A 144,179-nucleotide genomic window follows, 5' to 3' on the forward strand; every position below is an offset into this window, starting at 1 on the left:
CGCTTGCCGAGCGAAATATCACGCGAGTGCTTGATGACGTCAGGGTGCTTGCCCAACGTCATCTCGCGAGATTTTACACCGGTTCGAGTTGGGGTGCGCACCCGCTCGCAGAACATAAAATTCTGCCCAATATCTCAGTCAATAACAATGAAAAGCAAGACAGGGACACATTCATGCAACATGGTTTTACTGCACGTCCATAAACGTACATGTAGTAATATCAAAGGAGGAGGATTATCAGCAACGTTTTAAAGGTTTTGACTGGAAGTTGCGTTTCGAATGATGCTTTCGCACCAGTACAATTTTAAAATTTTAAAACAATGAAACAAGCCATTTAATTAACATCAACTCATTCCTGAAAAAAAACACTCCTACTTTAATATGGTTTCTGCTGTTGCATTCCTTTGGAGAGTCATTCGATGTCTGGACAGTGCACTGTTGTTTTCATTTTTAAACAGCACTCTTTCACCGTTCATAGAAGCAAAATACTGCAGAAGCTGGAAACCTGAAATGAAAGAAGTGCTGGAAAACCTCAGCAGGCCTGGCAGCATCTGCGGAGAGAGAAAAACAGTGTTAACTTTTCAAGGCCAAGAAGACTCTCCGTCGGAACTGAAGAGAGGCCGAAAAGTGTTGGGTTTTATGAGCAAGGGGGGGAGGGTCAGGTGGTCCAATTGGCTTCTCAATTTGCTTTTTATGAAATTTATACTTGAAACCATTTTCTCATACTGGAGCTGAATTTATACCCTCATCCTGCTGGCTGCTGATGCCCGTGGCCATTTTCACTGTTTTGTCCCTCATGGTCTTCGCAGATGTCATTAGCTTTTGGATAATTTCATTTCTGCTTTTAAAAATCACTGCACAGCTGCCCCAAGGCTTCGAGAAAGCACTCCTTTAAAGCTATGGGTCAGCTTTCGTCGTTTCACCGTCTCCTACGCTTCCACAAAGCAGCAGCTCTACCTGATGATCTCACCCGCTTAGCGAACGTGTTCCTAGATTTAACAAAAACAAAAATACTGCAGATACCGGAAATCCGAAATAAAACCAGAACGTGCTGGCAATACTCAGCAGGTCTGGCGGGTGTCTGGACAGGGATGCTGCACCGTTCCCTTTCAGGCTTCTCCACCTGAGTAAGCTCTGGCTAAAGTACTGGTTTTTTTTTTAGTGAAATATCTGTCAAGATTTGATTGCTTGTTGTTGGTAAATTTGTCATCACAAATGAGACACACTGGAGGGTGGCGGCCAAACTTATGAATCTGCCCGTTCATCTCGAAATTCTTGATTTTTCTCTTCTTTGCAGCCATTTCCAAAAGTAGCCCGGAAAACAAAGGACCAGAGTGTGTTTGGCCCTGCAATGATTTGCCTGCCTGCCTGCCTGCCGCATGTTCTCACCAACACAGCCTCAACACCAGGCCAGGGCGACTGCGCGCTTTTATTGATTAATCTGCCTGCCTGTGTGCTCGCCAGGTCAGCATCAAGGGCACTTCAGTTACAACTGACCAATCAGCACCCTACTCGTTGTCCATCCACCCAATCGCGGAGCGCCAACTCATTAATGCCGATCAATCGGGTTCCGAAGACGGCGTCCAATCAGAATGTGCCGTTTTGGGTAAGCTTTGTGAACAGACCAACCAGGGCCAGGGCCAGGGCCAGAGTGAGTGTGAAGTTTTCTTGAAGAATGTGCCTGCCTGCATGCAATCCATGTGATTTGATGGCGGGTGATAGTGCAAGAAGCCATTTTTCCTAGGCCAGGATTTTTTTCCCTCGTCGGGTGGGCAGGGTGGGGGGCAGGCGGGAGCCAATTAAGGCCCCCCCAGCATGAAGCGCGTCCTTCCGCACTCAGTGCTGCCTGTGCGGGGTGGGGGAAGGAGGAGAGCGAGCGCAAACTTAGCGCATGCACGCGGGTGCGCGCTGGAAAAGCTCCCCTGCGGCACAGAGCTGCCTCAGGGAGATGAATAGTTTTGAAAATAAAAAATAATAAAGCATTTTGAAATGTTAACAAACATGCCCCCCTCGCCTGACTCTAGAAATTAGAATGAAATTAAAACATTTTTTTTTTAACGATGGATCGAAACCTCATCCCGCCCATAGAGGAAGTTTCACAAAAAATGCAAAGGCCGCCTGGCCTTTTCGCCTGCCCGCCGACCATAAGGTTGGACGGGCAGGGAAAAATTTAAATCAATTACACTGTTGATGGCCTCAATAGGCCTTTTAATTGTCGGCGGGCGCACTGCTGAATCCCGCGGCACGCCCGCCAACTGAAATATCGTGTGCGATGACATTGGGACGCTCGCCCGACTTCATCGTGCGTCATTTTATGCTCTAGTGGGTCGGGTGCGTGCCTGCCCGCTCAGCGAAAAACCCTGCCCCTGAGCTTTTAGAAATTAAGGCTCCTTCAAAAGCACCTTCCAAACCTGTGACCACTACCACCTGGAAGGGCAAGGGCAGCGGGTGCATGGGCTGGGGATTCCCAGTGCCGGTGTGGTGTGTACCACTGTGGCAGATGTGGTAGGCCAGCCAAAACTCCGTTGACCTTGGTAGGGCTGGAAAATCCCACCCATGGGAACACCACCACCTGCAACTTCCTCTCCAAGACGCACACCATCCTGATTTGGAAATATGTCGCCGTCCCTTCACTGTCACTGGGTTAAAATCCTGGAGATCCCTTTCTAACTGCACTATGGGTTTATCTACACCACGGGGACTGCAACAGTTCAAGAAGGCAGCTCACCACTACCTTCTCAAGGGCAATTGGGATGGACAATAAATGCTGGCCTTGTAAGTGACACCCACATCTGGTGAAATAATACATTTTTAAATAGTGTGTTTTCATGTCACTGCATCAGGAGCATATTGGGGTAGTAATTCCCTATAAACTCATTCATGTTTGAAAGTGCATTAAGTCAGGAGCTGTTCAGGAGCCACACATCAGACCCCACGGGGCCACATGTGGCTCTGCAACCATAGGTTGATGATCCTTGATCTAACCCTATTAGCATATCCTTCTGAAGAAGCTCTGAAGAAGTCATATGGAGCTCAAATGCTACCTCTGTTATCTCTCTACAGATGCTGCCAGATCTGCTGAGTTATTCTAGCATTTTCTGTTTTTATTTCAGCATACCCTTCTATTCCTTTCTCTTTGGTGTACTTATCTACCTTCTTTACCTTCCCTTTAAATGTATGTATGTAATTCACTCACTGCGATATCGAGTTCCACATTTTGACCACTGTCTGGGAAAAGAGGTTTCTCCTGAATTCTCTAGGTGGCTTTAATAGTGACCATCTTATACTTATGGGAAAAGCTGGAAATCCGAAATAAAAGCAGAAAATTCTGGAAAAACTCAGCAGGTCTGGCAGCACCTGTGGAAAGAGAAACAGAGTTCGTGGCTTATTGATCCTGTTTCTCTCTCCACAGACACTGAAAGACCTGCAGAGATTTCCCAGAATTTTCTGCTTTAATTTTACATTTATGGTCCCTGGCTTTTAGGCTCCCCCCATTCGCAGAAACATCCTTACTACGTCTGAGTGCCCAGCTTTCTGGTTTGCACTGCTGATACCTAGGGCGGGAGGGAGAATCTTCTCAGTCTCTTCTGGACAGTAATCTGGTGGATCAGATTGCCTGTCCAATACAGAGCCTGCACCATGTTCCTCCTATTGATTTCAAATGGATGAAAATCAGACAAGTTCAGTAATGGCCCAATGCTCTGGTTACTCCCGCAGGCAATGCAGGTGAACCTTTACCCACCTGTGACGTGTCCCACGCTTGATGCTTCACAGTTCAATATTCACCTAATGTGATCTCACTGAAGTGTACGAAATTCATACAGGGCTCGACAGGATAGAAGGAGGAAGGATGTTTTAGACCCCCCACCCACCCCCCACCCCCCACCCAACTAAGGGACACAGTCTCAGAATAAGAGGCAGACCATTTAGGACTGAGATGAGGAAGAATTTCTTCATTCAGAGGGTGGTGAATCTTTGGAATTCTCTACCCCACAGGGCTGTGGAGACTCAGTCATTGAGTATGTTCAAAGCAGAGGTCGATCGATTTCTAGATACCAATGACATCAAGAGATATGGGGATAATAGGGGAAGATAGCATTGCGGTAGAAGATCAGCCATGATCTACTTAAATGGCAGAAAAGCTTGAGGGGCCAAATGGCCTCCTCCTGCACCCATGTTCCTATGTCCTCTGTTCCTAATGACTCAGGGGATAAGTGTGCCCTTTCTTGAGACTTGAATGACAAGTTAAGCTTGCACCGCATGTTTATTGTTTAATATGTTCTCTGGTTGGTGCAGTTAGAACTCTTTATTTCAACAGATAAACAAGAACAGCAGGGAAAGGGTTAATATGAAGTCGATTCTGGAAAGACTGTACCATTCCATGAGTAACAAGGTTGGGTTCTGGATAAAAGGTCCTGAGTTTAGACATGTAGAATAATGTTCCATTTCATTGTACTGAGAAAATATTCAGTTCCCAGAGGCAGTGAAGAGAGAAAAGTAAAGGAGGCTTGTACATCAGGCCCATCCCCTTTTATACAGATCCAGGAATTTCTTGGCATCTCCAATGTATCACTCTGCCAAAAGACCCAGAGGCCTGGTGCAAATACGATGCCTCTTACTGAAACATATTTGTACTTCTGATGGGGCGACTGTGAGAGGATCATGGACGAACCCCCAATGATCTTGTTGCCCAGGACCCCAAGAATAATTAATCTGGCTCAAACCAGAGCAGTGACTGGAGGACAATGCGGGTCCAGCAGAAGTTTGGAATTGAGTGAGGAGATGGGGTGCTTTTTTTCATTCATTCGTGGAAGGTGAATGTTGGTGGCGAGGCCAGCACATATTCATCATTGCTAAATGCCCTTGAGAAAGCGATGACAAGCGACTTTCTTGAATTCCAACGAGTGGCTTGCAGGGTGACTTCAGAGGGTGATTAAGAGTCACCTACCTTGCTGTGGTTCTGGAGTCACATGTAGGCCAGAGCAGGTAAAGTTGGCAGATTTCCTTCCCTGAAGGACATTAGTGAACCAGGTGTGTTTCTATGACAATTCAGTAGCTTTGTGGTCACCATTACTGATATTAGCTTTTTTTTTTATATTCCAGATTTATTTAAGTCACTGAATTTATATTTCTCAGCTGTCGTGGCAGGAGTTGAACTTGTGTCCTTGGATCATTAGTCCAGGCCTCTGGATTCCACCTGGGATCTCAGGGGATGTCTAAGATCAATACAGCTCCATTTGATCCACTAGTTTGAACTCACCAAGGAGTTGTCTTGAGGGTGATATCCATGAATAGGTTATTTCAGAGGAGTGGCGTAGGGCCAAAATAGACCAGACCAGGTAAAAGACAAAGAAAAGAATTAACTTACGTTTATATAGCACCTTTCATGACTGTAGGATGCCCCGGAGTGCTTTACAGCCAATTAAATTCTTTGGAAATACAGTCACTGGTGTACTGGAGGAAACTTGGCAGTCAGTTTGCACACAGCAAGTTCCCACAAGTGGCAATGAGATAATTACCAGAGAATCAGTATATCATTGATGTCAGTTTTTTCAAATTATTTTAAGCTGGCAAGGCCAGCAATTGTTACCCATCCCTAATTGCCCTTGAGCTGACTGACTTGCTGGGCTACTTTAGAGGGGAGTTAAGAATCAGCCACACTGTTGTGGGTCTGGAGTCACATGTAGGCTAGACCAGGTAAGAATGGCAGATTTCCCTTCTTAAAGAGCATTAGTGAACCAGATGGTTTTTTTTTTATGACAATTGATTATACCTGAGACCACTTTTATATTCTGAATCTTAGTAACAGAATTTAAATTGTACCAGCTGCCATGGTCGGATTTGAACCCAAATCCCCAGGACATTAGTCTAGGTCATTGGATTTACTAATTGAGTGACATTACCGCTACACCACCATCTCCCCTGAGGGCTAAGTATTGGCCAGGGCACCAGGGGGACTTCCCTGCTCTACTGGAACAGTCCCATATGATATTTTATACCCAACTGAGAGGATAGATGGGGCCTCTGTTTAAAGTCTCACTTAAAAGCTGACATCTCACAAGGTGCTGCACCAGAATGACCAGGAAGAGTGGCAAGTCCACTTCCATGAAAAGCATTACAATACAGTTTCTATGAAAATCCAATTCCTTATTTAGTTCGGTGCCACCACGTAAAATTACCATACTTGTTGAATTCAGTTTCACAACCTGCCATGATGGAACCTGAATCCCTTCCCCTGGGGCTATTAGTCCAGCACCACTGCACTGCCATATTACCAGCTGCTAAGTCTCCTTTCAAAGGCTGTGTACTTGCTGATGGCCCATGCTCAGCCCAAATTTAAGTGGATAAATGGATGGGTTTTGAATGAGGTAATATCTCACCTCCTGTCTATAAATGGTATACATGATAATACCAATGGTGTACCGATATAGTCAGCCTCTGAAAGAGAAAGACAAAATGACTTTTCAGATGGGATTCTTCATTCACGACCTATATTAGTGACTTGGATGAAGGGACAGAGTGTACTGTAGCCAAATTTGCTGATGATAACAGAGACTGGTAGGAAAGCAAGTTGTGAGGAGGATACAAAAAGGGATAGAGATATATTGCGTAGGCAAAAAATTTGGCAGATGGAGTACAGTGTGGAACAATCTGAGATTCTCCACGTGGGCACAAAGAATGAAAAAGCAGAATATTATCTAAATGCAGAGAGACTGCAGAACACTGAAGTACAGAGGGATCTTTGTGCATGAATCACAAAATGTTAGCATGCAGGTACAGCAAGTAATTAGGAAGACAAATGGAATGTTGGCCTTTTTTGCAAAGTGGATGGAGTATAAAAGTAGGGAAGCCTTGCTACAAGTGTACAGGGCACTGGTGAGACTGCACCTGGAGTGCTGTGTACAGTTTCGGTTTCCTTACTTATAAAGGGATATCCTTCCATTGGAATCAGTTCAGAGAAGGTTCATTCGGCTGATTCTTGGAATGAAGAGGTTGTCTTATGAGGGACATTTGAGCAGGTTAGGCCTATACTCATCGGAGTTTAGAAGAATCAGAGGGGATCTTATTGGGACATATAAGATTCTGAGGAGACTTGACAGGGCTGATGCTGAGAGGATGTTTCCCCTTATGGGTGAATCTTAAACTAGATGGCACGGTTTAAAATTAAGCAGTCTCCCCTTTTAGATGGAGGTGAGGAAGAATTCCTTCTCTCAGAGGGTCACTAGTCTTTAGAATTCTCTTCCCCAGAGATAAGTAGAGGCTAGTTCATTGTATTATGAATGCGAAGTTGCTTAAGATTTTTTTTACCTATTCATTCACGGGATGTGGGCTTTGCTGGCTGGGCCAGCATTTATTGCCCATCTCTAGTTGCCCTTGAGAAGGTGGTAGTGAGCTGCCTTCTTGAACCGCTGCAGTCCATGTGGTGTAGGTACACCCACAGTGCTGTTAGGAAGAGAGTTCCAGGGTTTCGACTCAGCGACAGTGAAGAACGGTGATATATTTCCAAGTCATGATGGTGAGTGTCTTGGAGGGGAACTTCCAGGTGGTAGTGTTCCCACCTATCTGCTGCCCTTGTCCTTCTAGATGGTCATGGATTTGGAAGCTGCTGTCGAAGGAGCCTTGGTGAATTCCGGCAGTGCATTTTGTAGATGGTACACACTGCTGCTACTGTGAGTTGGTGGTGGAGGGAGTGAACAATCGTGGATGTGGTGCCAATCAAGGGTGCTGCTTTGCCCTGGATGGTGTCAAGCTTCTTGAGTGTTGTGGGAGCTGCACTTATCCAGGCAAGTGAAGAGTATTCCATCACATTCCTGACTTGTGCCATGTAGATGGTGGACAGTCTTTGGGGAGTCAGGAGTAGAGTTACTCGTCGCAGGATTCCCAACTTCTGACCTGCTCTTGTAGCCAGAGTATTTATATGGCTAGTCCAGTTCAGTTTCTGGTCAATGGTAACCCCCAGGATGTTGATAGTGGGGGATTCAGTGATGGTAATGCCATCGAACATCAAGGGGCGATGGTTGGATTCTCTTGTGATGGAGATGGCCATTGCCTGACACTTGTGTGGCACGAATGTTACTTGTTACTTGTCACTTCTCAGCCCAATCCTGGATATTGTTCAAGTCTTGCTGTATTTAGACATGGACTGCTTCAGTAACTGAGGAGTTGTGAATGGTGCTGAACATTGTGCACTCATCAGCAAACATCCCCACTTCTGACTTTATGATGGAAGGAAGGTCATTGATGAGGCAGCTGAAGATGGTTGGGCCTAGGACACTACCCTGAGGAACTCCTGCAGTGATGTCCTGGAGCTGAAATGACTGACTTTCAACAACCACAACCATCTTCCTTTGTGTTAGGTATGACTCCAGCCAGTGGAGAGTTTCCCCCCTGATTTCCATTGATTCCAGTTTTGCTAGGGCTCCTTAATGCCACACTCTGTCAAATGTGGCCTTGATGATGTCAAGGGCAGTCACTCTCACCTCACCTCGAGAGTTCAGCTCTTTTGCCCATGTTTGAACCAAGGCTGTAATGAGGTCAGGAGCTGAGTGGTCCTGGGTGTCAGTGAGGAGGTCATTGCTAAGCAAGTGCTGCTTGATAGCACTGTTGATGATCCCTTCCATCACTTTACTGATGATTGAGAGTAGACTGATGGGGCACCAATTGGTCAGGTTGGATTTATCCTGCTTTTTGTGTACAGGGCCTACCTGGGCAATTTTCCACATTGCTGGGTAGATTATGTTTTGCATCTGTCTCTTTAATTCAAGGTAAAATGAAGGAATGAAGAGGGTCATGTGATCTGCTTTGAATCTGCCCGACAGCAAGCCTGAATGGTGTGGTTACCTTGAGGATGGGGTGGGGTGGGGGAAGTGCCAGGTTGACACTTACTGGGAGAAAGGTGCAAAATGTTCACACTGAAAGCAGAGGCAGAAACAGATAGCCCGTCTGTGGACAGGCTTTCGGTCTCAGAGTTTTTGGATAGAAAGAAAGAGAGAGGTCTCACAGAGACAAAGGTTGCAGCTGGTGTGGTCAGCAGAGAGGAGAAGGCAGCGAGTCTTCTGTGAGCTACCAGGAGGAATAGGAGGGGGGCCTCTGGGTGAAGATATGCATCCTGTGGTGCTCTAAATACTCTGGAGGATTTGCCCTGACGAGGCCAGGAGGAGAGATTGCCAGAGTGGGTGCTGGTGCTGAGAATCTGTTTGGAAATTCTCCAAAAACTGAGGGAAACACCTTTCAACAACCTTGGTGAAATGGGGAAACATGAACTCATTGGAAACTGGTAGTGACTGTGGAGTGTTTCCTTTAAAGACTGCAATTCTGTGGATAGCTTCCTATAACGCAAATATTTGCTACTTGGTGTTATAGATTGCATTAAGACATTAAGAAGAGTTATCTTTTCTGTAATTTAGAGTATTAGTTGCCTGTGAGGTAATGTTTAGATGATATTGTTTTTAGTTGACTTGTTACAGTACAAGTCTTAAAACCTGAAATCTTGTTGTGCAATTCCTTTAGGTTAATCACTGGGAATTCAAATCTCTTGTTTAAAGTTATTGGTCTCTCCAGGGATGTAACAATTGAATATACTCAAGGTTGAGTTAGACACATTTTTGATGGACAGGGGAGTCAAGGTTTATGCAGGGGTGTGAGGGGATTAGGCAGGAAAATAGAGTTAAGGTCACAATCAGATCAACCATGAACTCATTGAATGGTAAAGCAGACTCGAGGGACCAAATGGCCTACTCCTGCTCCAATTTTTTATGATCGTAAGATCTTATGGTTGGATCTTTCTCTTCTCGATGCTGACTGAGCCGCTGCACATTTCCAGCGGGTTATTCAGTGTTTAAAGTTTTTCCTCTACTATGAGGAAATAATTGTTGCAGCTTGACAGCAATAACAAAGCAAATAAAATATTGAACATCACATTGCTGAAATAGTAAAATATATAAATTGCAAGAAGTCACAATCACATTGTTATTCAGCTAGCTGACCACTGCATGCACTCTCCATAAATTTGAGGTCAGCTAAAACATTTCTGCCCATGTCTTAACTCGCACCTTGTCCTGATCACCCAACACCCCCGCCCTTACTGACCTACATTGGCTCCCAGTCAAGCAATGTTATGATTTTAAAATATTCATCCTTGTTTTCAAATTCCTCACACCTCCCTATCTCTGTAATCTTCTCCATCCCTACAACCTTCTGAGATATCTGCACTCTTCTAATTCTGGCTTCTTGTGCCTCCCTGATTTTTATCTCGCACCAGTAGTGGCCATGCCTCTAGCTGCTTAGGCCCTAAGTTCTGGAATTCCTTCCCTATTTCTCTCTGCCTTTCCAACTCTCTCTTGTCCTTTCAGGTGCTCCTTAAAACCTACGTCTTTGACCAAGCTTTGGCCACCTGTCCTATTGTCTCCTTATATGGCTTGAAGTCAGATTTTCTTTGATAACACTCCTGCGAAGTACCTTGGGACATTTTACTATGCTATGGGCACTATATAAATGCACATTGTCAATGCAGAGGTGCATTACTCAAACGACAACTTGAGTATAGCTTCCAACTCTGGTTAACAAGGCATAAAGGTCTCCTTTTAAAGTTTTGGAAAAATCCAGAGTGATGCTTGAGGCTGATCCCTAGACAAATTGGATAAAGTTAGGCTTTGAAATGAAGCTTCAAAGGTGTGATTTTCAGTGGCAGATAAACTAGTAACTGGTATAGAAAAGGTAAATCCCAAAAATTTTTAACTAAATTGTGTGAGAAGGGAAATGATTCGAACTAGTACAACGCAATTATTGCCTCTTTGTCCTTTTGTCTGTGACATCTTTTGGTTATCTCCACCTATCACTGGTCCTCTATCCAGCTCTACTTGTCCCACCACTCCCCCCACCTCCCCCTTAAACCAGCTTATATTTCACCTCTCTTCTATTTTTACTTAGTTCTGTTGAAGGGTCATTCGGACTCGAAACGTTAACTGTGTTCCTCTCCACAGATGCTGCCAGACTTGCTGAGTTTTTCCAGGTATTTTTGTTTTTGTTTTGGATTTCCAGCATCCGCAGTTTTTTGCTTTTATATTATATTGATATAGGTAAGTTCTTCTACACGCACAGTGATCAATACATGGAATAAATTTTCAGACATACTAAGTTATGTTTCTTTAAATGATACTAATTGGATGCTGCAATGTGGACATGTCTGGATGGATCATGAAAGCCTTTCTCATCCGTGATTATCTAGTCTTTCTGTGCACATGTACCAACTTCCCCAAAGACTCTTAACTTTCTGCTCCTTCGACAGCATTTTCAAAAGCCATGACCTCTTCCCCTGAGGAGGACAAGGGCAGCTGACACACGGGAACACCACAACCTGCAAGTTCCTCTCCAAGTCAATAATCCTGCTGATTTTTCTTTTTCTTTCATGAGATGTGGGCAGCACCTGTGCAGCCAGCATTTGTTGCATATTCCTAATCACCGTCGAACTGAGTGGCTTGTATTGTAAGGTGTTGGGCATAGTTCAATGGGTCTTATTAAAATGTGTAGTCCTGGGTAGTTCAACAGTAAGTACTTATTAACTCTAGAAACTATATACATAGGTACAGTAAAGGTCCAAGGTAGGAGCTGTCTCCATGGTTGCTTCTCACACATGGCTCTGTCCAACACTACACTGACCCCAAAGTGCGGGTCCTGTGTTCTCTTACGTCACTGTGTGAATGGTACTGTACTCAATCCTACATTAACCCTTTAGGTGCCAGACTCTTGCTTGGCCATTTCAGAGGGCAGTTAAGAGTAAACCACAGTGCTGTGGGTTTTGGAGTGACATGTCAGCCAGATCAGGTAAGGACAGCAGATTTCCTTAAGTTTTTATAACAATCGGTGATAGTTTCATGGTCACCAATGATGACACCAACTTTCAACTCCAGATCTTTACTTGTTGAATTTAAATGCCACCAGCTGCCATGCTGGGATTTGAACCCATGTCTGCAGAGCATTCTTCTGGACTTCTGGATCACCAGTCCAGTGACGGTGTCATTATGCCACCATCTCCCCACATGGACCTATGTCGCAGTTCCTTCACTGTCACTGGGTCAAAAACTTGGAACTCTCCTCCTAACAGCACAGTGAGTGTATCTACAATTACATGGGCCGCAGTGGTTCAACTCTTTCGAGTTATCAACAGTCACAGATTGCAACTTTTTCGAGTACAATCACAGTTCTTGGTTTCCAGGAGTGGGACATGAACCTACAACCCTCTGATTCAAAGGCGAGGGTGCTATGAACTGAGCCACAGCTGACACCCAAGAAGGCAGCTCACCACCACCTTCTCAATTAGGGATGGGTAACAAATGCCAGCCTTGCCAGCCACACCCACATCCAATAAAGATACGTATTTAAAAAAAAAATAGCTTGACTAGTATACCAGTCTTAAGCGCGAGAGTGTACACAAAACACATCATCTCCAAAGCAAGACCCACACTCCCAAAATTACTCACTTTTAACTCCAAATCACTCAGGTGTCAAGAGTTAACACCAGCAGACATGTATCCCCACGGGCAGAAAAAAAATGCAAAAATAAGCCTTCAGCCTAATAGTTAAATCCGTTTTAATTGCTCTAAGCTTTAGATATATATATATATAAAAAAATCAGATTTTCTGCCCTCTCCACCCAGCATTTTTTTTTTCGGCACTGATTAGATAACTCTACTAGGGTGCGGTCTGGCTGCGGATTGAGTCTCTCTTTGACAGCAATAACATTGAACCAGGCATGTTTCCTGTTTCCCCCCCAAGCTGTCAATTTCTGACTGGGCGCCGCCTCTCCGAATGTTAAAGGGAAGCAGCGATTGGTGAAGCAGGGATTTCTCATTGGAGGAGGGAGCTGTCCGTCAGGTTGATTGACAGGGGTCTGGTGAGTCATGGGGTGGGTACATGTACTTGCAGGAATTAACCACACTGCTTCGCTAGGCTCGCGAAAAAAAAAGTAGTGAATAGAATCAAGCATTTATTTTGGCAGAAGCATTTCTTCATCTCTCGCGGGAAAAGGTGCACTTTTGAGTTGAACCATTTTTTTGGGGGGCAAAATGTTGCTCTTGCAAAGTTTCCTCTTTGTCTGTCTGACCTCTGTTTTGGTCAGAACGAACGGTAAGGCCTTTTAATTTCCTCCTCTCACTGTCATGTATGTACATGTGTTGCTTTTTAAAGTTGTTTACAAGTCTTTTCTAGCTGATTCAATGCCAGGGAAAAGTTTAATTCTGTTTATTGACTTCCTCAAAAGTTTTTAAAGGTGAGGGGGGGTGTGTTAAAAAAAAAGTCTGTCAATCTGCCAAGTTTAAGATAGAAAGAGAGAGGATTCTGGAATCGGGCAGTCGTCAAAAACACGTTTATGTTTCGCTGCTGCAGCTTTGGACAGATATCTCTCCTCATTGGCTTGCCTGTCAGAACCGTCGCGACGGGCCGAATGGCCTCCGCTTCTGCGTCGGTCCGCGTCTGCATGACCCCTTCTTCAGAGCTTTGTTTCAGATTTCCAGCATCCACAAGTGTTTTGCTTTTACCTTGGCCTCCCTTTTCCTGCCGTAAGGAGCACCTGAGAGGGTTACCTGTCCGGTGCTTCCGGGTAAAAGAGTTGCTGCTCAAGGGGGAAGCGAGGAAAACTGGGTCTGTTGAACAAGGGGGGGCCACTGATACAGAAAAGTGCCGGAAATACTCAGCAGGTCAGGCAGCATCTGTGGGGAGAGAGAGCAAGGGAGTGTTAAAGTTTCAGGTCCATTACCTTCCTTCAAAACTGGCCAAAGTTAAAGGGGCCACTGGTTTTAAGTGGACTGGGGAAACTCTTTCGAGTTATCAACAGTCACAGATTGCAACTCTTTCGAGTACAATCACAGTTCTTGGTTTTCCAGGAGTGGGACATGAACCCACAACCCTCTGATTCAAAGGCGAGGGTGCTATGAACTGAGCCACAGCTGACAGGGAGGGGAGCAACGAAGAAAGGGAAGATCTGTGATAGGGTGGAAGATAGTGGAGGATACATGACAACAGAGGTGGTGGTAATAAAAACAGAAAGTGCTAGAAAAACTCAGAGAGAGAAAGAGTTAATGTTTTAAGTCCAATATAACTTCTTCAGAACTGGGTTGAAAACAAGAGTGCTAGAAAAACTCTTAACTGTCAGAGTTCCGAAGGAGAGTCACATTGAGCTCGAAACATGATCTTTTTTATTTCTCTCTCTCTCTCTCTCTCCTCCGACGCTGCTGGACCTGCTGAGTTTTCCCAGCGCTCTGTTTTTATTTCGACTCTCCAGCATCTGCAGTACTTTGCTCTTATGAAAGGGACGGTGGTGCAAAAGGGAAAGGAGAAGCTAAAGGTGGGTCGAGAGGAAGGTGAGAATGGGAACAGCAGAATCGCCCACTGCCTGGGGGAGTGGGAGCAGTGGTTAGGATGTGAAATTTTTGAAGGCGATGCTTTGTCTGGTAGGGTTGTAACGCGGTCACCGCTGTTGGAAGGAAGTGAATGGTTGAGGGTTGAAGGATGTGCGTATAGGGGAGATCACTTAACGTATGGCAAGGCCTCTGGTGGATTTATGAGAAGTGCGGGAAAGGAACCTGCTGAACCAAAAGGAGTCAGTGGACCTCGAGAGGGTGGTAGTGAGGACAAGGTTGCCAACCCTCCCAGAATTGGCCATGAGTCTCCAAGGATTGCTGATCAATCTCCAGGACACTGCTTTGTGCAAGCGAGGAGGAAAATCGTAGGGACATTAAAAAGGATCCTTTTTTTTGTCAGTTTCTTTGAACATTCCTATATACCGGATATAAAAAAATATTGTAAAAAAAAACAAAATACTGCAGATGCTGGAAAGCTGAAACCAAAACAAAAAATGCTGGAAAAAAACTCGGCAGGTCTGACAGCATCTGTGGAGAGAGAAACAGAGTTAATGTTTCGAGTCCGTGTGACCCTTCTCACCACAAAGACCTGAGTTTTTCCAACATTTTCCGTTATTGTTAAAAAATATTGCAAATGGGCTTGGGATGGGGTGTGAGGGAGGGACGGCTGTTTGGCTGACCTTCGAGCATAATCCAATTATTTTTATATTCTTTCATGGGATGTGAGACGTTGCTGGCAAGACCAGCATTTGTTGCCCATCCTTAATTGTCCTTGAACTGAGTGGTTTGCTCAGCCATTTCGGAGGGCGCTTGAGAGTAAACCACATTGCTGTGGGTCTGGAGTTACGTGTAGGACAGACCAGCTAAGGATGACAGATTTCCTTCCCTAAAGGGCTTTAGTGAAGCCGATGGGTTTTTTGAGACAATCGATGATAGTTTCATGGTCACTATTACTGAGCGAATCTTTCAATTCCAGATTTTATCAATTGAATTTAAATTCCACCAGCTGCCATGATGGGATATGGACCCATGTCCCAAGAGCATTATGAAATCCAGTGACATTAGCACTACACCACCATCTCCCCAATGAGACAGCTTTGGGTAATTGGTGTAGGAAGACAGTACATCACAAGGATGGATGTGTTGGCTGACTAATGTCTGGAGCATGGGGGCAAGTCATGTGATGAAACCTCCAGGAATACATTTAATCACAGTTGGCAATCCTAAGTGAGAGTGAGGACACAGACTTGAATTGTTTTGGATAAGTTGAAGCTTGTGGAGAGTTGTCGGCAGGGAGAGTGAAGTCAAGCTTTGAAATAGTAAAAGTATGGACGAGGGAATGGGTGGCAGGAGGGAGAGGCAAGGAAAGAATTGTGCCTTTAACTATTTCAGAAGATCCTAAAGGGTTTAATGGTCAATGGAAGTGCTTATGAAGTGTAGTAGTTGTTGGAATATGGGCAAGCAAGCTCCAACCAAAACACTCACACACTTTTCCAGAGCTGCTTTATCCAATTCAGGGAGTCAGAGCCTATTCTGACAGGCAATGGGCACTAGGCAGGGTACACCCAGGACAGGACGCCAGTCCATCACAGAGTGCACTCACACAGACACACACACACTGGGAGGGGGTGGGAGGCAATTTACCATAGCCAATCCACCTAACCAGCACGTCTTTGGATGGTGGGAGGAAACTGGAGCACCCGGTGGAAACCTCACACGGACAGACAGCCGAGGTCAGAATCGAACCTGGGTCCCTGGAGCTGTGAGGCAGCATCACTGACTATTGCACTGCCATGCCCCTTCTCTGACCAAAACAATAAGGTAACAAATAGTTAGTCTTTATGGTCGTGTTGGTTGAGAAATAGCTGTTGTCCAAACACTGAAAATACCTTTGTTGTTCTCCGAATAGTATCACAGGATCCACCTGAAAAATGCAGACGATGCCTTGGGTTGTAGTCTTATCCAAAACGACAGCACCTCTGACAATGCAGCACTCCCATCAGCTCTATACTAAAGTATCAAGTCCAGAGTGGGGCTTGAATCCACTGCCTTTTTTATTTGGGAAGTAGAGCATTACCATTAAGTCAAGCTGCCTGCAAAAGCTTATCCAATCCCTTCAGATGGTATTGACAAATGGTCATGTTTTTGATGTTGAAGCACAGGGACCAAGCGTTGACATCTGGGCAATACTGGATGTGACTACGAAAGGAGGAATAGAAACCATTGCGGGCAGCTTTCTGGCAGGCAGAGAGTGATGGACTACAGAGGAACCTATCGCTTCAATGTTAACGTCTTTCTCAGCTTTGGTGAAGGGTACGAATCTGTAAAGGTGAACTGACTGCTCCACAGTTGCTGATGAACCTTCTATGGGTTTTCATATTTCCAGCACTTGTAGTATTTTATCCCATTTCTCTTCTATTGGAGATACTGGAAAGTCTGCTCTGTATGTCTGACATTCTTTATATTTTTAATGCTTTCCCTGTGCTCTGTGTTTTTTTCTAATTCTGTAATTTATACTTGTTCCAGTGCTGGTGATAACTAATTGGACAGCTCTTTCAAAGGGCACGTATGGGCCGAATGGCCTCTGTTAATGCTCCATGATGCTATTTGCTGAGAAATGCAACTATATTTGAACAGAAATTACTACTCTTTTTATTTTGGTTGGATGTTCTTTCTCTCGTTTCGGGCACATTGCTTTTTGTAATATTTATTAACCATGTGCATAATATCTACTTCTTGAGGCTTGTTTCATTTTTTTAGAACATACTTGGGGCAGGATTTTGGTGCCGACATAGAGGTGGACAGGCAAGGAATTTCCCCACGCTGACCGTTGTACCATTTCCCTGCCACAGTCCCGTCTCCCGACCATTTTCCTGGAGGTAGGAGCATCCCAGAGGGCTAGAATTTTCCATTCAACCTGTGGTCACCCTCTTCCAACCCTGCCTCTCTCCCCTCCCCGTGGCATCAGGAGCACAGCAGAGGCTTGGAAACTGCCCCCTGGCAGAAAAGTGGGAAGAGGACCAGCACTCCAGGATCACCTTGAGGACCACCCTCCACAATGTCCCCCCCCCCCCCCCCCCCAACCCAAAAACCCTTGTAGCCATGACTCCTACATGGCCATAGCTGCAGCTTTAGAGCACCCTCTCCCTCTGTAATAAGTGGCCCCGCAGTTGTGGCTATTTCTTTCTTTTTGCCAGAAAGTTCTGAGAGAGTGCCTGAAGATGGAGGCACCGCCCATTTTCTCCCCCCTCTGCTGGAGGGCATCCTGTTGGCCCTTCAACTTCGAAAGCCTGCTTGCCATCCTTGCGTGAGTACACCCCCTGTCCAGTAAATTGCCTGTGAAAATTATGTCTGCTGACCCATTGCCGACAAGGCACAGGGTTGGGACCTGGACTTGATTCCAATGTCCGGGTTCCGATCCAAATGCAAAGTCCTGCCCTTGGTTTCAGTTGGTATTTTGTATGATGTTGTGAGTAATAACATGGCACCAATGTCTTTTCATTTGAACTTTGCCCTCAAATACTTTTCATGTATCTGCGTGTCAGAAAGTATACAATTTTTTTTATTAAACTTTTTTTTAAGATAAAATATTACCTTTTTTAATCAGTTTTGGTTTAGTTGTCTCTCACTGTTGGAAGTATAGAAATGTTCTGTCGATACTTGAAATCACAAAAGAAACGCAAGCAAACTTTGAGCTGGAGTCAATTCTTTTTTATTCATCTTTCTATCTATGACTCACCTTGATAGTTCCCCACCTATCTTGCTTTCAACTTTGACCTCCATATTTGTGCAGTTTAGGGTGTGCTACGTGGTTTAGTGCTTAAATTGAGGTACTTTTTTTCTTTGCATTGCTGCAGTACTGTCCTGTGTCACCCCAACTGCACTGGGAAATGTAGACTTACCAGGGAGCTTGAGTGGCTCAGTTGGTGGCTCTGAGCCGGAAGGTCCCAATTTCAATTACCCTTCCAGGCTTTGTTGGCCATTGACAACCTGCTTTGAACTACACTTATTCAATCAGCCTTCAAAATCCTTCCAACACTCCACACCATTTTTCCAGGGAGATATGAAGGAATATGGCTGAAGCCATGGGAAATTGCAAATGGAACGTAATTGCAGTCTCAGCCAGTTATTTGGTGAGCCCACACCTGGAATACTGTGTGCAGTTTTGGCCTCCATGTTTAAGGAATCATATACTTGCATTGGAGGCAGTACAGCGAAGGTTGACTAGATTGGTCGCTGGGGTGAGAAGGATGTCCTGTAATGAGAGTAAACCGGTTCCATATTCCCTGGAGTTTAGAAGAATGACAGTGAACTAATTGAAACATACAAGAACCTGAAGGGGTTTTTACATTAGAGACACGGAGTGGTTGTTTCCCCTGCCTGGGGAATCTAAAACATGGCACAATCCAAAAATAAAAGGCCGATCATTTAGGACTAAGATGAGGAGGAAATTCTTCACTAAAAGCGCTGTGAATATTTGGATTATTTACCCCAGAGGGTTGCAGATGCTCCATCATTGAACATATTTAACGTTCAGAAAGATGGATTTTTGGTCTCCCAAAGAATCAAGGGATATGGGGAGTGAGCGGGAAAATGGCGTTGAATCCGGAGATCAGTTATGGTCATATTGAATGGCGGAGCAGGATCACCAGGCTCAATGGTCCACTCCTGCTCCTACTTACGTTCTTGCATTCCTATGGATTCTGCCACCGGACCTATCATTTTAAATTACCAACATATTTTAAAGTGCTGATGTTCCATGTCTCAGTCAGTCTACAGGTGAAGGTGTACCAAAACAGCCGGCCATATGTTCAGCAAGTGCACTGTTCACTAATATAGCACCTATGAACAAAATGGAGCTGAACACTTGCCTGCAATGAAAGCTGCTTCTACAGTAACCAGCAAGAGGCTCCCTTCACTCTAAAAGGAAGAACTTATATTTGCATAACGCCTTTCACAACTTCAAGATATCCCAAAGCGCTACACAGCCCAGAAAATACTCTGGAAGTGTGGTCATTGTTGTAATGTTGGCAAAACGGGATGTCACTTTGCGCACAGCAAGCTCCCACAAATAACAATGTGATAATGACCAGATAATCTGTTTTCTTTTTTTAGTGATGTTGGTTGAGGGATGAATATTGACCAGGAGATGGGGGATAACTCACCTGCTCTTCTTCAGAATAGTTTTTTTTTAAAATTCATTTATGGCATGTGGGTGTCGCTGGCTAGGCTAGCATTTATTGCCCATCCCTAATTGCCCTTGAGAATGTGGTGGTGAGCTGCCTTGAATCACTGCAGTTCATGTGGTGTAGGTGCACCCACAGTGCTGTTAGGGAGGGAGTTCCAGGATTTTGACCCAGCGACAGTGAAAGAACGGTAATGTGTTTCCAGGTCAGGATGGTGAGTGGCTTGGAGGGGAAATTCCAGGTGGCGGTGTTCCCATGTGTCTGCTGCCCTTGTCTTTCTAGATGGGAGTAGTCATGGGTTTGGAAGGTGCTGCCTTATGTTATAACGCAGCAGATGATGTGTGCCAGGCAGATCGAATCCACAAGGGAAACTTGATCTTGCGATCAAAACAGTTTTGCAATTTGTATTTATTTTGAGATGCGTGCCCTGAATTCACAAGTAATAAGTCTACAAAGACTTTAATTTAAAAAAAACTAAATCAAGCATTTATTAACAAAAGAAAAGATTTCAAGCACATACATCGGTCTACAAATTACTACTATAACTCCTAAGACCCTAATTAATATGACTTCCAGTTGCATCCCTGTTAAGGCAACAGTAAAAAAAGATTTTAAACAGATCCAGCAAGTTAAACATAATACCCTGGACAGTGGAATTCAAAGTGGCTTTTCCCAGCTTCGGTTTCTGTAAACAGCGGCCTTAATGCACAAATATTGGAGGATTCTCACACTTCAGTTAGATCTTACAATGCCTTCCTCCTGACATTCTGCTTTTATATATGTTTCTCCCTATAATGTGTAAATCCCATTGTCAGTATGTCTTTGGAACTTTATCTTTCTCATAATATGAATATTTTCATGTTGCCACGAAATTGTCAATAACCCTTGAGAAAAATAAACACCTTCCTCAGCTTGCTTGTCTGGCTATTTGTAAACAGACTGAGGTCCCTTTGAAAATCAGATCCCTCTTTCATCTCTCAACAAATGCAAATTCCCTTTGCACGTTGCATGCTAAGTCCCCAACCATGTTTACTCATTAACATATTAAAGACACTTCTACACCTTACCTCTTTTGATAACTTCAACCTGCAGCCTGCTTGGCTACAAGATGTAATTAAATCACACAACCAGACACACAGCACAACCTCCCCATAAACCTACTTTGCACTAAACCTGAAAAATATTATGAAAATTATTATACTTTCGTGACACTTGGGAGACTTGGTATTTTATGCCCAGCTGAGAGAACAGACGATGCCTCAGTTTCACATCTCATTCTAAAGATGGCACTTCAGAAAGTGCACCACTGAAGTCTATGTTTTGTGCTGAAGCCTCTGGAGTAAGACTTAAACCCACAGCCTCCTGATCCAGAGGCTCAGAACATAACCACTAAGTCCCGGTTGCCATCACCTTGGATGTTTGTAACCGTTAGCTATGTGGCTGTAATTAAGTTTAAGCAGGCCTGTCCCTTTAAGGCTGCTGTCAAGGTACTACCTGAGGGTTCGTGATCTAAACAGAGACATGGTGAGTTTAAGTATTGCACTATTTGCTCATTGCAGCTTCTGTAGATTAGCAGATGAATGGAAATCTCTAGCTCGTGCCCTTAGGGATAAGGTTATCAAGGTCAGAAAAAAGACAGTAGGAATCTATTTTAAGTGTTTTTGATGTGACATCTGAAGCATATAGCGTGATTATCACGAGCTATGGAAATCATTTTAAAATTGTAGTTTCATTATTTCCAGCTACACAAATATAAATATTTATGAAATTATGAGATCTAATGCTTCAAACCTGCAACCAAATGTTTTTCATTTGCAATGTATTCTACAGTATTAAGAAAAGAGCTTGGAACATGACCATACATCAGCATACCTAGAAAGAAAGTGCATTTGAACTGTTATTGCCCGCGCACAGAATCGTTACAGTGCAGACGGAGGCCATTCAGCCCATCGTGTCAGCACCAGCTCTGTAAATGAGCATTTTCACCGATGCCATTCTTCTGCCTTCTCTCCATAATCCTGAAGATTGTTTCTTTACAAATAATCAGCTAATTTCCTCTTGAATGTCTCAATTGAACCTGCCTCCACCACACTCCCAGGCAGTGCATTCTAGACCCTAACCACTCGCTGTGCGAAAAAGTTACTTTCTCATATCGCCTTTGCTTCTTTTTCCAATGTCACCTCCTGTTCCTTTGCCAATTACCTTAATTCTGTTTTTTCTGGTCACCAGCCTTTTTTGTTGTTGGAGACAGTTTCTCTTTATTTGGAAACGGTTTCTACTTTGTTAGCACAGTATTTACATAAATACTGTGACACATGAGCAGGTCAGAGACTGGGAGTTCCGTGACGAGTGACTCACCTCCTGACTCCCCATAGCCTGTCCACCGCCTACAAAGCACAAGTCAGGATGTAATACTCTCTATTTGCCTGGAGAAATGAAGCTCCAAAAACACTCACGAAGCTTGACACCATGTAGAACCAAGCGATCTGCTTGATTGGCACCCCATCCATCACCTTAAACATTCGCTCCCTCGACCATCAGTGCACAGGCTGCAGTGTGTGCCATCTACAAGATGCACTTCAACAACTCACCAAGGCATCGTAGTCAGCACCTTCCAAACTTGCATCCTTTACCACCTAGAAGGACAAAGGCAGCGAGCGAATGGGAACAGCACCAGCTCCTTGTGTTCCTCCAAGTCTCCCACCATTCTGACTTGAACAAGTATCTCCGTTTCTTCATTGTCAATGGGCCAAATTCATGGAACTCCCTAAGAGTACTATGGGCGTAACTACACCACACAGATTGCAGTGGTTCAAGAAGGTGGTTCACCACCACCCTCTCAAAGATAACTAGAGATGGGCAATAAGTGCTTGGTCCAGACCTTCCATTCTCTGGTGGGCCGTATGGCAGAGGTACCCAGGAGATGCGCTGGGGGACCCCCTCTGAAGTCTCCACGCAAAGAGTGACCGGGAAGTTTCAACTTGCGTTGGGCAATTCCCCTGCATTTGGAACCTTCCGAAACTCCAATCCAAAGTCAGAGACTTTGGATGCTTCCAACTTACTGACCAGAATAGTTATCCAGGAAAAGTTAGAAGGATTAAAACCACTTCTAACTCCTGAGTAGCTATTGTACTGGACAGCCCCCTGACTACCATCCCCCACCCCACCCCGCTATGTGACTACTCCCCAACCCACTTTAACTCCTCACCCACTTATCTGCCATCCTACCCCCTCACCCACTTATACACTTGCCTTCTCTCCTAGTTTCTCAAAGTGGTTGGGACATTTAAACGTACCAGAGTATGGCAGCTAGCCCTGTTAAAAAGGGGGCATGGCTTTGTCTCCCCTGACGATCTTGCGCTGGACAGAAGGACCCCAGGAACAGCTATGCTGCACATTTCTCAGCGGGCCCGGGTTGGGAATCCAGGTGAGAAATGCTCAGCTCCAGCCTAAGGTGGGAAAACAAGTGTAAAGTGGCAGTCTGACGGTGATTGCCACTCCACAGAGGATTCAACCCTTTGTCTTGTCAGCAATGCCCCAATCCCATGAGTTGCTAAATAAAATAAACTATTACAACCCTTCATGATTGTGAATGCTAACAAATCTGCCTTCAATGTTTTCTCATGTACAGAGAGTGGGCCCAGTTTCTCTAATCTCTCCACAGAACTGAAGCCTTTCATCCCTGGTACCATTCCAATAAACCACCTCCCCCGCACACTCTCCTTGACACCCGTCTTAAAGTGTGGGGCCCAAAAATAACCCGGATTTGGGAATAGGGAGGAAGGTATCCAAGTTTGCAAACAAGGAACTAATTGTATGAATTGTGGAGGCCAAAACAATTTGCAAAAGCCTTTGGTTGTGGGAGTGTTTGAAACGGCGATTGATGCAGTGTAATGTAACAAAAAAATATGAAACTGAGCAAGAGTTATTAAATGAGCTGTTTAAATTAAAGAGGTAAGTTGGGAGATTAAGTAGGGAGTATGTCCATGGTAAGGGAATCTTAAAATTCAATCTAAAGTGGTTAAAAGCAAAGGTTTGTCAGAATATGGAATCCATTGGCCTGTAATCCTGTAAGTGCTGAACAAATTTAAGTGTTTAAAAAGGAGGTGGGGAATGAGGATATAAGGGGCTATGGCGAAAGTATAATAAATCTGATCCAACAAGGTGGAGTTTCCAAGGTGGGCAGAATGGGCTGAACTGCCTACACCCGATATTGCATGACAACGGTGTTCTGTTGTGGTGAACGCTACAAATATAGCCTCTCTGTAGGTGAGTGTTGGTTTGTGAAAGAACGGTCTGCAAAAATAAAAGGAAGTGAAATGGGAAGCGAGATGCTTGCATTCACTCTGCCAGGGTCACGCATTCTGCTTACTGTCACACAGAGACAAGTGATTAACAATATCACAGGCAACGCTACACTTGCGCCAAGGGTTGTGAACAGTCACCAAACATACCCAGGCTGGTTCACTCGATTCATGGTTTCTTAATGGTTTCTATGCACATTATTCAGGAATTGAATCACATTGTTTTTTGTGCCATTCAGTGATGTGCATTCAGCAAGTGCATATGTCGAGCTTGATACTGAGCTGTTGGTGGCATGATTAAGGTGTTTGCAGATGATGCCAAAACGGTCGTGTTGCTGATAGTGAGGAAGAAAGCTGTAGACTGCAAAAAGGTATCGATAGGCACAGGTGGTAAATTGAATTCAATCCGGAGAAGTGTGGGGTAATGCATTTAGGGATCGTGAACAAGGCAAGGGAAGTCACACTGAATGGTAGGATAATGAGAAGTGTAGAGGAACAGAGGGACCCAAGTGCATGTATTAGCTGAGGTATGGAATATAAGAACAGGGAGTTTATGCTCGAATGTATAAAACACTAATTAAACCATACATAAGGTACTGCTTGCAGTTCTGATCATCATATTACAGGAAGAATGTGATTGCACTAGAGAGGGTACAGAGGAGATTAACATGGATGCTGCCAGGACTGGAGAGCTTTAACTGTGAGGAAAGGTTAGATAGGTTGTTTTCTTTGAGAGTGGGTGCAAAGAGAACTCTGAGGCCGTAACCACCCCCTAGAAAAGCGAGTCCAAAGAGAACCCAGAAGCATTAACCACCTCTAGAGGAATGTGTGAAAAGAGAACCCAGAGGCAGTCAGCGGTACCAAGGAGAGCTACCCAATTCAGTCCAGCCTGTGGCTAAAGAGCGAAGCAACTGCGTTTTGAGAGATGTCAGGAAGATATAATAATTCTCATAATGTTATTGAAATTTATATTAAAATAGTGGTATCTGTGTGTGAGAGAGAGAGACCTAATTGGATTAAAGGCAGCTGGTCTGAAGGCTTTGATGTAAACATGGGGAAGTTTAAAATGTAAGGTGTAAAAGGACATTTGCATTTTTAAATGAACCAGGCTAGATTATTTTCAAAGGAGGGGTGAAATGTGTCACTAGCCATGTATAATTTAGAAACGGTGTGTTTATTTTTCCCAAAGATTACTGGTAAAACTTAGTGCTATGAGAGTTTTATTATCAGGAAGGTAAAGTCCAAAGGCATAGCGAAACAATGGAAATTTGCATTCAAAGGGGAAAATTATGTATAAAAGAGAGAAGGCTGTGTGCAAGAGTAGGCAGTCTAAGATTCAACAAGTGTAAAACACCTTCAGCCTGTATGTACCAAACGGCTGCCGCCAGGGACTGAAGTTAAGCGAACTCACTGTGAATTTGACTGTTCAGTGTATTGTTTACTTTGCCTGGGCCTTTTAAAATGTGTGTGTATTATTGTTGCCTTCACAAAAGTAAAACTGGGAGTTAATTAGGGGTTTAGAAGTTATTATAGTAGTAATTTGTAGACGTATATGCTTATAACCTTTTTATTAATAAATGTTTAATTTAGTTTATTAAGAACCTTTTAAGAATCAGTGGTCTTATTATTACTGAATTCAAAGCCCGCATCTCGAAACATACAAATTGAAAATTAGTTGTGACAGTTGTTTTCAAGTTTCCCTCCGGGATTTGAACAGCTCAGCATTTACCATCTGCTGTGTCATAACAGAGGAATTAAAATATAATATCACAGGAAACCAGATAATTAATTGATTGGTGAATATTTTGCTTGTTTATCTTCAAAATTCATGTATTAGTAGCTTTAAGGTTTCATTCGTTGTAGTAAGGTGTACAAGCAGTAGTAAATGTTGGGAGTAACAGTTTATTCATCATAAATTTCCTCTTCTATCCTAACTGGTTGTCCTGGCGGAGACTAGCTAACTTGACAGAGAAACCGGGATTAAATCCTGTGGTCTTTTTGGTATATATGCACCGGTATCTGTCCTAGCTAAGGCGTTTGCTGGAGCTGCAAAGAGATACACTGATAGAAGCTTACAGCAGAGAAGGAGGCCATTCAGCCTGTTGTCCTCATGCTGTCACTTTAAAAGAGCAGCTGTGCTTAGTTCCATACCCTTAATTCCCCCTTCCGCCTTTTTTATCTGTAACCCTGAAGTTTTTCATCCCCATGCACCAGTTTAACTCTCTCTTTTAAAATTATTTATAGAATCAGCTTTCACCACCTTTTAAGGTAGAATGATCCAAATCTTGATAACTGAGTGAAAATGTTTCTTCTCATCTCCCCTCTAGATCCCTTGCCTATGATTTTAAATCTGTGACTCCAGTTATTGACCCACTTGGTATTTATTCTACCAAAACCCTACCCCAACCTTGAAAACCTCCTAATAGGTCACATTGGTGACCTTCCCTGTTTCAGGAGGACCATTGTAACTTCTCCAACCTCTCCTTATAGCTGGAGTCCCACATCCCTGAAAACATCCTGGCAAGCCTTCTCCGAAAATAGAGCCATAGAGACACAGGAGACCATTTGTCCCATCGAGATCTCTGTAGAGCAGTCCAATTAGTCCCGTTCCCCTGCTCAATCCCCATAATCCTGCAAATTTATTTCCCTCAAATGCCCATCCAATTCCATCACTCTCATAGACAAGTTCCAGATCATTACCGCTTGCTGTGTTTGGGGGGAAAAAAAAGTTTGTCCTCACATCTTCCCCTGTGATGTCTTTCCCAAAACCTTTATTCTGTGTCCCCCTGATATCATTCACTAATGGGAACAGCTTGCTTTGTCTAAATCTTAAAAGTCATGTACGCCTCTAACAAGTCTCCTCTCAATGTCCTTTGCTCCAAGGAGAACAACCCCAGCTTCTCCAACCTAATTTTGTAGCTAAAATTGCCCACCCCTGGAACCATTCTGGTAAATCCCCTCGGCATCCTCTCAAGTGTGGTGACCAATACTGGATGCCGTACTCTTGTTGTGGCTCCCATAGGGATTGTTGGCTGGCCGGCTGGCTCAGTGCCTCTGCTGATGGCGTGGGTTATGTTGACAACTTGGCATGTAAAATTGGGATTCCAATATTCCACAGCCAATGTTTCAATAAAGACGGGCTTAATGGGCTCAAAGCAAACATGCTTCAGCCCCAATCCCATTGTCCATCCGAGCCTACTAAGAAGGACTAAGGATGAAATTTGTGAAGTGTGGCCCCTGAGCTGAAGTGAGGCCCTGAAAACAGGGATGTTCTTCCAGGTCGGAGGCAAACCAATTCAATGCATGCATTCCAAAAGGGGATTGAATGTATCCTTCACACCTAGTGCGAGAACTCCTCTCCCATCACTTCTAGAACTTGGGTGGAAGCCATTGCGTGACGCGGCCTCATCGACACTGGCTTTGAATTGTGAAGATGTGCATTGGGACTGTAAATGCTGACTCTGCTTTAAATGTGCCTAGTTGGCATATATACATCCACTGGGAAGTTGCTGCAGTTTTTAACAAAAAACCTGAAAACTTGAGTAAATTGAAATTTAAAAGGTTAAAAAAAAAAGGACTTACATGTAGACAACACTTTTCACGACCACTGGACGCCTTGAAGTGTTTTACAGACAATGAAGAATTCTTTGGAAGTGTAGTGATCTTGGAATCAAAGGTTGGAAGGAGAAACAGTAGCTGAACAATGGGCTACCTTCAAAGAAGAGAGAGTTCAGGCACAGTCAAGGTATATTCCCTCAAAAGGGAAATGTAGGGCAAACAAATCTAGAGCTCCCTGGATGACAAAGGAGATAGAAATTCAAGATAAAGAAGAAAAACTGTGCTTATGACAGGTGTCAGGTAGAAAATTCATTTGAAAACCAAGCTGAATACAGGAGGTTCAGAGGGGAGGTGAAGAAACAAATAAAAGAAGCATATGAGACTGGCAGCCAACATAAAAGGGAATGCCAAAGTCGTCTATCGGCACATAAATAATAAAAAGGTGGTAAAAGGAGTAGAGCCGATTTGGGGCCAAAAAAGGGATTTACACATGGAGGCTGAGGTATTAAATTATACTTTTGCATTTGTTTTTACCAAGGAAGAAGATGCTAACCAGGCCTTCATGGTAACATGGTAAAAGAGGAGGTACTTGAGACGCTAGAAGGCTTTAAAATTGAAAAGGACGTAGTATTGGATAGGTTATCTGCACTTAAAGTTGATAAAGCGCTGGGATTAGGTGAGATGTATCCAAGGATTTGTGGGAATGAGAGTGGAAATTGCAGAGGCACTGGCCGTAATTTTTCAGTCTTCCTTAGACTCGGGTGGTTCCGGACGATTGGAGAATTGCAGACATTATACAAAAAAGGGGATAAAGATAAGCTGAACAACTACTGGCCAGTTAGTTTAACTTGGTTAGTGGGGAAACTTCTAGAAACAATAATTCCAGACAAAATTAATAGTTGCATTGGGGGAGATGATGGTGTAGTTTAATATCACTGGACTAGTAACCCAGAGGCCCAGACTAATGTTCTGGGGACATGGGTTCAAATCCCACCATGGCAGATGGTGGAATATAAACTCAGTTAATAAATCTGGAATTGAAAGCTAGTCTCCGTGACCATGAAACTATCATCAATTGTTGTAAAAACCCATCTGGTTCATTACTGTCCTTACCCAGCCTGGCCTACATGTGACTCCAGACCCAGCGGCTGACTCTTCATTGCCCTCTGAAATGGCCTAGCAGGCCACTTAGTTCAAGGGCGATTAGGGATGGGCAACAAATGCTGGCCTTGCCAGCGATGCCCACATCCCATGAAATGCAGGTTAATTAAGGAAAGCTGGTGTTGATTTCTTAAGAGAAAATCATGTTTAATTAACTTGCTGGAGTTTTTTGATGAGGTAACAGAGAGGGTTAATGAGGGTAATGCTGTGGATGTGGTGTACATGGACTTCCAAAAGGCATTTGTTACAGTGCCACCCTTGGGAACAAACTTATAGCTTTGGAGTAAAAGTGACAGCAACAAGGATATGGAATTGGTTTAGTGACAAGAAACAAAGTGTAGTGGTTAATGGATGTTTTTTGGACTGGAAGAAAGTTTGTAGCGGAGTTCCCCAGGGGTCAGTGTTGGGACTCTTGCTTTTCCTGATACATATTAATAACCTAGACCTTGGTGTACAGGGAACAATTTCAAAATTTGTGAATGGTACAAAACTTGGAAGCAATGTGAACTGTGAGGAAGATAGTGTGGAACTTTAAAAGGACATAGACAAGTTGGTGGAATGGGTGGGCAGGTAGCAAATGAAGTTCAATGTGGAGAAACGTGAAGTGATTCATTTTGGTAGGAAGAACATGGAGAGGCAGTGTAAAAGAAAGGGTACAATTCTGAAGAAAGTACAGGAGCAGAGGGACCTGGGTGTATATGTACATAAGTCATCAAAGGTGGCAGGACAGGCTGAGAGTGCAGTTAATAAAGCCTACAGTATCCTGAGCTTTATTAATAGGGGCATAGAATACAAGAGCAAGAAGGTTATGTTGAACACAAAAAACTACTGCGGATGCTGGAAATCCAAAACAAAAACAGAATTACCTGGAAAAACTCAGCAGGTCTGGCAGCATCGGCGGAGAAGAAAAGAGTTGACGTTTCGAGTCCTCATGACCCTTCAGCAGAACAGGGTTCTGCTGAAGGGTCATGAGGACTCGAAATGTCAATCCTTTTCTTCTCCGCCGATGCCTCCAGACCTGCTGAGTTTTTCCAGGTAATTCTGTTTTTGTTAAGGTTATGTTGAACTTGTATAAGACCCAAGTTCGGCCTTAGCTAGAGTATTGCGTCCAGTTCTGGGTGTCGCACTTTATGAAGGATGCGAAGGCATTAGAGAGGGTTCAGAAAAGATTCACAAGAATGGTTTCAGGTAAACTTCAGTTACAAAGATAGATTGGAGAAGTTATGACTCTTTTCCTCGAAGAAAGAAGGCTGAGTGGAGATTTGATAGAGATGTTCAAAATCATGAGGGGTCTGGACAGGAGATAGGGAGAAGCTGTGAAAGGATCAAGAACGAGAGGGCACAGATTTAAAATATTAGTAAAAGAAGCAGAAGTGACTCGACTGGAGTGGAATGCTCTGCCTGGGAATGTGGTGGAGACTGGGTTCAATTGAAGCAGACAAGAGGGAATTACACTGGTAACTGAAAAGGAAGAATGTACAGGGTTACGGGGAAAAGGCAGGGAAATGGGACTAGGTGAGTTGCTCAGTCAGAGAGCTGGTGCAGATAGGATGGGCCAAATGACCTCTTCCTTCGCCATAACAACTGTGTGATCCTGCAATGTAGGAAATACGGCACTCAATTTGCGCTCAGCAAACTCCCACAAACAATGTGATAATGACCAGATAAACTGTTTTTTCTGATGTTGCTTGAGCGTTGCATATCTCCAAGTTGTAACTTAAAGTTTAAGTAAGTTTTATTTTTTCTGATTACAATCCTGTGAATCTCCTGGGGATGTTTTACTACATTAAAGGCGCTTTATTAAAGCATATTATTGCTGTTGTTGTAGTAAATCAAAGTGATTGTACGTTTTACCTTTCAGAGAATGATGACGGGTTCGATCTGAGTGACGCTTTGCAAGATGATCCCACTGAACCCTGGGGTACGTAATGATGGGCTGTGATTTAGTGAGGGTTTGATTGGAACTTACTAGTTCCACCAATATTTGACCAACATAGACAAGATTCAGGGTGGCTTCAGGGTGATGAAGGAAGCCACGCAGGGTATCAACAGAGCACATGTAGAGTGAAGTGAATGCCACTACTGAACCCATTTTTCCCTATTGATACTTTTAGCCACCCTAAGCCTTGCCTTTGTTGGTTAAATATTAGTAGAAGCATGCGGACGTTAAATTGAAGGCATTCTGACAGCTGCTTGGAAAGTGAACATTTGACCTGCATAATCCAGGCCTGAGGGGTCACAGAATCACAGTGCAGAAGAGGCCCTTCGGCCCATCGAGTCTGCACCAACAAGTGAGAAACACCTGACCTACCAACCTAATCCCATTTACCAGCACTTGGCCCATAGCCTTGAAGGGTCGCTTAGCTCAGTTGGCTGCATGGCTATTGTATGGTTCAGAATAACGGCAACGGCATGGGTTTGATTCCCGTTTCAGCTGTGGTAGACTTAGGACCTGCCTCCTTGCCCTGCTCCTGAGTGTGGAACGTAGTAGCAAATGACCACCAAGGGAATTAGGGAGGGTGGGGAAACAACCAGCCAAGGAAATGGCTCAGGATGAAGCATGGACTAGGACTCCCAAGTCCCTTTGCACTCCAGATTTCTGAATTCTCTCCCCATTTAGAAAATAGTCTATGCCTCTATTCTTCCTACCAAACTGCATGACCTCACACTTGCCCACGTTGTATTCCATCTGCCACTTCATTGCCCATTCTCCTAACCTGTCCAAATCCTTCTGCAGCCTCCCTGCCTCCTCAATACTACCTGTCCCTCCACCTATCTTTGTATCATCTGCAAACTTAGCCAGAATGCCCTCAGTTCCTTCATCTAGATCATTAATGTATAAAGTGAAAAGTTGTGGTCCCAACACTGACCCCTGCGGAACTCCACTAGTCACCGGCTGCCATCCTGAGCAAAGAAGTGGCAGATGGAATACAATGTGGGGAAGTGTGAGGTCATGCACTTTGGTAGGAAGAATAGAGGCATAGACTATTTTCTAAATGGGGAGAGAATTCAGAAATCTGGAGTGCAAAGGAACTTGGGAGTCCCAGTCCAGGATTCTCTTAAGGTTAACTTGTAGGTTGAGTCGGTAGTTAGGAAGGCAAATGCAATGTTGGCATTTATTTCTAGAGGACTAGAATATAAAAGCAGGGATGTGCTGCTGAGGCTTTATAAGGCTCTGGTCAGACCACATTTAGAATATTGTGAGCAATTTTGGGCCCCGTATCTCAGGAAGGATGTGCTGGCCCTGGAGAGGGTCCAGAGGAGGTTCACGAGAATGATCCCAGGAATGAAAGGCTTAACATATGAGGAACGTTTGAGGACTCTGGGTCTATACTCGATGGAGTTTAGAAGGATGAGGGGGGATCTGATTGAAACTTACAGAATACTGAAAGGCCTGGATCGAGTGGACGTGGGGAAGATGTTTCCATTAGTAGGAGAGACTAGGACCCGAGGGCACAGCCTCAGAGTAAAGGGAAGACCTTTTAGAACAGAGATGCGGAGAAACTTCTTTAGCCAGAGAGTGGTGAATCTATGGAATTCATTGCCACAGAAGGCTGTGGAGGCCAGGTCATTGAGTATATTTAAGACTGTGATAGATAGGTTCTTGATTGGTAAGGGGATCAAAGGTTACAGGGAGAAGGCAGGAGAATGGGGTTGAGAAACTTATCAGCCATGATTGAATGGTGGAGCAGACTCGATGGGCCAAATGGCCTAATTTCTGCTCCTATGTCTTATGGTCTTATGAGTAGACAATGAGCCAAGGACCTGTCTTTGGGCAGAACACTCACAAATGAACAAATCCCGTGCTGATGGTCGCAAGTGGAGAGACTGATAGATGGTGACATTGGAAAAGGAAAGTGGTGTATCACAGAGCAATTCACGACTCCTGAGGCCTTTGGAAATCCTGCCATTCAGTAAAATTGAAACTATTATCATGTTGCTGTCAGTTATCGGGTAAAGCACTGCTCCTTACTTTAGATGTCCAAACCTTACAAATTGGCTAATATCACCTGTGGCAGTTTGTAATTAGTCATGTCAACACCATGTCGGCCAGTTGTGAGCAGCCGCTGGTAGTTTTGTGTTTATGAGTAAGTTTGGTTGCGGGCCATTTTACAGCTAGCGGCACAGTTATTTCACAGTCTCCCTGAGGTATCATGCCCCATGCGAGTCTTGCATCTCTTAACACAAAAGTTTATATATCTCTCTTTGTAAATGTGGCTACATGGTTCTCAGCAGGTGGGTGGAGAGCGCCTCTTGTGCCCAACCTGCTTTCCCACCTGTCCATTTGGTTTTCTCCCTCCTTCTCCTAAAAACGCCCACTGATCAGATTGTCACAGGAAACAAATTATGGCATTATCGTAACTACTGGTTTGGTTGGGTGGGGGGGAAGGCAGTAAGGAAAGGAGAAGTGGGGGAAGGAGGAGGAGTGGTGGAGGAGGGGAAAATGGTGATGGGGGTGGGGAGAAAATAACTGTGTGGCACCTGCCACTAAAATTCAGAGTGGCAGCAGCAACATATTAATCAATAAAAGTTGTTGAAAAACGCGTCAGATATTTTGCAAAGAATCTTCTTAAAGGACACCAAATAAATTTCATGTAATCCTCAGCAACCCTGGAAGACGATTGTATGTGGCTGGGTAGATGGATCAAGATTAAAAATAATAAACATAGGGAAATTGTGTTGATGTCAAAATAACGACATTAGGACAGTATAAACATATTGAACTGAAACTCTCAACTTCCTGCACCCATTCATATTCAAGAATTGGGAATGTGTATCATATTCTAAAGAGGGAAGGGTAGCTAGTGATTGCTATTGGTACTGTTGTTTGGCTAATTGTTGTGGATGGATGAGGCTGGCTGATGGTGGTAACTATTTTTTTATTTTTTCACTGGATGTGGCTATAGGCCAGCATTTATGCCCATCCCCTAACTGACCTTGGGAAGGTGGTGGTGAGCGGCCTTCTTGAACTGCTGCAGTCCCTGTGGTGTAGGTACACCCACAGTGCTGTTAGGAAGGGAGTTCCAGGATTTTGACCCAGTGACAGTGAAGGAACGGCGATATATTTCCAAGTCAGGATGGTGAGTGGCTTGGAGGGGAACTTGCAGACGGTGGTGTTCCCATGCGTCTGCTGCCCTTGTCCTTCTAGATGGTAGTAGTCGTGGGTTTGGAAGGTGCTGTCTAAGGAGACTTGGTGAATTGCTGCAATGCATCTTGTGGATGGTACACACTGCTGCTACTATGCGTCGGTGGTGAAGGTCATCAAGGAGAAGCTCAACACTGTCCAGGGAAATGACATCATCTTGGGGATGTCCAAGTCCTGGTGTAGGGAGTGCCTACGGATCTCCGTCGTGAAACCATCAATCAGCTGTAACATCATCCAGTTGGAGTATTCATTGCGGTATTTGACATAATTGATTAATGTTTTGCTGCTGCCACTCTGAATTTTTGTGACGATTGACACATGGACATTTTCTCCCTGTCGCACCCACCCCATCCCCACCCAATAGATATGATAGTGGTGGATGGGGTGCCAGTCAATTGCTGACTGGCTTATGGTTTGGCCATTAGGCTCTTGTGGATGAATACATGAAGCTGAGAGCAAGCCTGCCTCACACGTCAGGGCACCTTATCTAAAATTACCACTGTACTACTGGGTAAAACTGAAAGTGTAAATCAGTAAGTTGAAATAACTGTAACCATTTATTTTCCAGATGACAATGATGAGTTTGATCTCAATGATGCTCTCGAAGATCATTCTACTAAAGCCCCCCGTATGTATTGATGAGGAATGTTTTTAGAGAAAGATTTGGTTGTTTATAGATGAACACTAGTACTCGGATTCTTTGAAATGGTTTTTATGTTTAAACATATCTAAGATGTTTTGCACAATAAGTTAATTTTGAAGTTCTGTTACATGGGCAAGTATTTTCTAAGTTGATGAGAAGACAACTTAAGTCTTTGATAGAGATTTTATTTGGAAGTTTTCATGCTTGCTGACCCTGTTGTTGATGTTTTACTTCGAGGTTAAGCCAAGAAGGGAAGCTCTTTTAGGAATGCCTGCACATACGAACGCACGAATTAGGGGCAGGAGTAGGCCAATTGGCCCCTCGAACCTGCACCACCATTCAATAGGATCATGGCTGATCTGATTGTGGCCTGAACTCCACTTTCCCACTTACACTCGGTAACCTTTGACTCCCTTGTTAGTCAAGAATTTATTGCCCTAAAAATATTCATTTGACCCTGCCTCCACGACTGTGTGGGGAAGACAGTCCCAAAGACTCAGGACCCTCTGAGAGAAAAAAATTCTTCTCATATCCGTCGTAAATGGGAGCCCCTTATTTTTAAACTGTATCCGTTAGTTCTAGTCTGTCCCACAAGGGGAACCATCCTCTCAGTATCCACTCTTATCAACTCCCTTCAGAACCTTATATGTTTCAATAAGTTCACCTCTCATTCTCCTAAACTCCAATGGATACAGGTCCAGCTTGATAACCACAACATCCACCCACCCCCACCTCCCCCACCTCATCCCATGTTTGGATAAGGCTGTATTGAGGTCAGGAGCTAAGTGGCCCTGGCAGAACACAAACTGAGCATCGGTGAGCAGATTATTGCCAAGCAAGTGCTGCTTGATGGCTCCTTCCATTACTTTACTGATGTTCGAGAGTAGACTGATGGGGTGGTAATTGGCTGGGTGGGATTTCTCCTGCTTTTTGTGTACAGGGCATACCTGGTCAATTTTCCACATTGCTGGGTAGATGCCAGTGTTGTAGCTGTACTGGAACTGTTTAGCTAGAGGCATGACAAGTTCTGGAGCACAAGTCTTCAGTAATATTGCCAGAATGTTGTCAGGGCCCATCGCCTTTGCAGCATCCAGTGCTTCAGCCATTTCTTGATATCATGTGGATTGAATTGAATTGGCTGAAGACTGGCATCTGTGATGCTGAGGACCTCTGGAAGAGGCCCAGATGGATCATCCACTCAGCACTTCTGGCTGAAGGTGGCTGCAAATGCTTCAGCCTTATCTTTTGCACTGATCTGCTGGGCTTCCCCATCTTTGAGGATGGGGATATTTGTGGAGTCTCCTACTCCTGTTAGTAGTTTAATTGTCCACCGCCATTCACGACTGGTTGTGGGATCGCTTAGCTCTATCACTCGCAGTGGGCACAGAAAATTCTGCCCTGTGGCTTTATTACCAGATTGTTTACGGGTGATGGCAGCGTAGTGGTCATGTCATAGTGGTAATCCTGAGACCGTGACTAATGTTCCAGACACAAGAGTTGAAATCCTATCATGGCAGCTGGGGGAATTTAAATTCAATTAATTAATAAACCTGGAGTAAAATGCTAGTCTTGTTAAAAATGATTGTTGTTTTTTTTTATATAAGAAAATATCTGGTTCAATAGTGTCCTTCAGGGAAGGAAATCTGCCATCCTTACCTGGTCTGGACTACATGGGCTCCAAACTCTCAGCAATGAGGATGTCTCTTAACTGCCTTCTGAAATGGCCCACCAAGCCATTTGGTTGTATTAAGTCCCTGCGGAAAGTTTGGCTTACCGCTGCTTTCTCCAGGGCAATTGGGGATAGGCAATAAGTGCTGGCTTTGCTGGCAATACATACACACACACACACACACACACACACACACACAGAGACACAGACACAAGAACGAATAAAAATTTGGAAATAACGATGCTTACCATTTCCTTTGGACACTCTGAATCGTATTCTCGGTCGATCTGAACTCTGATTCTGATCTCAGGTATCTTTTATGATTGGCAGCCATTTAGTTGGAATCAATCAGATCCAAGAATAACAGTCCCCAACAACTGGGCAGATGTTAAATTTCTACATCAAAGATTGACGATCTAAGTAACCCTCTTAATTTTTAAATGATGTAATGGCAAGTTTTCAGGAGCAAATTGAATTAACTATTAACATTTACTTTCCAGGTAATGATGATGGGTTTGATCTTAGCGACGTTTTCAAAGATGATCCCATTAAACCAGCAGGTGTGTATTGATGAACCATAAAGCCTTCTAGCGTCTCAAGTACCTCCTCTTTTACGATGGCTTGGTTAGCATCTTTTTCCTTGGTAAAGACAAATGCAAAAGTATAATTTAATACCTCAGCCATGTCCTGCCTCCATGTTTAAATCCCCTTTTTGGCCCCTAATCGGCTCTACTCCTTTTACCACCTTTTCATTATTTATATGCCGATAGGCAACTTTGGCATTCCCTTTTATGTTAGCTGCCAGTCTCATATGCTTCTTTTATTTGTTTCTTCACCTCCCCTCTGAACCTCCTGTATTCAGCTTGGTTTTCAAATGTATTTTCTACCTGACACCTGTCATAAGCACACTTTTTCTTCTTTATCTTGAATTTCGATCTCCTTTGTCATCCAGGGAGCTCTAGATTTGACTGATTACAATCCTGTGAATCTCCTGGGGATGTTTTACTACATTAAAGACAATTTTTTAAAAGCACGTTGTTGCTTTTGTTTTAAATTTAAAGTGATTGTACGTTTTAACTTTCAGAGAATGATGACAGGTTCGATCTGAGTGACGCTTTGAAAGATGAACCCTGGGGTACATAATGATGGGCTGTGATTAAGTGAGGGTTTGATTGGAACTTACTAGTTCCACTAATATTTGACCAACGTAGACAAGATTCAGGGTGGCTTCAGGGTGATGAAGGAAGCCACGCAGGGTATCAGCAGAGCACATGTAGAGTGAAGTGAATGCCACTACTGAACTCATTTTTCCCTATTGATACTTTTAGCCACCCTAAGTCTTGCCTTTGTTGGTTAAATGTTAGTAGAAGCATGTGGACGTTAAATTGAAGGCATCCTGACAGCTGCTCAATAGATATGATAGTGGTGGATGGGGTGCCAGTCAATTGCTGACTGGCTTATGGTTTGGCCATCAGGCTCTTGTGGATGAATACATGAAACTGAGGGCAAGCCTGCCTCACACGTCAGGGCACCTTATCTAAAATTACCACTGTACTACTGGGTAAAACTGAAAGTGTAAATCAGTAAGTTGAAATAACTGTAACCATTTATTTTCCAGATGACAATGATGGGTTTGATCTCAATGATGCTCTCGAAGATCATTCTACTAAAGCCCCCCGTATGTATTGATGAGGAATGTTTTTAGAGAAAGACTTGGTTGTTTATAGATGAACACTAGTACTCGGATTCTTTGAAATGGATTTTATGTTTAAACATATCTAAGATGTTTTGCACAATAAGTTAATTTTGAAGTTCTGTCACATGGGCAAGCATTTTCTAAGTTGATGAGAAGACAACTTAAGTGTTTGATAGAGATTTTATTTGGAAGCTTTCATGCTTGCTGACCCTGTTGTTGATGTTTTACTTCGAGGTTAAGCCAAGAAGGGAAGCTCTTTTAGGAACGCCTGCACATACGAAGGCACGAATTAGGGGCAGGAGTAGGCCAATTGGCCCCTCGAACCTGCACCACCATTCAGTAAGATCATGGCTGATTTGATTATGGCCTGAACTCCACTTTCCCACTTACACTCGGTAACCTTTGACTCCCTTGTTAGTCAATAATTTTTTGCCCTAAAAATATTCATTTGACCCTGCCTCCACAACTGTGTGGGGAAGACAGTCCCAAAGACTCAGGACTCTCTGAGAGAAAAAAATTCTTCTCATCTCCGTCTTAAATGGGAGCCCCTTATTTTTAAACTGTATCCGTTAGTTCTAGTCTGTCCCACGAGGGGAAACATCCTCTCAGTATCCACTCTTATCAACTCTCTTCAGAACCTTATATGTTTCAATAAGTTCACCTCTCATTCTCCTAAACTCCAATGGATACAGGTCCAGCTCGATCAATCTTTCTGTATAAGATAACCACAACACCCACCCACTCCCCTCTCCCCCACCTCATCCCAGGTATTAGTCGAGTTAACCTTCTCTGAACTGCTAATCCAATTTATTCTTTCTTAAATAAGGAGACCAAACGGGTACACAATGCTCCAGGTGTGGTCTCATCATTGCCTTGTACAATTGTAGCAAAACATCCCTACTCTTACTGCAACAGTCCATTTGCCTTCCAAATCGCTTGCTGTAACTGCATACTAACTTTTTGTGATTCACATACCAGAACACCCAGATCCCTCTTGAAAGGGACTTCAAGCATCCTCCGATCCCGCAGCGACCACATGAGACTCGAGCTTCTTTCACCGATTTTATTCAAGCATGCAGGGGAGACTGTATCCATACAAGATGGGTACAAGCTCCCCGAATGATTACATTTCCTTGGAGTTATACATATGAGGAGAGGTTGAATCAGTTAGGATTATACTTGCTGGAGTTCAGAAGAATGAGGGGGGATCTCATAGAAACCTATAAAATTCTAACAGGACTAGACAGGGTAGATGCCGGAAGGATGTTCCTGATGGTGGGGGAGCCCAGAACCAGGGGTCACAGTCTGAGGATATGGGGTAGACCATTTAGGACTGAGATGAGGAGAAATTTCTTCACCCAGAGTGTGGTAAGCCCATGGAATTCGCTACCACAGAAAGTAGTTGAGGCCAAAACATTGTATGTTTTCAAGAAGGAGTTAGATATAGCTCTTGGGGCAAAAGGGATCAAAGATTATGTGGAGAAAGCGAGAGCAGGCAATTGAGTTGGATGATCAGCCATGAGCATAATGAATGGCGGAGCAGGCTCGAAGGGCCGAATGGCCTACTCCTGCTCCTATTTTCTATGTTTCCCTTATCCTATTTGCATGCACCAATGATCAATGTCTACACCTCATTTATCCACACAATTAGTTTCGTCTATCCTATTCATTCACACACGTAACCAGTTTTGTCTATCCTTTTATCTTTGATGTGTATGTGTTTTAACCTCGTTACAGGACCCAAGCGTTTTCACACATGCTTAGTTTGGTCTATCCTATTATCTTCGAAACATTCGTACGTGATCACATTATCTACTCCTATTCAATGTATACACACAGTCCTTGATTCTTATCTGGTCCAGACTATGACTTGTGGTTTATCAAAAGCCACCTCTTTGTTTATTGTATTTGGTTTTTAACTCTTTCACCTTCCTCTTCACTCTGTACCACCAAGTTCTGCAATATCTCTTTATTTAAATCATATGCTCTGTTTCATTCTTCCTGCTGAAGCGGACAAGTTCACATTTTCCCATATTAAATGCCATCTGCCAATGTTTTGCCCACTCATTTAAACTATCTATATCCCTTTTCAGGTTCCTTATGTCCTCTTCACAACTTCCTTTCCTACCTGTCTTTGTGTCATCAGGAAATTTAGCCAACATTCATTTGGTTCCTTCATCCAAGTCATTGATATAAATTGTAAATAGTTGAGGCCTAGTACTGATCCCTGCGGCGCTCCACTCGTCATACCTTGTCAACCCAAAAATTAACCATTTATGCCTGCTCTCACTTTCCTGTTAGCTAACCTAATCCTTTCCTATGCTAATATGTAACCCCCTATGCCATGAGCTCTTATTTTGCATAGTAACCTTTGATGTGTCACTTTCGCAAATGCCTTCTGGAAAGTTAAGTACAGCACACCCACAGGTTTCCCTTTATCCTCGTTGCTTGTTACTTTCTTGAAGAACACCAATAAATCAGTCAAACCTGATTTCCCTTTCACAAAATCATGTTGACTGCTTGATTGCATTGAGATTTCCCAATTTCCCCAAAGCCTCCTTAATACTAGATTCCAATATTTCCCCTATGACAGATGTTAAGCTAAATGGCATGCAGTTTCCTGCCTTCTGTCTCCTTCCTTTCTTGACTAGAGGATTCACATTTGCTATTTTCCAATCTGATGTGACCTTTCCAGAATCTAGAGAATTTTGCAAAAGTAAAACCAATGCATCTACTTTCTCAGTGGCCACTTCTTTTAAAACTCGAGGATGAAGTCCATCTGGACCTGGGGACTTGTCAGCTTTTAGTTCTAATAGTTTACTGAGTAACTTTTCCCTGGTGATTGTAATTGTTTTAAGTTCCTCCCCCCCCCCTTTCACCTCCTGATTCACACTTATTTCTAGGATGTTATTTGTACCCTCTACAGTGAAGGCAGACAGCTGTGTGTAAGCTTTAGCCTAGAAGTGAAAGGTGAGAGAATGAAAATTAAAACAGGCCGTGCACTGACATTCAGAAAACCATTAATAACCTTACCAGGTCAGGAAAGATAAGAAGGTCCATCTGCTCCTGCTAAGATTTTGCTGTATGAACAATTTTGACTGTTAAAATGAGCTAGAATCTTATTGTACAGAAGGAGGTCATTCAGCCTATACTGCTTGTGCCAGCTCTGTGAAAGTACTGTTTAATTAGTCATCTCCTTCCTTGTGGATCTGTAAATATTTCCTTTTTGAGCAAATGCCCAATTTTCCTTTGATGGTCACTACTCTCACCGTGTTGCAGCTGCTTATTCTAAGCCCCCCTATGTTGGCGTGATGTCCTTTGTGGTCTGGGTTTTCGTTTTATATTAGTTCCTTGGATGTCGGTGTCACTAGCTAGTCCAGCATTTATTGCCCATCTCTAATTGCTCTTGAGAATGTAGTGGTGAGCTGCCTTCTGGAAGCGTTGCAGTCCATGTGGTGTAGGAACACCCACAGCGTTGATAATGGGGGATTCAGCGATGGTAATGCCATTCAGCGTCAAGGGGAAATGGATAGATCCTCTCTTGTTGGAGATGGTCATTGCCTGGCACTTGTATGGCATGAATGTTACTTGCCGGTTGTCAGCCCAAGGCTGAATGTTGCAAAGGTCTTGCTGCACATGGACACGGACTGCTTCAGTATCTGAGGAGTCATAAATGGTACTGAACATTGTGCAATAATCAGCGAACATCCCCGCCTCTGACCTTATGATGGAGGGAAGGTCACTGATGAAGCAGCTGAAGGTGTTTGGGCCTAGACACTCCCCTGAGAAACTCCTGCAATGATGTAATGGAAGTGAGATGATTGACCTCCAACAACCACAACCATCTTCCTTTTTGCTAGGTATGACTCCAACCAGCGGAAAGTTTTCCCCCTGATTCCCATTCATTCCAGTTTTGCTAGGGCTCCTTGATGCCACACTCAGTCAAATGCTGACTTTATGTTAAGGGCAGTCATTCTCACCTCATCTCTTGATTTCAGCTCTTTTGTCCATTTTTGGATAAGGCTGTATTGAGGTCAGGAGCTAAGTGGCCCTGGCAGAATACAAACTGAGCATCGGTGAGCACATTATTGCCAAGCAAGTGCTGCTTGATGGCTCCTTCCATTGCTTTACTGATGATCGAGAGTAGACTGATGGGGCGGTAATTGGCTGGGTGGGATTTCTCCTGCTTTTTGTGTACAGGGCATACCTGGTCAATTTTCCACATTGCTGGGTAGATGCCAGTGTTGTAGCTATACTGGAACAGCTTAGCTAGAGGCACGGCAAGTTCTGGAGCACAAGTCTTCAGTACTATTGCCAGAATGTTGTCAGGGCCCATCGCCTTTGCAGCATCCAGTGCTTCAGCCATTTCTTGATATCATGTGGATTGAATTGAATTGGTGGAAGACTAGCATCTGTGATGCTGAGGACCTCTGGAAGAGGCCAAGATGGATCATCCACTCAGCACTTCTGGCTGAAGGTGGCTGCAAATGCTTCAGCCTTATCTTTTGCACTGATCTGCTGGGCTTCCCCATCTTTGAGGATGGGGATATTTGTGGAGTCTCCTACTCCTGTTAGTAGTTTAATTGTCCACCGCCATTCACGACTGGTTGTGGGATCGCTTAACTCTATCACTCGCTGCCTCTGCTGTTTGGCACACAAGTAGTCCTGTGTTATAACTTCACCAGGTTGACACCTCATTTTCAGGTATGCCTAGTGCTGCTCCTATACCATCCTGATCTCTTCATTGAACGAAGGTTGATCCCCTGGCTTGATGATAATAGTAAGAGTGGGGAATGTGCCAGGCCATGAGGCTACCAATTGTGGTTGTACATAATTCTGCTGCTGCTGATGGCCCACAGTGCCTCATAGATGCCCAGTTTTGAGTTGCTAGATCTGTTTGATTTAGCACAGTGCTAGTGCCACACAACATGAAGGGGATTCTCAATTTGAAGATGGGGCTTTGTCTCCACAATGACTGTGCGGTGGTAACCCCTACCAATACTGTCACAGATAGATAGATCAGCAACAGATAGATTGGTGAGGACGAGGTCAAGTAGGTTTTGCCCTCTTTTTGGTTCCCTCACAACCTGCTGAAAACCCAGTCTAGTGGCTATATCCTTTAGGACTTGGCCAGCTCGGTCTGCAATGGTGCTACCAAGCCTCTCTTGGTGATGGACATTTAAGTCCCCCACCTCCTGTGCCCTTGCCACCCTCAGTGCTTCCTCCAAGTGATGTTCAACGTGGAGGAGCATTGATTCATCGGCTAAAGTGGGGTGGCTTGGGTGGGGTGGGGGCAGTAGGTGGTAACCAACAGGACGTTTCCTTGCTCATGTTTGACCTGATGTCATGAGATCTCTTGGGATCCAGAGTCGATGTTTTGGACTCCCAGGCCAAATCCATCCCAATTGTATCCGACAATGCAGCCACCTCTGGTGGGGTTTGTCCTCTTGGTGGGACATGGATGTTGATGGTGGTGTCTGGGACATTGTTGGTAAGGTACGATTCCATGAGTATGACTATGTCAGGATATTACTCAATTAATCTGTGGGGTAGCTCTCCCAACTGTGGAACAAGTCCTCAGATGTCAGTAAGGAAGACTTTACAGAATCAGCCGTTCTGGATGTGTCATTGCCATTTCTGGTGCCTAGGTCGATGTCGGGTGGCCCATCAAGTTTCATTCCTTGTAGACTATATAGCGGTTTAATACAACTGGTTGCTAGGCTATTTCAGAGGGAACATTTCAGAGGGCAGTTAAGAGTCAGCCACGTTGCTGTGGATCTGGAGTCACATGGAGGCCAGACCAGATAAGAACGGCAGCTCTCCTTCCCTAAAGGAGATTAGTGAACAAGCTGGGTTTCTATGACAATCGACAAAGGTTTCGTGGTCACTATTAGACTAGGTTTTAATTCCAGATTTATTAATTGAATTTTAATTCCCCAAGCTGCTGTTGACGACTGGAAGCCGCTGCTGCTTTCTTTTACCTATTTATTATATTCTTTACTTTATGTTTGGATGGCAGCTTATCCCACCATTCACATCTCCTAGAAACTTTGTTTCTTTGCTTGGACCTTAACACTCCCTTTGGCCTTGCACAATGAGAAGTTTTGTCCTTTAATCTCTCCTGCCCTCCAAGCGAAAATAGACCTTTCCTTAAAACCTATTACATTTCTAACGTATCCCTGCCCTGAAGGATCACAGACCTGAAAATGTTAGCTCTGTTTCTGTCTCTCCACAGGTGCCCCTTTACTTGTTGAGTGCATCCTCCATTTTCTGTTTTTATTGTAGTTAAACTGGTAGCAGTTGTAGCTCCACAGCTGAGATCATCTAATCCAGCGCAGAGCAGGACTGTCTTGGTGTTTTGGTTGAAAGATTGTAGCTTTACAAATGTAGGCGTAGAGAGACAGGGAGAGTGAGAGAAAAGGTGTATTCAGATAGCGTAAGTCTTACCCGTAATATCGGTAAATCTGAGCTTGGCCTGGTCACAGATTCTCTTTTATGATTGGTTGCTGCTAAGGAAATGCCTTGCAGAGAATAATCAGGTTCGAGAATTAATTCTGCAACAAATCAGTTGCATGACCAGCACTAACTCTGGGCACCAGACTTCAGGAAGGAGGTCAAGAACCTAGTGAGGGTGTGGAGGAGTTTCAGGGATGAAGGACTGCAGTCATGCGGAGAAGCTGGGGTTGTTCTCCTTGGAGCAGAGAAGGTGAGGAAGCCTTTTGATGGAACTGTTCAATTGATTTTGGCAGAGGGGTTAGTAACCAGAAAACACAGATTTTAGGTGATATGAGGTTTTTCTTTATTAATGCAGCATGTTTTTATGATCTGGAATGCACAGCCTGAAAGGGTGGCAGAAGCAGACTTAGTAGCACCTTGCAAAAGGGAATTGGGTAAATACTTGAGAGAAAGTTTGCAGGGTTGCGGGGACTGAATAGCAAGTGGGAATACTTAGGTTGCTCTCTCACTGAGTCGGCAAGGATCTAATGGGCTGAATGGCTTCCTTTTGGATACTACCTTTTTCTTCATCGTTCACTCCCACCCACCTTATTGCATGCACATTTACAGCAATGGTAGCGATTAAATGACAACTGAAGCCAAAGTTAGTTAACTCAGCTCAGACCTGGGATCGTCTCGGTCTTCCTTGCTTGTAAACTGAGGGTGTAATCGTCCCCGATTTGCACTAAGTGTGGCAGCGGGCGGGTAAAACAATATTTTACAAGCCGGCTGTAATGGTGGCTTCTCTCGCCGTATCATCCCAAACCCGCTGCGTTAATTACGCATTCCCGGGAAGCACAGCTTTTTGATGGCAGGCAGGCTCTGATTCGCCCGCCACGCCATCACCTCGCCGCTTCATCACACTGAGCTCCACATTTAAAGTACAGCCGCACACACACATCTGAAATGCTTCCAACCAGGACTTCAATATGGCCTTCTCGCCACATTGTCTGCTCACGCCATCGAGCATGCCCGGCGCCAGTGGGCACAGAAAATTCTGCCCTGTGACTTTATTACCAGATTGATTACAGGTGATGGCAGCGTAGTGGTCATGTTATAGTGGCAATCTTGAGACCCTGACTAATGCTCCAGACACAAGAGTTCAAATTCTATTATGGCAGCTGGGGGAATTTAAATTCAATTTATTAATAAATCTGGAATAAAATGCTAGTCTTGTTAAAATTGATTGTCTTATTTTTATATAAGAAAATATCTGGTTCACTAGTGTCCTTCAGGGAAGGAAATCTGCCATCCTTACCTGGTCTGGCCTCCCTGGGCTCCAAACTCTCAGCAATGAGGATGTCTCTTAACTGCCTTCTGAAATGGCCCACCAAGCCATTTGGTCGTATTAAGTCCCTGCGGAAAGTTTGGCTTACCGCTGCTTTCTCCAGGGCAATTGGGGATAGGCAATAAGTGCTGGCTTTGCTAGCAATACATACACACACACAGATACAGAGACGCACCAAGAATGAATAAAAATTTGGAAATGACGATACTTACCATTTTCTTTGGACACTCTAAATTGTATTCTCAGTCGATCTGAACTCTGATTCTGATCCTGGGTACCTTTTGGAATTGGCTGCTGCTGCCAAGCACCCATTTAGTTGGAATCAATCAGATCCAAGAATAACAGTCCCCAACAACTGGGCAGGTGTTAAATTTCTACATCAAAGATTGACGATCCGAGTAATCCTCTTAATTTTTAAATGATGTAATGGCTAGTTTTCAGGAGCAAATTGAAATAACTATTAACATTTACTTTCCAGGTAATGATGATGGGTTTGATCTTAGCAAAGCTTCAAAGGATGATCCCATTAAGCCAGCAGGTGTGTATTGATGAACCATATTTTTATTGGAAGGATTTGATTATGTATGAAATCATGTTGGTATTTTGCACACAGTAAGCTGAACAGAAATTACAAATGAACAGTTACTATGGGCTGTTTTTCACCATTAAGATGGGAAGCTCGAGTCTAGAAATCTCTGCATGCATGATTTTTGCTCGGTCGGGGGTTTGGGTGGGGGTGCGGTCAGGGGCGTCATCGATTTTGGACCTGCCATTTTTGGAGGTAGTTTGCAGGAGGCCACGGAGGTGAACAAGTGCTGAGGCTGGTTAGAAGACCCCCTTGGTTCTGTGAGACTTCTAGCCTTCTCCCCTTCACCCATCCCTCATATGTCATCTCCATAGTTACTCACCTAGTATCCATTATGTACAGACATCAGGAGTAATGTGGAGATGAAAAAAAAACTTGTAACAATCTAAGAGAGCTCTTATTCACTCATACATACATACGTTTTACTGAAAAACTAAAAGCAAACAAACTTCAATTCACTAACCACATCAAAGACAGCTAATCCTTTGATAGCTTCTTAAAACTGTCAATCATAATGTGAACTCAGCCCTCCTGCTGAGATAAATGATTTTGGAACTTTTGAAACTCAAAAAGTGTTCATAATGGGTTCAGCTGTAATAATAGCCCTTGGAAATGTCAACAATGAAACCTATTGAAACCACAGTAACAGATGGCTAATGGCTATTTCTATACTGCACCAGATGACCTGTCATCAATGCACTCCAGCATCAGGTGTCGTCTTTACCTCTGAAAGCTGCTGTTTTTCTTTTAATTTTAAAGGGCTGGGGATTTAAATAACTTCAACTCATAACACTTAAACAGACCTTATCTTCCCTTCAAGAGCATTTACGCCTCCTCCTGCACTAGTTAAGGCCCTTGGAACAGTGAAAATGGGGTTTGTTTGAACTCGGCACTAATTTCATATGGCCCTGCTGAGTCTGGTTTTCCCGTCTATGTGTTTCATGCCCTTTCCCTGCTGGCAAAAATGGGAAATGCTCGAATTGGGGATGGGACTTCCGCATCCAGGCCCCATTCACCATTCTTAAAGGCCTCCGGAGTTGGCCCAACACCACAAAAATCCGGCCATACATTTTACCTTCTTTGGTTGAAAGTGAATGTTGGCCATGACATGGGGAGAATTCCTTGTGCGTCTTCAAAATAACATTTGGAGATCTTTAATTTTCACCTGAAAGGCGAATCTATGGCTTTGGCTTAACATTTTATCTACCAAAAGTAGGTGGTTCTGACACTGCAGCACTTCCTCAGTACTATACTGCAATGTCAGTCCAGATTATGAGCTCAATTCTTGGAGTGGCACTGATAGACAAAACCTACTGACTCTGAGATTCAAGTGTTACCAACTGAGCCAAGCTTGGATATTCTTGCTGGGTACGAGCTTGACCTGAACTGGGCTGATGTGCGTTTCATGGACTCCGTACTTGCGCTGATCACATACAAGTTTCCAAATGCTTTCACCAGACTCTGACGATGGCCATAGAGGTGCTTGAAGGCTAACAGGCCCTGGCTGCCCAAGGTTCAGCTGCTGAGAGGTTAAGGTGGTCTCGAGCCCAAAAGATGCACACACAGCATCCAACCACGTTAGACACTCCCATTGGCTTAAGAAAAAGCACCAGACTGTGGGTAAGAGTGCATACATTACGATCAATGAGGGAAGCAAAACAACAAACACGGGTTTCTGTTCAATTCCTGAATGCACTTCAGAACTACTGGATGTTGAACTGGGAAAGGCTTATTCTAGTCATAGGAAGTGATGACTCATTACAGGTCTTTGATTTTACTCATCCACAGGGTGTGGGTGTCACTGGCTAACCAGCAATCCCAATCACCCTTGAGAAGAAGGGGCTGAGCTGTCGTCTTGAATACAACCGAATGGCTTGCTAGGCCATTTCAGAGAGGGCAGTTGAAGTCAACCACATTGCTGAGGGACTAGAGTCTCATATAGACCAGGCCGAGTAAGGGTGGCAGATTTCCTTCCCTAAAGGACATTAGTGAGCTGGTGGGTTTTTACAACAGTTCGCTAGTTTCATGGACAGCAGTATTGATCCTCGCTCTTTATTCAATCAATTGAATTTAAATTTCCCAGCTGCCGTGATAGGATTATGAACTCGTGGCTCCAGATCATTAGTCCAGGCACTGGATTATTAATCCAGTAATTTAACCATTAAACTATCGTACCTTAAACATTGGCCTGAGACACTAAATTTGGGAAGAAATATTTGGCGTAGAAGCCCAAAATTGTACAGCTTCATTTAATCCCTTTTTTTTTGTTGTAGTAATGTTGTAATTCTTGTTTCTTTTAATATGGCAGCTGGCGTTTTTAGTGATTCTGATCTTGAAGATGTTGTAAACAGTGATTATAAACCTGAGAAGACCAATTCTAAAGGTAACCCTTTTTCTTAGTCCTTATTGTATATTCTCGTGGTTGCAAAGGAACCAAACAGCACATCATAATGTGTTATTGAAGAAATGGTAATGAGGACTGACAGGAATTATTCAAATTTAAAATACACCCTTTAATAAGGTTTGTTATGACCACAGCAGATGTTAAATGCTGAGCACACCAAATCCCAGAGGGAAACTTGGCTTACCCTTTTCTCATTTTCAGAATACAAAAAAAAAGAAAACGTACTGATCTCAGCAGCAAGAAGTCCAGTAACACGTTTGGGATTTAAAAAATTAAAAATAAAAAGATTTGCTAACAAGAAGAAAATAAAGCTTAAGCACATAAGATTACAGTTATACAGTTGAAATTAGTCTTACAAAACATTCCCCCAAAAGGCTCCCTACTTGGTCAGACCCACAAGTAAACACCTTCCAGGAAACACTTCCTTATAGATACTTAACTATAAAAATCCAATAATATTACCCAAGGCACACTGTTGTAGCTTTAATAAAGGCATACCATTCGACCTCTTAAATTCTCTCCCACCCTGTTGTGGAAATCCAGGGCTTCAGAACAAGACTGCTTTGTGCAGCCCTTGACTTTTCTAGCATGACTGGATGGCTGATTCAAACTGCATCTTCTCCCAGCCAATAATTGTTTCCAGGAGATCTTCCTCACACAGCCAACCCCTAAGATCTCCACAGTAACTCTAAGCTACTTTTTCCCCTTTCATCTCAGGTTCCATTGTTCTCGCACTTCTTTAAAACTCAAATCCTTCCAAATATAAAATCTTTAATCTTTCTATTTTGTCTCTGCTTTTGGGTCAAAACAATGTAATATACCCTCTTCTGTTTACCCATGGAGCTCCTGTATGATGGAAAAATGTTTCTTGTTACCTCTGACTTCCCTTTGATATTCAAATGAACTCTCAACTTATCTAAAAATGCAAATGTTAGATCCAACATATTTACTTGCAACTCAAACCTAACACCTCTATCCTTTCAAGATACACACACACAAAAAAATATTTTAAAAAATAACATCCATTCTCACAGTTCACTAATATAACAGACATTAGTTGCACACTCAATCCTAGTAGTTCCTTATGCAATTAATCTTTGCATTGCTTGATCTGGTTTTTGGGAGTGAATTTCTCCGTGAAGAACAACTGAATTAGTGGATAATAATACGGACTGGCATCAGCAAACCAAACATTTAAGGTGAATGAAACAGACTGAAAATGCAGTCATCCTGAGAATGAACAAAAAAGAAAATGCTGCTAATTATGGTAGACTGATCAGCACCTGAAAAAAGCAATATTACCATATTACTTTCAGAACGTCAACCTAGAAGAAACTCTGCTTATATTTGTTTCTTCAGTCATGTGAACCACCATTGGTGCCTTCTCTTGTTTGTAACTCCTTGTCTATCAAAACTGTGTCAGCCATGGCTTAATTGGTAGCATTCCCATCTATGGCTCAAAAGGTTCTGGGTTCAGTGCCAACTCCAGAGATTGAGCACAAAAATCTAGGCTGACATTCTAGTGTAGTACTGATGGAGTACTGCACTGTCAGAGTTGACATCAGTTGGTTGAGATATTAAACTGAGGCCCTTCTGCCTCCTCTGATGGTTGTAAAAGGTCTCATGGCATGAGTTCAGAGAAGAGCAGGGAAGTTATCCCCAGTGTTCTGACCAATATGAATTCCTCAAGCAACCACTTAAAAACAGATGAACAAACAAATAGGATACTTCTGTCAGTCCAAAAAGACATTCTGCCTACTACGTAATTAAACAAATTCGTGTATGAATTTCAGTGTTGGTATGATGCCAGGTATGTAGGCCGCACATCCCAACAATTGGCTGATCGAATAAGAAGCATCTGGCTGTTCGTAACAGGCAGAATACAGACTGTACTCAACCGGCCCATGCTTGCAAAACCCAAAATAAAAACGCCTACTCTTAGGTGTGATTCCGTGACTGGGCAGCACTTGCTGAACAATCTTGAGCGCACTCATTACTGCACTACCAACCAATTTACGATAATCAATTAAGCTTGTAACATGGCCCATTTATGCTTGCTAGAAGCACAAACATCCATACGCAGGGACCTATTCTGTCTAAACAAAAGGCATATGGTCAAGTCTTGCACCTTTTTTGAAATACTCTAGGGCTTGGGTAGCCTATTGTTCCCCGTTGCTTTCTCCATGGCAATGCTCAGCCAATCAGAGCCAACTTGCCGACCAATCAGCACTCCTTTTCTCCTGTACTATAAATTGTGATTGCTTGATATTTGGCATTCTTGCATTTGTCCTGATGAGTGCAAGATGAAAAGCTTTGGTAACATGTCTCTCTTTCTTTAGCAATAAAAATAGATTCTATGATCATTATCACATGTTGTTTGTGGGAGTTTGATGTGTGCAATTTGACTGCCACATTTCCCACATTACCATAACGATTGTACTTCAAAAGTCATTCATTGGCCCTAACCACTTTGAGACATCCCGTGGTCATGAAAGGCTCTATAAAAATGCAAGTCATTTTTTTTTCTTCTACTTTGCTTCTGCTTCTTTTGTTATAGTAGGGAGCTTGCTGTAGTCTTGGCTCTTTGCCATTTCTCCTTTTCATTTTCCAATCATTTATAGGGTCTTCCTTATTTCCTAGCTGCAATTTCTGATTAAGACTCTGCCCCCAAAATATCAATGCGACTTTTCTCTTTTCAGATGCTAGGAGATCTGTGATAGATTTCCGACATTTTATTCCTCTAAGAGCGGATGCTTCAAAGTGATAAAAGGTTTTAATAGTGGTGATACAGAGAAACTCGTCCCTCTGGTGGGAAAATAGCAGCAATCTTAAAATGAGAGCTCAGCCATTTAGAGTGAAAGCACTAAATACATTTTCACATAAATGGTAGTGGAAATGTGGATTTCTCTTTTCCCAAGACACAGATTGTTGTATTTTTGCTAGGTGAAGATATACGGGGAAATGGAGCAAAGACTCTTAATGGCCGATTTGCATTTCAATCCCATTTATCTAATTCAATGGCAGAACAGAACCAATGGACTGAATGGCCTATTCCTGCGCTTCTATGTTCCTGGATACTTTTGATATTTTTTATCTACCAGTCGTACATTTATACCCTGCTGCTATTGTCTTGTTTTTTGCTGTCAATATATATATTGAATGCATTCTATGTTGCCTTGTATGTAACGCAGTAAATACTGCAGTAGTTTAAAATGTCGCATCTTAAACAGCATGATTTCAATCGGCCTCTTTAAAATCTTTTCAGATCAGAAGCCTCCTACACCAATTGACCTCATCGGTGACCTGGTGATGGCTTTAATAGGTGGGACATCTGAACAAGTGAAGAAGTTGTGCTTCAGTTTGCTGGGTATGATTATTGCCTTGCCTGCCAGTGTGGCACATCGTGAGAACAGAACTGCTGCTAGTTGGATGCATTGTCCTCTTGCTTCTTGAGCCCATGACTTGTCGTTACCTTTTATTCGACTGTGAGCAAATCGTTTACAAGTAGTGTTATTGGTTGGAGGTTAATTCACCCGTGAGAGAGGTTTTGAGGGAGAGAAGAGTAAGGAGGTTGTGGAAGACAGCCTGGTGCACTGTTTTGGTTTGAATGTTCCCCAGCCTTTTCCCGAAGCTCCTTGGGAAGGTTTGCTAGTTAACCATAAGTCATTGTTATTGGAGGCTGAAAGCATATTGCAACTCAGAAACATTCTGTGTGATTCCCTCGCACACTGGCAAATTTCAGTGTACATTGGCTTGATTACAGAGCAGCCCTTAACTATATAAGAGGAAATCATTTTACACATGCTTTGTGAAGAGTTTACAAAATCCTGAGGTGGATTGTTGTCTTTAGGGTCTGGGCATTAACAACAACTTGCAATAGTGCCTTTAACATGGTAACCTTAAAACGTGCGTTGGCACTTCACAGGAGAGTAAAATACAGGATTACGCCTCTTTTGGGGAAAGCGCATAAACAAAAATCTGGCAGGTGGATCGTGCTCCTCTTCCAGAATTCCAATGTTTCCTTCAATGAATTTGAATGGACGGGAAACGCACTGGGCTCTGTTGTTGGTATCCAGTCTACCCGGCCAAAGTTTCCTATCTCAACATCAACCAGGTGATGCTTAATACCCAGGCAGTGAAGATGAAAACCAATGCCACTGTCTCATTCTTGAACCAGAGCAGCTAAAGTCCCTATGAATACAAAAGAATGTGAAAAAAGAAATCATATTTTTCACTAGAAGCACAGGAGGCTATTCAGCCCACTTGCCTCTGCCGGCTCTTATCCAATTAATTGTATTCTCATGGTGCTTGAGTGTCAAACTGTATCTGATAATGTTCTTATAAAGCTGCTTGGGTCCTTTTAATATGTTAAAGTCTATATAAATGTGCATGTTATTGATATAGAAAGGTTACCCATGTATTCAGGATTGGTTTTAAAAAGAATCCCTTCAAGTATTTAACATTTTTCCTTTTATTATGTTTTTATTTATGGCGCTGTTGTGAATGAATCAGACCCTGTAGATAAATGGGAAATAAAATTTACCACTGGCCCATGCAAAGTGTTGCATATTGGAAAAACAAATGTGCAACATGTGTTGAGAATAAATTGGATAAAATTAGCACCAGAGGACTTGAAGGGGACCTGGGATTAACAGGCGACTAGGCTCTTTCAATGTCAAGACAACATGTGGAAAAAGCAAATAAAATTTACATATACAGAGCCAGATCCTTTTGGTATAGGTATAGAGAGGTTACACTGAGAATCTTTCATTAAAACAAGAACAGAGGAGGCTACATGGCCTATATCAAGCTTGCTCTGCCATTTAATACAAATATGGCTGAATATCTACATAAGCTCCCTGTCCGTTGATTCCCACCAATCTATCAATCTAGGTCTTGAATGTACTTAAGGACATTTTTTTTATTATTCATTCATGGGATGTGGGCGTCACTGGCTAGCGACCAGTATTTATTGCCCTTCCCTAATTGCCCTTGTTCAGAGGGCATTTAAGAGCCAGACGGACCTACATGGATAGGCCAGGCCAGGTAAGGAAGGCAGATTTTCTTCTCCAAAGGGCATTAGTGAACTAGGTGGGTTTTTACAACAGTCGGCAATGGTTTCACGGTCATCATTAAACTTTGCAATTCCAGCAGATTTTTTATTGAATTCAAATATGACAGGATTCAAACCCGGGTCCCCAGAGCATTGCCTTGGGCCGCTAGATTATTAGTCCAGCCTCAGTACCACTACGCCATCACCTCCCCCATAGACTGAGCATCTACAACCATCTGGGGTAGAGAATTCCAAGATTCATAATCCTCTGAATGAAGACAACTTTCTTCATCTCAGTTCTAGATGGCCGACCACTTACCTTGAGTCCACTGGTTGTGGACTCCCCAGCCAGGGAACCGGCCTCTCGCCATCAATCCTTTCCAACCCTCCAAGAATTTTATCACTCTCTCGTTCTTTTAAACTCCAGAGGGTATAGGCCCATTCTACTCAATCTCCCCTCATGGGGCAACTTTCTCATCCGAGGAATCCGGTCCAGTGAACCTTTTGATGCATTGGAATTAATTGGATAGCTCTTTCAAAAAGCTGGGACAAGCACAATTGGCCCGTTTCTGTGCTGTATGATTCTGTAAAGGCTAAGAGCTATTAGTTCTGGTTGAGCGGACTAGCATAAATTTCATGCTTGAAGTCCTTATATTGTCTGTGAGTGAGCAGGTAAAATAGTTCATTTTATTCCAGCGTCTGATGATTGAAGTGACAAATTAGTTCTTTTGTCAAGAAGCACGAATATGGTAAAGTGAATGTCCGCACTGTACCACTGTGCAGTATGATAAAGTACGAGATGGTATTAAAACGGAACATTTCAGGAGGAGGATAACTGAGGAAAAGGTTACAAGGATGCAAAATTATGTTTCACTGAATGACCAACAGAGGTAAAACAGGAAATGCATTGGTTTAATCATTAATTTATTCTCTCTATGTTATCAGAAATGTTCACTGAGCAGTACACTAACGCAAAAGACCAGTGAAAGGACGCTCAACGGTATGTATAGAGTCACCAACGTATCGGAGTTTCTCCATCAGAAACTCTTTCGGATTAAACACTTTACAAAGAATTTTGATTAATTCCAAAATCCTTTTTTTGATGTCAAAACACAAAGTGCAGGAAATACTCATCAGGTCAGGCAGCAGCCATGGAAAGAGAAACAGAGTTAACCTTTCAGGTCGATGACCTCTCATCGGAAATGGCAAGGGTTAGCGAGGAACAGGTTTTTAGCAATTGCAGAAAGGAGAATAAGTTTTTTTCCCTCCTTTTATTCTTTCATGGGATGTGGGTGTCGCTGGCGAGACCAGCATTTGTTGCCCATCCCTAATTGCCCTTGAACTGACTGGCTTGTTAGGCCACTGCTGAGGGCAGTTAAGAGTCAGCCGCATTATTGTGGGTCTGGAGTCGCGTGTAGGCCAGACCAGGTTAGGGCAGCAGATGTCCCTCCCTCAAAGGGGCACGAGTGAACCAGATGATGCCTGCCATGGTCACCATTACCGAGACTAATTTTATAATTCAGATTTATTGATTGAATTTAAACTCTACCAACTGCTGTGGTGGGATTTGAACCCTGTCTTAGCTTAGGCTTTGGGGTCACTAGTCTAATGACATTACCTGTACACTATTACCTTCCCTGTGCTGCTGGGCTAAGACAAAGGAAGGTGAGAATGAAACACGTAAAGAAACAAAAGATGGGTCCAAGGAAGGCAAATATGGAGTGAGGGTGAGGGAAGCATTGAAAATTTGGCAAAGAGAAGAAGGCTCATGTGATCTGGGAATATGATATCTACTACCTCATTGACCTGTGACTGTTTCGCTCTCCACAAATGCTGACAGACTTGTTAAATATTTCCAGAATTTTCTATTTTATTCCAGATTTCCCGCAGTCACAATATTTCCATGGCCCACAGAGGGGCCCCACAGTGACGATGACTGCTCATGAGGCAACGGTGCCTCCTGCCCTCAGCGACACCCACCCCCTTTGCCGGGGGCCTGCCTGACTGGCTCCAGTACCCCCAGACCCTAGTTGCCTAACTTTATAAGACATAAGACATAGGAGCAGAAATTAGGCCATTCGGCCCATCGGGTCTGCTCCGCCATTCAATCATGGCTGATAAGTTTCTCAACCCCATTCTCCCGCCTTCTCCCCGTAACCTTTGATCCCCTTACCAATCAAGAACCTATCTATCTCGGTCTTAAATACACTCAATGCCCTGGCCTCCACAGCCTTCTGTGGCAATGAATTCCGTAGATTCACCACTCTTTGGCTAAAGAAGTTTCTCCTCATCACTGTTCTAAAAGGTCTTCCCTTTACTCTGAGGCTGTGCCCTCAGGTCCTAGTCTCTCCTACTAATGGAAACATCTTCCCCACGTCCACTCTATCCAGGCCTTTTAATATTCTGTAAGTTTCAATCAGATCCCCCCTCATCCTTCTAAACTCCATCGAGTATAGACCCAGAGTCCTCAAACGTTCCTCATATGTTAAGCCTTTCATTCCTGGGATCATTCTCGTGAACCTCCTCTGGACCCTCTCCAGGGTCAGCACATTCTTCCTGAGATACGGGGCCCAAAATTGCTCACAATATTCTAAATGTGGTCTGACCAGAGCCTTATAAAGCCTCAGCAGCACATCCCTGCTTTTATATTCTAGTCCTCTCGAAATAAATGCCAACATTGCATTTGCCTTCATAACTACCGACTCAACCTGCAAGTTAACCTTAAGGAGAATCCTGGACTAGGACTCCCAAGTCCCTTTACACTCCAGATTTCTGAATTCTCTCCCCATTTAGAAAATAGTCTAAGCAACTTTGAGGGCATTCAACCATCGATGTGCCCTTATTCTCCAGGTGCAGCCCCAGTAATGTTTGCCGCTCGCCTCTGACTTGCTGGTAGCTCTGCGGGTGGGCCATCATCGTTATTAGGGGTGGCAGCCATTTCATTGGCTTGTGCTGGCAAAATGCAACCCAGGGTCCTGCCACACAGTGGAATGGGGTTGCCTCCCACTTTTGGCTCTGGCAGCAAAATGTCTATCGCTGCAAAATTTTGCCCAACTTTTCTAAGGTTGACCTTCCGCCCGACCTGAACACTTGCAGCATTTTCTGTTTTTATTCCTGGATTCCAGTTCTTTGTGGTGTTGGTTGCTTTGACTGATTTTAGAATGTTGTGTAAAAGCTGGCATATTGTAAGGGAGGAGTTGTGCCTGACTGTGCGATGCTGAAATCTATTTAAAGCTCACAATCTTATACTGACGAATTTATTCCCCCCACCACTGCACCAGTTTTCTCCTGCCTTCGGAAGCTGTAGGTGCAGGCTGGGACTCTCGCACACCAGCCATTCCCAGATGAGTTTTACACCTGGAATACTTGGGTTTCACTTCGAGTAGACTCTTTTTAAAAAAAAAAAATTGTTCTTGGGATGTGAGCATCGCTGGCGATTACCATTACCTTGAACTGCTGCAGTCCACGTGGTGTAGGTACACCCACAGTGTAGTTAGGGAGGGAGTTCCAGGATTTTGACCCAGTGACAGTGAAGGAACGGCGATATATTTCCAATCAGGATGGTGAGTGACTTGGAGGGGGAACCTGCAGGTGGTGGTGTTCCCATGGTGGATGGAGTGCTGATCAAACAAGCCACTTTATCCTGGTTTGTATCGAGCTCCTTGAGTATTATTGGAACTGCATCTGTCCGGGCAAGTGAAGACTATTCCATCACACTCCTGACTTGTGCTTTGCGGAAAGACTTTGGGGAGTCAGGAGTTGAGTTACACTCTGCAGAATCCCCAGCCTCTGACCTGCCCTTGTAGTCATGGCATTTATGTAACTGCTACAGTTATAAATTTGTGGTCAATGTAACCCCGAGGATATTAGCTGTTCAATAGTGATAGTGTTGTTGAATGTCAAGGGAGACTGAAAAAGCTCAACTCCTTTTGTAACACAAGAGAGGGCTACTCTATAATCCTGCACTCTGTGAGGGTGCGAATCTGAGATGGGGCCACAGCAATGTAGTCGTGGCTCCCGACCTGGGCCATGGGACTGCGGAGTTACTGCAGGAATTACAGGCTTTGATTACTGATCCTAGCATACTACTGGCACTCATTAAATGGTTCATTTATTTTCTATTATACAGCCGTTCCTGCTCAATTTCCCCCTTGAGGGGTTTGTTTGGCATTAGGATGAAAAACTTTCATTTATATAGCGCCCTTCACAAGCTTGATGTCCCAAAGCGTTTCATAGCCAGCACTGTTAGTAATGTAGGAAACGTTTTACATACTTTATGAACCCCTAACCCACTACTGCAAGGACCGTGGTGGCCAGCACAGCTACAGAACTGACATTTAAAAGAAACGTAATAATTCTTGGCTTGTTGACATTAACAGTCAACACAGGCTTGATGAGCAAATGAGGTCGAAGCAGCAGATCAGGAGACCTGGACCAGCCAGCGACAGAACAGAGCTGTAAGTCTATAAAGTCCATATCTAGCTGCCCAAATCTGGCAGGCGGCCAACCTTTCAACACGTCAGTGGCTGTAGCCAGTCCTAACAGCCAGCTAGGATGAAAGACCTGCATTTGTAAAGCGCCTTTCATAACCTCCGGATGACTGAAGAGCTTTATAGCCAATGAAATGCTTTTGAAGTGCTGACAATGTTGTAATGTAGGAAATGCAACAGCTAATATGTGCCCAGCAGTCTCCCACAAACAGCAACTTGGTAATGAGCAGATCTATTAGTGATGTTGATTGAGGGATGAATATTGACCTGGAAGCCTGGGAGAATTCACCTTACTCTTCTGCCATGGGGTCATTTACACTGACCTGAGAGCTTTGGTTTAACATCTGGTCTGAAAGACAAGCACCTCCAACAGTGCAGCACTTCCTCAGCATTGCAGTGCTGCGTCAGCCTCAATTGTTTTTATCTCTCTGCTCAGGTACCTGGAGTGGCACTTCAGTGCATAACTTTCTGACTCAGAGGTGAGAGTGCTGCCCCACTAAGCCACGATCGACAGAAGCAGAAGCAAATAACAGCTGATCACTGGGTCTGGCTATTGCTATCAAGCAATAGCAGCCAAACTATAAAAAAGGAATGCTTGTATTTATATAGTACCTCTCATGACCTCATGGTCGTCCCAAAGGGCTTTACAGCTGCTGAGAGGCAGTGGCTTTCTCAGTAACGGGACAGCCCTGTATGTGTATAACAACCAGCCAACACAGATATTCCCATCAGCGAACTAACACCTAATAAAACCGCCAGACTTGCTCATCATCAAGGGAAAACACCATGGAAGTAAAGAAAGGATGGCTTGTGTCTTACATGGTGTCTTTCAAGACCTTGGAACATCCCCAAAGCCTTTCACAAAGTATTTGACGCGTTGTCATTATTGTAACATGGGGAACATGGCAGCCAGTTTACGCACAGCAATCTCCGACAAACATCACCAACTCTTTGTCACGTTGGCTGAGGGATGAACACTGGTCAGAATACTGGGGAAGTCTCTGCTGTTTATCTTCAAAATCATGCCATGGGATCTTTTAAGTCCACCTGAGAGGGCAGACAGGACCTCTGGTGTAATGTCTCGCCTGAAGGACGGCACTTCTGACAGTGCAGCATTCCCTCAGTATTGACAACTGATTCTGACTATAGCCAGCCAGGCTAGCAAATGAGCAGCAGACCAGGCATTTGCAGGAACCACAAAGTGTTTGTTTGAACTGTAAATACTGAGGGAACGAGCATTGGTCCCGGCTGTGAAGCATCTGTGATTATCGTGGCAGATTTTAAATTCTGGAAGACTAACCCTGTCCGTTAACCCATGAAAACCAAACAGCCTAGGCTATCAGAGCAGGAACTGGAGCTGGTTTTGCCCCATGGCTGCCTAGCCTAAGAGTCTTTAAGGCTAATCATAAAGCTCCGACGCTACCGGCTCAGATCAGCCAATTCAGCAGAGCAGAGTTCAAAATCTGTGTAGCACATATATGTGTTTCTGTTTTACAATCTAGCATTTTGTCAAGGAATATTGTTTTTTTTTTTCTTATTAATGCAGAGTTCTGTGCAACTGCCTGTTCCACTGTGTGGGGCAAAAACTATTAATCGGTTTCTCATTTTTGTGCCTTCACCCCTGCGCCCTCTTCCAGGTTACAGTGCTCCTATGCCAAAAGACCTGTTGGAAGGAGCTAGAAATGATGACTGAAAAGAGAGTGGAAGGAGATGTTTGCTGTCCAACTTGAGGCACCTTGGATTCTGCTCAGGCTTCTTTCCTTGGGCACTCGTTATGGTGCAGAACTGTTTTTAACTTTTTATTTAACCTGTTTTTGTTGGTTTGGAATATGTTACCAGGCCTGCCTTGATAAGGTGGGATCTTCTTGTATGTCTTTGTTTTGAAAGCTTTCATTTTCAAACAATGTTCTTAAAGCAATTATAGAAAAATTACTGTATGCGCTACTAAACAGCAATTTAGGACATTGCACAATCACTGTCTTCCTGTTGCAGCTGTAATATATATATATTGATATACTTGGAGATTTTGACAAAAATGTTGAACCTTGAGATACCTGTCTTAATTATATAGTTTTTATCGGATGTACCTCAGTGTGTGGTGAATGTGGGTGAACATCACGGAATAGATAATGATGAATAGTTGACGAAATGTGTTGAGCACAATGATGGGTTCAAAGGCTTTCAACCCCGGTTTTAGGTGGTGGGTGGTCCTGTGCAGCTACAGGCTGACAAAAGAACCAAATCTTAGAAGGTACTTCTCATTATACTAGTGTGTCAACAATTAATTCAATGGTATGATTTTCTGTATCGGTGGAGGTGTTATTTCAATAACGACCTATGTTTATATACTGCCTTCAACACTGTAAATCATTCCACAGTGTTTCACAAGAGTACTAGCAGACAAAATTTGACCCCAAGCTACTCCAAGGTAGGTCATTTTATTAGACGTGTGTTCAGCAAGAGAGAAAAGGCACATTTCATAACCAAAAGCTTAGTAAAAGAGGTTTAAGGAGCCTCTTGAAGAAGAGAGGGGCTTAGGAGGGAATTCCAAAATTGGGGGCTTGGGCACTGAAGGTGGAGCGAGGGGAATTAGGATCCGCAAGAGAACAGAATTTATTTTTAAATCCGTTACTACTTCCGTTAAAGTAGCAGGCTGAAGAATGCCATATGATTAATATAATAGGAAGACTTTTTACGAGGCCTTGTGTGTTTATTTGTTTTCAAAGTGCGAACGTTTATCAATATGATTCAAAATGTCCATGTAAGATTTTATAATGCTCACAGCAGCACATCTTTTTTTGTTTTAGCAGTAGAGCAGAAACTTGTCGGGGATTTGGTGTGTTGGGTTTTTTATTTGAGGATTAAATCTTCTCGGTAAGCCCTGCTGGTTTGCTCACTATCCAGAGAAGGAAAGAAATATAGAGGAGTGTTCTGGTGCTTTGTGCCAAATGAAGGGGCAAGCAACAAGGGGTTCTTATTAAGTGACTTGATCGCATTAGGAGGAGACGGAGTGGGAATCTACCCAGTCTCCGTAAGTTAGGTATTTTTAAAAACCCTCCGAACTTGTTCCCATTGTTTGACTTGAAGAAATCAAATTCCAAGTGCTTTGAGGCAGGGACATTTCACTCTCAGATTTTACTACGTTTGCTCAGTTTAATTTGCCTTGGACTTGGTCTTTGCACTATTTCCCCATTCACAGGATATAACTCATAGGATGGTCACATTTCAAGTCACAAAAAAAGTGTTTAATATTTATTTGTGGGATTTTAATCACTGGGAATTACTGTTGTTACTTTAATATTAGTTACAACTGAGCACAGCCTGAAGTGGAATTTGCGAAGTTGTCTGAATGAGGACTCTGACTATGAATGGCTCATAACCATGCAAATAAAGTGGCTTTGAATTTTTAGTATTTTTCGATCTCATTAATTTTTAAAGAAATATGTAACAGGTAGTTAACTTTATTCGACTTGTGTTCAGCAGGAGAGAAAAGACACGTTCCAGTCAGGTGTTACAAACAACTTAACATCTCCTTTAGAACAGAGCGGGCTAAGAGGATATTTGACAGAGATGTTTAAGGTCATGAAGGGTTTTGATAAAGTAAATAAAAAGATACAGTTTCTGATGACTGAAGGACGCAGGGCACAGGCCCAAAGGGCACAGTTTTAAACTGACTGGCAAAGGAATCCGAGACGACATGAGGGAAATTTTTTTTTAATGCAAGCAGTGATTATTGTTTGGAAAGCACTGCCTGATAGGGTGGTGGGTACAGATTCAATAATATCTTTCAAAAGGAACTGGATAAACACAAAGGAGAGAATATTGCGGGGATAGGGGGTAAGAGCAGGGGTGTGGGACTCACCAGGGGCAGACTCAGTGGACTGAATGGTGGCCTTCTGTGCTGTACTATTCTATGAATCTATGACGTGGTCTAATTAGGATAATGCTGACACAGACAGCACTTGTCAAGCACCATAGCTTTTTTGTGTGTGTGTGTTACAGAGTTCGCTGTCCAAAAACCTCTAAAAGGGGAAACTGCATTTTGAAGAACACTTTTAAGAATTATACAAACATATGAATATACAAATTAGGAGCAGGAGTAGGCCACTCGGCCCCTTGAACCTGCTCCTTGAACATTCGATAAGATCATGGCTGATCTGAATGTAACCTCAACCCCACATTCCTGCCTACCCCTAATAACCGATCATCCTCTTGTTAATCAAGAATCTATCTGGCTGGGAGAAGTGGGTTCTGGTTTGTGGGGCATTGGCAGCCATATTTGGAAAAGTGGGATCTGTACCATTGGGACAGTCTATACCTGAACTGTGCTGGGGCTGGTGTCCTCACAAGCCGCATAACTAAGGAAGTAGAGAAGGTTTTAAACTGAATGGCGGGGGCAAAGAATCAAATTTTGGAGGATGTGGTAAACCAAAGAAAAATATTCAAAGACTCTGCTTCCACCGTCTTTTCAGGAAGAGAGTTCCAAAGATTCACGACCCTCGGAGAAAAAATATTCTCCTCATCCCTGTCTTAAGTGAGCGACCCCTTATTTTTAAACAGTGACCCCTAGTTCTAGATTTTCCCACAAGAGGAATCATCCTCCCCACATCCATCCTGTCAAAACCACTCAGGATCTTAACGGTTTCAATCAGATGGCCTATTTTTCTTCTAAATTCCAGCAGATACAAGCCTAACCTGTCCAGCCTTTCCTCATAAGAGAACCCACCCATTCCTGGTATTAGTCTAGTAAACATTCCCTGAACAGCTTCTAATGCATTTACATCTTTCTTTAAATAAGGAGACCAGTACTGTACACAATACTCCAGATGTGGTCTCACCAGTGCCCTGTACAACTGAAGCATAACCTCCCTACTTATGTAATCAATTCCCTTCATAATAAATGATAACATTCTATTAGCTTTCCTAATTACCGGCTGTGCCTGCATACTAACCTTTTGAGATTCATGATCTAGGGCATCCAGGTCCCTCTGAATCTGAGCTCTGCAATCTCTCATCATTTAGATAATAAGCTTCTTTTGTATTCTCCCTGCCAAAGTGAACAATTTCACATTTGCCCAGATTATACTCCGTTTGCCAGATCTTTGCCCACTCACTTAACCTATCTATGTCACTTTGTAGCCTCCATATGTCCACTTCACAATTTACTTTCCTACCTATCTTTGTGTCATCAGCAAATTTAGCAATCGTTCCTTCAATCCCTTCATCCAAGTCATTTGCATAAATTGTAAAAAGCTGAGGCCCCAGCACTGATCCCTGTGGCACACCACTCATCATATCCTGCCAACCAGGAAAAGATCCATTTGTGCCAACTCTGTTTCCTGTTAGCTAGCCAATCTTTTATCCGTGCCAATATGTTATTCCCTACACCATGAGCGTTTATTTTCTGCAATAATCATTGATGCGGCACTTTATCAAATGCCTTCTGGAAATCTAAGCACAGTACATCCACCGGTTCCCCTTTATCCACAGCACATGTGACTCCTTCAAAGAATTCCAATAAATTGGTTAAACATGATTTCTCTTTTACAAAACCATGTTGACTCTGTCTGATTGCTTTGAATTTTTCTAAGTGCCCTGCTATAACATTTTCCCTATGACAGATGTTAGGCTAACTGGCCTGTAGTTTCCTGCTTTCTGTCTCCCTCCTTTTTTTTGAATAAAAATTTTCTATCTTCCAATCTAATGGAACCTTCCCCGAATATAGGGAATTTTGGAAAATCAAAACCAACGCATCAACTATCTCACTAGACACTTCTTTCAAGACCTTAGGGTGAAGTCATCTGGACCCGGGGATTTGTCAGCCCGCAGCTGGATTACAATCCCTGGTGATTGTAATTTCCCCGAAGTCCCCTCTCCCTTCCATTTCCTGATTTACAGCCATTTCTGAGATGTTACTTGTGTCCTCTACTGTGAAGCCCGAAGCAGAATATCTGTTTAATTCGTCCACCATCTCCCTGCTTTCCATTATCAATTCCCCAGATGCACTCACAATAGGACCAATGCTCACTTTGTTAATTCTTATTTAAATATACACAGGAGCAGAAATTAGGCCATTCGGCCCATCGAGTCTGCTCTGCCATTCAATCATGGCTGATAAGTTTCTCAACCCCATTCTCCCGCCTTCTCCCCGTAACCGTTGATCCCCTTACCAATCAAGAACCTATCTATCTCTATGTCTATATAAAGCTGTAAAGAGTGTCCTGCAGTCAGCATTGCGATGAAGCAGCCTGGGAAGAGTATCCTGCAGTCAGTTCTTGTTGAAAATAACAAGTGACATCACAAGACAGCGCAAGAGAGCGGTGGAGAAATCAGAACCAGCGTGAGTGCGGGGAAGATTCAAAAAGTGACATCAGCACAAAGTTGAGAGCTGATTGGTGAGTAGTGGGTGAGTGTTTTTCTCCAGTTTAAAATAGATTAAGTGAAGGAAAGGTAAGAGTTCTAGTTTTTATTTAAAGTACCTAAATAATTTAATGTTTTTTTTACTGTAACTTAAAGTAAGGGGTTTTTATTTCAGCTAGAGGCATGGCAGGGCAGCTCAGTTCCGTGTTACGTACCGCCTGCAACATGTGGGAAGTCCTAGACACTCCTTATGCTCTAGCCGGCCACATGTGCAGGAAGTGCCACCAGTTGCAGCTACTTGAGCTCCGAGTTTCGGAGAGTTTTGAGCGGCAGATGGAGGCACTGAGGTGCATCCGCGAGGCTGAGAGTTTCGTGGATAGCATGTTTTTAGACATAGTCACTCCACAGCTTATGGAAGTGCAGAGAGAGAGGGAATGGGTGACCATCAGTCAGAAGAAAGGTGTCAGGCAGGTAGTCATGAAATCCCCAGGGTGCATCTCACTCAAGAACCGTTTTTCTGTGTTGGAAAACGGTGAGAGTGACAGTTCTTCTGGGGAGTGCAGCCACGCTCATGGCGTTGTGAGTGGCTCAGCTGCACAGGGCGGGGAGGAAAAAGAGTGGAAGAGCAATAGTGATAGGAGACTTGATAGTAAAGGGAACAGACAGGTGTTTCTGCGGCCGTAGACGTGACTCCAGGATGGTATGTTGCCTCCCTGGTGCCAGGGTCAAGGATGTCACTGAATGCCTGCAGGGCATTCTAATGGGGGAGGGCAAACAGACAGAGATTGTGGTACATATTAGTATCAACAACATAGGTAGAAAGAGGGATGAGGTCCTGCAAGCAGAATTTAGGAAGTTAGGAAGCAGATTAAAAAACAGGACCTCAAAGGTCATAATCTTTGGATTACTCCCGGTGCCACACGCTAGTGAGTATAGAAATAGGAGGTTAGTCCAGATGAATGCATGGCTAGAGAGATGGCGCAGGAGGGAGGGCTTTAGATTTTTGGGACATTGGGACCATTTCTGGGGGCGGTGAGACCTGTACAAGACAGACGTGTTGCACCTGAACTGGAATGGGTCCAACATCCTTGCGGGGAGGTTTGCTAGTGCTGTTGGGGAAGGTTTAAACTAACTTGGCAGGAGGATGGGATCCTGAGAGGATGTTCAGCAGGGGGAGATGCACAGCCAAAATTAGAAGAGAGCAAGTGAGTCTGGGAGGCATAGAAACTATAGGCCAGTTAAGACACAAGGGAGTTTGGCAAGGTTGGATGGTATTTATTTTAATGCAAGGAGTTTGACAAATAAGGCAGATGAATTGAAGGCACAAATTGACACATGGAAGTATGATGTCATTGCTGTCACAGAGACATGGTTGAGAGAGGGGCAGGACTGGCAGTTCAATATTCTAGGGTACAGGATCTTCAGGCGAGACAGGGAAGGAGGTAAAAGAGGAGGGGGTATCGCAATATTGATCAAGGAATCAATTACAGCAATAAGGAGGGATGACATCTTAGAAGGCTCCTCAAAAGAAGCCATATGGGTAGATCTGAAAAACAAAAAAGGAACAATCACATTTCTGGGAGTGTACTATAGGCCCCCAAAAGTCAGAGAGAAATAGAAGAGCAGGTATGTAGGCAAATTTCAGAGAATGTAAAAATAATAGGGTAGTAATAGTGGGGGATTTCAACTTCCCCAACATTAATTGGGTTAGTCATAGTGTGATACATTTAGAGGGAGTGTAATTCTTAAAATGCATCCAGGAGAGCTTCTTAAGTCAGTACGTAGAAGGTCCTACTAGAGAGTGGCAGTCCAGGACTTAATTTTAGGGAATGAAGCCGGGCAAGTGGTAGAGGTATCAGTGGGGGAGCATTTTGCAGATAGTGATCATAACTCCGTTAGATTCAAGGTTGCTTTGGAAAAGGACAAGGATGGGCCAGAAATCAGAGTTCTAAATTGGGGGAAGGCCAATTTTTAATAAGATCAGATATAATTTGGCCAGAGTGGACTGGCAGCAGCGACTTTTAGGTAAATCTGCGTCAGAGCAGTGGGACTCATTCAAGAAGGAAATAGGGAGAGTACAGGGCCAACATGTTCTAGTAAAGACAAAGGGTGGGACAAACTAATCCAGGAACCCTGGATGTCGAGGGATATACAGGATTGGATAAAGAGAAAAAGGGAGGCTTATGGCAGATACTGAGCGCTCAAAACAGTGGAAGCCCTAGAGGAGTATAGAATGTGTAGGGGGAACTTAAAAAGGAAATTAAGAGGAAAAAGGGCATGAAAAAACATTGGCAGGTAAAATAAAGGAAAATCCAAAGTTATTTCACAAGTACATAAAGAGTAAGAGGATAACTAGGGAAAGAGTAGGGCCCATTAAGGACTATAGTGGTAATTTGTGTGTGGAGCCGGAAGACGTAGGTGGGGTTCTAAATTAATACTTTGTGTCGGTGTTCAGAAGTGAGAGGGGTGACGTGGGAATGGAAATCAGGCAAAAGGACTGTGATATAATTAAAGAAATTAGCATAGAAAGGGAGGAGGTTCTAAGTGGTCTGGCAGGCTTAAAAGTAGATAAATCTCCAGGTCCAGATGAAATGTATCCCAGTCTGTTGCGTGAGGCAAGGGAGGAGATAGCAGGGGCACTGGCAATAATTTTCAATACCTCTCTGGCCACAGGAGAGGTGCCAGAGAACTGGAGGACAGCTAATGTGGTACCGTTATTCAAGAAGGGAGGAAGGAATAAACCAGGGAACTACAGGCCAGTCAGCCTAACCTCAGTGGTGGGGAAATTATTGGAAGCAATGCTGAGGGACAGAATTAATCTACACTTGGAGAGGCAGGGATTAATCAAGGACAGTCAGCATGGTTCTGTTAAGGGGAGGTCATGTCTGACCAATTTGATTGAATTTTTCGAAGGGGTGACCAGGTGTGTTGATAAGGGCAATGCATTTGACATAGTCTACTTGGACTTCAGTATGCCTTTTGATAAGGTCCCGCATGGGAGACTGATAACCAAGGTAAGAGCCCATGGGATCCATGGCAATTTGGCAAATGAGATCCAGAATTGGCTGAGCGGCAGGAAGCAGAGGGTGATGGTCAAGCGGTGTTTTTGCAACTGGATGCCTGTGTCCAGTGGGGTTCCACAGGGATCGGTTATGGGTCCCTTGCTGTTTGTGGTATATATAAACGATTTAGACTTGAATGGAGGAGGGTTGATCAGTAAGTTCGCAGATGACACAAAAATTGGTGGGGTGGTAAATAGCGAGGAGGATAGGCCTTAGATTACAGGAGGATATAGACAGGCTGGTCAGATGGGCTGATCAGTGGCAAATGGAATTTAATCCGGATAAGTGTGAGGTGATGCACTTGGGCAGGACAAACAAGGCACGGGAATAAACGATGAATGGTAGAACCCTGGGAAGTACTGAGGATCAGGGGGACCTTTGTGTGTATGTTCACCGGTCCCTTAAGGTAGTGGGACAGGTAGATAAGGTGGTTAAGAAGACATATGGGATACTTGCCCTTATTAGCTGAGGCATAAAATATAAGAGCAGGGAGGTTATGTTGGAACTGTATAAAATGCTGGTTAGGCCACAGCTAGAGTATTGCGTGCAGTTCTGGAATCCACATTATAGTAAGGATGTGATTGCACTGGAGAGGATGCAGAGGAGATTTAGCAGGATGTTGCCTGGGCTAGAGAGTTCTAGTTTTGAGCAGAGCTTGGAAAGACTGGGGTTATTTTCCCTGGAGCAGAGGAGATTGAGGGGGGACTTGATTGAGGTGTATAATATTATGAGGGGCATAGATAGGGTAGACTGGAAGGAACTTTTCCCCTTGTTGGAGGGATCAATAACCAGGGGGCATGGATTTATGTAAGGGGCAGGAGGTTTAGAGGAGATGTGAGGAAGAATTTGTTCACCCAGAGGGTGGTGGGAATCTGGAACTCTCTGCCTGAAAGGGTGGTAGAAGCAGAAACCCTCATAACATTTAGGAAGTATTTGGATGTGCATTTGCGATGCCATGGCATATACAAGGCTATGGGAGTAGTGTTGGGAAATGGGATTAGAATAGTTAGGCACTTGTTTGACTGGCCAAAGGGCCTTTTTCTGAGCTGCAGACCTCTATGACTCTCTATCTCTTTCTACCCGTCCTTATATTTCTAGCTAGCTTTCCGTTATACTCTAATTTTCCTCCTTATTAATCTTCTTGACATTCTTTGCTGTTTTCATATTCTTTCCAATCTTCTGACATGCCTCCTGTCTTTCCATAATGATATACCTTTTCTTTGAGTTTGACATTGTCTTTAACTTTTTTAGTTAACCATGGATTGGGGGTCCTCCCCTTGGAATTTTTCTTTCTCATTGGAATGTATCTATTCTGTGTATTCTGAAACATCCCTTTAAATGTCTGCCACTGAACCTCTATCAACCTATCCCTTAACCTCATGTGCCAGTTCACATTAGCTATCTCTGCTTTCATGCCCTCAGAATTGCCCTAATTTACGTTTAAAATACTAGTCTTGGACACACTCTTTTCTCCCTCAAAATTAATGTAAAATTCAATCATGTTATGATCGCTGCTACCTAGGGGTGACTTCACTAGGAGGTTATCAATTAATCCTATCTTGTTGCTCAATACCAGGTCTAGTATAGCCTGCTCTCTGGTTGGTTCCAGAACATGCTGTTCTAAGAAACTATCCTGAAAACACTCTATGAACTCCTCATCTATGCTCCCTTTGTCTATCTGATTTTTCTAGCCTATATATAGATTAAAATCCCCATGATTATTGCTATACCTTTCTGACAAGCTCCCATTATCTCTTTTATATTCAATCTTACCACGTAGTTACAATTAGGGGGCCTGTACGCTACTCCCACAAGTGGCTTCCTGCTTTTATCATTTCTCATCTCAACCCAAACCGCTTCTATATCCTTGTTTCCTGAACTTAGTCCATCCCTCTCTAATGTGCTAATGCCATCATTAATTAAGAGAGCCACCCCTCCACCTTTTCCTAACTTCCTGTCCTTCCTAAATATCACGTAAACTTCAATATTCAGGTCCCAATCTGTCACCCTGTAGCCATGTCTCTGTTATAGCTATCAGATCATACTTATTTATTTCTATTTGCACTATCAATTCATCTGTTTTGTTTCGAATGCTACATGCTTTTAGATAGAGCCTTTAGTTTTGCCCTTTTAATTTATGTAGCATAATCTGCTGATTTACTCTCAGATTTGTACTCTTTGTACCTTCTTGTCACAGTCTGTTTATCATTGCCTATATTAATAATTTTCTCTCTTGCCTTGCCTCTATTCTTTGGTTTACCACATCCTCCAAAATTTGATTCTTTGCCCCCACCATTCAGTTTAAAACCTTCTCTACTTCCTTAGTTATGCGGCTTGTGAGGACACCAGCCCCAGCACGGTTCAGGTATAGACTGTCCCAATGGTATAGATCCCACTTTTCCACATACTGCTGCCAATGGCCCACAAACCGGAACCTACTTCTCCCAGACCAGTCTTTGAGCCGTTCATTCACTTCTTTAATCTTATTTGTCCTATGCCAATTTGCACGTGGTTCAGGTAATAATCCAGAAATTATTCCCTTTTGAGGTTCTGCTTAATTTGGTGCCTAGCTCCTCATACTGACTATGCAGGGCCTCCTTCCTCATCCTGCCTATGACATTGGTACCTACATGGGCCACAACCACTTGATCCTCCCCCCTCCCACTGCAAGTTCCTCTCCAGCCCTGAGCAGATGTCCTGAACCCTGGCACCAGGCACACAACATGGCCGCCTGGACACTCCCTCATTGCTACAGAGAACAGTGTCAATCCCCTCACAATACTGTCCCCTATTACCATTACATTCCTTTTTGCTCTCCCCACTTGAATGGCTTCCTATACCTCGCTGCCATGGTCAGCTTGCTGATCCACCCTGCAGCCCCCACTCTCATCCAAACAAGCTGAGAGAACCTCAGACCCTCAGAGTTCACACTTTTGCCCTCTGGGTCCCCTTACCTGCCTCATTTGCAGTCACACCCTCCTGTCCCTGACCACTGGCCAAGTCAGAAGATCCTATCCTAAGTGGTGTGACTACCTCCTGATATAAAGCATCCAGGTAACTTTCCCCCACCCTGATGTGTCACAGTGTCTGCAGCTCAGCCTTCAGCTCAATGACTCTGAGACACTTACTGCAGATGTGTTTTCCCTGGATCACAATGTTAGCCAGGAGTTCCTACATCTGCAGCCTCGACACATCACCTGTCCTGCTATCCTTCATGTGTTTTAAATAATTACTTAATTATATTAATCACTTATTTATGTTGTATTCTTATATATTTTATTAAATTTACCACCAATTTATGTACTATTTTTAAACCTCAGGGGTAGAATAGAACTTGCCCACTTACCAGATACTCACCAAATAGCTAGCTCCTTTCCCTGTAGTAGAGAAAGAGCCAATTCCCCCAGGGTGAGAAAGATAGAAATAGGAAACAAACACTTCCTTCCCCAAACTCCTCCTCTCACCAAACTCTAAGTCTTCACTCAGTTAGTCAACTGCACTCCGTTTGCCAAGGCTGCACTAAAGAACCCTGAATTTATAGTAAACTGAACTGGGGCTACAGTAACCAGATTCAACCAGTTAGCTAATTAACTACTCAGCTCCTACAGCTAAGAGTGAGTTTACCCTGACTAGACTGCAAGAAAGAAAGAACTCAGCCTGCTTACACAGTACTTTCTAGTTACTGCTAATTACAGACTACAGTAGATTTTAAGAGCAAAATTTAAGATCAAAATTAACACTTAACTCCCCCTCTCATCAAACTCCAAGTCTGCACACAATTAGCTCAGCTGCACTCCTTTTGCCTTGGCTGCACTAAAGAACCCTGAATCCAACCCTTTTGATATATAGTGAGCTACTGTTTTGACCTAACTGCAAAAATGTGGAGGCAAGACACAGCTCAGGGGAGGTAGAATGCCCATAAAATACTGAGGAATAACTATAATCCTATACTGTTGCTCAAAAAAGTGTTTATCCGTTTATTTTTAGAAAGATCTGGAAAGAGACCCAATCCATGGGACTCCGCTGATGGATTTCTCTGCTCAATGTTTGCTTGAACCATTTCAATGTTGCTGTGTTACTCGGACTGACTAAAATTCAGAGCCACCATTGGACATGCCTATCGGGCTAGGTTTTGTGTTAGTTGTGAAGCCTGAGGGAGAACAGTTGGGTTTGTTGGTAAAGTGAGGCAAACTCCATTCATCTCTTATTTCTATTTGTAGCTAAATTATAAATAAGGGTAAAAATGTATTTTGCAAAGAATGCTATACAAAAACATCAACTTGTTTGACATTTAGATTTGCAAAATGTAAGGAAATTTAGCAACTTTAATCTCAACGCATCCGGAGTAATATTGGTGTAGAAATTCCACAAGTGTTCTCCTGGTATCTCACTGTAACATCAGGAACCAGTGACGAAAATCATTTGCAATCTTTGCACTGAAGTTAGACCATATTTAGAGTACCATTTACCGGTTCTGATCTCCATCTTATAAACCACCATAGAGGAACTAGCGATGATGCAAAATTGTTCTACAGGAATGATACCAGAACTAAGATTATACCTATCAGGAAAGATTGAACATTCTGGGGCTTTCTTCTCTAGAAAAGAGAAGTTGAGGGGTGACCTAATAGAAATCTTTAATATCATGAAAAGATTTGATAGGTTAGATGTAGAGAAGATGCTCTTGGGGAGATCCAAAACTATGGGTTGTTAATATAAGGTAGACGCTGATAAATCCACAAGGAATTCAGGAGAGAGTGGTTAGAATGTGGAACTCACTACCACAGGGAGTAATTAAAGTTAATAGCATATGTGCATTTAAGAGATGTTAAATAGATACAGGAGAAAGGAATAGAAGGACATGCTGATGGGGTTAGATGATGAGGGGTACGAGGACACACATGGGCGTAGTAGTGTAGCAGTTATGTTACTGGCCTAGTCATCTAAGAGGCTGGAACTAATAACCTGGGGTTGAGTTCAAATCCCACCATGACAATTGGTGAATTGATTGGAAAAATCAGCGCAATCTAGTGAATGTATATAATAACTATCTATGTAGGTATTCTTCATGTGGGAGTCTCAACACCCTATTTAACCTCAGTGGGTTGCAGTCCAGCCCAAGTTTATCCTCAGCAGATCATTTGCTCTCACTCACCTCCCGACAGTGTCACTGCGTAGCAATCACGAGTAAAAGTGGGAGATGGTGTGTCCTTCTCCCTCTCTCAACAGCACTGTTACTCGGTGATGTTGGATGAGATTTGTTACTTCACTACACAACAGGAATGGGGCCTTCCTGGTATCTGAATCCAAACTTATAGTTATTCAAGAAAAACTTGCATTTATATCCCAGCCAACTTTTTGAAACATCAATTCTGTAATGTAGCAGACAACGTATGTAATCCCCATCACTGTCAAAGGCCCATTGAAATGAACGGCCAGATAATCTGCATTTAAAAGAGAATCGGCTTGCCAATACTTAATCACTCTTCACTGATTTATCTAATCTTCTCTTCTTTTCTAATCTTTTCATCCTTGTTCAATGACTTGTACTCTTGGCATTAAATCTTCACTTTGTTTGTATTGCTCAGTTTTGTGTTGTCAGTTACTGCTATAGCTTGCCAAAGTGAAAAGAGTGGTGCCACCAAACTGTAAACTAGGAAAAATCTGCCTTGCTATGTTCCTCAGTGTTAAATCACTAAATGAATTACACTGGGCCCAACCTTAGCTGTAGTAAGGAGTACCAGTATTGTAATACCATATTCCTTTTCTTAAAATTTCATGTCACATCATGTCAATACTGCTTCATTTTACATTGGCTGTTATCAGTTTCAGACACAAGGTGTCAAAGCCTTGTTTTTGCCAAAAGAGTTTGAACGGGTTGCAATTTTTCTTTTTTTTTTACACACGCGCGCACACATAGCAGAAGCGACAGAACATCTCACTTCCCCTGAATTTTTGGTTTTTCTCCAAAATTTTCTTCTCTCTCCCTTCCTGAAGTGCCGTGTAATGCTGTGGCATGGTCTTCACGGGTGGCAAACACCATCTGGTACCTCAGCCAGGTTGGCAGGCTTGGCGTGGGAGCCTAGCCAGGGAACGTCGCTCACAGGAGCAGCCTGATTCTAATACAGCACCAAACATTGAACAGCTCACAAAGAAAGGGAACACTTGCTGATCTTTCTTTCCCCAGTCAAAAGCTGTTGAGAATAATTGCAATGCCTTCACGGAGGCCTAGTGCCTCCTCTCCTTACCACATGCTTGAGAAGTGGTGCCCCTCAAGCTATATATAACAAATTGTCTCTCTTAATGGAGAGCGATGCCTTTGTTCCTTTGTGGGCTATGTCCAATTACCTTAAACATTACCTGCTTTGCCAAAATCAAGCCTATTCCGCTATAATGGTAGTGAACAATTAAACAACTCACTGGAGGAGGAAGCTCCACGAATATCCCCATCCTCAATAATGGAGGAGCCCAGCACATCAGTGCAAAAGATAAAGCTGAAGCATTTGCTACAATTTTCAGCTAGAAGGGCTGAGTGGATGATCCATCTCGGCCTCCTCAGGAGGTCCCCAGCATCATAGATGCCAGTCTTCAGCCAATTCGATTCACTCCATGTGATATCAAGAAACGGCTGAAGGCACTGGACGCTGCAAAGGCTATGGGCCCTGACAATATTACGGCAATAGAGCTTAAGGTTTGTGCTCCAGAACTTGCCGCGCCTCTAGCCAAGCTGTTCCAGTACAGCTACAACACTGGCATCTACCCAGCTATGTGGAAAAGTGCCCAAGTTTGGGCAGGACAAATCCAACCCAGCCAATTACCGCCCCATAAGTCCATTCTCGATCATCATAGTAATGGAAGGGGTCATCAACAGTGCTATCAAGCAGAATTTGCTTACGCTCACTGATGCCCAGTTTGGTTCTGCCAGGGCCACTCAGCTCCTGACCTCATTACAGCCTTGGTTTAGACATGGACAAAAGAGCTGAACTTCCGAGGTGAGACGAGAGTGACTGCCCTTGACATCAAGGCCTCATTTGACTGAGTGTGGCATCAAGGAACCCTAGCAAAGCTGGAGTTGATGGGAATCAGGGAAAACTCTCCACTGCTTGAAGTTATACCTAGCGCAAAGGAAGGTGGTTACGGTTGTTGGAGGTCAGTCATCTCAGCTCCAAGATATCACTGCAGGAGTTCCTCGGGGTAGTGTCCTAGGCCCAACCATCTTCAGCTGCTTTATCAGCCTTCCATCACAAGGATAAGGTCAGAAGTGGGATGTGCAATCATCAGCGAACAATGTTCAGCACCATTCACGACGACTCAGATACTGAAGCAGTCCCTGTCCAAATGCAGCAAGACCTGGACAATATCCAGGCTTGGGATGACAAGTGGCAAGTAACATTTGCGCCACATAATTGTCAGGCAATGACCATCTCCAACAAGAGAGAATCCAACCATTGCCTCTTGATGTTCAATGGCATTACCATCACTGAATCCCCCACATCAACATCCTGGAAGTTACCATTGACCAGAAACTGAACTGGGCTAGCCATATAAATACTGTGGCTACAAAAGCAAGTCAGAGGCTGAGAATCATGCGATGAGTAACTCACCTCCTGACTCTCCAAATCCTGTCCACCATCTACATGCACAAGTCAGGGGTGTGATGGAATACTCCCCACTTGCCTCAATGAGTGCAGCTCCCACAACACTCAAGAAGCTTGACAACATCCAGGACAAAGCAGCCCAAATGATTGGCATCACATCCACAAACATTCATTCCCTCCACCACCAACACACAGTAGCAGCAGTGTATACGATCTACAAGACGCACTGCAGGAATCCACCAAGGCTCCTTCGACAGCACCTTCCAAACCAACGACCACTATCATCTAGAAGGACAAGGGCAGCAGATAAATGGGAACACCACCACCTGGAAGTTCCCCTCCAAATCCCTTACCATTCTGACTTGGAAATATATCATCGATCCTTCACTGTCACTGGGTCAAAATCCTGGAACTCCCTTCCTAACAGCACTGTGGGTGTACCTACACCACATGGACTGCAGTGGTTCAAGAAGACAGCTCATCACCACCTTCTCAAGGGCAACTAGGGATGGGCAATAAATGCTGGCCCAGCCAGTGACACCCACATCCCATAAATGAATATATAATAAAAAAATATATAGACCTGGAATTAAACTTTGCAGGCAAGAAAAAGCGAAGTTTAATCAACATAGCCTGAGTTCAATCTTGTAATGGTAGTTAGAAATTTGAAATGAGTTTTAATTTAAAAAAATCTGGAAATATTTGTTGCCGAAGTTTTTTTTTCTTGCATTCATCAGGGCAAATGCAAAAATGTCAAATTTCAAACAATTGCAATAAATTTATACTACAGGGGAAAAGGGTTCTGACTGGTTGTCAATGATTGGTCAAGGCATTACCATTGAGAAAGTAACAGGGAACTATAGGCCCCCAAGCTCCTGGGTAATTCAAAAAAGGCACAAGGCTTTAACATATTCCTTTTGTTTGCAAAGAACGGGTCCCTGCATATGAATGTATGTCATTTGTAGCAAGCATAAATGAGCCACACTATGAGCTTGACTGATTAACTTAAATTAGTTGTTAGTGTAGCTGTTAATGCACTCATGGGTCAATGAAGAGTGCAGGAGGACATGCCAGAAGCAGCAATAATGCCTAAAGATGATAGATAAAGCTACAACTCGGGACTACTTGCATGCCAAACACAGAAGCAGCATGTGATTGACAGAGCTAAGTGATTTCAACAGCCAACAGATCAGATCTGAGCTCTGCAGTCCTGCCACATCCGGTTGTGAATGGTGGTGGACAATTAAACAATTAACTTGAGGAGTAGGCCCCACAAATATCCCTATCCTCGGTGATGGGGGAGCAGTGCAAAAGACGAGGCTGAAACATTTGCATTCATCTTCAGCCAGACATGCTGAGTGAATGATCCATCAAGGCATCCTCCTGAGGTCCCCAGCATCACAGATGCCAATTTTCAGCCAGTTCGATTCACTCAATATGATATCAAGAAATGGCTGAAGGCACTGGATACTGCAAAGGCTATGGGCCCTGACAGCATTCCAGCAATGGTGCTAAAGACTTGTGCTCCAGAACTTGCCCCGCCCCTATCCAAGCTGTTTCAGTACAGCTACAACACTGGCATCTACCCGGCTATGTGGAAAATTGCCCAGGTATGTTCTGTGCACAAAAAGCAGGACAAATCCAACCCAGCCAATTACCGCCTCATCAGTCTACTCTGTAAAGTGATGGAAGGGGTCATCAAAAGTGCTATCGAGCGACACTTGCTTAGCAATAATATGCTCATTGATGCTCAGTTTATGTTCTGCCAGGGCCACACAGCTCCTGATGAAACATAGACAAAAGAGCTGAATTCCAGAGGTGAGGTGAGAGTAACTGCCCTTGACGTCAAGACAACATTTGACTGAGTGTGTCATCAAGGAGCCCTAGCAAAACTGGAGTCAATGGGAATAAGGAGAAAAACTCTTCACTAGTTGCAGTCATACCTAGAACAAAGGAGGCTAGCTATGGTTGTGGTTGTTGAAGTTCAATCATTTCAGTTCCAGGATATCACTGCAGGAGTTCCTCAGAGTTGTGTCCCAGGCCCAAACATCTTCAGCTGCTTCATCAATGACCTTCCCTCCATCGTAAGGTCAGAGTGGGGAGTGGAGCTAGATGGATCCCAACATCTATTTGACCTGTGAAGGTAGGTTTGCAGTAGACAGTAGTGGGGAACCTTTTAGCGGATACCTCAAGGCAAGGGAGCTCGTTAGACTACTCGATCACAAAGGTGAATTTGAGCACGGATGGATTGTAATAAGGTGTGTAAGGAAATCCTTACAAGTGGCTGTAGATTCAAGGTTTGCAAACGTATCATCCATGTATCAGGAATATGGACGTGGTAGGACATTAGGGATCATTACATCAAAAACATGTTTCTCGTGGAAACCAACAAAAATGTAGGCAAGCGCTGGACTTAGAGGGGATCCCATGGCTACATCATCTATCTGGGAAGACATGATGTCATTAAAACTGAACTCGACTGCACGAATTGTCGAGTTCCTGAGTCCAATGAATACAGATTCCGAAAATGGCAGCGTGTCTAGATTGCCGTGATAGAGAAACGTGGCACAAATGCTGATGGTTTCCTTCTGTGGGGCATCCGTAAACAAGCTTGTATCAGTTTTTTAAAAAAAAGTTACTGAATTGGTATAAAATCTCAGTTGGTTAACTAATGCCCTTTAGAGAAGGGAACCTATCATTCTGATCTGGTCTGGTATATATGTGGCTCCAGCCTCACCTCAACATGGTTGACTATTCATTACTGTTTGTAATCTGTTTGATTCCTGAGGCAGATCAGGACTTTTTATTTTCATGAGACTCAGTCCAGATGTGCACAGCATCATTAATGAGTAGACATACAGAGAAACAAAATAATACTACTGCCGTTTCTTTCCCTAAATAGAGCTCTAACCTCCTTGTTGTGCTTTCCAATCCTGAACCTCTCTACAATCTGTTGAGATAAGCTTCAGATCTTTAGTCTGATTCTCTGAAAACCTTGTCATGACATATTCAATTATAAATTACAAGCATTATCTTGGACAAGAGATTCAGAAGGGTGTATTTTATTCGAAACAAAAGGGGCCAACTTGTTTGCGTCCTGTTCTTCCATTGATCCATTCCTTACCTCAAAATTTCCTTGGCTAACTGATTCCCACTATAACCATGAAAGCTAGTTAAGAGACACGAATGACACACCCTGCGCTTTCAACAAACAGTTAAACAAGGGTGTCAGCCTAATTGTACTTTGATATATTAAAGCCTAAAGCATCGTGGGAATGAGCAACTTCTAACCATTTCATTGTGTAAAAAAAAAATCAAAAATTTTTATTCACATGAGATTAGACCAAATCCCATATAGCCAGGGTGTCTTAGAACCACACTCTAGAGCGGCCTAGTAAATCACTTGGTTTAAGGTGGGGCTATAAATTGCCAGCCATATCTGCATCTTGAGAATGAATTGAAAATGGAACAATGGTTGGCACGGTTTCCTAGTCAGTTGTTAGAGAGCTCAATCCCTGATTTCTTTTTTTGCAGGGTGATATTCTCCTGGGGCTTCACTCCTCCACTTGCCGCTTGAGGGCACCAGTTTAAATGGAATTAGTTAACATGCCTGCCTCAAAGCTGGGCAGAAAAAAGAAAAAGCCAGCAAGTTCGTTCAACTGACCTGTTTACAGCTGTTTACTGGATCAGTTGAGATACATTCCAACTCCATCATGCTTTGTGTCCATTGTGTCTAGTGCCGGTCTATATATAGTAAAGATGTGAGGCCTAGCTGGTTGCTAAGCAAGAGGAAGAATGGCTTGGAGACACATAAATCAGAATACCCTCCAAAATACTGCTATTGTATGAAGAACAAATGGATTTAATGCATCTTATGTATATACTGCATAGAATGATACAGCATAGAAGGAGGCTATTTGGCCCATCATGCCTGTGCTGGTTCCTTGGTAGAGCTATCTGGTTAGCCTCTCCGCTCTCTCCCCAAAACCCTTTTAAAAAAAAAACTTTCATGCATTTGTATAATTTCCTTTTGAATATTATTATTCTGCTTCTACCGTCCTTTCAGACAGTGTATTCCAGATCATAACAAATGGTTGTGTGAAGGATGGTTCCTCATGTCACCTCTTTTATCTATTCCATCTTTATTTCCCATTTTTTCCCCCCCTAGCCCACTCTCCAAAAAGCACTGGGTACAGTTCAAATGCAAGTTGACCTTGCGCTATGACATTCAAAATCTTTCACCTGGATTGTGCACAGCAATGTCAGGGAGATTAAAGTCCAATTTTTGAGGGCTCCAAGACAATCCTGAAGGGTGGGACACCCCTATTGTACCCTGACATGAAGCCTGTTTTGTGATGGGTTACCTTACCTTAGCTGGGAAAATGGTGAGGAGTCCCACATTCAGCCCCGATAGTTACAAAGAGGCAGGGATGGACAATAGCAGAGAGGAAACTTGAAATCTAGAGGAGTGCAAAAGGGCAAGCAAATTTGTTGTTGGGGCCTCAATAGAATTCTTATCTCTGATTCCCATCCAGAAATCAGCCAGCTGGAGAAGCTGTCAGTAAAACCTGCAGGACAAGTCCACAGTGGGGGTGTGTGGGGGCGATGGGGGCGAGGGGCTGATGAGGACAGAGAGAGACAGAGAGAGATTGTGTGGAGACAGCAAGTGGGAGAGAGTCTAGGGGTCCTGGGGAAGGGAGATTGTCACCATCCATTCCTTTACTGTCTCTGGGTTAAAATCCTGGGACTCCCTCCCCAACAGCCCTGTGGACGTACCTGCTCCAGATGAACTGCAGTGGTTGAAGAAGGCAGCTCACCACCGCCTTCTGCAAACCAATTAGGAATGGGCAATAAATTTTGCCCCTGTCAGTGACACTCACATCCCAAGAATGAATAAAACAAAAAAAATGCCAGTCTGCTTTAAGGTTTTATGAGAAAGTTTTGTTGAGCCAGATAAAGACATTCTTTTCTTGTGTGCTCACTGTTACTCTTCAATCTGGTGAAGCAAAAAATATCTGCTACATTATACTGAAGTTTGTTTGTGGAGGTACTGTGGTAATATAAATGAGGTGCTGGTCCCATTTGTTTTTTATATGGTGCCAAGAATGGATCTGAAGACAAACAGTTCCATCTGCTGTCTGTTATCATCCTCTGTCTCCTGGCTTGAATGGGCCATTCGCCAGGAAAGTTAAGCGGCTGCCACCGTTGGTCGTTTTATTCTGGCCATATCCGGAGAGCTCAACAATGTGAATTTGACACCTAGCCAGTTTCCCGTTGCCGCTCAGTGGGTAGCGTAGGGTAGGGTCAATGTTGCCCTTGTGTTAGAAGGTGGTGTTTTTATTAGTCGCACTCCGAAGACCTGAGCAGGCTGACATTTCGGTGAAATACTGAGTTTGGGGGGGGGTGGTGGTGATACGGGGGGTGGGGGGGGGTGGGGGGGGGGGGTGGGGGGGGGGGGGGGTGTGGTGGGGGGGGGTGGGGTTGATACAGGGGCGGTGCTTCCTTTTGGATGAGGTGCTAAACCGTGTCCCTATCCAGTCCTTTCAGGTGAACACAAATGATTCCATGGCACTATTTCGAAGAAGAGCAGGAGTGTTCTACCTGGTGCAAAGGCAAAATGCAGTAGATGCTGGAAATGTGATGAAAGGTCACAGACCTGAAGCATTAACTCTGTCTCTCTCTCTCTCTCTCTCCACAGGTGCTGCCTGACCTGCTGAGTATTTCCAGCATTCTGTGTTTTTGTTTCAGAGTTCTGCCTGGTGCCCTGGCCAATATTTATCACTCAATCAGTGTCACAAAAATAGAACATCTCATCATTATTGCATTGTGGTTTCTGGAACCTTGCTGTGCTCAAATTGGCTGTCATGTTTCTTACTCTATATCAATGACTAGTTTGTTGGCTGTAAAGCCTTTTGGGATGTCTTAAGGTCATTGAAGTCACTAATCCGAATCTGATTATATTGCCCCTGACCGTTGGAATGCCGGTATTAAAAAACTAAGAATTGATAGACTTTTCCTTCACTTCAACCAGTTGCAAGCTACTATAATCGGGAACACTTACAGTCTGCTCTCCATTTAATTACTGTGAAAGTTTTCAACTCCTCTGGCCAAACCAATCTGTGGTTGTTTGCCACATTCCAGATGGGTTGCAATGACATCTACTCTCCCTGCTGAGAACTCTTAGGTGAGCGATTACCAGCCACACACTTACAGTTCCTGAACAAAGCCCCTCAGGTACATTACATAAACACTCAAATCAGGGCAGGCGGGCCCTTTCCACGGGAATTATGAGGCACCAGAGCTTCTATCTATCTACCCAGAGTTCTTGGCAGGTTCAAAGATATCATGGCAACCCAGGTGGCCTGAGTCAGCCAGCGCACACTTGTTATGCTCACGGCAATAAAACAGCTGCAGGAATATCACAGTAATTCAAAGGAGAGAAAAGCCCAATCGCAACAACAACTTGCATCTATATAGCACCTTTAACACAATAAAATGTCTGAGTATTATCAAGCAAAATTTGACACCGAGCCACAGAGGGAGATATTATTACAGGTCACCAATAGCTTGTTAAGGAAGGTAGGCTTTAAGGAGCGTCTTGCAGGAGGGCAGAGAAGTTTAGGGAGGGAATTCCTGTGTTTAGGGCCTTGGTAGCTGAAGGCACACTTGTTGACTGTGGAACAGAGGAAATTGGAGATGTGTGAGAGGCCAGAATTGGAGGATGCAGAGAAATTGATGGTGTCCTAGGCCAAACATCTTCAACTGCTTCATCAATTACCTTCCTTCCATCGTAAGGTCAGAACTGGGGATGTTCACTCATGTTCAGTACAATGCACGACTTCTCAGACACTGAAGCAGTACATACCTGCATGAAGAAAGACTGCAGAACATTCATACTTGGACTGATAAATGGTAAGTAATGTTCATGTCACACAAGTGCCAAGCAATGAACGTCTTCAACAAGAGAGAATCTGATCACCTCCCCTTGACGTTCATTGGCATTACTGTTGCTGAATCCCCCATTATCAGCACCTTGGAGGTTACTATTGACCACAAACTGAACTAGACCAGCCATATAAATATTATGGTTACAAGAGCAGGTCAGAGGCTGGGAATTCTGTGGTGAGAAACTCGCCTCTTGACTCCCCAAAGCCTGTCCACCATCTACAAGGCACATGTCAGGAGTGTGATCCCCACTTGCCTAGATAACTGTTGCTCCAACAACATTCAGGAAGCTTGACACCATCCAGAACACGGCAGGCCACTTGATTGGTACCCCATCCGCCACCTTAAACATTAGCTTCCTCCACCAATGCACAGTGGCAGCAGTGTGTGCCATCTACAAGATGCACTGCAGGAACTCAACAAGGCTCCTTCAACAGCACCTTCCAAACCCCCGGCCTCTACCATCTAGAAGTACAAGAGCAGCAGATGCATGGGAACACCACCACCTGGAAGTTCCTCTCCAAGTTACACACCATCCTGACTTGGTGACATCGCAGTTTCTTCACTGTTGCTGCATCAAACTTCTTGAACTCCCTCCCGAACAGCACTATGGGTATACCCACACCACATTGACTGCAGCGGTTCAAGAAGGCAGCTCACCACCACTTACTGAAAAGCAATACGGGGTGGGCAATAAATGCTGACATTACTGGCGACGCCCATATCCCATGAATGAATTAAGGGAGGAATGAGGCCATAGAAGGGTTTGAAAATGAGGTTGGGAATTTTAAAAGTGAGATGTTGCTGGGCCAGAGTGAGCACAGGGCTGATGGTTGAAAATGGTCCGAATTTGCATGAGACCAATATCACTGGTGGGATAGTTTCCATCTGACTAACTGTATGGATTTAATCATTGCTCCATGGAGTAGAGAACCATTCAGTGACCCTTGATAGGAATGGCTGGGCAAGGCTGTTGAACAGAGATTAAGATAGGATAGAATCACAGAATTGCACAGCACAGGAAAAGACCATTTGGCCCATCATGCCTGTGCTAGCCTCTTGATAGAGCTATTCAATTATTGCCAGTCTCCTGCCCTTTCCCCATAGCCCTGCACGCTTTTCTTTTTCTCCTTTCCAGATCTGGTAGGAATCAGGAAACTCAACAGCTAACATGAGCCACAGAAATCTGCTGATGGTTCATTTGGTAAATGCACCATGTACCTGAGCTATGCCTCAAGCCGTTTCTTCACTGTCGCTGCATCAAACTTCTTGAACTCCCTCCCTAACAGCACTGTGGGTGTACCCACGCCACATTGACTGCAGCGGTTCCCAGGATGTGAAACTCTGCGTGAGGGACAGGGGCCTTTGACTTCCAGCCTCACCCCCAAAGGTCCCGCCCATCTCGCAAGTAGTAGCTGGATGGCGGGTGGGAGCAGGCCACTTGCCAGAGGCCCAAAGAAATGGTTCCCTCCCCGGCACTGAGGGAGGTAGTTTGGAGGTCGGGTCTTGTAATCAGTGGGGAGTGGAAGGGAGGGAAGGCAGGCCTGAGGCAGGGGAAGCCTAAGGTTTCACTGTGCGCGTCAGAGGAGCATTCTTCTCTTCCTGGCTCACAAGCAAGCTAAATCATAAATCAAATGACTTATCTTCCTGGGCTTCTTCTGATCCCTGGTTATTCCTCCTGTTAGGAGAAACTGCAAGTGTTTTCCCTGATGGGAAAGCCTCAGGTTAATTACAGTTGGTTCCCACCAGGCACACAGGATTAAAATTGCCCATATGGAAGCCATCCATAGTCAGAAAACCAACAATCCCTGCCCTAAACCAGGAACACTGAGGCCAATTGTTGCATTGACTGAGATTAGCTAATTCAGCAGAGATTGGGGATTGAACCTGAGGTGAAATAGTTCAGTTACAATCTGGTTTTCCCAATTGGATATAATATAATTCCAACTTATTCAGTTTCCGTAAATGTGATAGAGGATCTAGCTAAGGATCTGATACAGCAGAATTTGTTTTTCCAAAGAAGTCAATATTTAATAAATGTACTTTTAAGTGCAACTGGGCACTGCCATCTTCCTGTTGCCTTTCTGGCTTTCTTTCCCCCTCGGTTGCAGCTCTGGACTCATTCAGGGGCACAGCTGTATGGATAACAGCCAACTGTGTGACCATTCTTCCTGTGAGTCTAAGCAGAGGCCGCCCAACAAGCTATCCAACTGCAGAAGCCATCAGAACAACAATTTGTATTTATTTAGTGCCTTTAATGTAGAAAAATATCCCAAGGCACTTCACAGGAGTGTTACGAGACAAAGGTTGACACTGAGCCACTTGAGGAGGTATTAATATAAATGAGTAAGTGATTAAAAGAAGGAAAGTGAGGTACGAGGTGGTGAGGTGTGGGTAGAGAGGTGTGGGTAGAGAGGTGGAGAGGTGTGGGTAGAGAGATGTGGGTAGAGAGGTGTGGGCAGAGAGGTGGAGAAGTGTAGGTAGAGGTGGAGGTAGAGAGGTGTAGGGAGGGCATTCCAGAATTTGGGGCCAAGGCAACGATGGGATGCCCATCAATGCTGGAGCGAAGGAAATGGAGGGTGCTCAAAGGGAAGGTTTAGAGGAGTGTATATGTTGCAGAGGGTTGTGGGGGTGGAGGAGGTTACAGAGATAGGGAGGGACAAGGCTATAGAGGAATTTGAAAATACAGATGAGAATTTGAAAATTAAGACAATGCCAATGTAGGTTGGTGAGCGCAGGGTGTGATAGGAGAATGAGACTTGATGTGAATTAGGACACAGACGGCAGTGCTTAGGATGACTTCAAGTTTACTTAAGGTAGATTATAGGAGACTGTCTAGCCGTCATCGGAATAGTCAAGTCTTGAGGGAACAAGGGCATTAATGAGGGCTTCAGCAGCAGATGAACTGAAGCAAGGGGGGTGTTGGACAATGTTACGGAGGTGGAAATAGCAATCTTAGTAATGGCACCGACGTGGTCGGAAGCTCACCTTAGGCTCAAAATTTCGGAAAGTCCGGTTCAGCCTCAGACAGTTGCCAGGGAGAGGGATGGATTTGGTTGGTATGGAACACAGTTTGTGGCAAGGACTGAAGACAACAATGAACTGAGGGCCAAGGGCTGGACAGTTGGGAGTTGAAACTGCAACTGTAAATTGGGAGAGAGTTATTTCCCAGGGGTGGACACAGAAGGAAGTAGGGTTGGGGTTGGGGGATCTTGGTGGAGAGTGTTACAAGGTAACGATCAGAGATGGCCTGATCTGTGATTGACAAGATGAGAGTAGCTAGGTGAGATGGCAAGGTCACGAAGGTGGCCTTGAATATGGGTTGGGGAGTTCACATGGAGTGAGAGATTAAGGGAGGTTAGGAAGGTAGTGAACGCAGGAGGGAGAGCATAGTAGATTGAGATGGAGGTTAGAATCCATCGCCAGAGTTTTTAAAATGGCGGGACTTGGCCCCCGCCACCTGAAGAGTCAGCGGGGAACACATCCCGGCCACCTTCGAGAACCCCGCTGCCATTTTACACACTAATGAATTGATTGGCAGCGGGCGGGACTTCTGCCACTCACTCGGGAGGAAGTCCTGCCATGGAAAGCTGCGGTCAATCAGATTGGCCAACAGCTCTCTAGTCCTTCCAGGAACAGTGCTGCACTGTCCGGAAGAGGCTCTGAAAGAAACTTCCTAAGTCCAAGTCCAGGGGCCTGGAGAAAAAGGGAAGTGTCAGGGGCCCAGATGGGAAAGGTAGGGAAGGCCTGGAGGGTCGCTGGGGGGGTGCTATCGGGGTCTCGGGCTATAGGCAGCGGTGGGATATGAGGTCTGCAGGTCACGAGCCTTAAAGGGAGGGAGCCCCCAGTCAGAAGAGGAATTCTGATGGAGGCACCCATCCCCCCTCCCCCACCCAACCTCCTGCCCAAGAACTAACTCATTTAATTTCTGGCCTTCCCCTCCTGCACCTCCAAGTGGTCTAAAATTTGAGGCTGGGCAGAAATGGCCCTTAAGTGGCCATGTAAGGGCCTTAGTGGGGGGAAAAGACCGGCTTCCCGTCTGAGGCCCTGCCCACCCCAGCATGAAATCACTCTGAGGTTGGGATGGGCAGGATGCTGGAGGGAATCCCATCCGTGCAATTTCATGCTCACCCCCCACCTCAGATCCCACCGTGTGGCAGAGTGGGGGGGGGGGGCGGGGGGGGTTGGGAAGAGGGGCGTAAAATTCTGGCCCATGTTCTCAACTGACATTCACACATGTGCACTTCTAACATTGGTCAGTCGATGCTGACAGGAACAGGAATCCTGGCTGATCCCACTCCTTCCTGAGTACATTGTTCCCTGTTCCCACTCTCCAGCTGATTCCAGCTAACATAGTCCAGGCTGCAGCAGGTATCGATCTCGGGGAGAGAGACTGCGAGGTTCTTGAGCAAACTGATATAGGGAGTGATAAGGTATTGGAGGTGTTGGCAGGCTTAAAAGTCGACAAATCTCCATGTTTGGATGATTTGTGTCCCAGACTGCTGAGGGAGGCAAGGGAGGAGATCGCAGGGGCTCTGACCCAAATTCTTAATTCCTCTCTGGCCATGGGGGAGGTGCCAGAGGACTGGAGAACAGCTAATGTGGTTCCGCTATTTAAGAAGGGTTGTAGAGATAAGCCAGGGAACTACAGACCAGTGAGTCTCACGTCAGTGGTAGGGAAACTATTGAAGAAAATTCTGAAGGAGAGAATCTATCTCTACTTGGAGAGGCAAGGTTTGATCAGGGATAGTCAGCATGGCTTTGTCAGAGGGAGGTCATGCCTAACAAATTTGACTGAATTTTTTGAGGAGGTGACCAGGTGTGTAGATGAGGGTAGTGCAGTTGATGTAGTTTATATGGATTTCAGCAAAGCCTTTGACAAGGTCCCACATGGGAGACTTATAAAGAAGGCAAATGCACATGGGATACAGGGTAATTTGATAAGGTGGATTCAAAATTGGCTTAGTTGTAGGAGACAGAGGGTGATGACAGAAGGATGCTTTAGTGACTGGAAGCCAGTGTCCAGTGACGTACCACAGGGATCTGTGCTGGGTCCCCTATTATTTGTCATTTATATAAGCGACATAGATGACTATGTGGGGGTTAGGATTAGTAAGTTTGCGGATGACACAAAGATTGGCCGGGTGGTTAACAGTGAGGTTGAGTGTCTTGGGCTACAGGAAGATATAGATGGGATGGTCAAATGGGCAGATAAGTGGCAGATGGAATTTAACCCTGAAAAGTGTGAGGTGATATACTTTGGAAGGAGTAATTTGAGAAGTATTCTATAAATGGCATGACACTAGGAAGTTCTGAGGAACAAAGGGACCTTGGCGTGTGTGTTCATAGATCTCTGAAGGCGGAGGGGCATGTTAGTAGGATGGCGAAAAAGGCATATGGGACACTTGCCTTTATCAATCGAGGCATAGATTACAAAAGGAGGGAGGTCATGTTGGAGTTGTATAGAACATTGGTGAGGCCACAGCTAGACTACTGTGTGCAGTTCTGGTCGCCACATTATAGGAAGGATGTGATTGCACTGGAGGGGGTGCAGAGGAGATTCACCAGGATGTTGCCTGGGATGAAACATTTAAGTTATGAAGAGAGGTTGGATAGACTTGGGTTGTTTTCGTTGGAGCAGAGAAGACTGAGGGGCAACTTGATCGAGGTGTACAAGATTATGAGGGGCATGGACAGGGTGGATAGGGAGCAGCTGTTCCCCTTGGTTGAAGGGTCAGTCACAAGGGGGCATAAGTTCAAGGTGAGGGGCAGGAGGTTTAGGGAGGATGTGCGGAAAAACTTTTTTACCCAGAGGGTGGTGATGGTCTGGAATGCACTGCCTGGGAGGGTGGTGGAGGCGGGTTGCCTCACATCCTTTAAAAAGTACCTGGATGAGCACTTGGCACGTCATAACATTCAAGGCTATGGGCCAAGTGCTGGTAAATGGGGTTAGGTAGGTAGGTCAGGTGTTTCTCACATGTCGGTGCAGACTCGATGGGCCGAAGGGCCTGTTCTGCACTGTGTGATTCTGTGATTCTGCAGATCAAACCTGGAATGTTCCTAGTCTGCACAGCTCAAAAAAGGAAAAAGATTTGCATTGCTATACCGTATTTCATGGTCTCTTTATGTCTCAAATCTCTTCAAAGCCAGTGAAATATTTCTGAAATGCAGTCATTGTTGTAATGGAGGAAACACAGCAGCCACTTTGCTGTTTATGGGAGCTTGCTGTGCACAAAGAGATAATGACCAAATAATCCGATTTAATGTTGGATAAGGGATAAATATTGGCCAGGACTTCTTTGGAAAATTGCCATGCGATTCATCTGAGAGGCCAGCAGGGGCTCAGTTTAACATCTCATCCGAAAAACAGCACCTCCACCAGTGCAGCACTCCCTCAGCACTGTGGTGTAGTGGGAGCCTTGATTTTGTGCTCAAGCTTCGGGAATGGGACTTAAACCCACATTCACTTGAGTCAGAGACAAGGGTATTACAAACTGAGCCACTTAATAATCAGAAAAGCAATAATAATGATAAGAAACAATTATTATAAACATAAATGATAGTAAAGTTCATTACTTGCGCTTTGGAAACACAAATCTCCAATAACTCACCACGTAACCGTCAACAGCTCCCTCTGCTGGTTACTCATGTTTAATTCTGTGCTCTAACTAAACAATAGGAGGACCAAAGCTGTTGTCTTTGGTCCCTGTTGCAAACTTCACAGAATTGCAAGTCACATGATGCCTCTTCATCAACAACTGGCTCACGGTTAGCCAGGCTATTCACAGGCTCCAGAAACCAAGAACATAAGAGCAGGAGAAGTCCACACAGCCCATCGAGCCTGCTCCGCCATTCAATATGATCATGGCTAAGGTTGGATTTCAACTCCACTTCCACCAGCAGCCCCCAACCCCAGGCAACCCCCGCTCCCCATTTATCTTGATTGAAACAAAAAATCTGTCTATCCCAGCCTTAAATATATTCAATTATGAAGCATCCACAACCCTCTTGGGTACAGCATTCCAAAGATTCACAACCCTTTGAGTGAGGAAATTTCTCCTCAGCTAAATGTTCAGCCCTTTACCCTGAGACTGGGCACTCTTTCCCCAATTAAGGCCCTCGGCAAGGTGAAACAGCATATCAGTATTTACAATGTAACGCCCCTAATTTAGACCCAATATAATCAGCCTTTCATCATAGGCTAACCCTCTGATCCCAGCAACCAATTTAGTGAACTTTCACTGTACCACCTCCAAAACAAGTATATACTTCCTTAAATATGGAGATCAAAACTACACAGAGTATTCCAGATGTACTATCACCAAAACCCTGTACAATTGTAGCAAGGCTTCTTTATTCTTATGCTCCAATCCCCTTGCAGTAAGGTCCAAAATGCCATTTGCTTTCATAATTGCTTGCTGCTTGCTAGATTTTCTGTTCCTTGTACAAGTACACCCAAGTTTCTCTGAACATCAACATTTACACATTTCACACCTTTTAAAAAAAATTCTGCTTTTCTATTCTTATGATCAAAGTGAATAACCTCACACTTCCCCACATTCTACTCCGTCTGCCACCTTGTTGCCCACTTACTTAACCTGTCCATATCTCTTTGCAGCCTCTTTGTGTCCTCCACACAGTTTACATTCCAACCTAGCTTTGTATCTTCAGCAGACCTAGATACATTACTCGCTGTCTCCACATCTAAGTCATGAATATAGATTGTAGATAGCTGAGGCCCCAGCACTGATTATTGTAGCACTCCATTACTTACAGCTTGCCAACTTAAAAATACCCCATTGTTCTTACTGTCTGCTTCCTGTCTGTTAACAATTCTCTATCCATGCCAATATATCACCCTCAACTTCATGGGCCCTTATGTTGCCTGTTAACCTTTTGTGTGGTACCTTATCGAATGCCTTTTGGAAATCCAAGTGTACTACATTTGCTTGATTCCTCTTTATCTACCCTACTAGTTATATCCTCAAAAAATGCTAATAATAAATTTGTCAAATACTATGCTTTTTGAAGTGCATTGCTAAGACTTCCTTAATAACAGATTTCACCAATTTCCTGATGACTGATGTCAGGCCATCTGTCCTGTTTTCTCTCTCCCTCCTACGGGTTAGATTTGCTAACTTCCAATCTGCTGGGACCATTCCAGAATCTAGGGGATTTTAGAAAATCATAGCCAGAGCATCCACTCTCTCTTTTAGAACTCTAAGATGTAGGTCATCAAACTCTGGAGATTTGTTGGATTTTAGCCCTTTGAGCTTCTCCAGTACTCCCAATTTCCTTAACTTCCTCACTCTTATTAGCCCCCAGGTTCCCGTTTATTCCTGGTATGTAACTTGTGTCTTCTACTGTGAAGACAGACACAAAATATTTCTCCAATGTTTCTGCCATTTCCTCATTCCCCCTGATAATTTCTCCAGTCTCTCCTTCTAAGGAACCAATATTTATTTCAGCTACTGTCGTCCTTTTCACATGCTTGCTAAAACTATTACAATATGTTTTTAGACTCCTGTCCAATTTATTCTCATTCTAAATTGTTTTCATTTTTATCAACTTCTTGGTGGAGCTTTGCTGGTTTCTAAAATACTCTCACTCTTCAGACTTGCTACTATTCTTTGCAACATGATAAGCCATTTCTCTTAATCTAATACTATCCTTAACCTCCTTCACAAGCCACAGAGGGATCTTTCTCGCTGAGTTTTTATTTTTCCATGGAATGTATTTTTGTTGAACATTTTGAATTATTTCTTTAAATGTTTCTCACTGTTTATTTACTGCCAAACCTTTCAGTCTCGTTACCCAACCAAACTTATCTTCACTTTTCACCCCACCAGCCTTCGCATTCAAAGGGTCATCCTCTGCCATTTCCGCCAACTCCAGCAAGATGCCACCACCAAACACATCTTCCCCCTAACCCACGACCTCCGTCAGCATTCCGCAGGGACCATTCCCTCCGTGACACCCTGGTCCACACCCCCATCGCCCCCAACTCCTTATCCCCTTCCCACGGCACCTTCCCCATGCAATCGCAGGTGTAACACCTGCTCCTTTACATCCTCCCTTCTCACCATCCAAGGCACCACATACTCCTTTCAGGTGAAGCAACGCCTCACTTGCACCTCGTTCAAAAAAGAACAGCTCTGAAGAAGAGTCATACTGGCTTGAAATATTGACTGTTTCTTTCTGCACAGATGCTGCCAGACCTGCTGAGTTTTCCCAACATTTTCTGTTTTTATTTCAGATTTCCAGCGTCTGCAGTATTTTGCTTTCAACCTTAGCCAGTTCTGCCCTCCACCTCGCTCTCTGCTTTCAACTCCCTCTTTAAAGGCCACCTTTTCGACCATACTTTAAGTCACCCCTCCATATATTCTTCTTTCTTTGCTCTGTGAAGCACCATTGGAATATCTTTTGATGTTACAGGTGCGACACAAGTTGAATAGTAGGCGTAGTATTAAGAGTGAAAGTTTACTTCTGGAAGATGCCTCATAAATACATGCAAAAACCAGAGTGCTATAACTCAAATGATACCTTAAGGAAATGTTAATAGTCTATTGGCAGGTGTCTGCTGTAATGAAACCTGCTACAGCAAGTTTGAAAGCTTCAATGCATAAACGTACAAGAAAGAAGGATGATTTGCATTTATATTCCAGAGGCTGGAGGTCCAGCACTTTCTCCTGATTTTATGCCCAGGAGATAAAATTCCCTGTTTGGGATATTGAAATGGGAAAGCATTCTTTTTCCAAGTACTGGCAATCTTGGCTCAAATGATGCTCTTGAAATTGAACCCAAATTAACTCAGGGCTATTGCTATTTGTAGTTATTGGTTTTAAATTGAGGTCACTTATCTGCAGTGTGCTGCATCTCTTTACTGTCGAAATAACCAGAATTTCAAAATGTCCATACTCTCTTATGCTGAGTATAAGACAAAAGTAAAAAGATTAGTTTATCTTTCCCTTCATTCTGCTTCTCTTCTGTTTGTTCGTGTTGCCAATTCTGGCTGGGCACATTCTTTGAGGTTTAATGATATGTCTTCCCACCTCCCCCAATCAAATAGTCTTTTCTCCATCTCCAATGTTTTCATAACTAAAAACATGCTCAAAGAAAAATTTATAGAGGCATGCAATTTTTTTTTTTGGAGTGATTTTCTTTCTGGGTTTCGCTTGCAGGTGTGTCCTATAGATTCATCTTTAATTTCTGAAGGTTCCAGGACAATCTTGGAGGGTTGGCAACACTACTGGTCAAACTCACTTGTTTGCAGCTATAATTTGTGGTACCTTATCTAAGCTGGTTATTCATACAGTGTGTACCTTGGCAGTGAATGCTGCCATGCTATTCTGTCATGCGGGAATGGTGCCATAGGTAATCCTAATCCCGTCCTCAAATGACGTCAACACACTTAAGCTTTCCAAGAGGATTGATTGGTAATAAACAGCAACATCTTTGTCTTCTAGTCCAGAAGTTCAGAGGCCAATTGTAAAGGGTGTTTTATATTGATATTCTGTTGGTGAGAAAAATACACAAATGCATTGAAACTAAAAGCAGAATAGTGCGGATGCTGGAAATCTGAAAGAAAAACAGCAAGTGCTGGAAAAACTCAGCAGGTCAGGCAGGATCCGCGGAGAGAGAAACAGGGTTAACGTTTCATTTCCAATAGGACTCTTCTTCAGAACTCCGAGCAGTAACGCGCTGTGAAAGCAGGGCTGGCCTTCGCAAGCACAGCAGTCAGATGGGTTTTTACAACAATCAGTCTTCATCTTAAATAGATCTTTTGAAACATGCAATTGAAAGGAATGGGGCGTTATTGGCATCAAATGAAAGATTACAGGAAGTAGGCCGAGCGCCAATGGTCTATTAAATGTCTGGAATCTGTGATCAGGAATGGCAGGCAATGGAGAATGAGCAAGGCAAGAGTCACAGCACAAGGCAAGAAGATAATACAAAGAGATTTGTCAATTCTTTCCCCTCCTCGAATCTCCTAATATTTCCAATTCTGATAAAATAGAGATGGTTTACTCTTAAGGAAATATGTTTCTGTGAAATAAACTGGAGTGCACTGTTACAAGCTTCAGTTTAACAGATTTGAGTGTGTACAACAGGTTGGTTTTGTGGAACAGTTGGATTGCAAAAAACAACAGAAGCTGAAGTTCTGGCTCTGGCAGAGAGTGTATTTGTCCTGATCGCTGACAGTTTAAAACCTCAAACTTATCTTCAAATGATTGCACATTTGTTTTATTAATATTGCATTATATTTTGTATTATGTGGCGATTATGGACAAGTTTGGTGAGCTTCAAACCCATTTGGAAAACACTGCATTACATCATAGAGCTTCCTTTATCTACTTGGCGTGTCACTTCCTGAAAAAGTCAAGGAAGTTGCTTAGGCAGGACTTAGTTCATTTCATGTAAATAATTGTCAAGTCTGTTCTTGATTATTCTGACACTTACTGAAGTGAGGCAAATAGAACCTATTGTTACCCAGTTTGCTTTATTATCAATCATGATGCCGAAATCTCAATTGTACCATTGGGGTTCTTTCTCCTCTTTACCATCTAATTCCCTATTTTGATGTCTCCCTCCTCACTTCAGTCTCTCTCATTTCCTCCCTTTCTCTAATTTTCTCTTTATTCCCTTCACAATCCCTCCATATCACTCTTTGCCTTCAGTCTCTCTGTCTCACTCTCTTTTATCATCGCCTTTCATGGGATGTGGGCTTCGCTGGCTGGGCCAGCATTTATTTCCCATCCCTAATTGCCCTTGAGAAGATGGTAGTGAGCCGCCTTCTTGAACCACTGCAGTCCATGTGGTGTAGGTACACCCACAGTGCTGTTAGGGAGGGAGTTCCAGGATTTTGACCCAGCGACAGTGGAGGAACGACAATATATTTCCAAGTCAGGGTGGTGAGTGGTTTGGAGGGGAATTTCCAGGTGGTGGTGTTCCCATGTTTCTGCTGCCCTTGTCCTAGATGGTAGCAGTTGCAGGTTTAGAAGGTGCTGTCTAAGGAGCCTTGGTGAATTCCTGCAGTGCATCTGGTAGTTGGTACACACTGCTGCCACTGTGTGCTAGTGGTGGAGGGAGTCAATGTTTGTGGATGAGGTGCTAATCAAATGGGCTGCTTTTTCCTGGATGGTGTCAAGCTACATGAGTGTTGGAGCTGCACTCATCCAGGCAAGTGGAGGTAAGTACTGAAATTTTATTCAGCATGTTTCAAGGAGCAATTGCGCCAAACTCACAACATCCAACGTACTCAGAGGAAGGCCCAAGGTGGCACAGCTGCAGATGTTCCCCCAAACACTAACAATGACATGAACTGCCAGTCCTGTGGACATCAATGCTGATCTCACATCAGACTTTTCAGTCATGTGAGGAGCCAAAGGAGGAAATGAAATCACTTACAGCTTGGACATAAACAATGAGGTGACGACCGTGATGTGAGTTGGTGCATCGGGCTGTACGTCAGTATAAGAGCTCCATCTGGCTTGTAGCTAGTGCCATGCTAATGTTTTGGGTTGAACTCATATCTATTTGACCTTTTCTGATGTAGGTTGGCCTACTTGTGCCTTCCCAACATTTCTGTGTGTTTTTTTAGACTTGAATTTGTGGTTTTTCCTTTTATCTTTACAAGGTACTGTTAGATTTTTCAAATCAGACTTTATATTCTATAACATTGCCAAATGCCCAAAATGCACAGGTTGAGGCATGAATTACTTGAAGTATTCACTTCACCTAGGGGAGTGGCTCAGTTGCTACTATTTCTTCCACACTCCTTCCCAAAATGTCTTAAATATTTCTGAATAAGTTGAGCCTATGATTGGTTGATTTTTGAGTGTTGACTTTGCAGCTCCTTTTCTGTCCTTGCAATTCAATTTTAAGTTAAACAAACATCTGGAGAAAATTGCCAAGGCCAATATTTGGAAAGGGAACAGCTGTTCTGCCTGGACTGTGTATTTATTGACATTGATGCTGGGGTTTAATCCATTAATGTGAATGGTCAAGTGTGTGCGTTTAAGAGCAGCAGTGGCACAGTTTACTTTTTGCCTTTAGGGATCAAATCTGTTTCCTCAAGTTGTGATAGGAACATAGGAGAAGGAGTAGGCCATTCAGCCCCTTGAGTCTGCTCCTAGTGATGTGACAATTTCTGCAAGTGGTTAATCTCTACTTAATGGCTTGTTTGGATGCACTTGTTCCATGCTTTGCAGCCAAATTGACCCTTTTTCCTTTATCCTACTTTATACAGGTAGATGTTCTTTATGCAAAGAGTGAGCAACATGTGGAATAAACTTCAAGTTCAGGTAGTAGAGGCAGAAAACTTTGAATCATCTAAAAACATCGATGGATTTTAAATTGGAGAGTTCGGTTGGGTCTAATTTCCTCACACTTTAGGAAAGATGTGAAAGCATTGGAGAGGGTGCAGAAAAGGTTCACAAGAATGGTGAGAGATTTCAGGTGCATGGATAGATTGGCGAAGCTGGGACTGTTCTTCTTAGAGAAGGTTGACAGGACATTTGATAGAGGTGTTCAAAATCATGAGGGGTCTGGACAAAGTAGGTAGGGAGAAACTATTCCCAATGGCAGGAGGGTCAAGAACCAGAGGACATTGATGATTCGTATTAAAACAAGAGGTGATATGAGTGAGTAGTTAGTATCTGGAATGCACAGCCTGAGAGTGTGGTGGAGGCAGACTCAATTGTGACTTTTAAAAGGGAATTGAGTAATGATCTGAAGAGAAACAATTTGAATGTGGGGAGTGAGACTAGCTGAGTTGCCCTTGTAGAGAGCCGCTATGTACATGATGGGCCGAATGGCCTTCTTTTATTTTGTAACCATTCTATGATTCCTGATCCCTATCTAACTTGCCACCTGTGAATGAAACCACAATTGGTAGCTGAGACAGAGGAAGAAATGTGGCAGTCAGAACAGAATTTCTGTGTAGGAAGGTAATATCAGCGGTCAAGTTAACTGTGGATGGAGCCTATCACTGCCAACCAGGCAGTGCAAACGTACACTTCCAACAGGGTGAAAATAGTGGGCAGCAATGTGAACTCTGATCAATCACCACCACCACGCCCCCCCCGTACCCTCCAGTTTAGCACTGCTGAAGCCAGTTCTAATAATCGTCCCATCCCGATGTGCAGGATGGAATCGGTCATTTAGCACAGTTGAACCTGGAACTTACCTGCCATTAATTTCAGCAAAAGGCTGGTAGAAGTACAGAGGATGTTTTGATAAACTTACAAATGGATAGGAGAAGTTCCCTTCCCATGAGTCAGTGCAGTTCAATAACATTTCCCACTGATGTTTGGGGTGTGCTTAATTCTCTTGAATGCGACACAAGTAATTGGATTGTAGAAGTTTGTGGCAACTTTCTTGCAGCAATTCTTAGTTTCTGACTTTTCACCAGTGAGATTGTTTTGCGTGTTTTTGAACAATACAGAAGGTTGATTCTGTATCATGTCTTGTTGATCTGGTTTTCCAGTTGCCTGCTTTGAACAATAATTTCAAATCTAATACCACAACAGACATGAGAATAGGTGTACCATTAAGAAGATATCAGAATGTACATTAAATTAGACCAGTCCAGTTTTGTGTCATCTCCATAAAAAGCTTTACATAATTATTCAGTTCATTGGAAATCATAATAAGAATTGCTTTTGTAGTCTGTAGCTTCCCTGGCTATTAAAATAAAATTCTAATGGGTAAGGTGACCCCTTTTTCATATGTGTCAAACTGATCTAAGCAATGCAAAGCAGGCCAAAGAGCACCTGACAGGGAAAGGAAGGTTAATTTTTTTGTGTATCAACTTTGGATATAAAGGACAACTAAATTGCTTATCCAATTTATTTTGTTTCTCTTTCTTATTGAACTGGCAAAAGCCATTATTATCTGGCCAGTTTTCCCAAGAATTTTAATTTAAATCTGAAGTTGTGTATCATTTCTCAAGAACATAATTTTTTGTTCAGGCTTTTGGATAATGGTGCAAAGATTCTCGATTAATGCTTTCAAGCTAATTCACCTGATTCTATTGAGTAATTAGGTGAGAGATGTGAGCATTCCTGAATTTATTTTGTGTGGCTTAAAATAAAGGTTGCTTCTCTTTCTTTAAGGTCCAAATGGAAGACGCAGAAAGTGCAAGGGAAAGGGGTTTTATGCTGAGAATTAGCTGATTAGAATAGCTCCTATGAACGGTTAATATATGCAACTTGACAGATGGAGTTCTGATCTTTTAGTCATGCTCAGGTGTAAAGCCCAAGCCGGGGGGAAATATGTGAAGGAAGCTTCAATGTTAAGTTATTACCACCTCACCCACCAAGATGAAAAGGCTGTTAACATCTCTATTTACTTGTTTACTGCAAGAGAAATGACTTTTCATGAATAAGAAATCCCAAAGCACAGAATTAAAGCACTGACAGTTTGCTTTCAGCTTCTGGCAGTAGAGCGATGAATGTGGTGTGTGAATTTGGGATTCATGTAATCCACATGCTTCATCAAGGTCTATGAAAGGGGAAACTAAACTGTTCCATTCAACTGTTGGTTGCCCATGGTCCATAAGGAGATGATTAGGAAGAGCAGGCATGGATTTCTAAAGGGGAAATCATGTTTAACTAACTTGCTGGAGTTTTTTGTAGTGGTAACAGAGAGGGTTGATGCGGGTAATGCCGTTGATGTGGTGTACATGGACTTTCAAAAGGCATTCAATACAGTGCCACACAACAGACTTGTGAGAAAAGTTATATCTCATGGAATAAAAGATACAGTAGCAACGTGGTTACAAAATTGGCTGAGGAATAGGAAACATAGGGTAATGGTCAATGGATATTTTTTGAACTGGAGGAAGGTTTGTAGTGGAGTTCCCCAGGGACCTGGGTATATATGTGCATAGATCATTGAAGGTGGCAGGACAGGTGGAGAGAGCAGTTAATAAAGCATACAGTATCCTGGACTTTATTAATAGGGGCACAGAGCACAAGAGCAAGGAGGTTATGCTGAGCTTATATAGGACACGAGTTAGACCTCAGCTGGAGTATTGTGTACAGTTCTGGGCACCTCATTATAGGAAGGATGTGAACGCATTGGAGAGAGTGCAGAAAAGGTTTAACCATAGAACCACGGAAAAGTTACGGTGATGAAAGAGGCCATTCGGCCCATTGTGTCTGCGCCAGCCAACAAAGAGAAAAAAGAAACAAGCCACACATTTTAATCCCACTTTCCAGCACCTGGCCCATGCAAGTTACAGCACTTCAGATGCAGATCCAGGTATCTATTAAATGGGTTGAGAGTTTCAGTTTCAACCAACAATTTAGGCAGTGAATTCCAAATGCCTGCCATACTCTGGTTGAAAACATTTTTCCTCATAAATGGTTCCAGGGATGAGAAACTTGAGTTATGAAGATGGATTGGAGAGGTTGGGACTGTCCTCCTTGGAGAGGAGAAGGCTAAGAGGAGATTTGATAGAGGTGTTCAAAATCATGAGGGGGTTGGATAGAGTAGATAGGGAGAAGCTGATCCCGCTTGTAAAACTAGAGGTCACAGATTTAAAGTGATTTGCAAAAGAAGCAAATGTGATGTGAGAAAAAACTTTTTCCCTCAGCGATTGGTTGAAGTCTGGAATGCACGGCCTCGAAGTGTGGTGAAGGCAGGTACAATCAAGGCATTCAAGAGAGTGTTAGATGATTATTTAAATAGAAACAATGTGCATGACGAAAGGGCAGGAGAATGGCACCAATCAGAACACTCATTTGGAGAGCTGGTGAAGACACAGTGCGCCACATGGCTTTCTGTGCTGTAACAATTCTATGATTCTGTGATTTTGACCCAGCGACAGTGAAGGAACGATGATATATTTCCAAGTCAGGATGGTAAGTGACTTGGAGGGGAACTTCCAGGTGGTGGTGTTCCCATGTATCTGCTGCCTTGTCCTTCTAGATGGTAGTGGTTGTGGGTTTAGAAGGTGCTGCCTAAGGAGCCTTGGTCAGTTTCTGCAGTGCATCTTGTAGATAGTACACATTGCAGCCATTATTCATCGGTGGTGGAGGGAGTGTATGTTTGTGGAAGGGGTGCCAATCAAGTGGGCTGTTTTGTCCTGGATGATGTCAAGCTTCTTGTGCGTTGTTGGAGCTGCACTCACCCAAGCAAGTGGAGAGTATTCCATCACACTCCTGACTTGTGCTTTGTGGACAGGCTTTGGGGAGACAGGAGGTGAGTTACTAGCCGCAGGATTCCTAGCCTCTGATCTTCACTTGTAGCCATAGTATTTATGTAGCTAGTCCAGTCCAGTTTCTGGTCAATGTAACACCCAAGATGTTGATAGTGGGGGATTCAGCGATGCTAATGCCATTGAATGTCAAGGGGCAATGGTTAGATTCTCTCTTGTTGGAGATGGTCATTACCTGGCACTTGTGTGGCGTGAATATTACTTGTCACTTGTCAGCCCAAGCCTGGATATTGTCCAGGTCTTGCTGCATTTGGACATGGACTGTTTCAGTATCTGAGGAGTCGTGAATGGTGCTGAACATTGTGCAATCATCAGAAAATATCCCTACTTCTGACCTTATGATGGAAGGAAGGTCATTGATGAAGCAGCTAAAGATGGTTGAGCCTAGGACATTACCCTGAGGAATTCCTGCAGTGATGTCCAGAGGCTGAGATAATTGACCTCCAACAACCACAACCATCTTCCTTTGCGCTAGGTATGACTCCAACCAGTGGAGAGCTTTCCCCCTGATTCCCATTGACACTAGTTTTGCTAGGGCTCCTTGATGCCACACTCGGTCAAATGCGGCCTTGATGTCAAAGGCAGTCACTCTCACCTCACCTCTGGAGTTCAGCTCTTTTGTCCATGTTTGAACCAAGGCTTTAATGAGGTCAGAAGCTGAGTGACCCTGATGGAACCCAAACTGAGCATCAGTGAGCAGGTTCTTGCTAAGCAAGTGCTGCTTGATAGCACTGTTGATGACCCCTTCCATTATTTTACTGACGATGGAGAGTAGACCAGTGGAGCGGTAATTGGCCGGGTTGGATTTGTCCTGCTTTTTGTGTACAGGACATACCTGGGCAATTTTCCACATAGCCGGGTAGATGCCAGTGTTGTAGCTGTACTGGAACAGCTTGGCTAGGGGCGCAGCAAGTTCTGGAGCACAGGTCTTCATTACTATTGCTGGAATATTGTCAGGGCTCATAGCCTTTGCAGTGACCAATGCCTCAAACCATTTATTGATATTATGTGGAGTGAATTGTATTGGCTGAAGACTGGCATCTCTGATGCAGGGGATCACCAGAGGGGGCACTTCTGGCTAAGGATAGTTGCAAATGCTTCAGCCGTATCTTTTGCACTGATGTGCTGGGCTCCCCCATCATTGAGGATGGGGATATTTGTGGAGCCTCCTCCTCCAGTGAGTTCTTTAATTGTCCACCAGCATTCACGACTGGATGTGGCAGGACCTTAGAGCTTAGATCTGTTCCTTTGGTTGTGGATTCAATTAGCTCTATCACTTGCTGCTTACGCTGTTTGGCATGCAAGTAGTCCTGTATTGTAGCTTCACCAGGTTGACACCTCATTTTTAGGAATCCCTGGTGCTGCTCCTGGCATGTTCTCCTGCACTCTTCATTGAACCAGGGTTGATCCACTGACTTGATGATAGTGGTAGAGTGGGGGATATGCTGGGCCATGAGGTTACAGATTGTGTTTGAGTACAATTCTGCTGCTGCTGATGGCACACAGCACCTCATGGATGCCCAGTCTTGAGTTGCTGAATCTGTTCAGAATCTATCCCATTTAACACACAACAAAATGGAGGGTATCCTCAATGTGAAGGTGGGGCTTCGTCTACACAAGGAGTGTGTGGTGGTCACTCCTACCGATACTCTCATGGACAGATGCATCTGCGGCAGGCAAATTGGTGAAGTTGAGGTCAAGTATGTTTTTCCCTCTTGTTGGTTCCCTCACCACCTGCCATAAACCCAGTCTAGCAGCTTTGTTCTGTTGGACTCGGCCAGCTTGATCAGTAGTGGTGCTACTGAGCCACGCTTGGTGATGAAAATTGAAGTCCCCCATGCAGAATACATTCTGCACCTTTGCCGTCCTCAGTGCTGCTTCCAAGCGATGTCCAACATGGAGGAGCACTGATTCATCAGCTGAGGGAGGGCGGTACGTGGTAATCAGTAGGAGTTTCCTTGCCTTTGTTTGATCTGATGCTATGAGACTTCATGTAGTCTGGAGTCGATGTTGAAGACTCCCGGGGAAACTCCTTCCCGACTGTATACGACTATGCCACCATCTCTGCTGGGTACGTCCTGTGTGCTGGGTCTGTCCTACCGGTGGTGATGTCTGGGACATGATCTGGAAGATATGATTCCATTAGGATGACTATATCAGGCTGTTGCTTGACTAGGCTGTGAGACAGCTTTCCCAATTTTGGCACAAGCCCCCAGATGCTAGTAAGGAGAACTTTGCAGCATCGACAGGGTTGGGTTTGCCATTGTCGTTTCTGGTGCCTAAGATGATGCTGGTGGTCCATCCGGTTTCATTCCTTTTTATTGCTGTTTTAGCGGTTTGATACAACTGAATGGCTTGCTAGGCGATTTCGAAAGGCAAGGGTCAACCACATTGCTGCAGACCTGGTGTCACATGTAGGCCAGACCAAGTGAGGGCATTAGTGAAAGTGGATTTTTACAACAATTGACAATGGAAATTTCATGTTCATCATTAGGCTTTTAATTCCAGATTTTTTTATTGTATTCAAATTCTACCATCTGCCAGGGTGGGATTCGAACCCTGGTCCCCAGAGCATTACCCTGGATCTCCGGGTTACCAGTCCAGTGACAATACCACAATGCCACCTCCTACAGAGAAAGGATAAATTAACCCTCATAGACCAATCAGCAGGGGTTTCCTTGCCCATGTTTGACCTGGACTGGTATTCCAGGGACCCATGTTCAAATCCCACCATGGCAGATGGTGAAATTTGAATTCAATAAAAATCTGGAATTAAAAGTCTGATGATGACCATGAAACCATTGTCAATTGTTGTAAAAAACCCATCTAGTTCACTAATGTCCTTTAGGGAAGGAAATCTGCTGTACTTACCTGGTCTGGCCTACATGTGACTCCAGACCCACAATAATGTGATTTACTCTTAATTGCCCTCTGAACAAGGTAAATTAGGGATGGGCAATAAATGCTGGCCTAGCCAGTGATGCCCACATCCCATGAACGAATTTGTAAAAATCATTACTGTGCTGTTGGAGTTTTGTGCTGTTTTGCCATCTACCTCCTCTCAGGTAGGAAACATTAAAGATAACCTGTATAGTCGTGTAGGGGAGTGATTTGTATTGAAAGTATTTCCCCTCTGACAAGTTTAGGCTTTTCTCCCACGCTTTTGTCCATGTTCTTCTCCTGTTTGTCATTTATCTATGTCCATAAATGAAGGGGGAGGAAAATATGAATTTCCAGTTTGGAAGTCTTATGAAATAATGAGTTAGAATGGAATAATATTTTGCCAGTGTAGTATCTCTAAGGTATTCTTCAATTTCACAGTAATTTGGAAACAGGACCATCTTCTCTCAGCCAGTGAGCATTCTAAATGATTTCTTTCACAGCATGTGTTTATCACGGACTTTACCGAAACCATTTAATCTCCTGGGGAAAGGTTGTGGGAAGTATATTTCTGAAAACCTTTCGAATCTCTACCAGTCTTCAGGTAAATTAGGCAAAACTCTGGAATATTTATCTCTCCTTATGTCATGCTGCATTACGTTGAAAAACTTAGGTGAAGAGTCAAGACCCACAGTGCAGGGAACCATGAAGATTGAAGAGAGGAGACAAGAAGAGCCAAATCAACTGATGGTTGTTTGGGTCTCAAACGTCTGTAGGCTGTAGGAGGTAGGGAACATTCACCATTCAACATCCCAGTCCAGTTGCCTTTCTTGTGATAACATTTCTGTAGTCCCAGTAGCTCAAGAGCACATTAACTTCTTGCACAGCATCTGTACATCTGTACTTACGTTTACAAACTCAGGGAAGCAAAAGGCTCACAACAAGAACAAGAACATTTCCACACAGTTGGGGATAGAAATCACCAAGTGATAGATTGCATTCTAATTGAAAAAGAAAGTCTTCCTTTCACATAGCAAATTGCTGCGCACAATGAACAATGTGATTGTCGCTATGAAGGCAAGTGCAGCACTACGGAAATTGATGTTTTCTCCCAGTTTCTCAATTAAAAACTAAAGGATGCAAGGCGAGATAAATATGTCACTCTTTTGCATATTTTATCTACAATTAGAAAAGTGTTTCTGGTGGTGTTGGTTGGGGAACCATCCCAACTGCCCCATCTTCCTCTCTTGCCAATCTTCCTACTTAGCTTGTCTGCAGAGTGTAATCTTGCCAACTTAATTTCCATCTCGTTCAACTCTTCCACTGCTGACCCCCTTGGATTCTACCAATGGATTAACAATCACTACCCCTCTCCACATATCTCTTCAAAGTATCTGTTCACATACAAGTATGACCTTTGCCATTTCTGACTTTACTCTGGATGATGTTGGCATCATGGTTGTGGTGGCTCACAGGTGGCACCACCTTTCCTCTTACTGAAGCCTCACCACCTGTCTATACCTTACACCACTTGTGTCATCCAGACAGCTGTGCTAACGGTAGTGCATTGAAAATTGCATTGTGTATTTTGTCCACTTAAGGCTACCGTACACACATGTACCAGCAGAGGGAGTCTGGGAAAGAGATTAAAATGATGCATATTCTAACAGCACATGCAGTTCTGATTCTGAATGCTTTTTACTGAATATCTTATGGTTTCTTCCCAAGAAGTTCACAGTAATAGTGTGGCATCAAATCTCAGTTGGGTCTCTCCCTCTTCTATTCTGGCAACTTCTCCTCCTTCGAGCAGCTCACCTTGTTCCAACCATCTTGTCTTTAATATCTATGTGCATTACCACCCAACCAAGCACCACATTTAGTTTCTCACCAAGGTATCCTCACTCTTTATCTCCCTCAGCTTCTACACTGAATACCTCCTTATTCTTTCTGATTTCAGCCTCCATCTCAACATGCCTTAACCTCTCCCTTCTGAGTTCACCATCCCCCTTTAATCTCACCCTCCATACAAACTTGTCTCGGCACATTCATGCTGATCCCCTCAACCTTGGCACCTTGCATTGCCTCTCTATTCCCATTGTCTCAATTACAGGTGCAGTATCTGATCACTTCCTTGTATTTCTTACCACTTTTCCCTTCCAACCCCACTTCTTTGCCCGAAGTCCTTGAATGGGCCATCACCTCCCAAATCCATGTCTACCATTTCCATAGCTTTACATTTGAATCATTCCAATCAGATTTCCACCCTGCTACGACAGGCATCCTCAGTGACTGCAACGATGCTACACAATCCTTCTTCATTCTCCGTACTGCTTTTGGCACAATGAACTACATCATCCTACTCAAGCACCTCATCTCTGTGGTCCAGCTCAAAGCTACTGCCCTCACCTGGTTTCACTCTGACTGATCCAGCCATAACCAGACAACCTCCTGTAATGGTTTCTCTTTCCATCCCACAAACCATTTCTCAAAGATCTATCCTCAGCCTCACCTTATTTCTCATCCACATTTTGCTCCTTCTAACAACATTCAATGTTGCACATTTTTTTTCTTTATTCTTTCATGGGATGTGGGCTTCACTGGCAAGGTCAGCACTTTTGCTAATTGCCCTTGAACTGAATGGCTTGCTAAGCCATTTCAGAGGGCAGTTAAGGGCTGTGGGTCTGGAGTCACATATAGGCTAGGCTGGGTAAGGATGGCAGATTTCCTTCCCTAAAGGGCTTTAGTGAATCAGATGGGTTTTTACAACAATTAACAATGGTTTCATGGTCACCATTACTGAATCTAGCTTTTCAGATTCAAATTTATTAAGTGAATTTAAATTACACCAGCTGCCGTGGTGGGATTTGAACCCATATCCCTAGAGCACTAGCCTGGGTTTCTGGTCCAGTGACATCACCACCACACCATCATCTCTGTCTATATACTGATAAAACCCAGCTTTACCTCACCACCAGCTTGTCAGTGTCAGCAGCCTGTCTGACATCCAGGCCTGCAAGAATCCCAATTTCCATTGACTAAACATAAAGAAAATCTAAGTTACTGTTGTCACTGCCCACCACTAACCCAGTTCCCTTTCCATTGATTCCATCCACCTCTCCTGCCACTGTCTCAGGCTGAATCAAACTGTTTACAGGCTTGGTGTTCAATTTGATTTGGGCTCAGCTTCTAACACCATGCTATCTCCATGACAGAGACTGCCTAATTCCACCTCCATAACAACACCTCTCTCCATCTCTGCTACTGAAATCTTAATCAATGCTATTTCTTATCTCCAAACCTGTCTATTTCACTACTCTCCTGATTGACCTCCCACCCTCCATAACCTTGAGCTCATTGAAAACTCTGCTATGACTATCCTAACATGCACCAAGTTCCATTTACCCAACACCCCATGGTTGCTGATTTCCATAGGCTTGGCCCTGTCCGTCACTGTAAGTCCTCCAGCTCTACAGACATTAGAGAATTCAGCATATCTCCAATTCTGGCCTCATATGCATTCCCCACTCTCTTTGCCCAACAGCTCATGACCACGTCTTCAGCCATCTAGGACCCAAGCTCCAGGGTTGCCTCCTTAAACCTCTCTACCTCTCCATCTTCCTCTCCTCTTTCCACTCCCTCCTTAAAGCCTACCTCTTTGACCAAGCTTTTTGTCATCTCCCTGGTTTTCTTCTTCATTGGCTTTGCAACAATAGTATGGGCAGAATATTACGCCTCCTGGGTGGGTGTGTGCCTGACCGGAATGGACGTGAATTAGCACGAGGTGACATTGGGTGAGCGTCCCAACATCATCCTGCACGCGAGCAATCTTAACGTTGGTCGGCGCGTGCGGCAGTCGGAAACACGCCTGCCACAATTAAGCGGGCAAGTAAGCCCATTAAGGAGGCAATTGAAAGTGATATTTCATGACCCGTCCACTTTTACGGTTGGCGGACGGGCCAATCGGCCATTACAATTTTGCTCAAACCTCGATCCAGGGTGGGATGAAATCTCCGTGGGGAAATAAAATAAAAAGAGATATCTGGGGACTGTTTTTTTTAATGAGGTTTGCTTTCAGGTGCTTGTTTGTGCTGCATGGGCATATTTTGCAGCATTTTTGTTGTTTCGTTTATTCTGTGGAGGTCGGCAGCTCCCCTGAGGCAGCTGTCCGCCTTCAGGGAACTTACTGGAAGCGCTCACCAGCACCCACGGTGACGTTGGCGCCCGGCCTCTTCCTGGCCCCACTGGCAGCGCTGAGCTTTTCAGCACGCGTTTCACATTGGCTGGCTGTTAATTGGCCAGCCAGCATGAAATCGCGGCCAAGGGGGGGCAATCGCGGCTGGGGGCCTGTTTCCTATCTGCCCCTTGGCCCTACGAGCAAAAAATTCAGGCCTATCAGATTACATTTCAGCGAAGCTCCTAGGATGTTAAAGGTGTTGTATAAGTTAAAGTTGTTGCTGTTCAAAGCATCTAAGAAGGAAAACAATGGGTTAATTTTTGTGCAGGTTCCAATTAGAAATCTCTGCCCAAAATGTTCATTTTTTTTCTCTTTTCTGATTCTGCAGAACCTGATATGTTGTCAGCGTCTCTTGATTGACGGCACTATTAGTTTTTTTTTGGCCTTGAGAGGCATTTCACTATTCCTTCTTTGAGTTTGGTGGGTTAAAATTGCTACTTGAAGTATTATTTGTTCCAAATGAAAGAAATCAGTAGGTTAAATGGCCACCACTTGCTCCAGTTAAATTTGTACTGAAAATGTAGCTTAATCAAAGAACCATCACTGATATGGGAACGTTATGCAATGTAGGGTGTCTAGGACCAGGGTGCATAATCTAAAAATCAGAACCACACCTTACTGGATTGAAGTTAGGAAACACTTGTACGTGCAAAACACTTTTACATGCAAAACTCCCTTCCTCAAATGTTCAATTAATTGTTAATTCTAAATCTGAGATTGATAGATTGTTAGCCAGAGGTATTAAGGGAAATGAGGCAAAGGCAAGGTATATGGAGTTGGGATGTACATCAGCCACAATCTCATTGAATGGTGAAACAGGCTCAAGAGGCCGAATGGCCTGCTTCTGATCCTGTGTTCCTGTGTGATCTCCTGTACCTCTCAAATGCCTTTTTTTTTATTTGTGGCATCCCAACAAAAGCCGGTTGTCATTGAGAAAAAGCAGTGTGGTGCACAAAACTCAATGTTAGCAAAATCAGCTGATTTGTCAGGTCTACAGAAAGCTGCATTCTAGCTCCAAGCACTGACCCACATTCCAGCCTTTCGATACGTTTTAGGTTGAGAAGTATGTTTCAAACTGTGATAACCTTCCTTGTACAAAAAAAAACTGCGAGTACTCTGGCATTTCTGTGAAATCAGAGATTCTCGATGATACCTCCTGCTTGCTATCATTTCTGACCTGTGTTTATAAGTACACGGGGCCTATGGGCCACTGGTTTGTACCCAATGGCTTTGGCTTTCCATTAGTGACCATTGAGATGTAGTCATGCAGGAATCAGATGAACTCCAAAGGACGTCATGAACAATGATAAAGTTCGCGAATATGATGAAATGAGAGGCATATGCAAAATACAATGGACTTAAACCTCACAATCGATCACATATTGGTGTTTTCTTTTTCGGCCGGTCCAGTTAATAGTTAGCACTTCACAGTCTGAACGGTAAGCCAACCCTGGTTGTGTTTCAAAGAACTAAAACTGATTCTAATCATAATATATTGCGTGAACGTTATATATCAGGGAGCAGGTGTTCACAGGAAAATGAACTGTTCGTGTTGAAATGTGATACCTCACTCGTTGCTGCAGCATTCTGTGAGCTGTGCATCTCTGCCCCGCTTGCTCGTTAAACTTTTAGCAAACCACTGATCTATATTGTTTGTCACTCTCTCTGATCTGCTATGGCAGTCTCAGGTGAGCTGAAGCATACATTGTCGAAGGAATAACTTGAACTTACTCACGTTTCACAACCTCAGGACTTTGCAAAACGCTTCACGGTCAATGCAAGGCTTTTGAATGTTTAGAGAAGCGCAGTAGCAAATCTGCACTCAGACTGGTTCCATAAACTGCCATAAGATAAATGACCCGATAAACTGTTGACAGGTGTACACACAGGCCAGAGAACCTTTCTGAAGAGTGCCATGGGATCTTTTATGTCCACCCAAGAGGGCAGTCGGTTGAACATCTCATCCAAAAGAGGACACCTCCGATAATGCAGCACTCCCTCAGCGTTGCAATGGAGTTTCAGTCTAATTATGTGCTCAGGTCAATGGAATGATGCTTCTGACTTAGAAGCAAGACCACTGACATTTGACACCTTATATGACTAATGGGGGCATTATCGACCATGTGTAAAAGAGAAAAAAAAAACTGGGAAGGGAAATGTGCTACAGGAATTACACAAGGTTTTTATTGTCTGTACAATATCTCAAAGCCAAGAAGAAGTCTGATGAAGAGTCATACGGACTCGAAACGTTAACCCTGTCTTGTTCTCCACAGGTGCTGTTAGGCCTGCTGAGTTCCCCAAACCACACCTCATCTTGGGTCTCAATGTTTCAAATCCATGGAGATCAGTCGGTCTTAACTGTAGGATAAAGACAGCTGTGCTTTTTTTAAATGTTCATTTCTGTCACTGAAAAATATTCCCACTAACCTTGGAATCTGCTTATCTTCCCCTCATGTCGCTCCCATTCCATTACACACACACAAAAAAAGCTGCAAACCGTGGCAGCCTGACCTGCACTCTGTCAGGAACACCCCCTGAGCGTGCAAAAAGCGGGGGCGGTGGAGGTGGGGGTGGGGGAACCATTTCTATGAAAGCATCCAAAACACAAACTCAGTGACAGCATGTATCCAGAGATAAATCCGGGACTACCTTAGCGATGGCATCTAATTATCAAAGAATCACCCCCACACACACAATCAATAACACAAAAAAAAACCCCAAATGAATCAGCGATTTAACCGTCTAAATAAATATTAACAACTTTCACCATTTAAAGTTGAGGGCGAATTTCGAAAGAGGAGTCAGAATTTAATAGTCACGGCACGGGTTACAAATTAGCAGCCACAGCACAGAAGTTAGATATTCTCAACGCAAGGCTCCATTCCTTTACATGTCATCTTTTCTACACAACAGGTCGACAGGAAACTGCTACATGCCTTGCATTATATTTCCCCCCTCCCCTCCCCTCCCATTTCCATTTCCATGCAAATCAAATGGATCCCCAGAATCTCGCAATCGGTCTGTCATAGCCGGAATTTCAAAACAGGTTTTACTTCGTGTTTTTGTCCCTTCCAAGTAAAATAAACCTCCCCCTCCCCACCCACCCAGCCACCCCGTCATCGCCATCGGTGATGTGGTTTACACATGTGAGAAGCCAACCGGTCTGGGACTGCAGAGAGTCCACAAAGCGTGAAATGAATTGTTGATTTTCATGGCACGGTGATCTTCCTCCTTGCAGTAAATCCTCTTGGGATCATTGGGAAAAGGGGAGGAGGGGGGTGGTGGGGGTGGGGGCGGTGAGATCCACCCTTTATCTATTTATCTATCTATCTATCTATCTATATATATATATAAAACGGAGAGAAAAATCACAGACATACCAATCAACGGTAAACTGGAGAGATAGAGAGAGAGAGAGAAATCATCTGAAATCAGCAGCGCGTTTCCTTTTCTCGAATACTAATCAATCCCTTTCACACACAAGACTTTCCCTGTACCAACATGATGAGCGACTGACTGGCCGGGCAAGCATCAGAAGCACAACTTTCATCCACCTCTGGACTCTCTGGCTGACACATTCCACTGTCAGGAGTGTGTATGTGTGTGTGAGAGAGAGAGAGACAGGGGTGTGAGTCCCAAACCCTTGCGGGCTCTCGTTTGTCTTTTTTTTTGGTAACATCTGAAAGACTGAGATAGTTTGATTTCTTTGGCTGAACACGCGTTCAAGACTGGAGCTCTCGCATTTTTGTTTTCCTGCCACTCTGGTGTGTGTGTGAGTGAGTGTGTGGCAAATTCTTTAATGTGGCCGTGTCAATATTCGATGTGCTAAGTGTACGTGATCTTCTTTCCGGATGCCGGATAGGAAGCTACCTGTTTTTTTAAAACCTTTGCCTAGTTGACACTAAAAAAAAAATCACCCTCCTTGTTGCAGAGATTTCTCTCTCTCTCTCTCTCTCTCTCCCTCCAATGTTTTGTCTGGGTGTCTAGTCGTGTGCTTTGGAAGCTGGTCGGGATCCATCAGCCTGGCTGTCAGGGGACTGGTTGTGATTTTTCAACATTTACCGAGGTTGGATACATTTCGATCCAGGTGCCCTGGATGTCATGCAGTCTCTGATCTCTCCGGTGACCAAGGCTATTTTGGTCGCTTTGTTTATTTTCGCCATCCTGCTAATTCTTTACGTGATCCTCTGGTACATCTGTCGCGATGTCGATTGCGATCACGGCATCTGATGTGGGAGGTGAAGCACGCTAAGGGCAAACTGACATTGGCCGAGCGAAAGAGGGAACTGAGCGAACGGTGAGTGCAATTGCAACACTAAATACCACCACCCACCACCCCCCCCCCTCCCCTACCCCACCGGCCCCGCTAACCCATTAAAAACACAGACTAAAACACCGAGGCGCCAACAATCTTCCTGCTTGGACTCAGATGGAACAACCGGTTGATGTTTCAATGCCCAGGACTATGCATTTCTACATCATTCGCAACCCCCAGATGTTGCCCGCAGTTGAGATTTGACTGATTCCACCCCCCCCACATTAAGAATGCAGTAAAACCTCTTAGAATACATACCCACATGCAAATATACTTGTCAGGTTTTGTATTAAGGCAGGAAGAGCTGAACTCACGACTTGCCCGAGAGACCAGGAAGTTTGCTCTTGCACCAGATTTATTTTTTGTTTTGTGTTGTGTGGGGTTGGGGCGGGGGAAGGTGTTGTTTCTGGGACACTCTTTAGATTTGCAGGGCGATCAGTATTCCTGGCTGTGACTGTTATGGCCCAAGTTCCTATTGAAAACGAAAGAGTGGTTTTCAAAGACTTGGAAAAAAACAAACTTAACAGCATTTCCGGATCAACTCCTTTGCACAAATTGAGTCCAACCTTTGGTTTGAAAAGTGCTGTGGAACCAGGCGCTCATGTCTGCTTAGGAAGGAGCTGAGCAGCGATCGGCAGTGGAGAGGCGAGAGATTTAACATTTCCCTCACGTTTGCTTCCACCGAATCGCATTTGTCTGTCTTGATCTTTTGCAAATCCAGATCAGTCACGAATTGAATTTCCCCGTAGTGTGTGTGTGTGTCTCTGAGCATCCAGGCTTTTATTTTAAAGCGCTGGGAGCTTTGGTGGGATTTCGCCTTCTTGCATCCTTGATGCGTGAACATCAGTGGTTTTCCCCCCCCCCCCAAAAAAAACCATTGCTCGCCACAATCTCACGGATTATTTTAGAAAGGGTATATATATATAGCGTTTGGGGAAGGAGGAAGGTGATTTCGGAGGGAGGTGTTTCTGCATTTGTGTATAAACAGTGCAAAACCAGCTTCATTCATTAACTCCCCAAAGATACAATCTCACGCAGCCCACGAACTGCCTCTTCCTGGAATTACAAACTGGAGCTGATTAATCCCTAACCCGCCAAAATAAAAAACCCGTTTTCCCTTATATCCCCCTTCACCGAGCCTTATTGGCAACTGGAGATTGAATGGCTTCGGGGTGGTGCACAGGGTTTGGAACCCACCTCGCAAGCGACCTGCCTGAACCTATTTTAAAATTCTCAGGTGCAATGTGGTAGCGAAACGTTGTAGTGAAAGGGGCAGGAACCAAAAAAAATGTCAGAAAAGGAAACTTAAATTTAATTTATCTGCGCAAGCAAAACACATCCGTTCGATAAGGAGCAGGGATACTTGAAGTAACTTTAAAAATAGCAAATGCAACAAGTAGTTTCTGGGTATAGGAGCAGGAATAGCAACAAGCTGACATGAAATACTCCTCGCATTTTCCCTAACTCCCCAGACACATTTCGTTAGGTGTCTAAGTTAATTGAACCTTATTTCTGAGAATGTACACCTCATACCTGACTACAATAACATTGTGATTTAAAAAAAAAACCCTCGCAAACCTGTAGACTTAAAGGTAATTTATTGGTAGCTTAAATGCAAACGGTTACAGACGCAACAAATGATTTACTGGCATCAACACGACTGCTAACTTAATGCGACGCCATGTTCAGGGCAACAGAGGACTAACAAGCCCCTCTCTTTTCCCTGGATCGATTCCCTCAACTCTTTGGGCAGCTTTGACATGTAACGGTATTGGCACTGATTTGGAACTGGCATGAAATGGTTGAAGTTGCCAGTGTTAATGGTCGTTATTAAAAAAAAAACTAGAAGCCTGTAGATAATGAATTATTTATGTTCGTTGGTGAAGCATTTGAAAGTTGTAATGTGACTGACGAGAAAAAGCGAGATGGTTTGAACCTGTTGAACTACACAGTGACTGCTCCTTTTTGATTTTTGTCACATAGGTGAGAATTTACAATGGCTGTTGTACATGAGCTGCTTTACATATCCTATTCTCCAGGGCTGTTTCACACAGTCTGTTTTACATGGAGCTGCTCTGCATGGCTTTTACATCACTTGTTATACATGGGCTGTAGTTCATATTCTAGTCTACATGGGTTACCGTACATAGATTGGTGTCATTGAAACATAGTAAAACGCCTCAAGGCGTGTCACAGGACTGTTATCAAACATTGAGCCACGTTTTAGGACAGGTGACTAAAAGCTTGATGTTGAAAAGTGGGTTTTCAGGAGCATCTGCAAAAAGGAGAGAGGTACAGAGGTTTCGGGTGGCAATTCCAGAGCTCAGGGCCAAGGCAGAAGAAGGCAGGGACGCCAGTGGTGGGGAGATTAAAATTGGGGATGCACAACTTGGGGGCCAGAATTGATGGAGTGCTGAGAGATCTTGGAGGCTTGTAGGGCTGGAGGGGGTTACGGAGGTAAGGAGGGATGAGGCCATGGAGGGATTTGAGAACAAAGGCAGAGAATTTTAAAATCAACCTGTTGCTGGGCTGCAAGCCAATGTAGAACAGTGAGAACAAGGGGGAAGGGATTTGGTGCGAATTAGGATGCAGGCAGCAGAATATTGGATGAATTCAAGTTTCCAGAGGGTGGAAACTGGGAAGTCAGCCAGGACACCATTGGAATATCCAAGTTTAGAGGTAACAAAAGGCATGGATGAGGATTTCAGCAGTAGATGAGCTGAGGAGGGACAGAGATAGGCAATGTTATGGAAAAGGGTGTAGGCAGACCTGGTGATGGAGCTGATACGCGGTCAGAAGCTCATTTCAGGGTCAAATGGGATGCCAATTACATAGCCACAATCACAGAATTATATCTATGAACTAATGTCTCAGACTACTCTACCACCATTTCTGGGTTATGTCCTGTTTCACTGGCAGCACAGTCCCACTACAGTGAGGATACAATCAGAGGGGGAAGTGGCCCTCGCTGTCCTCATCTAGATCCTATGAACTCTCATGGCTTCAGGTCAAACACAGGCTAGGAAACCCTTCAGCTGGTCACCAGGTACCACCCTTCCTCCACTGGTGAATCAGTACTTTTTCATGTTGAGCACCGCCTAGAGCAGGGCTGGGGAAGCTACGACCTGCGGGCCAGATCCGGCCCATTGCTCAATTTCACCCAGCCCACCGAAAGATTTCTACAGATTAAAATTAGTTCAGACGTTTTGTGTAGAATCTGAACACGGTACTAAATCCTTCTATTTCCTGAATGGCTTTGTTTTGTTTTTGTGGTCTCACGTGCTATTTTTAGTGAGTTCTGTACAAACTTATCATGGCAGCATGGCTGCTTGCTTGTCTCGGTAACTGATGGCGCGTGAAAACAATTAAGTTCCGGATGAACTTTAGGACAGTGTTAGACTTTTGGGTTGGGATACTTGGCATCTACTTTAAGCAAAAGAAAAACACCAGGAACGCTGAGAAACATTATCTTTGACTATGGTTGCTGTTCTGTGGGAAGAGCTCAAACCAGCAGATTACAAGTTGACAGTTTGATCCACTAAAGCTCCACCCACACTGTTGATTTTTATATGTGTGAGGCCCGCAACTGATTTTGTCTATGTGTGAATGGCCCGTGATAAGATAAAGGTTCCCCACCCCTGACCTGGAGGAAGCAAGTGCACAGAATATACTTTGGGGAGGGGACATCATTGTCCATCACCAGGATTGACTCAGCCGCACCACCATTGACCAAATTTGTGGGGCCCAATGGACGTAGTTGCGAGACTGGGAGTAATGGCAGGTGGTTTGAACCAGCATGAGGGAATAACCTCACTGACCTCATTCTCAACAGTGTACCCGTTGAGATGCATCTGTCCATAACATTATTGGTGCAATGATCACTTTACAGATCTTGTGGAGACCAAGTTCTATCTTTACACTGAGAACACCTTAGATCGTGTCGTGTGGCACTGCCACCATGCTAAGTGGGATAGATTAAGAACAGATCTAGCAACTCAAAACTGGGTGTCCATGAGGCACTGTGAGCCACTGGCTGCAGAAGAATTGTGTACTACAATAATATAGAACCTCATACCTCTGATAACCTCTGATGACTAACCCTGGTTAAATTAGGTGTAGTAGAATTATGGTGATGGATAAATGAGGGACAAACTGGGTATGAGGTTCTATATTGTTGTAGTACGTTCTGCTCTTAATCTATCCTTGAAAATAAGATTCCAATTTGGTTAAGCTACAACACCGGACTACCTGCATGCAAAAAGCAAAAGCAGCATGCTACAGACAGAGTCAAGTGATCTCACGGATCAGGTCAAAGTTCTGCATCATGTTCCATGTCAAGAATAGTGGTGGACAATTAAGCAACTGATAGAAGGAGGAGGCTCAAGGAAGTTCCCACCCTCGATGATGTCCAAGCCCAGTAACTGAGAGAAGAAGAAAAGGCTGAAGTGTTTGGAACCATCTTTAGCCAGAGGCGCTGAGCTGATAATCGTTCTCAGCCTCCTCCTGATTTCTTTACCAGCACAGCTGCCAGTTTTCAGCACATTTGATTCATTCCACATGACATCAAGAAATGGTTGAGAGCACTGAACACAGCAAAGTCTGTCATCCCTGACAGCATTCCGGTTGTAGCCCCGACGACCTCTGCGCCAAAGCTAGTCACATCCCTACTGAAGATGCCAGCACTGGCATCTATCTGACAATATGAAAAATTGCCCAGGTGTTTCCTGCCCATAAAATGATAGACAAATCCAACCTTATCAAGCTACTCCCAGTCATCAGCAAGGTGATAGAGCAAGTCATCAACAGTGCTATCAAGCGGCAGTTACTCAACAATAATCTACTCAATGATGTTTAGTTTGGGTTCCACCAGGACCACAAGGCTCCCGACCTCATTATTGTCATGGAAACAAAAGTTGAATTTTGAAGGTGAAGTGAGACAGACTGCCCTTGACATCAGGCAGCATTTGAACAAAGTATAGTACAAATGAACCCCAGCATCAATTAAGTCATTGTGGGAAAATTCTCCAGTGGCTGAAGTCACATCTGAAAACTGGTTGTCATTGTCGGAAGCTAATCGTTTCAGCTACGGGCACCAGTGTAGGAGTGCAAGGCAGACTCCTGAGTGCAACTGTCACACTGCTTCATCAATGGCCTTCCCTTCATCGTAAGTCAGAAGTGGAGCTGTTCTCTGATGACTGTGTTCAGTTTTATTTGTACTTTCTCAGACATTGAAGGCAGTTTTTCTCCACATGTAGCAAGACCTGGACAGCATCCAGGTTTGGGTGGAAAGTGGCAAGTAATATTCACATCATGCATGTGTCTGGAATGATCATCTTTAACAAGGGAATGACTAATCACTTCCTCTTTGGCAATCAATGGCATGACCAACTTCAAGTCACCGCTACCAACATCTTGATCACCACTGATTAGAAACTCAATTGGACCAGAGACATGGCTACAAGAGCAGGTCAGAGGCTGGGTATTCTGAGGTGAGTGGAATACCTACTGATCCTCTACAGACCTCCACTACTGAGAAAGCAGGAGTGTAGCCTGGATGATGCAGCTGCAACAATGCAGTGGAAGCTTGACACTACCCAGGACAAAGCAGTCTACTTGATTGACACTTCAACCATTGGCCTACATATACACCCTCTCCATCATCAGTGTCCCATGACCACAGGATGCAATGCAGTCATTTGACACGTCTTTCTCAGCAACACCTCCAGAAACTGCAACCTCCACCACCTAGGAGGCCAAGGGCAGCAGATGCATGGGAACGCAATTACCATCAAGTTCCCCTCCAAATCACACAGCTACCTGACTTAGATACATATCACCAGTCTTTACTGTAGCTGGGTCAAACTTCTGGTACCCCCCTACTTAACAACATTGTGGGAGCACCTTCATCACATGTACTGCCGCTGTTCGAGAATAAAGCCCACCACCTCCAATTAGGGCAACTAAGGATGGGCAATAAATGCTGGTCTTGCCAGTGATGCCCACATCCTGAGAATTAATTTTAAAAAGTTTGAATTTTGAAAGGAAATTCATCATTATAACTGGCATGAAGAGAAACCACATATTTTAAGCAGGCAGGGTGTTTCTGAATGCAAGCTTGTCCAGTCAAAAGAATATTCTATTGCTCTAATTTAAAATCTTTTCTTGTTAACTAACTCCTAATAGGTATGTTGCCCTGGGTTTTAGGTTTATAAATAGAACTTTTGAAAATTGAGATTTGCTTGATTAGATTTTATAAAGGGCATTGACATATAAAACTGTAATTGTTAATCCTTTTTAGAACTAGAATCTGTGACCCGATTCAGGCTTCAGCTATCTTTTTCTTTCCCTCTCTCCACAGTCTTTCTGGGTGTCATTTCCACTTTGCAGCAATACTAAAGTTACAGTATAATTCCAGAGTCAGATCCTAGCCCTACACCAGAGGTCAGAGCTGTGCAGTCACCTCAAGGATATGCACAATGCTGACAGAATCTGTTAGCACTCCCCCCCCGGATGCTTTATAAGTGGTTTGTACTCTCAGTACATTTACAATATAGGGGCTGGGAGCCAAGCTCTGTGCAGGCCTGCTTATATATCTGTGCAGAGCTCTCCAGCAAATGAAAGGCTTGTACACAATCATTAATAAAAATGGAAAATATACAGCAAGTATAGATGAATTACTGCTGATTTTGAAAGGGCCCTATAACTCCTGTTCTGCTATCAGTGGTTACATTTTAATCGCACCCAATGTCTGTCTCTGTCCCTCTTGCACATACACAAGCCACCCCTCACACACCCTTTGAACCACATAACTGTCCCTTTTTTTTGAACGCAGAGATACAGATGCTCACACAAGATTGAGATGTGCAGTAAAATTTACAACGCTCAATCTACTAAGTCATCCCTGTCATGCGAGATTACACTTTCTAGAGGAGTAATTTACTCAGTAGAGCTGTGAAAGCTAGCTACTGTTCCAAAGAGTTGGTGACAATTTCAAAAATAAAGAGGATTTGAAGGAATGGAGAATTCCCACAGGCTTCAAAATTTACCATCTTGCTGATTTCTGGTGCCTCTATGACAGACGATCCTCTTGGATGAATCTTTCTATACGCTCTTGTTTCTCCATTGCTGCCCTCTCAGTGTCCCCAATTCTCTTACACCTTTGATTTCTTCACGATTCTTGTACCTACTGCACGTTTCCTCAATTTGACTTGAGGCCGGTGGGATCCCTGACTCAGAAAATGGTTGGAAGTGATTCCTAACCTCAAAAAGCTACAGATCCAGCAATTGGGCGTTAAAATAAGAACGCAACAATAGGGACCAGCTAATGTGGCTCAAAATATCAAAGATCATTGACTAATGCTTCATAGAGAGTGTTTCAAAAAAAAATTTAGGAACTGGGATGAAGTGGAAAAGGCCCAAAGTGATGGACATCACCAGGTTTGAAAAGAGAATGTTTTGAAGTCAAAGGGTAATATGGGCCTTCATAGGACTATTCAAAAATTGCTAGGGTAGATTCAGGTGAATACCAAGAGCATGGAAGAGGCTTTAAATGACTATTTTGCATCAGTTTTCACTCCAGTAAACTATCCTCAGTTACATTAATGAAATATAGTTTTGGCACTATTATTATTATTAAAATGGCAGATGTGTCTTGGAGAAAACAAAGCGTCTCAAATGACATTGGGCTGCTGATCCAAAAGGCATTCACCTGAGGGTCTCAAAGAGAGGGAAGACATACTCAGATATGTAACAGGTCATTAGAGTCAGTGATTGTTCCATGGATTGGAGAGTGGAACCTGTATCAATTGTCAGAATTGGCAGTAAGTCAGGTTATAGCCCATCATCTTGACTTCAGTAATAGGCAAGTTGCTAGAAGGAATTATCAGAGATATATCAGTATTTACACAATCATCAGTGTATGATGGGCTAGATACAAAATGGGTTATTGGAGAATTTCAGCATGGCTTCAGGAAATGAAGGTCATATCCCACCAAACTGGTTGAACATTATTAGGTTGGTGGATGAAGGTAGCCTGAACAACATCACATATTTAGGTTTTCAAAAAGCTGTTGACAAGGCATCGCACAACAGGCTACTATGAGATAGCCCTATGAGATTGAAGAGCAGATCTTGTGTTGGACAGAGAATGGTTGCATTCTCATAGCAAAAGGGTTGTTCTTAATGGTACTGATTCTGAGTGAAGACTAGTTACCAGTGAAGTTCTACAGGGATTGATGTTAGGACCGTTGCTGTTCACTATCTATACTAATGATTTGAATGAAGGCATTGGAGGTACTGTAAGAAGTTTGCAGATGACACAAAGACTTGTTCTAGTGTTAGAAATTTTTAGATTTAGATATGATGGGGGCATGTGCCTGCATCTGGGAAATAATGCTTATTGTAGATAAATGTAGTGTTATACATGTAAGTAAGACCAACTGCAAGCATATATACAAATAATATATATATATATATCTCTTGCAAGGCTCTGGACTAAAGTCTGTTGAGTGAGGAAGAATCTTAGATGTCATGGTTCACAAATCTCTAAAGGCTCATGACCAATGCTGCAAAGCAAACAAGAGCATTACAAAGTATTGCTGGGGCAATCAAATGAAAGGCAATAAATATTATGGTGGAATTGGTTAAGCTTCATTTGGTCCCCCCACAAGGTTAAGAAGAGGGCCACTGGGCTGAAACCTAATTGAAAAGTTTTTTGTTAACATGGTAGGCTTAGACAGCTGGGCTTTTTAACTCTAAAAATGCACAGACTGTGGGGAAATTAAAATAATGAATGTACTAGATTTAGCAGAGTACTGGAGATTATGATTGGTAATTGAAATGTGATGGAATGGGGCAGGTTCAATGGAGCAGCTGGTGCTTTCCGGAGGTTAGAATTTAGGGGTTAGGTGACACAAAAGTTTTGGTTTTAAAAGCCTGGAGATTGTAACAGAGTGGTAAGATTGAAGTGGTCGGGGATTAGTTTTAAATGTCAGCCATGGCTAAGTGGGTAGTGCACACATCTCTGAGCGACAGAGTTCTGGAGTCAAGTCCCACTCCAGCGCTTGGGTACAAAAATCAAGACTGACACTCTGGGGCAATACTGAAGGAATGCTACACTATTGGCGGTGCTATCTTTTGGATGAAATGTTAAACTGAGGGTCAATCTGTTTGCTCGGGTGGCAGTAAAAGATCCCCTTGCACCACTTAGAAGAAGAGCAGGGAAGTTATCGCCAGTGCCCTGGCCAATATTTATCCCTCAATCAATGTCACAGGTTATTATCACATTGCTATTTATGGGAGTTTGCTGTGTGCAAATTGGCTGCCGCATTTCCTACATTACAACAGTAATTACGCTTTAAAAAGTACTCCATTGGTTGTAAAGCATTGTGAGATGTCTGGTGGCTGTGAGAAGTGCTTTATAAATGCAAGTCTTCCTTTTATCTTTTTTAACAAGCTCCTGGAAAAGAACAAGTTAGAAAAGGGAGCAGTGCAAAGCTGCTAATTCCAACACAGAAAAGGAACAGAAGTATTTAGTACAAAAGAAACTATATAATAGGCTCAACACAAACTGTTGCCACAGTCATGTCTCAGATTTTCTGAACCATGTAAAACACTAATCTTCCAACTTTGCAAACATTGGAAGACCATTTTCAGATTACAAGTGGGTTGGTATGGAAAATTGCTGCTGAAATACAACATGACATGTTACAGCGTAAAGCTCTATGTCTCACTACATCTGAGTTCCCATTTTCAACACCAGCAATTGTCTGATTCATACTCCATATGGTTATACTTTGTGAGTGTTTCAAGACAGTGATGTGGGGCATGTTATCTGCCCCTGGCTAGTGTAATTGTGGACCTCACACCTGTTCTCATTTGCTGTCCCTGCACGCAGTGTTTCAAGCAAGGGGGGGGGTCACTGGATGACAATCAGAAACAGATACCTTACCTGAATTCTTTATTATCCTAGATTGAGAGTGTTGAAGCTCTTCTCCATTTACAGCATAGTCTATGGCGGTTCAAGGAGGCGCTCACCACCACCTTCTCAAGGGTAATTAGGGGTGAGCCATTAATGCTGGCCTTGCCAGCAAAACCCAAATCCCATAAAATATAGAGAAAAAAACTATTTGAGATTATTAATTGCAAACTAAGCATCTGTACAGCTCAATATCATATATGGAACAAGTGAGCCTCTGGGAATCCTTATTACGTTTTATCATTGGTTAAACGTGTCGTGACATTTCGGAAATGGATTCCACAAACACTTCCAAGAATAGTTTACCACTAATGCTTTCCCTCTAACTTTTCTTCCACGCTACTCCTCCCTCTCCTGAAGTCAGAACCTGACACAAAGCTATGGCTGCACACGCAATGATTGCTTTCCAGTGGTGGTTCTTTATGTGTAATCTAAGTGTTGGCAAAATGTTGACTCGGGAATACTATCCAGCCAGGTTTATTTGGAGGAGGAACTTTGGTCATTTCCCTGCCAAGCTCCTCTCTAACCTGCAGTTGCCAGGTGTATTTGTAACAGCCCACCACCCACCGCCCCAGCCCCTGCCCCACAAACCTCCAACCAATGCCCAGCCACCACACTGATTAAACTCTTCTAACCAAAAACATAGGACTAACTATCAGAATGCTAATGGAAATGGAGAAAACTGTGGATGCTGGAATTCTGAAACAAAAAGAGAAAATGCTGGAAATACGCAGCAGGTCTGGCAGCATCTGTGGAGAGGAAAACAGAGTTAATGATTAAAAATGAGAACTTACCTGGTCTGTGTGCATCAGTGCACATTAACCCATCAAAACATAATCCTCAAAAATATTTTTCCTAAACTTGCTTAAGTTTCACTGTTAGTTTGATAAATTGTTTTAATTTCTAGTAACTTAAAAAAAAATCAATGAGACTAAATGATGCTAATAAGAGTATTGCTTTGTGAAATTACTCTCCCAGGATTAACTTGCACCGTTGTAATGAGACAATTACTTCTTCACAATTTATTTGTTTATCTCCTTCCCACAGTTGAGTTCAATAACTCTGAAACCACATCCTCAATGATGTTTACCAGTTAAAGGAAACCAACAGACAGATGGAAAAAAAAATTAAAGGATGTTCATTTTAATTATCCTTCTTCGTAACTGGTGTTTCCTTTGCAAAATGTTACAAATAGTGAAACTTACACTTTAAGTTTAATGCTGTCAGGCTTCTCCCCATAACCTAATTACGAAAGACAAATTGTACCAGAGCTGCACATGCCAGAAGATCCTCAAGCTTAATTCCCGGTTGCTCCCTGTGTCCTATCTTGCACCGCTCACCTGTCACACATATGCTGACTCACCTGGTCTCCCAATCCCTGAAATTTAAAATTCTCATCCTCGTGCTGAAATATTTGCAGGATCTTTCCCTCCCACATTTCTGTAGCTTTCTTTAGCTTTATAGCCCTCATGCCCCTCGTGTCAAACTGACACTGACTTTGGTTTCTTGTTTATCATCCTCCTACTTCAGCCACTTCCTGGTGATGAAATGAATTGAACAAGTCAAAATGCTGGTAAAGATATGGACTTTGCAAGAATGATTATCAAAGTATAATATTAGAAATGAATGCACAAAGCACGGAAATCAAACAGTAAAATTCTTCACGAAAGGAATGTTGTAACAATGGTCTTTCCAGGTACCTCCTGTGAATCAAGATTAAATGAACCAAGATCATGGAGTAACCTGACAAGAAAAGAAAAAATAAATTGCATTCAGAATGTCCAAAGTGCTCTACGGCCAATGATGTACTTCAGGGAAACGTGCAAGGCAGTTAGCACAAAGCAAGATCCTACAAACAGCAAAGACCAGTGATGTTGGTTGAGTGACAAACATTGGCCAAGGCATTTTCCTTGTTATCTGGATGGTGCCATAGGATCTTCCAAGTCCACGTGAGAGGGCAAACTGGGCTTCGGTTCAACAGCTCCTCTGAAAGACGGCAGCTCAATGATGCAGCACTCCCTCAGTTCTGCACTGATATAGTGTCAGCCTGGATTATGTGCTGAAGCCAAATTGAATGCAACAAAAATATTGAAGAATAAAGGCACAGGTCTACCAGATATCCTCGGCCCAAGGAGAAAATGAACTGCCTTAGATACTAGGGCGTTTAAAAGTCCGAATGACCCTTCAACAGAACTAATCAAAAATAGAAGAGAGGTGAAATATTTATGACCCTTCAACAGAACTAATCAAAAATAGAAGAGAGGTGAAATATTTCACCTCTCTTCTATTTTTGCTTAGTTCTGTTGAAGGGTCATTCGGACTCGAAACGTTAACTGTGTTCCTCTCCGCAGATGCTGCCAGACCTGCTGAGTTTTTCCAGGTATTTTTGTTTTTGTTTTGGATTTCCAGCATCCGCAGTTTTTTGCTTTTATTTTTATTCATGACTATATTTTGGTTTCTAGATATTTTTTACTCAATGCTTTAGTAGGGGTTCCATTATTTTTCCTACTACCGGTGGTAAGCTGATTGGTCTAAAACTTCCTGGACATATTCTGTCCTCTCTTTTTAAATATAGGAATAACGTTAGCTGTCCACCATTCCACAGGCACCACACCTTCTACTGATGAAACTTGAGGTAATCCAAAACTCTGCTGTTGTGTCTTAACTCACCCCATCACCCCGTGCTTGCTGAGCTACATTGGTTCCTGGTCAAACAACTTGATTTTAAAATTCTCATCCTTGCTTTCAAGTCCCTCCATGGCCTCACCCCTCCCTTTCTCTATAAGCTCCTCCAGCCCCATAACCATCCTTTTCTAATTCTGGCCTCTTGAGCATCCCTAGTTTTAAATCACTCCACCATTGGTGGCCTTGCCTTCAGTTATCAAGGCCCGAAGCTCTGCACAATCCTTCCTAAACCTCCATGCCCCTCCGTCTCATTTTCCTCCTTTAAGACAGTTCTTAAAACCTTCCCCTTTGACCAAGCTTTTTGGTCATCTGACCGAATATCTTCTTCTGTGGTTCAATGTCATATTTAGTTTTATAATTCTCCTGCGAAGCATCAAAAACATTTTATTACGTTAAAGACACTATAGAAATATAAGTTGTTGTTGTTGAATAATTAAATATGTGTAACAGTGCCTCTGCTACCTCTTCCCTAAATTCTTCTAAAATGCACGGATGTAACCCGTCCAGACCAGGGGCTTTATTCTTGTTACATTTGAGTAGTTTATTTATTACTTTTCCTCTTTGTATTTTAAATGTAGTTGTGTCAATTCTAATCTCATCTGCTGATGTCATGCCCACCTGGTCTGTCTCCTTAGTAAATACTGAAGCTAAGTAATTATTTAATATTTCTGTCATTTTGCGTTTGCTGCCTGATTTTAGTCTGCTATCCCTTAATGGCTGTATTCCCATCCGAAATTTCCTTTTTTTTTATGTACGTGCCTGCAGAAAATTTTACTGGTTTGTTTTATGTTTCTTGATAATTTTATTTCATAGTCCTTTCAGCCTTCTGAAGGCTGTTCGGGCTCAGGTAATGGAAAGCTGGTTACAGGAGGTACCTGCGTTCGCCGGTCTGTAGTGATGACCTTTGATGTACAGGTTTCATTGAAACAGAATTATATTCATAAAAGCAAAGGATAGATTATGTTAGCAAAAGTTAAACTCCATTTTAAAAATTAGAGCATAGATAAGTGCAAAGATTTAAGTAATATTCTCACAAAGGGGGTAAAAGAGGTTGTATATCACCACAGAAGCAAAGTAGTGTGGTTGCTGGGAATCTGAAATAAAAGAAACAGAGTTAACCTTTCATGATGGGTCATGGACCTGAAAGGTTAACTCTGTTTCTGTCTCCACAGATGTTGCCTGACCTGCTGAGTATTTCCAACATTTTCTGTTTCTATTTCATACATCTCCACATGGGTTATTCCACTTCACTTCGTATAGGCCAGTTATTTGATGCAATTTCAACTTCAGATCAACACAACAACTGCATTGACCTAGCTCCTTTAATATAGCAAAATGCCCCAAGGTGCTTCACTGGAGTGTATCAAGTGAAATTTGACCAAGCCACATATGGAGATATTCAGAAACACATAGTGCAGAAGAGGCCCTTCGGCCCATCGAGTCTGCACCGACAGATGATCAAAAGCTTGGTCAAGTAAGTGGGTTTTAAAGGACGGGAAAGAGGCAGAGACATTGAGGGAGAGAATTTCAGAGCTTAGGGCCCAGGCAGCTGAAGGCATGGCTATCACCAATAAAAACTGGAGCATGCAAAAGAGGTCAGAACTGGAGGAGATCAGCGATCTTGAAAGGCTGTGGGGCTGGGGCAGGTTTTAGAGATAGGGAGGGGCAAGGGCAGGGAAGGACTTAGAAAAAAAAACTAAAATTTTATGCAAGTCCCCTAAATTAAATTTCAACATTGCTGAAATGTTGCCGAAGCTTTTCGTTTTGCACTCATCAGGACAAACTCAAGAATGTAAAATTTCAAATGATCACAACAATTTATACTAAAGGAGAAAAGAGTGCTGATTAGTTGGCAAGTTGACTCTGGTTGGTTGAGGCATTTCCATGGAGAAATCAAGCGGAAACTATAGGCCCCCCAAGCTCCTAGGTAATTCAGAAATGGCGCAATGCTAGATCACATCCCGAGAGTGCTAATAGCTACACCAACAACCAATTTATGACAATCGGTCAAGCTTTGGTAACATGGCTCATTTACACTTGCTAGAAGTGACATACATTCATACACAGTGACCTCTGCAAACAAAAGGAATCTTTTCAAACCTTGCACCTTTTTTATTTACCCGGGAGCTTGGGGAGCCAGTAGTCTCCCATTGCTTTCTCCATGGCAAAGCCTTAGTCAATCAGAGTCAACTTGGGAACCAATCAACACTCTTTTCTCCTGTAGCATAAATTTCTGCGGTTGCTTGAATTCTCGCATTCTTACGTTTGTCCTGATGAGTGCAAGATAAAAAGCTTCTGTAACATGTCTCTCTTTCCAGCAATACTAAATTAAATTTAGTTAAATGATGTGATGCCACCTGTGGGGTAGTCTCACACACCTTCTGCTTCACATCTGGTGCATGACTGCAGCCTGGAGCAGCATTAACTTTAAAAATGAAGATCACAATTTTTAAATCGTGAGCACAGAGCTTACTGGGCCGTCAGCTCTCTCCTAAAATTAAAATGTAACCAGCATGTGGATGACATGCAGGAAAGATAGTATAATTTTTGCTTACACACATATCCAGTTCCCTTGGTCCATTAAACTGCTGACCAACCAACTTCCCTTCCTGATCTCCATGCTAGCTGGCATAGTTCCCTCTCCTCAGGTACAACCTTTTTCTCCTTTCACTGTAATTGTCCTCGTCCTTAAACATCAAACCTCCGACCTTGCAAATTACTGGCACAGCCCCAGCCTCCCTTTCTCTTTTTCCAGTTTCTGAATGACCCCTTGCTTTCCAAAATCCATGCACATTTTTTCTGCAACCCTATTGTTCAAATCTTGCAATCGGGCTTCCATCTCTACCGCAGCATTGAAATGGTCCTAACCAAAGTACTAAATGATTGTGTCACCGTGACTGGTGCATTATCCCTCCTCTCCCACCCTTAACCTCTCTGGAACCTTTGCCAGTTCCACACCATCCTCCTCATTTTCTTTGTTGTACAGCTTTGTGGAATTGTCCTCGCATGTTTTTGATCTTGTTCATCTGATTGTAGCTCGGAGCCACAGTCACTCGAGCAATAGCTACTCTTCCCACCTCTTACTGCCTCCGCACGTACCTCCAAGGATCTATTCTTGGCGCCTTTCTCTTCCTCATCAACGTACTGTACTTTGGCGACATCATTCACAGATTTCACTGATGACACCCATAACGACCACTCTGCCACCTGTCTCGACCCCTCCACTGCCTCTGTTGTTACCCCACTCGTTCGATATCTGGTATTGGGGGAGCCACAATTTCCTCCAGTGATATGTTACATTGAAGCCATCACATTTTGCTCCTGTCACTGAATCCTCATGTTTCCGTGACTCCTGTCTCCAACTAAACACGACTGTTTGCATCTCAGTGTTATAGACGACCCCAAGCTGAATCTGCCACCATATACTCTCCGACAGAAAGACTGCCTCCTTCCACCTCTATCACACAGCATGCCTCCGCCACTTCTTCAGCGCATTTGGTGCTGAAATCCTCATTTACAACTAGGTGATCCCCAGCCTTGATTATTCCAACGCTCTCCTGGCTAACCTCCCATCATCCAGCCTCTGGAAGCTTAAGTACACAATTTGCTGCACATATTCTATCCCCTTCCAGATCCCTTTCACCTATGACCCCTGTTTTTATTGACCATTATTGGCCCCAGTTTCTCAAGGCCTCCAATTTAAAATTCTCATCATTATGTTTAATTCCCTCTGGCCTTGTCCCTCCCTATGTAACTTCGTCCAGCACTAAAACCTACCCTGAACTCTGCAATGACCTCACTGGTCTTTTGTGAACCTCCTCCTCCTTTCACCTCATCTTTGGCAGCAGTACATTCAGCCGTGTAAGCCCTGGGTTTTGGAATTCCGTCCGTAACATAGGAACAGGGGGAGGCCATTTAGCTCCTTGAGCCTGTTCCACCATTCAATGAGATCATCGCTGATCTGGAACCTAACTCCATACAGTAACCTCCTCCACCTCTCTCTTCCTTTAATACCACCTTGAAACACATCTCTTTGATCAAGCATTTGATGAAACCTTTTTTGTGCTTGTTTATGTGGTATGTAGGTGTGCAGCAGACTAAGGGTTAATGTGGGACTGGAGAACAGTACCACCCGCAGTATGATGTAGAGTCACATGACAGTAGACTGTGTGGAGTCGAGTCTGGAAGAAGCCAGCATGGAGACTCCACCCATGCAGGGCTATGCCTTGGATATGTATATAGTTATGGGTTACCAATAAATGGTTTATGTTTAACCGCACAAACCTCCAAACATCTCCGTGAGACACTGAACAACCTTTACAGCAGTTTATGCTTCTGTGAGGTGACTTGAGACATTTTACTATGTTAAAGGCACTATGTGAATTCCAATTGTTGGGTCAAGCCGCACTTGTGTAATAGTCCTCCCCCAAGGAATATCATTTCATTCCTCTCCACACAATTTGTGACCTGATGCCAAATTAATGCTTTAGTGTTAACTACTTTCATGTTAGTAGGAAAAGTTGTATTGTGTACACTTCTATGATTACAGCCAAATAGTTTGATAGCGTCCTGTGATTCTCCTCAGGGTCCACATTCAGTTATCCAAAAAACTTCCTGAATATGGCATGACAAATTGCAGATATCCGAACATACGAATTAGGAGCAGGAGTGGCCACTTGGCCCCTCAAGTCTGCTCTGCTATTCAATAAAGTCATGGCTGATCTGATTGTAACCTCTACTCCACATTCCCGCCTACCCCTGATAACCATTCATCCTCTTGCTTACCAAGAATCTATCTACTTCCGCCTTAAAAATATTCAAAGACTCTGCCTTTTGAAGCAGAGAGTTCCAAAGACTCACGAGAAAAAAAATTCTCCTCATCTCTGTCTTAAATGGCTGACCCCTTATTTTGAAACAGTGACCCCCTAGTTCTAGATTCTCCCACAACAGAAAATACCCTTTCCACATCCACCCTGTCAAGACTCCTCAGGATCTTATGCGTTTCAATCAAGTTGCCTCTCACTCTACTAAACTCCAGCAGTGGCAATGTAAAGAAATGTGCATCACCACTATGTACAAAGAAAATTTACACTCAGCCAGGGAGAAAACATTTAGGGAGGGGTAATCAAATGCTTGATGAGAGACCTGATCAAGGACATTTTAAAGATGAAGGGAAGGGAGAAGAGTGTTAATTCATTCAGAAGCCAGCTGGGGAGTAGAAAACCAGACACCAAACTTTTTACTTAATACTAGATTTATTTACAGATTGCAACATTTCGTATATCGACCTTCTCCCGAACCAACACCCAGAGAATCACAGAATCACACAGTGCAGAAGAGGCCCTTCGGCCCAACGAGTCTGCACCAACACGTGAGAAACACCTGACCTACCTACCTAATCCCATTTAGCAGCACTTGGCCCACAGCCTTGGATGCTGTGACCTGCCAAGTGCTCATCCAGGCACTAGATTTTCACTCTCGGGTCAGGTGCACAGAGATGAGAGAATTCCTGGCTCCACGAGCCCGACCTCTAAAAACTGTCTGCCCGAGCTTCTGATTTTCAGTCCTGTAGCCCAGGCTACCCAAACAAATATGCCAAGTTCAGACCTGCTCTTACTAGGTCTTCTTTGCACACTTCGGGTTTCACACTGTTAAGCTTCCAAAACCCGATCAGAGTGGAGGCAGCTGCTGATTTGAATGGCTGGCTACCTCCATAAAATGCACATACACAAAACGCACTCCCAATCCCACCCCCTCGAAAAGGGGAAGTGCCTTGTTCAGTGGCAGGTCTTACTACTTTCAGGCAGTTCCACTATTTCACCCTGATGCAGAGACATCTGGGCCCCAATGCCACAAAAGTCTCTTTTTATTCTGTTTTGAATAAACAGATAAAACTAAACTAATTAACAAATTAATCAATAAATAAATTAACATCCGCTAAAAGGGGGACTCTAACAAAAAGACAAAACTTTAAAGGAAACTTATCAAATTAAATTAAAATAATATTCCCGGGGCTCATAATACACTCCAGAAGGCCGATGAGTGGCAAGTAACATTTGTGCTACACAAATGCCAGGCAATGGCCATCTCCAAAAAGAGGGAATCTAACCATCTCCCCTTGACGTTCAATGGCATTGCCATCACTGAATCCCCCACTATCAACATCCTGGGGGCTGTCATTGACCAGAAACTGCACTAGCCGTATAAATACTGTGGCTACAAGAGCAGGTCAGAGGCTGGGAATTCTGCAGGGTGTAACTCACCTCCTGACTCCCCAAAGCTTGTCCACCATCGACAAGGCACAAGTTAAGAATATGATAGAATACTCTCCACTTGCCTGAATGAGTGCAGCTCCAACAATGCTCAAGAAGCTCAACACCATCCAGGACAAAAGCAAAATACTGTGTATGCTGGAAATCTGAAACAAAAACAGAAAATGCTGGAAAATCTCAACAGATCTAACAGCATCAGCGGAGAGAAAAACAGAGTTAACGTTTCGAGTCCGTATGACTCTTCAGAGCATCCAGGACAAAGCAGCCCGTTAGACTGGCATCCCATCCTACACCTTAAGCATCCACTCCCTCCACCACCAATGCACAGCAGCAGCAGTGTGTATCGTCTACAGGGTGCACTGCAGCAATTCGCCAAGCCTCCTTTGACATCACCTTCCAAACCCGTGACCACTACCACCTAGAAGGACAAGGGTAGCAGATACGTGGGAACACCACCACCTGCAAGATCCCCTCCAAGTTACACACCATCCTGACTTGGAAATATATCGCCGTTCCTTCACTGTCGCTGGGTCAAAATCCTGGACCTCCCTCCCTAACAGCACTGTGGATGTACCTACACCACAGGGCCTGCAGCGATTCAAGAAGGCAGCTCACCACCTTCTCGAGGGCGATTAGGGATGGGCAATAAGTGCTGGCCTGGCCAGCGATGCCCACATCCCATGAACGAATTTAAAAAAATCTCTTTTTAAGAGCAAAAAACAAAACAAATGGTCGGTAAAATAAATTAATTGGTGGGGGTGACAGCTCCTGGTGGGGCACTGTAACAAAAATCAAAATGTCAATGGAGACTTAGCTAACTAAACCAAAAAATAATTCCTGGGGTTGATGATGCACCCCAGCCCCTACAGAAGTCTCTTTTTATAGACTCTTCTGATAAAACAAAAAATTCAATATATTTTTTTAAAAATCAATAAATCATTGGGAGTGGGGTGGGAGGGGGCAATCTCTTTTTATATGCGGGTGTGGTGGTCACTGCACTGATAATCCAGAGACCCAAGGTAATGCTCTGGGGACCCAGGTTCGAATCCCACCACGGCAGATGGTGGAATTGAGTTTAATAAAAATCTGGAATTAAAAACCTAATGTCATAACCACTGTAGTTAAAAAGAAAACCCATTTGGTTCACTAATCTCCTTTAGAGAAGGAGATTTGCAGTCCTCACCTGGTCTGGCCTACATGTGACTCCAGATCCACAGCAATGTGGTTGACTGTCCTGAAATGCCCTGAGGTGGCCTAGCAAGCCATTCGGCTGTATCAACCACTTAAAAAGTCAATAAAAAGGACAGAAACTGGACGGACCACCCAGCATCAACCCAGGAAACCCAGGCCTGTCGACCTTGGAAAGTCATCCTTACTAACAGCTGAGGAGAGCTGTCTCACAGACTAGTCAATCAAAAGCCTGACATACTATGCGGAATCATGCCTTACAGACAATGTCCCAGACGCCTCCATCGCCATCCCTGTGTATGTCCTGTACCATCGGCAGGACAGACCCAGCAGAGGTGGCGGCACAGTGGCGTACAGACAGGAGGGAGTTGCCCTGGGAATCCTCAACATTATTTCTGGACCCCATGATGTCTCGTGGCACCAGGTCAAACATGGGCAAGGAAACCTGATGCTGATTACCACGTGTGGGCGCCGCCGCACCCCCACCCCCCACTCTCCACCCTCAGCTGATGAATCAGTGGCAAGGGCGCAGAATGTACTCTGGTGGGGGACATCAATGTCCATCACCAAGAGTGGTTCGGTAGCACCACTAGTGGCCAAGCCCTAAAGGACATAGCTGTTAGGCTGCCTCTGTGGCAGGTGGTGAGGAAACTAACAAGAGGGAAAAACAAACTTGACCTCATCCTCACCAACCTGCTTGCCATAGATGCATCTGTCCATGATAGTATCAGTAGGAGGGACCACTGCACAGTCCTTGTGGAGATGAAGTCCCGCCGTCACATTGAGGATACCCTCCATCGTGTTGTGTGGAACTGCCACCGTGCTAAATGGGATAGATTTCGAACGGATCTAGCAACTCAAGACTGGACATCCATGAGGCATTGTCAGCCATCAGCAGCAGCAGAATTGTACCCAACCACCATCTAACTTCATGGCCCGGCATATCCCCCACTCTACCAATACCATCAAGCCTGGGGATAAACCCTGGTTCAATGAAGAGTGCAGAAGGGCATGCATTAGCAGCACCACTATCAACAACCTGGATGTTACCCTTGACCAGAAACTGAACTGGACTTGCCATATAAATACTGTGGCTACAAGAGCAGGTCAGATGCTAGGAATCCTGCAGCGCGTAACTCACCTCCTGACTCCCCAAAGCCTGTCCACCATCTAAAGGCACAAGTTAGGAGTGTGATGGAATACTCTCCACTTGCCTGGATGAATGAAGCTCCAACAACACTCAAGAAGCTTGACACCTTCCAGGACAAAGCAGCCTGCTTGATTGGCACCCCTTTCACAAATGTTCACTTCCTCCACCGCCGACGAACAATGTCAGCAGTGTGTACCATCTGCAAGATGCACTGCAGAAACTTACCAAGGCTCCTCAGGCAGCACCTTCCAAACTCATGACCACTGCTATCTAGAAAGATAAGGGCAGCAGATACATGGGAACGTATCCACCTCCAAGCCACTCGCCATCCTGACTTGGAAATATATCACCACTCCTTCACTGTCGCTGGGTCAAAATCTTGAAACTCTCCCTTACAGCACTGTGGGTGTACCTACACCACATGGATTGCAGTGGTTCAAGAAGGCAACTCACCACCACCTTCTCAAAGGCAATTAGGGATGGACAATAATTACTGACCCAGCCAGTGACACCCACATCCCTTAAATGAATAAAAAAAAGATGCTTAAGCAACAAATACCCTCCACCTGTATCTCCTTCACCTGAAGACAGTACTTGATTGAAACATTTAAGATCCTGAGGGGACTTGACAGGGTCAATGTGGAGAGGATGTTTCCTCTTGTGGGAGAATCTAGAACTAGGGGTCCATGTTTAAAAATAAGGGGTGGCCCATTTAAGCCAGAGATAAGGAAAAAATTCTTCTCTCATTGGGTTGTGAGACTTTGGAATTCTCTTCCTCAAAAGGTGGTTGAGGCAGAGTCTTTGAATATCTTTAAGGCAGAAGTAGATAATTCTTGATAAGCAAGGGGTGAAAGGTTATCAGGGATGGGCAGGAATGTGAAGTTGAGGTTAAAATTAGATTAGCCATGAGCTTATTGAATGGCGGAGAAGGACCGAGGGGTTGAGTGGCCCACTCCTGCTCCTAATTTGTATGTTCATATGTACAATTAACAAACCATTAACAAAGTGATTTATGGAGGCAGTTCCAAAAGCCGAAGGATCTGTCATTATGGTATGGTGAAGGAGAAGGATGCACAGCTGTTTCATGATATCATAAACTGGCCGCAGGTGTTCATCTGCTTAAACAATGGAGACGTTGTTGGTGTCTTGCCAGTGCTGTTGTTAGTAGCTTCAGATAAGGACCCTGCTCCCACCTTGACTTCCGTTTGGACATGACACCAAGTTGGTTGTGTCACTCAACGATATGACTGGTCAAGTGGAGACTAAAGTCTAATATTGGTGCATAGGGGTGGAGGGGTGAGGAGGGACATCACCAAATCATTGTGACACAGTCTTCAGCACTTTGGAACTTACTTCCTGAAAATCTCCTTCGCTCCATCCATGTCTCCACCCTTAAAATGTCCTTGATACTTGTCCTGCAAATAAATCAAAATTGCCCCATGAATGTAAAGGGTTTTCAGGATGGCAGTTTGTCATTTATAGAAAGTTTGGAGACAGATCACATCCAACAAGAAGTTTTAACCCACCCTTCATGGTTGCTTGGACCCCAAATAGCAAATAATATGAAAACAAATGATCATAAAATCATTAAAGCAACACATGAGGGAAAATTAAGTTGAGGAAGATACAGTGTTGTGTGGAGATAGCAGGGCAGTGGGATTTGTTTTGGAGTGCTCCAACAAAGATCCAGCAAAGATATGATGGGCCATATGACGGTCTCCTGTGTTGTAAACCATTATGGTTTTATATCGTAATGGCAGTTAACTATGACTCTTCTTCTCGCTGATATGTGTGACAGATTAGGACTCACTTATGGAATTATACCATATCGATTCTAGCTTTTCAGGGAAGTTCTCCCCAGGGAAGAAATTTAACTTTGCTGTTCATGAATTACTAAGTCTTCCTCATATGTGGAATGTCCCACCATGTATCCTGTTTTGGGGAAGAGGTACAAAAAATTATACAACAGTGGAAACTCCTTGCCCCTCATTTACAACTGTGCAAACATCCAAGTATTCCAGTCTCATTTTGAACTTACAAAGTCCAGCTCCGGGCAGCTTTCCAGTGAGACTGGTCAATCATGACCACCTCTGCTTCCAAACCTGAATGATCAGCATTTTCTAAGCTTTTTATTACTTCCTATCTGTGGGAAATTTTCTGCTCATCGAGGTGAGGGATGTCAATTTTTTTATTTGTGCCAGGGATATGGGCATCACTGACAAGGTCAAAATTTATTTCCCATCACTAATTTCCCTTGAACAGCTGGTGGCGAACCATCTTCTTGAGCCTGTACAGCCACAGTGCTGTTAGAGAGGGATTTCTTGACGCAGGAATATTGAAGGAATAGTGATATATTTCCAAATCAGGATGGTGTGTGACTTAGAGGAGAAGCTGAGGTGGTGGTGTTCCCATGCATCTGCTGTCCTTGATCCTTTATGTGGTAAAGGTCACAAGTTTGGAAGGTGCTGTCAAAGGAACAAAGTCAGCAGTAGGAAATGGAATGTTTTCCATTTCAGACACCCAAAGTCACCCTATTGTGTAGTTATATGTAGTGTAAACCTTCATCTACTCTGTCGCAACAATGTGTCTCAGCCCCAAACATAGAGTGACAGTTCCACTGCACCGGTGTGATTTTTATCCATTTGTCATACCAGCCCTCCTTATAATCTCTGAGTGAGATTTCCAATTAATATTGAACTCAAGGCAGTTTTGTTCTGTGAGTCCATGCACACTAGGAATGTGACTGCTAGCAACTAGGTAGCTGCATGTTCTGATTTTACAAATTATTAACATATATTTTTATTGTTATTTCCATTTCCTTACCTTGGTGTTTCTGTGTGCTGACACCTGTTCCCATGCCTTGGCCAAAGCTGTTCCATAACCGGTCACTATAAGATAGCAGAGCAACTTACACCATCTGGATCTTGGCATTATTTGAGATCAGGAATCATAATCCTGAACCTGTCATTTATTAAGGCAACAACCCCCTCAAACGCTAAGTACTGTGGCATTCAAATGGGTTCATGACTGAACTTACTTTTTAATCATTTAAAAAAAAATCCACATTCCTGTATCACACACCAGTTTGCTTTTACACGTAGGGAAACACTCCAAGGGTCCCCATAGAGACACCAGGAAAGAATGAATGCCAAGGCAAATAAGGAGATGTGAGATGTGACCAAAAGCTTAGCCAAATAAGGGGTTTATATAAAAGCCTTAATGGAGCAGAAGGATTTGGTAAGACAGGGGGGTTTGGAGAGACAATTCCAGAAGATGGGGACTAGGTTTCTGGAGGAATGACCACCAATTATGGGTCAAAGGGAGAGGTTGAATCACAAGATACCAAAGTCAGAGAGAGACCGGGAGTTTGTGGGAAGGGAGTTGTCGGGCTGTAAGAGCTTGCACAGATACACAGTATTGTCCTATGAGGGATTTAAACCCAAGAATGAGATTTGCAAACTTGAGGCATTGGGGAACCAAGAGCCAATGTAGATCATTTAGAACAGGATGACAGGAGAGTGAGATTTGATGTGGGATTGCTTACAGAGAGCAAAATTTATAGAGGCTGGGAAACCAGCCAGGAGAGCATTCAAATAGTTGAGTATATAAAAAAAAAGAGATGAATTTCCCAGCGATCGACAGAAAGAATTGAAGGACAAGAATTCACATTTAAGAATTTTACCTCAACAAACAAACTAAACTCAGCTTAGGCAATTAATACACCAAATTAAAGAGAAGCTATTTTTGCATTAATTAACAAGCACAACCTATGCCTTATGAAACTATTTACCTTTATGTCATGCTTCTGGCAGATATGTAGCATTAAAGATTAAGTCTCAAGTTGCTGCCAGCTTTCCAGCAGGCTCACTTCTCCCAGCCACACAAGGTTGAATCTTCCAGTGTCCTTTGAAAACCGTTCCACTCAATCTGAGCATTCCAGAATCAACTTCTACCAGTAAGGCCGAGCTTGGCGTCTCCTTGTTCCTTAAATCTCCAAAAGTCTCATCAGTTCTGTCCCCTTCCTTTTGAACAGAAAGCCACAAGCATTCCACTTAGTTGTGGAACACAAACTCAGTTCACCCTGCTCTTCATTGTAGTAGCTGATGCTTCTCCAGCCAGCAGTAATAACGTTGTCTCTCTTTCGTTCTTGTGTCTCTGTCTCTACATCCAAAAAAAGCAGTTGTCTCTTTTTCTGCTTCAAGACGTGTAAACTATCACTTGATTTTTCAATAGGTTTCGGTTTGGGTTTCTTTCTCCATGACACCCAGATTACGTGGGCCTGTCTCTGGCCTCAGGTTTAGTATGACCAACATCCTCCACCGCCCCCCTCCATAATATTCTGTTTTACCTTAAGTTAAAAGAGACACTTTAAAACATCACGGTCTTGTGAAGTCCCACATTTGTAACACAAGGGCTTGGAGAAGGATCTCAGCAGCAGTTGACAGAATCATGCAACATTACGAAGATGGAAGTAGGAGGTATTTGTGATGGAAAGGAAACGGGGTCAGAAAATCAGCTTGTGGTAGAATAAGATGCTAGGAGTATGAAGAGTCTGGTTTAGCCTGAGGCAGTGGTCTGGTGGGGAATTGCTGGCAATGGTACAGAGCTGGTAGCAGAAGCAGAAGATGAGGGGTTCAGTCTTTTTGATGTTTAACTAGAGGAAGCTGTGGCTTTTCTAGCATTGGATATTGGACAAGCAGCCTGACACCATGAAGTTAGCAGGGGTGATGGAGAGGTAGACACAGGTGCTGTCAGTATACAAATGGAAGCTGATGACATGTCTGCAGATGTTCCCAAGGGGCACTGTATGAGTGAGGAAGAGGAGGGTGCCCATGTCAGATCTTTGAGGGGCTTGAGAGGTAATAATGGAAGGGAGGAATGAAAAGGCATTTTTGGAGATGATGTAGCTATGATTAGATGGGTAAGAAGCCGAGGCAACCAAGTGAGCCAGACAGTGGAGGAGGCATCATGGAATATGATGGTATGGTCATCATGTTAAGTGTCCCAGAAAGGTCGAAGAAGGTTAATACATCATGGTAACTCTCATGGAGAATGTAAGTTGTGATTTTAGTCAGGGCTGTTTTGTTGCTGTGGCAGGGAAGAAAATATGATTGGAGAGATTCAAATGGGGGCAGGATTTCCCCTTTGGGGTTGAGACCCTGATGACAATATCAAATGCAGATTCTGACTCCATACTGTGTCAGGAATAGTCATCCAACAATGACTTTTGCAACATTGGCCAATCAGTGCCAGAGGACACACTCACCATCCAATTAAGGGCGGTGGGCAGCATCTTGAAGCTGGAGAGCAAATAGGGGGCCTCCCAGCACTAAAGGAGCTGCAGCCTGCCATTATAGGTAAGAGAGAAAGAGGGCTCAATCTTGAGGTGCTTTTTATTTATGTTATGATCCCTAGCTGAGGTTACCCCTGAACAAGCCTGATCCCAGGGTGGAACCCAGCTTGATAGATCCTAACATTTATTTTGTTCGTTTGCATACGTGGAGAGGGGCTACTGAACAGTCACCAAAGTCAGCCAATTAACTTTTAACAAAAGCATAAAACATTTATTAAACGTGAAAAGATTAACTATATTATAATACTCCTTCACTCACAACTATACCTTTACAGATATATGCAGATTTGTAAAGCTAACACAAGTTACAAAAGCCATCTTGTACTCTAATTGTCAAAGTAAGTCCACAGTCCATGTAAACCAATAGAAGACCTGTGGTCAGACACACCATACTCTAAAACCAAGTGACAGATGCTACCCCAAACAGATGCTGTGGATCTCTCAACTCCCCCCAGACGCTTGTCACACCATGAGCCAATCAGTCTCACTGAACTCAGTCTTTCACACTTGGGTTTCCAATCTCCACTCTCGAAGGGACTCACTTTGGAATCTTCCCCCAAACTGACACTTTCTCTGTGATGCCATCTGCAAGGGTTCATCTCCAGGGTTTTGAACTCTCCTTCCAATGTTCCTCTCCCCTGGGTTACCACATGCATTCAAGCTTTCTTCCACGCATTCTCTCTCACCGACTCAGCTGTCAAAAGTACACCACTGCTTCATATGCCCATAGCAAAGAGTTACAGGTCTTCAGTTGTCTCTTTGGACCTTCTGGTCTCTTGAAAGCTGTTCTTGCTTTAAATCTGCTTTCTCCGGCTTTTGTCTCTTTAAATCTGAAGTTGGAGCCTTTCTCTCTGCCCCTCATTCTTAACTTCACTTAACAGGACCTTTTCCTGTCCTTCCTTTGACTAGAAGATCTTCTTGGGACTTTCTTCCGTTCCACTCCCCTGGATTTTGGGGTTTTCTTTAGCTTGAGACTGGCAGTTACTTTCAAAACCAATTGAACTCATATAGTTTCCAAAGCAAACTGCTTTTTCTAGTTTCTTCTGTGTGTGTCTGTAGGAGGGTCCTGTCTCTCTGGACCCCTGTTGCTGGGCAACAACCGAGTTTCTCTACTCTTGTTTGTATAACTAAGCTGCAACAGTCGTAAAAATCTCATTAGAAATGCAGGCACCTTTTAAAGTGAAACTAAAACTCAATTTGAACTTAACACACAAATACAGAAATACAAATCAAACTTAAACTTAAAGCTAAACCTCATTCCTAACACCCACAAATACAAATATAACTTACTTAAACTATCTCTATTTACTCACTGTTATGAATGATGCAGTTGGTAAAGTGGAGTTATTTAAAAATCCTGGAGGGAAACTTTAAACAACTGTCATAATAATTTTAAGCGTTTTGTTTGAGATGCGACTCTAAACTCAGGAACCAGACCACTAGTTTGCGTTTTTACATTAAACTAAATGAAACATTTTATTAATTTACACTGGTTAAAATATATGTACACATGGCTACAAATTACTACTGTCATAACTTTTAATAAATTCCCAAACTGATCTCCATTAAGGCAACAACAACCCATAGACTTAACCAAAACACTAGGCAAAGCATTTTCACTTTACGAATTCAAAATGAGGTTCTTTCCACCATGGTGCCAGTTGGAGGTTTGCAGCTGCCTTTTGATCTTCCATTGCCTCTGCTCTGCACACCCGAAAACTACTGAAGTTATACCTACCACCACTGATTGAATTCACATTTTCATTGTAACACCAGTCTCTTTGAACTTTACCTTTTAACAATGAAACTCCTTTCATACTACCAATTTTATTAGTAATATAAACATATGACCAGAAAGGTGTCAAGTTTTCACCCCACTTCTTGAATGCTCTATTCAAAAAAAATGCAAATGCACACTATCTTTCTGTTTACATCTCAAACTGGTACATCAAAGCACCCAGACTCGCTGGCTTTAATCCAGTTAAGACATACCCACAAAGTAAGCCTCTATTTTTAAAAAAAAAATATTTCCAAAACATTATATACATTAACAGCTTCATGACACTCACACATAGCACTTTTTACAAAACTGAAGAAAAGAAATGGCCACAATTGTCAGACTACCATTGTGGAGGGGAGACCACAGCTGTAGCTGTGGCCAGGTAGTTATGTCCAGTGCTCTAGGATCACTTGAGACCCCCTCTACCCCCAAAACCCACTCTTCAATCCCGGCCTGCTGTTAGTAGGTTGTCTCCTACTGGGCTCCTTATTGGCCACTCAACTGATTTAACAAGTTACTTTTGGATCGGTAGCTGTTCCACACCCGATTTGGCTTCCAGGAGAATGGGTAGAACCCGGCTTGCGTTGGAGAATTCTGTACCTGCCCATCTGTTCTCACCTCCTTGCCAGTGCCAAAAGTACCAAAATTCCCAGAGAGTTTGGGAAAAGTGAAGGTGTTAAATCAACTGCTGCAGAATTATCATGGTGAATAAAAGGTGCAATTGCCAAAGCCTAGTGGAGAGTTCTAACTAGCACAGAAGCAGAAGAGGTTGGATGGATGTAGTGGGTTGTAGGTGGTGAGTGATATATGGACGTGATTGGAGGAAGCCTTGTCAGTAATAGACTTCAAGGGTGTGGATACACCATGGGAGATAGCACCAATGAGGGATGGCCATGAATATAGGCTGCGATATTTATATGGTGGGCGAAGTCACAAATGAAAGAGGTGGGTCATGAATTCATGGCATAGAGAACAAGAGGGCCTGAGAAGGAGATTATGAGGTGCCTCTCAGTGCTGAGGCTGAGGGGGGATCTCTGGTGAGAAACTCAAGGTGGGATGGGGGTCATGGTAGACAATGAGGATTTTAAAGAAAAGGTGGGAGACATGAAATAGGCGATGTATTATAAGGAGGAGAAGGTGCCTGAGGAGTAGTGAGGTACAAAGGTGTGACTTGGTGCTAAGGGCTACATCACCACCAGGATGGTTTGAGTGAGGTATGTCCTGGAACATATAGCTAAGTGGGGAAAGTTCATTCAGAGGCAAGGTACTGCCACTTGTGAGTTACATTTCCTCAAAACCATGATCTCAATCCACAATAAAGGTATGGATGTCAAGGACCTCATGAGGAGGCAATTACGGAGAGCAGCCATGATTAATCTGCAGGAGGAGACCAAGGAGTATAGGTGGGTGAAGTGAATGGGACACGAAGGAGGTTGGAGAGGTTGAGTAGCCACACTGGGCAGGAAAGGTCAGCAATAGGGGATGGCAGTGCAGTTTGACAGGCTGGTGGTAAAGAGATGGCATTGGGATATTGCTGGGCTCACATCCTTCCTGAAGTGTGGTGCCCAGAATTGGATGCAAGACTCTAGTTGAGGCTGAACCAGTATTTTTATAAAAGGTCATTATAACTTCCTTGCTTTTATGCTGTATTCTTCTACTTGGAACCCCCAGGATTCCAGATGCCCTACGCACTTTCTTAATCTGCCCTGCCACCTTGGTGTAAACTGTTGCTTAATGTGGAAGGTGGGTGGTGAGGAAGTTTATGCTATGCCAGGCAAAGGTTACAAAAGTTGACTTTGAAGTGTTGTCTTCTTTGGAACAGAAAAAGTTATGGAGAAAATGAAGGAAATTGACAAACTCAATCTGGTCCAGTTGTTTCATATAGAAAACAATTGAAACACTAGAGGATGCCGGTTAAAGTGAGGAGTTTGGAGTAAAGCCAGCAGTCAAAGAGAATAATTTCATCTAATGAGAATAAGTTACAGGGAAAACTACAGCGTGTAGAAATGGGTTTAAAGGATGACTACATATGTTTTTTGGAATGAAACGGGATTGAGGGAAATGAAGAAAAAGTGTGTAGATGCAGGCGATATGTGCAAAAAGCATTTTCTTGTTTGATCTAATACCCTATATCCAATTCCTGAAATACTAGGGGATATTTTTGGATTGGTGGAAATCTTGTGGAAATGGATGATGCATTGGGTTAGACACCAGCCTTGCCCTTGAAAATATAGTTTCAAATCCAGCCCAAATTGATAGGATGAATGTGAGTGATGGCTACAAGGATCCTCTGTGGAATGAGTTTTACTGTGAACAATCATATTAAACTATACAGTGAAAGATTATATACAGTCCTGTACAGGGAATGCTTAACGTCCACCTTGATAGAAGGTCATGGCAATTTATGCAGTAAAAGCTTCTAAGATATTGTATACAGTAAAATGTCATAGATAACAAATCTTAAATAGATCTTGTATAGATGCAAATGGTATATTGGCCTTTATTACAAGAGGATTGTGGGAGTCTGGAACTCACTGCCTGAAAGGGTAACATTTAAGAAGTTTTTAGATATTCACTTGCATTGCTATAGCCTCCAGGGTTATAGACCAAATGCTGGAAAATGGGATTAATGTAGTCAGACCTTGGTTGACTGGTGTGGACGGGATGGGCTGAATTGCCTCCTTCTGTGCTGTAGACATCTATGAGTCTATGAGGATTTGAGTATCGGAATAAAGATGTCTTGCTACAATTATGTAAAGCCTTGGTGATCAGACTACACCTGGAGTATTGTGTGCAGTTTTGGTCTCCTTATCTAAGAAAATATATACTTGCCACAGAGGGAGTGCAACAAAGGTTCACCAAATTAGTTCCTGGGATGAAGGGATTGTCCTATGAGGAAAGATTAAATAGACTGGGCCTTTATACTCTGGAGCTTAGAAGACCTAATCTCTTCCAGGGCTCGACAGGGTAGATGCAAGAAGAATGTTCCCCTGGCTGGTGGTTCTAGAACCAGGGGACACAGTCTCAGAATAAGGGGCAGGCCATTTAGGACTGAGATGAGAAGGAATTTTTTCACTTAGAAGACGGTGAATCTTTGGAATTCTCTGCCCAGTGGCCTGTGGAGGCTGATACGACCACAGCTGGTGTTAATTGCTGCGCAAACCAAATCGCAGAGGGAAACTTGGCTTACGGGCCACAACTTTTTTTTTTGTATTCTAATAACAAGAAGACGTACCAATCTGAGCAATAAGAGGCCCAGTACCACCTCTGGGTCTTTTTAAGTTAAAAGTGAAAGTTTTATTAACAAAGAAAAAGAAAACTTAAGCACACAGGATTACAGTTACACAATTAAGGTTAGTCTTACAAAACATTCCCCCGAGGCTCTCTATTTGGTCAAACCCACAAGTAAACACTTTCCAGGAAACACGCCCTTATAGATATTTAAATATGGGATCCACACAAGGCACACTGCGGTAGCTTCGATAATGGTGTACTACATGACCTGTACCCTCTTCCACTTTGCTATGGAATTTACTTCGGAATAAAACTGCCTTGCTGCAGCCCAAGACTCCTCAACAGCTCAAATAGCTCCAGCTATCTCCAGCCATCTCCAGCTTAATGGCTCCATAGCTATCCAGCTCAATAGCTATCTCTAAGCTCTATCTACCTCAACAGCTACCCGCAGTAACTCTAATGTACCTTTTTCCCCCTGTCATTTCAGTCCCCTTGGTTTCACACCCCTTTGAAACTGAAACTCTTCCAAATATAAGATCTTTCATGTTTCCATCTTGTCTTTGCTTTTGGTCAATAAAAATATAAGAATCCCCACTACTACTTACCTATGGACTCCTGCAAGATGCAAACGTTTTCCTTGTTACCTCTGACTCTCCTTTGAAATTCAACAACTTCCAAACTTATCTAAAAATACAAATGTTAGATCTATTTACTTGTACCTCTAACTTATCACCTTTAACCTTTTCATGTTTCCAAACACCCAGACAGCTTAACTCCTATCAACCTCTTGCCCAGCTTAAATAAATCACACACACACACACACACACACACACACACACATACCCAGCCTTCTTTACAGAATAACACAATATTCCCCGAAACATTTTTAAAAATCCATTCTCACAAGGCTCAGTCATTGAGTATGTTCAATACTGAGACCGAGAGATTTCTACTTATTAAAAACATCAAGGGATATGGGGATAGCGTAGGAAAATGGTGCTGAAGTAGGAGATCAGCCATGACCTCCTTGAATGGTGGAGTGGGCTCAAAGGGCTGAGTGGCCTAATCCTGCTCCTATTTCTTGTGTTCTTATAACTTATACGGTGATCGGTTATTTATAGTTAAAAATGATACAGGATCCGTGCAATAAATGTTATGTGCAATCCCATACAGGAGAAGGTTATACATAATCTAAAGATTTATGGAGGGATATATATATATCCAGATGTAGCATTGAAGAAGGTTTTGCAGGCTACACAGAGCCCAACGTTAACTCCTCCTGTGGCTCCCATATGTGCTATGTTATATTATTTGCGATGAAAGATGATGGCCCATATTTTCCAGTCAGTGCAGAATGGAGGTTTCTCACTGTTCATTACGTTCACACTTGCCCACAGACTTTCTTTTGGGCTGTTGCACTCAAACTTGCAGTGATTAGAAATCTAAAACAGTGCAGCACCCATGATAGATTTGGGACCTGTCTACACAGGGCAAGTAACAGTGTGTCTCCTTAACCAATCAGATTAAAGAATGTTCACAGGACACACAAGGCAGGTTTCTCCCCACGGGCTTCGGAACCCTGAGGTCAGGGTCAACTGGGAGTTTGGGGGGTGGGGGGTGGTGGTCAGAAGCCCACACTGTGTGGGGAAAATTAACCGGCTGTGATTTTCCCTGAACTGTCTAATTAATGGTCAGAGGGTGGGCTCGCTGTACAATTAATGATGGTGGGTGCACTCTTGACGCTGGAGGGCCAATATGATGTCCTCCAACACTCAAGAAGCTGCAGACTGCCTTTTCAGGTAGGGGAGAGAGAGGGCGCCTCAAAATGGAGGTGCCCTTTTTCCAACATTTTCAATTTTAAAATAAAAAAATGTCCGTAGCAGCTGG

General features: G+C 43.6%; 1 protein-coding gene across 5 annotated transcripts; it reads left to right on the forward strand.

The window, feature by feature from the left end:
* The first annotated feature begins 12,882 nt into the window (after window positions 1-12,882).
* Window positions 12,883-61,445, forward strand: LOC144682597 (uncharacterized). 5 transcript variants are annotated; one of them, XM_078545077.1, is made up of 9 exons: window positions 12,883-13,125; window positions 30,428-30,487; window positions 34,281-34,340; window positions 36,525-36,584; window positions 37,643-37,702; window positions 48,398-48,472; window positions 51,759-51,860; window positions 54,492-54,546; window positions 59,674-61,445. In XM_078545077.1, the coding sequence occupies exons 1-8, from the start codon at window positions 13,065-13,067 to the stop codon at window positions 54,530-54,532; spliced, it is 519 nt and encodes a 172-aa protein (XP_078401203.1). In that variant the 5' UTR covers window positions 12,883-13,064; the 3' UTR covers window positions 54,533-54,546; window positions 59,674-61,445. The 5 variants fall into 5 exon arrangements, with proteins under 5 accessions (XP_078401203.1, XP_078401207.1, XP_078401206.1 ...); XM_078545081.1 differs by lacking the exon at window positions 51,759-51,860; XM_078545080.1 differs by lacking the exon at window positions 36,525-36,584.
* Window positions 61,446-144,179: the final 82,734 nt, after the last annotated feature.

Source organism: Cetorhinus maximus, chromosome 7 (genome assembly GCF_964194155.1).
Source record: "Cetorhinus maximus chromosome 7, sCetMax3.hap1.1, whole genome shotgun sequence".
NCBI classification, from domain to species: Eukaryota; Metazoa; Chordata; class Chondrichthyes; order Lamniformes; family Cetorhinidae; genus Cetorhinus; species Cetorhinus maximus.

Excerpts from the sequence above, each read along its gene's own strand:
- LOC144682597 (XM_078545077.1), top strand. The coding sequence starts at position 13,065 with ATGTTGCTCTTGCAAAGTTTCCTCTTTGTCTGTCTGACCTCTGTTTTG. Across the intron at positions 13,126-30,427 it reads TGTTTTGGTCAGAACGAACG|AGAATGATGACGGGTTCGAT; the intron begins GTAAGGCCTTTT and ends TTTACCTTTCAG. Across the intron at positions 36,585-37,642 it reads TGATCCCATTAAACCAGCAG|ATGACAATGATGGGTTTGAT; the intron begins GTGTGTATTGAT and ends TTTATTTTCCAG.